Below are 130,883 nucleotides of genomic sequence, written 5' to 3'. Positions count from 1 at the left end.
AAATCACATGATCATGGCTCCTACTATCCTATCCCAGATTCTGTCCTCAGTCTTTGGGCACCTTTCTCTCCATCTTCCCTTTCCCCAAACCATATAAAGAGAAAAGGCATTACAGAATTTTAAGATTTCAATTCTTTCTGTTGGCCAGCTGTAGATTGTCTATGGTTTTCTGGGTAAGCCATCATATTATCTGCAAAATAAGGATCATTTTTATCTCCTTTATGTCAATGTTTATGCTTTAACTCAATTCTATTGTTTTATTGCTATCATTAGCCTTTCCAGCATCATGTAAAATAATACTGGGGAGAATTCTTTTTTTGAAATAATTTATTTTTAGTTTTCAAAATTCATTTCCACAAGATTTTGAGTTACAAATTTTCTTCCTATCTCTCCCCTCCCCTCACCCCAAGATGGCATGTATTTTGATTGCCCCTTCCACCAGTCTGTCCTCCCTTCTATCAACCTTCACCATCTCATTCCCCCTACTTTCTCGTAGGGCAATATAGATTTCTCTACACCTTTGCCTGTATATCTTATTTCCCAGTTTCATGTAAAAATGATTTTTAACATTTGTTTTTAAAACTTTGAGTTCTAAATTCTCTCCTGTCTTCCCTCCTCACCCACACTCATTGAGAAGGCAAGCAATTCAATATAGGTTATACATGTGTCATTATGCAAAACACTTTCATAGTAGTCATGTTGTGAAAGACTAACAATTTTTCCCTCCCTCCTATCCTGTCCCCATTTGTTCTGTTCTCTCCTTTGACCCTGCCCCTTTTCAAAAGGCTTTGCTTCTGACTACTCTTCCCCCAATCTGCCTTCCCTTCTATCATTTCCCCCTTTCTCTTATCCCTTTCCCCCCTAATCTCCTGTAAGGTAAGATACAATTAAGTGTGTATGTTATTCCTTCCTTAAGCCAAATCCAATGAGAGTAAGGTCCACTCATTCCCTCTTACCTCTGCCCTCTTCCCCTCCATTGTAATAGCTTTTTATTGCCTGTTTTATGTGAAATAATTTACTACTAGGGAAAATTCTAACCAACTGTTTCAACCTATCCCATCTCCAAGATCAGTCTAAAACATACTAACTTCTAAGCTCTTTTGCTTTTCTATCCGATTTTACCTTACTTTACCTGTAAATTCCTTCTGGTAGACCAAGGGTCTTTTGTCAGGCCTCCTACACAGTGCTCAGTGCTCAGCACCTTGAATATCCTGTGTGCACAATAATATCAGTTAATGCTAATAGTGATTAATGTCACCCTCTCTTAATTTGTATTTTGATACCTGGTTGAATTATAAAAATTATATCTATATCTACATGTCAGACAGTAAGGCTGGGACAAACTCTACACAGGATTGCAAAAGAGAGGCCAGACACATTAACATGATGCAAAGACAGTCTACTCTGTAAAGACTCAGTTCTGGCACAATGCAACACATGGGAATCCTTTGTCCTTCTTTGTGACCCTCCACTATGAATCTTGGTCCTTGAAAGACCCCATGGCAGCTCCACAGTAAATTTTACTGACCTTGCCAAATAGGTGACCCAGATAAATGAAGGGAGAGGACAAATGGTGAAGCTTCCTCATACTACAGGTATAAATGCCTTTCTTTTGACTTTTCTGCAAAGGAAAGTGCTTTTGGAGTTAAAGGACCAGAATTCAAATTCCACCTCTGGTTCTTACCACTTGTATGACCTTGTGCAAATCATTTAAACTTTCGGGGCCTCAATTTCCTCATTTACAAAACCAAAGGGTTGGGGCAGCTAGGTGGCACAGTGAGTAGAGTACCAGCCCTGGAGTCAAAAGGAGCAGGACCTGAGTTCAAATCCAGCCTCGGACACTTGACACATGTCCCAGCTGTGTGACCTTGGGCAAGTCACTTCACTGCCAAAAAATTAATAAAACAAAACCAAAGGATTGGATTATGTTCCTATGACTCAAATGAATATTTTTAAGGCTTGTTTTACAGAGGGAGAAGAGCAAGAGAAAAGAAGGTCATAAAATTCATTTCTAAGATATATTACAATAATTTTAAGTAAGGTACCTGCCAATCATAAGAGGCCAGGCATATAGGCAGGAGCAGATAAAAAAACCTTATGATAAAGAAAATTAAGAGTGATATTCTAGAAGGATGTTAATGTAAGTCAGAAAATTCCAGGCTCTCCAAATTTCCTCCACAAACAGAAAATCGACACAAAATGAACATAGAGCAGCAAAAAAAACTAGTTCTCCTGATACATCTTAAGAAAACTCAGAGAAGACTCCATGGGCTGAGGTCTGGCCTGAGTGAAGTGTAGACACCTCCTGACCACTCCTCTGAATTAACAAACGGTAGTCTCCTAGGGAAGTAGACTAGGTCTCATGAAATTTCACCAAAGGAACTTGTACTTCAGGAACTTTTACTTCATGAACTTTCATCTACGGAGCAGCAGATGGCTGGTTGGGGGAAGATTGAAGGATTCCCTTACAATTTCTGGAGGTTGGGCCTGGCAGAGCTGAGGAGATGATCCCATGCTGTGGCTGTGGCCGTGGGCAGGAGGTTGAGGTAGGGACAGCAGGTGTGTACCTGGTGGGTATGGTGCTGCCGGAAGCAAGAACATTTTTTGGATAGCATGGATGGAGCCCTAACTGTGGCGTAAGGGAAGAGGAGAAGAGTCCCCGAGGTTGAGTCCTGGGACAGAATTGAGAAGAAAAACAGTAAATAGGATTAGAAACCTAGGGCAACAACTAGGGATTAAAACTTGATTAGAATAATAATAATCAGCTGCTAAAAATAAAATAAAACCAAATAAAAATGAGTAAAAGGGAAAAGACCCCGACTGCAGATAGCTACTTTGGTGTTAAAGAAGATCTTGGTTCATCTTCAGAGGAAGCTAGTGAGCTTAAAAAAGCCAATTTTACACCAAAGAGTAACACCAAGTGGTCACAAGCCCGAAGAGAACTATTGGAAGAACTTAAAACGAAATTGAAAAATAAAATAAAACAATCCTAGAAAAATATGAAAACAGGTAACCAATTGGAAAAAGAGATACATTTTTTTCATGTAGAAACTTTAAATATACATCATTTGGATTCATGATGTCAGATGCAAGTACAAATTATGTTTAACAATATGCTTTTTAGGTTATACATGTGAAGTCAAGCATAATATTTTCATAATAGTCATATTGAGAAAGGAAACATAGACCAAAAGCAAACAAACAAAAAAATCTCAAGAAAAATAATGTAAAAAAATGTGCTTCAGTCTGTATTCAGACACCATCCATTCTTCCTCTGGGAATGAAAGGCATTTTTCATCACAAGTCCTTCATTGTATTGCTGAGATTAGCCAAGTCATTCACAGCTGATCATCTTACTACAATATTGCTGTTACTTTGTACATAGTATATTTCACTTTGCACCAACTCATGCAAGTCTCTCCAAGCTTTTCTGAGAGCATCCTGCTCATCATTTCCTATAGCACAAAAGCATTCCATCACAGTCGCATACCACAACTTGTTCAGCCATTCCCCATTTGATGGGCATGCCATTGATATCCGATTGATTGCTACACAAAAGAGCTGCTATGAATATTTTTGTACATATAGGTCCTTTTCCTTTTTGATGTTTTTCATTTCTTTTGGGATACAGTCCTAGTAGTGGGATTGCTAGGTCAAATGTTATGCATAGTTTTATAGCCCTTGGGCATAGTTCCCAATTGTGCTGCAGACTAGGTTGAATCAGTTCAGAACACTACCTCAATCTCAGCGATTCTTCCTCCCTTAAGTCACAGTTAGGGCTCTATCCATGCTGTATGGAAAATCTTCTTGCTTCCTACAGCACCACAACCAGCAGTTACACAGGTGCTGCCTCTTTTCCCCTACCCACAGCCACAGCCACAGCCACAGCCACAGCCACAGCCACAGCCTGGGATCATCTGCTCAGCTCTGCCAAGCCTGACCTCCAAAAACAGCAGGAGATTCTCTTTGAGCCAGTTCTGATGAGAGTAATGTTCACCTCACATCCCTCTTACCTCTCACCTCTTCCCTGAGCAGTAAAAGATTTTTCTTGCCTCTTTTATGTGATATAACTTACCCCATTCTACCTCTCCGTTTCCCTTTCTCCCAGTACATTCCTCTCTCATCCCTTAATTTTACTTCTTAAAGATATCATCCCTTTGCAACCAACTCACACCTGCGACCTCTGTCAATATATATTCTTTCTCTCTGCCCTAATGAGAAAATTACAAGTATCATCTTCCCATGTAGGAAGGTAAACAGTTTAACCTTATTACGTTCTTTATGATTTCCCTTTCCTGTTTCCCTTTTTATGTTTCTCTTGAGTCTTGTATCTGAAAATCACATTTTCTTTTCAGCTCTGGTCTTTTCATCAAGAATGATTGAGGGGGTGGAGCCAAGATGGCAGCTGGAAAGCAGGGACTAGCATGACCTCCCTGCCGAGTCCCTCCAAAAACCTGTAAAAAATGGCTCTGAACCAATTCTAGAACTGCAGAACCCACAAAACAGCAGAGTGAAGCAGGGTTCCATCCCAGGACAGCCTGGATGGTCTCTGGGTGAGGTCTATCCCACACGGAGCTGGGAGCTGGGAGCTGGGAGCAGACCAGAGCCCAGTGTGAGTCGCCCCTGGACCAACCAGACCAGGAGCTGGGCGGAGCAGGCCCTAGCGCCCTGAATCAGTGAGCTGCAGCAATTACCAGACTTCTCAACCCACAAACACCAAAGACAGCGGAGAAGGTTAGGGGGAAAAGCTGCGGGAGTGGAAGGAGTTTCCAGTTTGGCTACCAGCCCCGGGGGCAGCAGAAGTGGGGCAGCTACAGCTGTTGTTGCTTCCAGCCCCAGGCCCACCTGGTGGGAGGAATTAAGTGGCGGATCAGAGCAGGAGTGCACAGCCTGCTGAAGACCTAAGTTCAGTCCGGGTTGGGGGTTCTTGGGGAGGGAGGAGTGCTGGTGTGGCAGAGCTGGCACATCCCCCCCAAAGGTGGAATATAGAACTTGTTAGTGTACAAGCAGTGATACCCTGCTGAAAAACTCAAGGGTCAAGTTTGTTGGATGGGAATATGGCCAGGCAGCGAAAACGCACCCAGATTCAGTCTCAGATTTTGGATTCTTTCTTTGGTGACAAAGAAGACCAAAACATACAGCCTAAAGAAGTCAACAAAGTCAAAGAGCCTACAACAGAAACCTCCAAGAAAACATGAACTGGTCCCAGGCCATGGAAGAGCTCAAAAAGGATTTGGAAAAGCAAGTTAGAGAAGTAGAGGAAAAATTGGGAAGAGAAATGAGAAGGATGTGAGAAAACCATGAAAAACAAGTCTATGACTTGCTAAAGGAAACCCAAAAAATACTGAAAAATACAATGAAGAAAACAACACCTTAAAAAATAGACTAACTCAAATGGCAAAAGACCTCCCAAAAGCCAATGAGTAGAAGAGTGCCTTGAAAGGCAGAATTAGCCAAATGGAAAAGGAGATCCAAAAGACCACTGAAGAAATACTACTTTAAAATTAGATTGGAGCAAGTGGAAGCTGGTGACTTTATGAGAAATCAAGATATTATAAAACAGAACCAAAGGAATGAAAAAATGGAAGACAATGTGAAATATATCATTGGAAAAACCACTGACCTGAAAAATAGATCCAGGAGAGATAATTTAAAAATTATTGGACTACCTGAAAGCCATGATCAAAAAAAGAGCCTAGATATCATCTTTCAAGAAATGATCAAGGAGAACTGCCCTGATATTCTAGAGCCACAGGGCAAAATAGAAATTGAAAGAATCCATGGATCACCTCCTGAAATAGATCGCAAAAAGAAATCTCCTAGGAATATTGTCGCCAAATTCCAGAGCTCCCAGATCAAGAAGAAAATACTACAAGCAACCAGAAAGAAACAATTTGAGTATTGTAGAAACATAATCAGAATAATCCAAAATCTGGCAGCTTCTACATTAAGAGATCGAAGGGCTTGGAATATGATATTCCGGAGGTCAATGGAGCTAGGATTAAAACCAAGAATCACCTACCCAGCAAAATTAAGAATCATGCTCCAAGGCAAAATATGGATTTTTAATAAAATAGAGGACTTTCAAGATTTCTCAGTGCAAAGATCAGAACTGAATAGAAAATTTGACTTTCAAACACAAGAATCAAGAGAAGTATGAAAAGGTAATGAAGAAAAAGAACAAGAAAAAGAAATTGCAAGGGACTTACTAAAGTTGAACTGTTTTGTTTACATTCCTACATGAAAAGATGACATGTATGATTCATGAGACCTCAGTATTGGGGTAGCTGAAGGGAATATGCATACATGTGTATATGTTTATGTGTATATGTATATAAGTGAATGTGTATGTATGTATATATCTATGTGTGTGTGTGTATATATATATATATATATATATAGAGAGAGAGAGAGAGAGAGAGAGAGAGATAGAGAGAGAGAGAGTGGACACAGGGTGAGTGGAAGATGAAGGGAAGATATCTAAAAGAAATAAAATCAAATTAAGGGATGAGAGAGGAACATATTGAGAGAGGGAGATAGGGAGAGATAGAATGGTGTGGATTATCTCGCATAAAGGTCCCAAGAGGAAGCAGTTCTGTGGGAGGAGGGGAGAGGGCAGGTGAGGCAGGAATGAGTGAATCTTGCTCTCATCAGATTTGGCCTGAGGAGGGAATACCATACATACCCAATTGGGTAACTTACCCCACAGGAAAGAAGAGGGAAGAAGATAAAAAAAGGGGGGGATGATGCAGCAGAGGGCAGATGGGGGTGGAAGCAATCAAAAACAAACACTCTCAAAAGGGGACAGGGTCAAGGGAGAAAATTCAATAAAGCGGGATGGGTTTGGAAGGAGCAAAATATAGTTAGTCTTTCACAACATGAGTATTGTAGAAGGGTTATACATAATGATACACATGTGGCCTATGTTGAATTGCTTGACTTCTTGGGGAGGGTGGGTGGGAAGGGAGGAGGGGGGAGAATTTGGAACTCAAAGTTTTAAAAACAGATGTTCAAAAACAAAAAAAAAATTTTGCATGCAACTAGAAAATAAGATACACAGGCAATGGGGAGTAGAAATTTAGCTTGCCCTACAAAACAGGAAGGGAAAAGGGGATGGGAGGGGAGTGTGGTGACAGAAGGGGGTGCTGACTGGGGAACAGGGCAACCAGAATATACGCCATCTTGGAGTGGGGGGGAGGGCAGAAATGGGGAGAAAATTTGTAATTCAAACTCTTGTGAAAACCAATGCTGAAAACTAAATATGTTAAATAAATAACTTAAATTAAAGAAAAAATTTTTGCATGCAACTAGAAAATAAGATACACAGACAATGGGGGTAGAAATTTATCTTGCCCTACAAGAAAGAAAGGGAAAAGGGGATGGGAGGGGAGTGGGGTGACAGAAGGGAGGGCTGACTGGGGAACAGGGTAACCAGAATATATGCCATCTTGGAGTGGGGGGGAGGGTAGAAATGGGGAGAAAATTTGTAATTCAAACTCTTGTGAAAATCAGTGCTGAAATCTAAATATGTTAAATAAATAAATTTAAAAAAAAAGAATGATTGAAAGAGGAGGGCAGAGGTCTCTGGAAGCAGCTGCTGGCACTACTGTTTCAGTGGCTTCTATGCCTGCTCCTGGTTGGCTGGGTCTGGAGCTGTACTGGTATAGCCTATCTTGGACTGTGCCCCACTCTCACCTAGGTGCAACAGACCTTTTTTGCTGACCTTTTAAGTTGTCTTTGGCCTCTGTGAGCTGAGAGTTCTGGAAACTGCCACTGTTGCCAGCAATTCATTTACCCTGAGGCCTGCTCTTGATTTGCTGGGCCCAAGTCTGAGCTGGCATGGCCTGTGTTGGACTGTGCTCCTTTCTCACCCTGATGCAACAGACCTTTCCTGCCAACCTTCTATGATGAATTGGGCTGGAAAATTGTTTCATCCCTTCTTTTTGTGGGTCATACTGCTCTAGAAATTTTTACAGTAAATATTTAAAATTATTTTGAAGGGTTTGGGGGAGAGCTCATGTGAGTCCCTGACTTTACTCCGCCATCTTGGCTCTGCCTTGAGAAATACAAATTCTTAAGGAAGAAAAGAACTTATTAAAAAGTAGACTTGGGCAAGTGGAATCAAATGACATCAAATGACCAAGAAATGATGAAACCAGAAAAAATAGAAGAGAATCTGAAACATCTCAGTGAAAAACAACTGACATGGAGAACAGGTCAAGGAGAGGACTATATAATAATCTTGAACTACCTGAAAGTCATGATAAAACAAAAATCATGGTACAATATTACAAAAAAAAGTATTAAGGAAAATTGCCCTGAAGTGCTAGAACTAGAGTGTAAAGTAGAAATAGAAAAAATCTTCTGTTCACCACCTAAAAGATGTTACAGAAAGAAAACTTATAGGAATATCATAGCCAAGTTTCAAAATTCCCATGTTAAAAGGAAAATATTGCAAGCAACAAGAAAAAACAATTTAAATACTGCAGAAAAATAGTCAGGATATCACAACACCTAGCAGTTTCTATATTAAAAGATAATAGGTGTTGGAACATTATATTGCATAAAGTAAAGGAGCTGGGGTTGCATCCAAGAATAACTTGCACAGCAAAGTTGAGTATAATCCTGAATGATAAAAAAAGGAACATTGGCTGAATTGAAAGACTTTCAGGTATTTGTAACACAAAGTCCGAGAAGTCAATGCAAATTGGATATAAAACATCTAGAAGAAATATAAAGAAATCATTGAAATCTAATTATAAGGCACTGATAAAGGTCAAATTGTTTACTTACGATATATGAAAATACTAAAGTATTGTATTTATTTAAAAAGTATTTAAAGTTGTCATTTACTTAAAAAGTATTTTATTGAAGAAGAATACTTAAAATGGTAATCATTACTAAGATAGTTTGAAAGAATAGTTGGGGCTGAGTTGTGTATGATAGTGATTCAAAAAAACAAAATTGGGTAGGAAAAGGTAAAAAGGATTAATTATCTCATTAAATTGGGTCATGAAAGGAAGAACTAATGCAGAGAAAACAGGCAGGGGTGGAGGGCTGCTAATGTTGGGAACTTTAGTCTCACTGGGTTGAAGAGGAAACAAAGTGTACATCTGGAGAGGTTTAGAGGTCTTCTGAACTTCTAGAGAGGTGAGAAAACTGGGGGTAGGGTGGGAGAGGAACTTTTAGAAGGATGTGTAGATGAAGATTAAGAGGGTGGGGAAAGAGATAAGGGAGAGGCTTTTAAGGGGTTGGGTAAAATAAGGGACAAGAGGGTAAAGGGAGAAGATATGGTAACAGGGATAGGGTAAAAAGAGAGACCGAGTAGGAAAATAGTGAGTAAAAATAAGATGGAAAGGAAATTCACAAATAGTAATTATAACTTTGAATGTGAATGGGATTGAATTCACCCATAAAATGGAAATGGATAGGAGAAAGGATTAAAAATCAGAATCCTTACAGTATATTGTTTACAAGAAACACATTTAGGAATGAGAGATACACACTGAGCTAAAATGGATGGTTGGAGTAGAATTTATTATGCAACAGCTGATGTAAAAAAGGCAGAGGTAGCAATTATGGTCTCAGACAAAGGTATCTAAAATAGATTTAATTAAAAGACATAAGCAGGATAACTTCATTTTGGGAAAAGGTGCAACAGAAAATGAAGTAATATCAATACTGAATCCATATGCGCCAAGTACTATAGCATCTAAATTTTTAAAAAAGAAGTTAAATGAAATACAGGTGGAAAATAGATAGTAGTCTTATCATGGTGGGGGGCAGAGTCAAGATGGTGGCTGGAAGCAGGGACTTGCTTAAGCTTTCCCCCAATCCCTCCAAACACCTGTAAAAATGGCTCTGAACAATTCTAGAGCTGCCAGAACCCAGGAAATAGCAGAGGGAAGCAGGTTTCCATCCCAGGATGGCCTGGATGGTGGCAGGGAAGGGTCTATCACATTGTGCTAGGAGTGGAGCGCAGCTGAGTGTGGGCCATGCCAGGACAGACCAGACCGGGGGTCAGCCTGGAATAGGCCGTAGGGCCATGAATCATTGAGCTGTGGTAGTTACCAGACTTCTCAACCCACAAAAGCCAAAGACAACATTGCAGGTTAGTGGGGAAAACTGCTAGATCAGCTGGAAAGCAGTAAGGCCCCAGCCCTGGGGGTGGCAGAGGTGATAGGCGGTGATGAAAGCAGTGGCAGGAACCTCTTGTGGCTGCTTCCAGAGCTCCAGCATCAGCTGCTTCCTGAGTCTCTGACTCACACAGTGGGAGGCATCAAACAGCAGACCAGAGTGGGAGGGCAGGGCTTGCTTTGCCCTGCTTGGATCTGGGTCACAATGCTGGTTGGCGGTTCTTGGGGGAGGAGGAGGGCTGCTGTGGCCAAACTTGTGGTGACAGTGGAGTAGAAGTAGCTCTGAAAACAGCAGCACAAAACCCCTAAAGCTTGGGACAAAGCACTCTCTACTCTACAAGCAGTCATACCCTGACAAAAAGCTCAAAGGTCAAATAGTTGGCTGGGAATATGGCCAGGCAGCACAAAAGGACTCAGACTCAGACTCTAGAATCCTTTTTTTGGTGACAAAGAAGATCAAAACATATAGCCAGAAGAAGTCAACAAAGTCAAAGGAGCCTACATCAAAAGCCTCCTAGGGACAGCGCCTGTCACAGCCAGCCGGCCCGGCTGGGGATGTCCGCGGGGCGGCCGCGCTCCATCTCTGGGGCAGCGGGCGCGGGCCGGCCCACTAAGCATCCATTCCAGCCCCCACCCCGGCCCGGCCCGGCCCGGCTCTCCCCATGGCCAGGGTTGCTGGTGGACGCCGAGCGACGGCGCAGCCCGCGACGCTTGGTGCCCCGCCTGGAAGCGTGCCCCCGGGCAGGTCCCTGAATGGAAAGGCCGAGCGCCCCCGAGCTGGGCAACGACCGAGCCGCGGCGGCTGCGGCTCCTTCCTTGGAGGCAAAGGAAGAAGTGAATGGCCCCCGGGACGCTCCGCGCTCGCTTCTTCGGCCCCAGTCGGGTTTGGTGTTTCTGTTTGTTTGTTGTTTTAATTCCCCCGAAGAATCCCCTCGCTGAAGATGCAGGACCAGCGCCCCGGAGGCCAGGAGCTCTCCAGGGGGGCCTCCCTCGGCGACCTGGTGGAGGCGGTGGAAGGGCTTCGGTCCGCGAGCCCCCCGAAGGGAACGCGGGAGCTTATGGACCCGGGGGCAGGGGCTGCGATGAGGGGGCGGCCCCCCCTGGGCCGCAGCGTTTGGAGAGCAGAGCTCGGAGTGCGGCGGGATCGGCCCCCGCCTGGGACCCTGGCACCCCGGACGGCGGCGGCTGGCCTTTGGCAGAGCACAACAGCTCCTGGGGGGACTTCGAGGGCTTCAGCGAGGCTGCGGACAAGTCCGACACCTTCAGCAGCCTGGACGTTCTGGAGCGCTGGGCTGCCCCGGGGGCGCGGGAAAGGGATCCGGACTTAAATGATGCGCCCCCAACCTCCTGTGGCTGCCTGCAGCCTGACAGCTTACCCAGGGTGAGCGAAGCTGCTGCGGCTGCACACATTCAGGCCAATCTCAGCTATGAGAATATTTTTAAGCTTGTCTTTCAAGAAGTACCAGTACAACAAATGACTGAGGATATTTGCACCTTACACCATTTTCTAGAAAAACATAATGAAGAAAATACTAGTTGCAAACCTGTAAAGAAGCAATTTTGCTCTGAGTCCCGAAAACTGTGGAGGATTCTCCAAGATGAAGATGGCACATCAACTTCAAAATGCCTCTGGAGTAAATCTCATTGCCAAGACAATTTCTTACTTGTTCTTGGAATAGATGCTGCTCAAAAAGATCTTTCAGGAGGTAAGAATGATGTTCTGGAAGATTCTAACCTGAAAGAGACTGAAGAGTTAGCAGAAGTAAATGGCTTTAATCTTAATAATTGCAAGGCACTAATTCAAACCAAGCTCTCTGGATCCTCAGCTCCCCGACACAGCAGCCTGTTTATGTACAACTTGTTTTTGAAGAAGACTCCTTCCAGTGGAAATATGCAATACATAACAATTCCAAGAAAGAAAAACTTTTTACTGCCCGGAATCTAAAATGAAACTTTTTAATAGTGATGTTTGCTAAAGAAAATACTTTTTATCTTTGAGGAAATCTTACATTTTGCTACTGATTTGGTACTGGAAACTGGAATCATAGACATCTTTGAGGTGATAAACTAGAAATTCTCAGCTGTATTTTCCTATGGCTACCAGTTTGCAAATGAATTAGTCATGGGTAAAATCAAGACTTTTCTTTGACGAGCTTGCTCTCCGTTTTTAAATGTACTGTTTTCTGGCCACCCCCAATTTGCCCACTAGCAAATGAAGGCTTCTTCTACAACCTTTGCTTTAGTTTTCTAGTCAACAAATAAATGCCCAGGCAAGCCTTGAAAAGGAATGCACTGCCAATTTAAAGCTTAGGGATGCCACATATTTCTTTGACAAAGTGCCAGACCCCTGCTCTCAGGTAGCTATGGAGATGCAGGCTTTGGTAGCCTGCTTCTGGGGGCTCATTCCGTGGTTGCAGCATGACATTAAAGATCACAGATGGCTGAGGGAAAAAACCAGCTCTTCTTCCGATGGCTCCCCAACGTCTGACTCATTTGTTGACCTTTTGTTGATGACTAGTAGAACTGAACATTCTTAGAAGATTCCAGCTGTGACTAGATGTCCCAAAATGTGAATATTTTCAGCGTCAGCCTGTTCTGCATAGTTATTTTCTTTATTTTCAGGTGACATACTGTGGCTAAGCCAGGATAATGTCCCTGTGGAGATGTCTGCTTACATGCTATGATGCTTGTTTGGAATATGTTAAAATATTGTACATAGTAGGTTTAAAATACGTTCTAACTAAAAGATGAGGGAAAACCTAAAGGTTCTCTCCAACGTATCTTAATCATAACTTAAGCTGTTTTTCCCTAAAAATATTTGTTTTAAGGGTCTTTCTGAGACACCTCAATCTTCTGTTTAGACATAAACTCAGTGCTGCGTGTTGTGCACTAAACCTGGGATAACTTGACACTTTCCTATGTAACTGCTGACCTTGACAAAGCAGCACTCATGGGCAACAGTTTTATTCCATTTTACACTTTGTTTTATGGAACATCCAAATGAAAACTTTCTCCATGTCTCCACTAAATCACCCCTGTTAAAATGGCAAGAGCCAACCAAATTCACACTGACTTTTGAAACATTTTATCAAATAAAGTTTCCCTGAATAAAAAAAAAAAAAGCCTCCTAGGAAAACATGAACTGGTCTCAGGCCACAGAAGAGCTCAAAAAGGAATTGGAAAAGCAAGTAAGAGCAGTACAGGAAAAATTGGGAAGAGAAATGAGGGTGATGCAAGAAAACAATGAAAAACAAGTCAATGACTTGCTAAAGGGGACCCAAAAAACTATGAAAAAAAAGTACTGAAGAAACAACGCCTTAAAAATAGGAGTCACTCAAATGGCAAAAGAGCTCCAAAAAGCCAATAAGGAGAAGAATGCCTTGAAAGGCAGAATTAGCCAAGTGGAAAAGGACATCCAAAAGACCACTGAAGAAATACTGCCTTAAAAGTTAGATTGGAGCAAGTGGAAGCTAGTGACTTTAGGAGAAATCAAGATATTATAAAACAGAACCAAAGGAATGAAAAAATGGAAGACAATGTGAAATATCTCATTGGAAAAACCAGTGACCTGCGAAATAGATCCAGGAGAGATAATTTAAAAATTATTGGACTACCTGATCCAAAAAAGAGCCTAGACATCATCTTTCAACAAATTATCAAGGAAAACTGCCCTGGCATTCTAGAGCCAGAGGGTAAAATAGGAATTGAAAGAATCCACTGATCGCCTCTTGAAAAAAGATCCCAAAAGAAAACTCCGAGGAATATTGTTGCCAAATTCCAGAGCTCCAAGATCAAGGAGATAATACTTCAAGCAGCCAGAAAAAACAATTGAGTATTGTGGAAGCACAATCAGAATAACACAAGATGTAGCAGCTTCTACATTAAGGGATCAAAGGGCTGTGGCATATGATGTTCCAGAGGTCAAAGGAGCTAGTGTTAAAACCAAGAATCACCTACGCAGCAAAAACTGAGCATAATGCTTCAAAGCAAAATATGGATTTTCTATGAAATAGAGGACTTTCAAGCTTTTTCAGTGAAAAGACCAGAACTGAATAGGAAAATGGAGTTTCAAACACAAGAATCAAGAGAAACTTGGAAAGGTGAACAAGAAAGAGAAGCACAAGGGACTTACTAAAGTGAACAATTTTGTTCACATTCCTACATGGAAAGATGATATGCATAATTCATGGAACCTTTCTCAGTATTAGGGTATTTGAAGGGAATATACATACATACATATCTATCTATCTATCAATCTATATACATATATATAGACAGAGAGCATTGGGTAAGTTGAATATGAAGGGATGATACCTAAAAAAATAAAATAAAATTAAGGGATGAGAGAAGAATATATGAGAGAGGGAGAAAAGGAGAGATAGAATGGGATAAATTATGTCACATAAAAGTGGCAAGAAAAGCAATTCCGTTGGAAGGGAAGAGGGAGCAGATGAGGGGGAATGAGTGAATCTTGCTCTCATTGAATTTGACTTGCGGAGGGAATAACATACACACTCAATTGGGTATCTTACCCCACAGGAAAGTAGGGGGAAGGGGATAAAAAGGGGGGGACAACAGAAGGGAGGATAGATAGGCGGTGGAGGCAACGTAAAGCAAACACTTTTGAAAAGGGACAGGGTCACGGGAGAAAATTGAATAAAGGGGGACAGGATAGGATGGAGGGAAATATAGTTAGTCTTTTACAACTTTAGTATTGTGGAAGTGGTTTACATAATGATACATGTGTGGCCTAGGTTGAATTGCTTGCCTTCTTGGGGAGGGTCGATGGGAAGGGAAGAGGAGAGAGAATTTGAAACTCGAAGTTTTAAAAGCACACGCTCAAAAGAAAAAGTTGTTCTTGCATGCAATTGATCAATAAGATATATAGGGAATGGGGCATAGAAATTTAACCTGCCCTACAAGAAAGTATGGGGAAAGAGAATGGGGTGGGAGTGGGGTGACGAAGGGAGGGCTGACTAGGGAATGGGGCAATCAGAATATATGCCATCTTGGATTGGGGGGAGGGTAGAAATGGGGGGGGAATTGTAACTAAAATCTTGTGTATATCAATGTTGAAAACTAAAATATTTAATAAATAAATAAATAAAAAGAAAATAGAGTTGGAATCAATTTGCCATGATCAGAATGTAGATCTTGACTATTGGTATTAAGGCAGCTTTAATAAAAGATTTATATTTGCACAAATAAAAAAAACAGATAGTAGTATTATAATAGTTGAGGACTTTAATCTTCCCTCTCAGAATTAGATAAATTTAACTAAAGTAAATTAGAAATAAGTTAAGGAAATGAATTGAATTTTGTTAAACTTGATATGATAGATATCTGGAGAAAACTGAATGCAAACACACAGGAATACACTCCCCACCCTCCACATATTTCATGGTAGTTTTTTTAAAGACTGACCATGTTCGTTCATCAAAATTTTAGAAGTAGAAAAGCAGAAATATTAAAAATTATCCTTTTTAGATCCTAATTCGATAAAAATTATATTTAATAAGGGACCAAGGAAATATAGATTAAAAATAAATTGGAGATTAAACAACTTAATCTTAAAGAATGAATGGGTTAAAGAAGAAAGCATAGAAACAACAATTTCATTAAAAAGAATGACAGTAATGAACAGAACATCAAAACCAAAAGAGATACAGTAAAGCAGTGATTATCTCTGAAAGCTTATATAAATAAAAGAGAGAAAGAGCAGACTAATGTATTGGGTATGCAGTTAAAAAATTAAATAATTTATACACCAATTACACACTAAATTGGAAATCCTAAAAATAGAGGTGAAATGAATAAAACTGAGAGTTAAAAAACACTCATTAGATTAATAATAAAACTATGAGTTGGTTTTATGAAAAAAATAAAAGATTTAAAAAAGAGAGAAGAAAATCAATCACTAGTACAAAACTGAAAAGGCTGAATATACCACTAATGAAGATGAAATTAAAGCAATTATTAGAAGTTATTTTTCTGGAAGTATATGCCAATAAATTTGACAATTGAAGTGAAATGGAAGAATACTTTAACAAAAAAACCTATAAATTGCCTAGATTACCAGAAGAGGAAATAAAATATCTAAATAGACTTAATTTAGATAGAGAAGTTGAACAGGCCATAAGTGCTTTTCCTAAGAGAAAGCTCTTAGAGGAAATGGATTACAATTATCAAACATTTAAAAATCAATTAATTCCAACATTAAATTAATTATTTGGAATAATAGCTAAAGAAGGGATCCTACCAAATTCCTTCTATGAAACAAATATGATACTGATTCCTAAACCAGGAAGAGTAAAAACAGAATATGAAAATTATAGAACAATTTCATTAATGAACATGGATGCAAAAATCATAAATCAAATACTAGCTAAAAGATTACAGCAATATATTACAAAGATTAAACATTATCTTCAAGTTGGATTTATGCCAGGAATGCAAGATGGTTTAACATAAGGAAAACTATTAGCATAATTGATACATCAATAATAAAAGTTTTAAAAAATCATGCGATTATACCAATAGATGCAGAAAAAACTTTTGATAAAATTCAACACCCATTTTTATTAAAGACACTTGGAAGTATTGGTATAAATGGATTTTTCCTTAAATTGATTAAAAAATGCCACATTTATCTAAACCAGAAACATTATTTTTAAGGAGGATAACCAGAAGCCTTCCAGTATGATCAAATGTGAAACAAGGATACCCACTGTCATCAATATCATTCAGTACTGTATTGGAAATCCTAGCAATAGCAATAGCCGAAGAAAAAGAAATAGAAGGAATCAGAATAGGGAAGGAGGTTTGCAGATGGTATGCTGATATATTTTAAGAATCCCAAATAATCCATTAAAAAGGTAGTTGAAACAATAATTTTAGCAAAGTAGCTGGCTATGAAGTAAATCCACATAAATAAATATGGATATGAATAATCCACAAAATTTAAAAATCAATGCTAAAAATTGCTTTTACTTATAATAGAGAGAAAATAAAATTTTTTTTTTTAAAAAGAAATGATTTTTAAGAGGCAGAGGTGATAAAGGAATAGCATTCCAGGCACGTGGAACCACCCAGGCAAAGAAAGAAATGAGGGCACAATGTATGGGTGTAACACCAAGTAAGCTAGTTTGATTGACAGAAAATAATACTTGATAAACCTGAGAGGCAGACTATTGCCAGAATATAGGCTTTATGGGCCGAAAGGAGGAGTTTCTATGAAAATCTCTTATTCTTCCCTTCTCCAATCAGGGCTTTCAGAGGAGATTTCCCCATGCCCTGAGGCTCAGGGCTGGATTCTGCCATGGCCTGGATTGTCATGGTCTGTCCATCTAAGAGGAAGCCAGAAGAAAGAGGAGGTAGTGGATTTGATCAGTGAGACAGTCTCTTTCCCCTCTCCCCTCTTCTCTGCTCCCAAGACACAAGATTTGCATCTTTTCTGTAAATAGAAAGATGTGAAAGATACAAAGGGAAGGAAAGAAGAGAAAGTGTCAAGGAGGTGACAAGTAACCTAAAAGCAGCCAGAACAAATAAAGGAAAAAACTTGGAGGATATTCCTGTCCCTAGGAGTATGGACAATATGACTGACTTTCAAACTTTTTCCTGGCTCTGGCTTTGAGACTCCAAGATAACCAAAGTACCCCTTTTGAAAGTCTCTTTTCCTGATGCTGGTGAAATTAAGGGATCTTTTTTTTCTTTAAATAAGAAACTTGCTGGCCTGCAAAAACCTCCTCCTGTGCCTGTGTGATGTCAAATGAAGACTTCCAATACAAAGTCAGCAAGTTTCTAAGCCACTGGGCACTTGTCTTCGGAGACCTGGGTTCGAGTTCCAATTCTGCCACTGATTAGCTGTGTGACCTTGGGTCAGTTACTTCCCTCTGTGCCCCAGTTTCTTCTCATGTCAAGTGAGGGGATGGACCAGATCAATGAATTAATCAGTCAACAAACTTTTAAATATTGCCATCATGTTCTAGGCCTATTGATTAGGGGCTGGGGCTACAAATACAGAAATGAAACAGTGCCTGCCCTCAAGCAGCTAATTACATTCTACAGGAGAAATAATATCAAAATGAGGTAAATTTTGCAAAGCACCTAGCAGAGTGGCTGACACACAGTAGGCTGTACATGAACATTAACTATTATCATTATTGCTATTACTACATGCAAAATATAGGGATAAGGATTCAACCTATGATTCATTTTATTAGGGAAGTTACAGGTGAGACCTGCCCCCCACTATTTCAGGTCTGCACCTCCTCTTCAAGTTATTATGTTAGAGGTGCCTAGAGCAGTGATGGCAAACCCAAATAGAAATGAGAGCCATTAAAATTAACATAACGATATCTGTGGGTGGCCTATTGACTTAGAAAGTCACATATTACCATTATCTATGTTTTATTGTATTTTTTACTGAGTTTGTAAATATTTCCCAGGAATATTTTAAGCTAATTTTAATGGAATTCTGGAGTGTTGTGGCAGGCTCTGGCCTAGAGCACTGAGACCTTAGGTGATTCGTCCAGGGTCACACAACCAGGATGTGAGGGAGCTAGCACCTGGATCCAGGTGTTCCCAGTTTCAGGATAACTCAATATACTATGCCAAGTAGCCTTTCCTATGTTCAGAATAGATGCAGAATTAATATGAGGGGTGGTTGTTGCTGCTGCTGCTGCTGCTGTTTTTGAAGGGGGCGAGGTAAAAGAACACTAGCAGCAAAGAACATCAGAAAAGCTCTCTGGCACTTGTGGGTAGGGAATAGGTATATTCCCAGTATGGAGGACGGTCATTGTAAAAGCAGAAAGTTAGGAAGTGGAGTTATAGGTATGAGGAGCAGCAGATGATTTCTCAAGGATCTTTCTAGCTCTGAAATTAGTCATCAAAGTGACCTGATTCTAAAAATGTGTTCTTTCCTTCACGAGGCCCTTATGAAGGAAGGTCAGTTCTGAGTCACCCACTCCCCAGTGCAGGGCTATGGAGCAAACTTATTTCCAGCCCTGGTATCTCATGTCTGATGCCGTGAGTGGGTCCAACTCCAGCAAACCCAATCTGGTGATGCTTCATTTCTGTGAATCCTGGCTGCTGGGAAAGTCCCTAGTGTGATCACATTACTTTATAACACGCCCAGCTTCCTGCAACAGGAGACCCCAAAATGGGTTACTAAGCTGCCTAAAGTTGACTCAGTTGCTCAGTGGCTATAATCATATCCAAAGAACTTTGCTTCAGGCCATAATGCTTGCCTGAAGAGCAAAGGACAGATCCTTAGAGTAACAGCTGCCTCAAGAGACTCAAAGGCCAATTACGCACCAGAGGGCAAACACACCCAACTTTACCCCCAGTATCCTCAGAACCATAACTAGGAATGTTTGCACACAGGTAGGAAATAATCGCTTGATACTTCAGACTTTGGAAAGTTCTTTTCTTATTTTATCTCATCTGAGCCTCATAACACTATCTTGTTGCAGGGCCAAAGGTATATAGATAGAAACCTGGATAGAAAACTGGACTTGGAACCCAGCAGATGTAGATTCGAATCCCCCCTGGAACACTTGCCTGTTATATGAGTTTCAACAAGTTGTTTATACTCTTTCAGGCTCAGTTTCCTCATCTGTGAAAGGGCTTTGTGATGTCTCTTGGAGTTCTTATCACTAAGCTGAGACTCCAAGGCAGAAGAGTGCTTATGAAAGGACTCCTCAATCTGTAATCTGCAAAACCATAGATCTAAAGCTGGAAGGGCACCTTGAAGCCTGTAGAAGCCAAAATCCTCATTTTGTAGATGAGGATATCGAGAGGATAGGAAGGGTAAATGACTTGCCCATAGTCATCCAGGTAGTAAGAGGTGTGATGTGACCCCAGATTCTTTTACTTCTGGAGTTGTCGTAATTTCTTTTTTAAAATTTTTTTTTTTCTAAACTTACCCATCAAAGAAAATTTCACTTGCATGTACCCAGTAAAGGAAAGGGAGAGGAAAGGAACAAGCATTTATTAAGTACCTACTATGTGCCAGGTGCTTTGCTAAGTATCTCATTTGATCCTTAAAACAACCCTAGGAGGTAAATGCTATTATTGTTATCATTTATAGTCAAGGAAACTGAGTCAGACAGAGCTTAAGTAACTTGCCTGGGGTCACACAGCTATTAAGTGTCTGAGAATGATTTTGATCTCAGGTCTTGCTCTAGGCTTGCCAACAAGCTGCCTACAAAAGAGGATTGTACATTAACCTGCAAATATCTATCATGCAGATCTTGTCTTTTAAATCTATATAAATATATAATACATTCAAATGCAACTTTCAAAGTTGTCTTGCTTATCTGTGATTTTTTTTCAATTCTTTATTTTGTTCTCTGCGCATTTAAAAAAATTCACTGACTGTTTTCTTGTTTTCCTTGAATTTCTCTCATTTTGTGGCTACTTTTTCCTTAGTCCTTTCCTCATTCCTACCACCCCTCATCACTCCTAAAAAACAAAAAAGAGGAAAATGAAAAAGGAAACGCTTTTAATATATACGCAACATCAAGCAACACCCCCCCACATTGGCCACGTCTGATAATAAATCTCCACATTTTCAATGTCTTTATTGTAAGGCCATTATCTCTGTGCCCAAAGGTCTCAGGCTGCACTATCTGGTGTTATCATTGGTTTTTTCATTAATTAGAGATCTTCAGGCTTTCGAAGGTTTTTTTCCTCTACCATCTTATTTTTATTTGTAAAATGTTCTCCAGGATCTGTTTACTTTATTTTGCATCGGTTCATACCTATTTTCCCAGGTTTCTAAGAAACCAACCTTTTTGTTGTTTCTACAGCAGATAGAGGGCCAGACTTGGAGTTGGGAAGACACATTTTTATGAGTTCAAATCTTGCCACACTTACTATGTGACGCTGCACAAGTCACTTAGCCTTGTTTGCCTCAATTTCCTCATCTGTAAAACGAGCTGGAGGAGGAAATGCAAACCTCTCCAGTATCTTTGCCAAGAAAACCCCAATGGGTCAGGAAGAGTTGGATATGACTGAAATGACTGAGCAACAACAAATTATATTACATTCATTAGATACAATGCTCAGTAGTTCCTAATTAAAGGATACCCCATTAGTTTCCCAGCTCTTTGACACCACAAAAATTCATAAATATTTTTGTGCATGTGGGTCTTTTTCTTCTTTTTTTGATCTCCATGGCGTATTATTATTATCACTATAGCATTTGCATAGTAATGTAAAGCTTACAAAGCATTTTGAGTATATTAACTCATTCGATTCTCATTACAACCCTGTGAAGTAGATGTCACTATTATCCCCCATTTTAGAGATGACAAAAATGAGGCACAGAGAGGTTAAGTAATTTGCCCAGGGTCACACAGCTAGTAAAATTCAGAGGAAAGATTTAACTAGTATTTCCCTGACTTTAAATCTATCCACTGTACCATCTAGCTGCCATTATCTTTGTCATCATCATCATCATTAACATCATCATATCTTAGTAGCTGTAGCGTTGCATCAAAGGTTATGCATAGTTTAGTGACTTTGAGGCATGGTTCCAAACTACTTCCCTCAATGTCTGAGACAATTCAAATTAAGGGGGAGAGAATACATACTTTTTTGAATTTTTATTTAATATTTCCATTGGTTGGAACAATGACCATATTTACACATAATTATAACCTTTGTTTTAGTATTTTATTTTTTCCCCACTTACATGTAAGAACAATTTTTAACATTCGTTTTTGAAACTTTGAGTTCCAAATTCTCTCCCTTCCTCCCACTCTGCCCTCTCTGCATTAAGAAGGCAAGCAATTTGATTTAGGTTATACATTTATAGTCATGCAAAACATATCCACAATAGTCTGTTGTAAAAGAAAACACACCAAAAAATTCAAGAAAAATAAAGTTAAAAAGAAGTATGTTTCAGTCTATATTGAGGCACCATCAGTTCTTTCTCTGGGGATGGCTAGCATTTTTCATCATGAGTCCTTCAGAGTTGCCTTGGATCATTGTATTGCTGAGAATAGCAAGTCATTCTCAGCTGATCATTTTACAATATTGCCATTACTTTATATACAGTACATTTCACTTTGCATCAGCCCATGCAAGTCTTTCCAGGTTTTTTCTGAGAGCATCCTGCTCATCATTTCTTATAGTACAATAGTATCTAACATAATCACATTCCGCAACTTGTTCAGCCATTCTCCCCTTGATGGATATCCTCTTAATTTAATTCTTTGTCCCCAGAAATGAGCTACTATAAATATTCTTGTACATATAGACCCTTTTCCTCTTTTAGGATACAGACTTAGTAGTGATATTGCTAGGTCAAAGGGTTTTATAACACTTTTGGCAGAGTTCTAAATTGCTCTACAGAATGGTTGAATCAGTGCACAACTCCACCAGCACTGCATCAGTGTCTTGTCTTCCTACATCCCCTCCAAATTTGTCATTCACACCTTCTTTCCTATCAACCAATCTAATAGGTATGAGGTAATACTTCACAAACTGTTCAATTTGTATTTCTCCAATCAGTAGTGAGTGAGTGTACCTTCGCATATGGCTTTGACTATTTCATCTGAAAACTGATCATACCTTTTCATCATTTCTCAAATGGGGAATGGCTCTTACTTTTACAAATTTGACTCAGTTCTCTGTACATTTGAGAAATGAAACCTTTATCAGAGAAACTTACTATTTCCTAACTGTATTTCCCTCCATCCTATCCGTGCTCCCATTTACTCTATTCTCTGTGTCCTTGCACCCTGTCTCTCCTCAAAAGTGCTTTGCTTCTGACTACCCTTTCCCCCAATCGGCCCTCCCTTCTACCACCCCCCACCTTTCTTATCCCCTTCACTTCCTACTTTCTAGTAGGGTAAGATAGATTTCTATACTCAATAGCGTGTGTTTGTTATTACCTCTTTTCAAGTCAATTCTGATGAAAATAAGGTTCACTCAGTCTCCCTCACCTCCCCTCTTTACTTGCACACTAATAGGCTTTCTTGCCTCTTTTACATGAAATAATTTGCCCCATTCTATCTCTCCTTTTCCTTTGTCTCAGTACATTCCTCTCTCACCCCTTGATTTTATTTTTTAGATATCACCCCTTCAAGGGTGGAGCCAAGATGGTGGCATGAAAACAGGGACTGGCTTGAGCTCTTCCCCAATCCCTCCAAACACCTGTAAAAATGACTCTAAACAAATTCTAGAGCTACAGAAGCCACACAATGATAGAGTGAAACAAGTCTCCAGCCCAAGATGGGCTTGATGGTTGCTGAGAATTATCTATTGCACTGTTCTTGGGTGGAGCACAGCCCAGTGTGGGCTGCACCAGAAGAGACCAGGCCAGAGTACACCTGACAGAGAAGGACTTAGGGCAGTTTCCACACTTCTCAACCCACAAATGCCAAACTCAACTGAGCAGGTCGGTGGGAAAGTGTTAGACCTGGGTGAGAAAGTGCTTGGTCTAGCCCCTGCCCTGGGGTAGCAGAAGTGGCTGTGGCAGCAGCAACAGCAGCAGCAGTGGCAGGGGATGCTTCTGCAGCTCCAAGTACACAGATGGTGGGGGGAATCAAGCAGCTGATCAGAGCAGGGGTGCAGGGATCTCTTTGCTGGGATTGAGGCAACATTCTCTAGCTTTACCCTGCTTGGATCTGGCTCTAAGTCCTGGTTGGTGGTTCATGGGGGAGGAGGAGCACTGGTATGGCAGAGCTTGTGGTGGAGGTGGAGAGGGCATCCTCCTAGTAGTTACATGGCAGAAAGGAGTGCTTTCACTCACAGATCAGAGCACAGGCCAGAAGAGGAGTATGATACACCTCAGAATAGAAGTAGCTCTGAAAAGAGCAACACAAACCACTCAAGCTTGGGACATAGCACTCTCTACTCCGAAAGCAGTCATACCCCAATAAAGAGCTCAAAAGTCAAGTAATTGGCTGGGAAATGAGCAAGCAGTGTAAAGGACTCAGACTATAGAATCTTTCTTTGGTGACAAAGATCAAAACACACAGTCCGAAAAAGTCAACAAAGTCAGAGATCCTACATCAAAAGCCTCCAAGAAAAATATAAATTGGTCTCAGGCCATGGAAGAGCTCAAGAAGGATTTGGAAAATCAAGTAAGAGAAGTAGAGGAAAAATTGGAAGAGAAATGAGAGTGATGCAAGAAAATCATGAAAAGCGAGTTAATAACTTGCTAAAGTAGACCTCCAAAATAGACTACCTCAAATGTCAAAAGAGCTCCAAAAAGCCATGAGGAGAAGAATGCCTTAAAAGGCAGAATTAGCCAGATGGAAAAGGAGGCTCAAATTACCAGCAAAGAAAAACACTGCCTTAAAAATTAGAATGGAGCAAGTGGAAGCTAGTGACTTTATGAGAAATCAAGACATTATAAAACAGTACCAAAAGAATGAAAATGGAAGACAATGTGAAATATATCACTGGAAAAAACCACTGACCTGGAAAACAAAACCAGGAGAGGTAATTTAAAATATTGGATTACCTGAACTGCATCATTAAAAAAGAGCCTAGATATCATCTTTCAAAAATTATCAAGGAAAAACTACCTTGATATTCTAGAACCAGAGGGCAAAATAGAAATGGAGAGAATCCACCAAGTACTTCTTGAACAACATACCAAAATTAAAACTCCTAGGAATATTGTTGTCAAATTCCAGATTTCCCAGGTAAGGAGAAAATCTTGCAAGGAGTCAAAAAGAAACAGCTTGAATATTGTGGAAACACAAACAGGATACCACAAGATGTAGCAGCTTCTATATTAAGGGATTGAAGGGTTGGAATATGATATTACAGAGGTCAAAGGAGCTAGGATTAAAACCAAGAATCACCTACCCAGCAAAACTGAGTACAATGCTCCAAGGCAAAATATGGATTTTCAATAAAATAGAGGACTTTCAAGCATTCTTGATGGAAAAAACAGAGTGGAATAGAAAATTTGACTTTCAAATACAAGAATCAAGAGAAGCATGAAAAGGTATCAACTTAATAAATTTGATCTCTTTTGTTTACATTCCTACATGGAAAGATATTTGTAACTCATGAGACCTTTCTCAGTATTAGGGTAGTTGAAGGGAATATATATACATATACATGTATATATATATATATACACACACACACACCAACACACACACACACACAATATATATATATATATATATATATATATATATATATATATATGTAGACAGAGGGCACAGGGTGAGCTGAATATTAAAGTATGATGTCTAAAAAATAAAATTGAGAGGTGAGAGAGGAACACATTGGGAAAAAGGGAAAGGAAGAGATAGAATGGGGTAGATTATCTCACATAAAAGTGGCAAGAAAAAGGTGTTGTACTGGAAGGGAAGAGGGGTAGGTGAAAGGGAATGCCTGAATCTTGCTCTCATTAGATTTGGCTTAAGGAGGGAATAACACACACAGTCAATTAAGTATCTCACCCTACAGGAAAGTAGGGGGAAAGGGGATAAGGGGGGGATAATAGAAGGGAGGGCAGAGTCAGGAAGGAGATAGTCAAAAGCAAACACTTTTGAAAAAGAACAGGGTCAAAGGAGAAAATTGAATAAAGGGGGACAGGATAGGATGGAGGGAAGTATAGTTAGTCTTTTACAACATGACTGGAGGTGTTTGGATATGGAAGTGTTTTGCAAAATGTGCATGTATAACCTATATCAAATTGCTTGCCTTCTCAAGGAGGGTGGGTGGGGAGGGATGAAGGGAGAGAATTTGGAACTGAAAGTTCTAAAAAGAAATGTTAAAAAATGTATTTTTGCATGTAACTGGTAAATAACATATACAGTCCAGTGGTGTATAGAAATCTATCTTGCCCTACAAGAAAGTAAGGGGAAAAGAGATGGGGGGGGGAGGTGATAGAAGAGACGACAGACTGGGGAAAGGGGCAATCAGAATACATGCCACCTTGGGGTGGAGAGGGAGGGTAGAGATGAGGAGAAATTTGTAACTCAAAATCTTGTGGAAATGAATGTTAAAAATAAAAATAAACTTTAAAAATTTAATAGATATCACCCTTTCATATTCAAATCACACCAGTACATTCTCTCTCTCTCTCTCTCTCATATGTATATATATATATATATATATATATATGTATGTATTTATATATATGTATATATACAGATATACATATATGTGTGTGCATATATATATATATACATGCACACACACATATATGTCTTTTTTAAGGTATTCTACTCTTCATTGGCTTTTTGGACTTCTTTACCATTTGGACTACTTTTTTAAAGGTGTTATTTCTTAAGTATATTTTGTGTCTCCTTTACCAAGTTGTTGACTTGTTTTTCATGATTCTCTGGCATTTTCTATCATTTCTCTTCCCAATTTTTCCTCAGTCTCTCTTACTTGATTTTCAAATTCCTTTTTGAGCTATTCCATGGCCTGAGACCAATTCATGTTTTTCTTGGAGACTTAGTATGTAGGAGCTTTGACTTTATCTTCTAAGTGTATGTTTTGATCTTCCTTGTCACCATAGTAACTTTTTATTGTCAGAGTTTTTTTTTCTGGGGTGGGGCCAAGACGACCAAGTAAAAGCAGGGGACTTGCTTGAGCTCTCCTCCAAATCCCTCCAAACACCTGTAAAAATGACTCTAAACAAATTCTAGAGCTACAGAACGCACAGAATGACAGATTGAAACAAGTCTCCAGCCCAAGGTGGCCTGAATGGTTGCTGGGAATGGTCTATTGGACATGCTGGCAGCCAAGCACAGGAGCACCGCTACAGACTAGGCTAGAGCAAACCATGGGGAGCAGGCCTTAGGGCAGTGAATTGCCGTGTTGTGCCAGTTTCCAGACTTCTCAGTCCACAAACACCAAAGACAACTTAGCAGGTCAATAGGAAAATTCTGGTGGACCTGGGTGAGAGAAGGGCATGGTCTGGCCCCAGCCCTTGGGAGACAGAGGTGGCTGCAGCAGCAGCACCAGCAGTGGCTGCTTCTGGAGCTCTTAGGCCCACATAGGGGAATCAAGCATCTGATCAGAGCAGGAATGCAGGGATCTCTTTGCTACCACTGAGGCAGGATTCTCTTTCTTTGCTCTGCTTGGATCTGGGTCACAGTCCTAGTTGGGGGTCTTGGGTTGAGGAGGAGCATTGGTGTGGCAGAGCTTGTGGTGGTTGTGGAGAGGGAGTCCTCCTGCTAGTTACATGGCAGAAAAGAGTGCTTGAGTTCACTCATAGACCAGAGCACAGTCCAGTAGAAGAATAAACACCTCTCCTTGTATCATACCACCTCAAAAGAACTGAAAATTTACAGATGCCCTAGAAGCAGCTTTGAAAATAGCTACACAAAACCCCTGAAGCTTGAGACAGAGTACTCCTCATGCTGGAAGCAGAGTCATACCTTGACAAAGAGCTCAAAAGTCACATAATTGAGTAGGAAAATGAGCAGGACAGCATAAAAAATCTCAGGACTATAGAATCTTACTTTGGTGACAAAGAAGATCAAAACATACAGCCAGAAAAAGACAACAAAGTCAAAGATCCTACAACAAATGCCTCCAAGAAAAATATTATTGGTCACAGGCCACGGGAGAGCTCAAAAAGGGACTTGGAAAATCGAGTATGAGAAGTAGATGAAAAATTGGGGGAAAATGAGAGGGGTGCAAGAAAATCATGAAAAATGAGTAAACAGCTTGCTAAGGAGACCCCCCCCAATACAGCAGAAAATAACACCTTAAAATAGACTAACCCAAATGGAAAAGAGGTACGAAAAGACAGTGAGGAGAAGAATGTCTTAAAAAGTAGAATTGGCCAAATGGAAAAAGATGTCCAAAAGCTCACTGAAGAAAACAATTCCTTCAAAATTAGAATGAAGCAAATGGAAGCTAATGACTTTATGAGAATCAAGAATTATAAACAGAACCGAAACGATGAAAAAATAGAAGTCAATGTGAAATATCTCATTGGAAAACCATTGACCTGAAGGATAGATCCAGGAAAGAGAATTTAAAAATTACTGGACCACCTGAAAGCCAGGATCAAAAAAAGAGCCTAGACATCATCTTTCAAGAAATTATCAAGGAAAAACTATCTTGATATTCTAGAACCAGAGGGTAAAATACAAATGGAAAGAATCCACCAACTGCCTCTTGAAATAGATACCAAAAGGAAAACTAGGCATATTATAGCCAAATTCCAGAGTTCCCAGGTCAAAGAGAAAATATTTCAAGCAGCCAGAAAGAAAGAATTTGAGTATTATGGAAACACAATCAGAATAATACGAGATCTAGCAGCTTCTACATTAAGGGATTGAAGGGCTTGGAATAAAATATTCTGGCCGCCAAAGGATCTAGGATTAAACCAAGAACCACCTACCCAACAAAACTGAGCATAATACTTCAGGACAAAAAAAAAAAAGAATTTTCAATGAATTACAGTATTGCAAGCATTCTTGATGAAAAAGTCCAGAGCTGAATAGAAAACTTGGACTTTCAAATATAAGAATCAAGAGAAGCATGAAAAGTAAACAGGAAAGAGAAATAATAAGGGACTATTAAAGTAGAAGTGTTTACATTCCTACATAGAAAGATGATATTTGTAACTCATGAGACTTTTCTCAGTATTAGAAGAATTGAAGGGAATATACATATATATATATATATACATACATATATATATCTATATATGTATATATATACATATATATATGTATATATAGACAGAGGGCACAGGGTGAGTTGAATATGAAGTGATGATATCTAAAAAATAAAATTAAGGAATGAGAGAGGAGTATATTGGGAGAAGAGAAAGGGAGAGATAGAATGGGGTAAATTATCTCACATAAAAGTGGCAAGAAAAAGCTGTTAAAATGGAAGGGAAGAGGGGGGAGGCAAAGGTGAATGAGTGAATCTTACTCTCATTGGATTTGGCTTAAGGAGGGAATAACATACATACCCAATTGGATATCTTACCCTACAGGAAAGTAGGGAGGAAGGAGAGAAGGTGGGGATGATAGAAGGGAAGACAGACTGGTGGAGGGAGTAGTCAGAAGCAAACACTTTTGAAAAGTGACAGAATCAAAGGAGAAAATAAAATAAATGGGGAGGGGTGGGATGGGATGGAGGAAAACATAGTCTTTCACAATATGATTATTATAGAAATGTTTTGCATAATGATACACGTATAACCTATATTGAATTGCTTGCCTTCTCATTGAGGGTGGGTGGGGAGGGAAGAAGAGAGAGAATCTGGAACTCAAAGTTCTAAAATCAAATGTTAAGGAAATGAAATGTTAAGGAAATGAAAGGAAGCCAAGAGATGGAAGTGAGAAGGAAAAGCATTCCATGCATAGAAGGTTAGCAAGTGAGAGAACATTGAGACAAGAGATGCAGGGTTGTGTCTGAGGAAGAGGGAGAAGATCATGTTGGTGGATGGTAGAAGATGTGGAGTGGGAGTCAAGTGTAAAGAGGCTGGAAGGGTATGAAGAGACAAAATTTGAAGGGTTTTAAGTCAACATCTTGGGGGTAATAGGGAACCACTGGAGTTTATTCAGTAAGAAGATGACTTGGTCAGATCTGAGCTTTAGAGAGATCACTGACTGCTGAGTACAGGATTGGAGTGAAGAGAGAGACCAACCAGAAGGCTATTGCAAAAGTTCCTGGCATGAGGTAATGAGGGTCTGCACAAGGGTGGCAACTGTGAAGGAAGTATAAATGAGAGAGACTGAAAAAGCAGAAACTGCAAGAGATTGAATGTATGGGGTAAGTACAAGAGGAGCTGAGGAAGACATTGAAGTTGTGAGCCTGGATAACTATTAGAATGGTAGTCCCCTAGACCAGGGCTGTCCAACCTTAGGCTTTTATTGAAACAATAGACAATATATTTTGATTTGTCATTTTAGTGAGAGCTCTGCAGTAGCTGAGCTTCATTTACTAAAGCATTTGTGTAAATTTCAATGCTTGTAGGCAGGCCACATGATGGAGGCAGCTAGGTGGTACAGTGGATAAAGCACTGGGATTGGAATCAGGAAGAGTGATCTTCCTGATTTCAAATCTGATGTCAGACTTACTAGCTGTGTGTCCCCTCAGTTTCCTCATCTGTAAAATGAGCTGGAGAGGGAAGTGGAAAACCACTCCAGTATCTTTGCCAAGAAAACAGCAAATGAGGCCAGGGAAAAAATGACTGAAAGACAAAAACAGTAATAGATTTAGAAGAGGAGAGGGAAGTTATAGGCAAAATTGAGTTTTGTTTGGAACATGTTGAGTTTAAAATGTCCATAGCAATCCAGTTTAAGAGGTTCCAGATGCAATGCATGATGTGAAACTGGAGGTCAGGAGAGAGCTTAGAGCTGGATAAATAGATCTGAGAATCATTTGCATAGAGATAATTGAATCTGGAAGACTGAGATCATGACTTTCCTTTGTACTTCGTTCTCAAAGAGGGCCATGACATCTGGGAGGGGATACCACGACTTGCAAATGAATTGGATTTAAGTGACACAGGGCAAAGTCAACAGCCTCATCTCTCCTGAGCCATTTGGATCCAGTGGTAACATATAGAGGAAACTAATGGAGATGGCCCTGGGTACAGTGGCATCCTTGCCTTTTAAGCTAAGGTCTTTCCTAGGTCTCAGTTTGACTGAGGCAGTGTCAACTTAGTGATTAAGGCTAGGTATGCCTTCTTTTACCTAGGTAAAAAAATCAATTTGAGAGGGAAAGACTCTCAGTGTTTCTGGCCAAAACAGAAACAATTGCTCAATACACTCTGAGCCATCAAGACCCAAACAATGACTAAGTGAATCTTGGGCTGGTACCTATTATCAGCCAATCAATAAGAGTCAGAGTGATTTGGCTTTAAGGCATGGTCCTTAATGTGAGAAACATGGTTTTGGGGATCACTGGACTTCCTAGGCAGGGCCAAATTCCTGAGGATGAACCCTGTGATAATCCCTAGGGAAGGCTGTACAGACCACAGGACTCCCAGAGGAAGACCAAGTGGTAGCCATCCCTTAATCTGTGGGGATCACAGGGCCTCCTAGGGGTCAGACCCTAAGGAAGACCCAAGCGATGGCCCCTTAGGACTGCAATAAGATCACAAGGCTCCCGAAACAGGGCCGGAAGTCCCAAGTGATGTCCCCTTAAGAAGGCTGTGCAGACCACAGGGTTCCCCAAGGGAATCCAGAGTGGTAGCCCTCTTAACACCGCAGTGGGGATCCCAGGACACCCCAAGACAAGATCCAGGAGTAAGCCTGGCGAGCTTCCGCTGCCTGTTGCTTCCCTTCACTTGACCCTAGGAAAATCCATGTGATTTGCCCATTCACACCCAAAGAACTCAGGACCAGAGTGGGTAGAGGAAGGCATTTTATTACGCTCCCCGAGAGAGAGTGGGGGTGTAGTGCTCACGAGAACACTCCCGCTGATACAGCTGCAGGAGCAGGGGTAACCATTCCCTCCACTCCTGCTAGAGTCATGGTTAGTTTACAATCTTTGTTTTTTACATAGTTTTCCTAGGTTATACAGTTTATATAAATAGGATAATAAGATACAGAAGCAAAAGTGAAGTTAAGTAGATTTTCCTTGTGTTAGTTTAGGATTAAACTATATTCTTTTACTTCCCCTACTTTCCCTCTTTAACATATGCAAATGATGCAAATCAGTAGGCCTGGATTCTTGACCAAGACCAGACCCTAGATAAGCTTGAACAGGTTCAAATGGGTTTGGTCTCTCTAATTCCCCAGACTGCCTTCTCAAAAAGCATGCACATGCTTACAAGCCTCTGACCTCTCACCTGACTGACCTTGAGGCCTGGTCTCTGCTAAAGCTGGGGTGGGGGAGGTCGGGGAAGGACACCTTTAGTTCTGTGGAAACAAAACTCCTCCTCCCATTTCTTACATTAAGAAAGAAATCTAGTCTATAAACTCCAAAATATCTTGCAAGGTTTCACTGATCAAAATTTATATTCCTTTTAGCAGAGTACCCACAGGAAAGGGCATGATATCCTGTATGGACAGAAGAAGAAGAGGGAAGGAAGGAAGTGATGAGGGCACAGTCTCTGGGAACCCCCTTGAATCTGGAATACAGTCTCTGGGAGCCCCCTTGAATCTTCCAACTAAATCTGGCCTTCCCCTAAGGCCACAAGCCTCACATTATCATTAGGCCCAAATCTCTCCCTCTATTGTTACTTTAGATATGCATGCCTTCAGTTACTTCCCAACCTTTGATATTCCTTCAGGAACTTCCTGCCCTTAATTCCATTCTCTTGGTTCCTGGACTCTGACCTCACCTGGTCCTCCTTAGACTTCCCCTCAAGACCCTCCCTAAACCCCTCCTCTAGTCACCCCAGATCACCGCTCAATCCCTCCTACAATCTTTGTGTATATAATCTCCATCTTGCCTCCATGAAGGTGCTCAGATTCAATCTAATTCAGTAGGTTGAATCTGGACCACTTGTAGAAACAGGCGTCACAAAGGGGGGGATTTCTTAAGACAGCCCACTGTGGTGAATCCCTAATAAACTTTCTCTTTTCCCTTCCCTACAAAAAAACCTCTTCATTTTTGATTCCCTGGCACCGGGAATACTGCTCATCTGAAGTTTTTCTCCAGCCAAGACTGGAAGGTAAGTCTCTCCCTATCCCAAACCCCTTCTCGCTCTCCAAGCATTTTGGAAGTGCTTTTCAGGCCTGACTCCCCAGGTCCCCAGTAAGTCAGACAGTTGCTCACTGTCTTGGACTCAGCCTGACGCTCTCAGGTTCTCAGTCCAGTGGTTTATGTTTGAGGCCATGGACCTGGGCACACCTCCTGAAGCATAGAGGACAAGGACAGATGCCCTATCCGGAAGTGCGCCCCCAATTTTCCTAATTCTCTCAGCTCTAGGGAATGGGAAAATCTCAGGTACCTTTTTGTGTTTGTTTTTTCCTGTCTGGCTTTGTTCCTTTTTTGAGGCTTACTCCCAGATCTTCCTTGCAGAGGAAGGGACTTCCAGCCCCCTGGGCTCACAATGGGTCAATTCTCCTCAATCCCCCAAATTTACCCTTAGGCTGTCTTTTACAAAATTGGAAAAAAATTAAGTTCTCTAAAGAACTTTAAAGGAAAAAGCTGGTATACCTTTGCAATACTTCTTGACCACAATATCGCCTAGAGCCATGAAGATTGGCCTGTTTTTGGGACTTTACAATATAATACTCTTTTACAGTTAGAATTATATTGTCAGCGAGAAAGAAAATGGACAGAAATTCCTTACATAATGACCTTCGTGGAGCTCTCTCGGAACCCCGTTCTCAGAAAAGATTGTAAGATGCTCATAGCTAGAGCCCCGCGACAAAGGAGCAATGGGGGTCAACAGGACATTTTGGGTAACCCCCTCCTTATAGCCCCCAGGGCTTCAGCCCCAGCCCCTCCTCCTGCTCCCCAACCTCCCTGGAGCACCCTTGTTTCCTGTGCTCCCCCTTCCATGGCCATCCCCTCTTTCTCTTGGTTTCCTGTAGTGCAACCCTTCTCTCTCCCTGCCTCCTTCACGGTCCAAATCTCCTGCCCTGCATCTCCTCCCATGGCCCCACCCCCCCTGGCGACCCCTGCTCAGGTCCCAGCCAAGGGTCTTGTTGAGGTGCCTCCTTCTGTGGCCCCTTCCCCTGAAGGGACCCCTACTCAGGTTCCAGTCTCGGGCCCTGCCCCCAAGGCAGTACGTCCTCCCTTGGCCCCTCTCTCTGAGGTGGCTCCCACTCAGGTCTCTTTGCTATCTCCCTCTCTGACCCCTACCCCTCCTCAGGTACTAGCTGATCTCCCTTGCCAGGCAGATGCCCTGGCCTTGCAGTCTAATCTGGGTCAGCCGGCAGCTCCCAGCCTCTCCCTCACCAGAAGCGGGACTTCCTATATCCCTCCCCAAGCTCCAGGTCCCACATCGCCTTCAAGGCTTTTTCCCCTGAGGGAAACGCCTGCCTCCCCTGCTGGGACAAGGAGAGTGCATGTTCCATTCTCCATTTCAGATCTCATCCAAATTAAAGAAAAACTGAGGAGATACTCAGAAGATCCCACTAAGTTTATTGAGGGTTTTAGGGATCTGTCCCCGCAGTTTGAACTTTCTTGGTGTGATTTGCATATCCTTTTCTCTACCTGCTGTACCACTGAGGAGAAGAGGAGAATATGGGAACATGCCCCAAAATTTGGGAATCATTTGGCTAGCAATGACCCCGTAAAATACTCCTCAGGAACAGCTGCTGTTCCCAATAGTGACCCAGGATGGGATTACCAAAAGAGAGAAGATAGAGGAAAGAGAGACCATACAGTAATTTGCCTGTTAAAAGGCCTAAGAACTGCATTTCAAAAGCAAATAAATTTTCAAAAAATCAGGGAAGTTACTCAGGGAGAAAAGGAAAACCCTGCTCTTTTCCAGGCCCGGCTAGTAGAAGCTATTAAGAAATATACAAATTTGGATCCTGATTCTATTGAAGGGGCGGCAATAGTTAACATGTATTTCATTAATCAGTCTGCCCCAGATATTAGGAGGAAACTGCAGAAATTGGCAATGGGACCCCAAACACCTCAGGTCCAATTGCTGGAGACGGCCTTTGGAGTCTTCAGCAATAGAGACCTAGTTGCAGCAGATGAAAGAAAATGCAGGGAAAGAGCTAGAGACAGAGAACATGCTCAATTCTTGGCTGCTGCCATGGCCAGGAAAAGACCCAAGGAGTGCCCCTCCAGGGATCCCCCTTGGAAGCCCATTGGCTCGGGCAGTTGGGAAACCTGCTTTAGATGCCACAAGGAGGGTCACTGGTCCAAGGAGTGCCCCTCTAGGGCGCCCCCCTGGAAGAACCCTCCAGGATCCAGGCCTCCAGGACTGTGACCAGCATGTAACCAGGAGGGACGTTGGAGGAAGGATTGTCCCCGAAGTTAGAAAAGTGATAGAGCCTCCTCCCAGTACCCTCTCCTCCAGTCTTCTCAAGACTCGGAAGGAGGGGAAAGCCTGGGGCTTGGTAGTGCTCCCACTTTCTCCATCTCTCTTACGGAGCCCTGGGCGAAATCGAGGCAGAAGGTAAGGTTACCCACTTTATCACAGCTATGTTCTCTTGTTTTAACTAATTGCTCTGGCCCCACATGCCCCTCGACCCATCAGGTCATGGGCATCAAGGATCTGTTGTCTGAACACTCCTTCTCTGGCCCTGCCCCCTTGTTGGGAAGGGACCTGATGGTGAAATTGGGAAGCCAATTTTCTCTAGTTAAACCTCATAACTCCCTTTTCCCTCTGTTTTCCAGACCTCCCCATGTTCCCTCAGAGGTGTGGGAGAGGGTTGAGCCTATTGTTTGGGATCAGGGAATTCCTGGGCAAGCTACTTCTGCCACCCCAGCCATAGTTCCCCTCCATTGCCTTCAATATCCAATTAAGCCCAAGGCTTGGGAGGGACTGCAACCATTAATTGCCACTCAAGTCCCTGACTCACTCCCTCTAGAGTGGGGCCCCCCACCCAGCACAAGCTTTTGGGACTTTAGTTTTGAAAACTAAACTGACCATCACTCCAGCATTAGCTTTACCTAATCTAGAAAAACCTTTCACTCACTCTGCTGATGAAAGGAGAGGACAGGCTTTGGGAATCCTAATCCAGTCCTTAGGATCTGACCCCTGTTTTCCAAAACAATTAGATTCTCTGGCTGCTACAGCCATTCCAACTGAGGAAGCTTTTAAGCCTCTAGCAGACCAGCCCCTAGAAGCTCTGACTTGCCAGAGCACCATGGAAGCAGAAGGCCACCAGTGCCTGGCTAAGCACAGGCTCAACAAACATCAAATCTTGCTCTTAGATATCCCCGACCTAGTTTGGATGTGCTACACACTCATGAACCCCGAAGCAGTGTGGTACACAGAACAAGTGATTAGGGGAGCTAGGTATGAAATAATCATCTTTAATAACCTCCAGGGAAATTGTCCTTTCTCTATAATCCTATACTGTCTGTTTGGTTGTTTGCTTAACCTCTTTGCCAGGTTTGTCTCCTCCAGGCTCCAAGCCATCAACTTCCAGATGACTGTGCACCCCTTGAACTGGACCCATCGAGCCGGGAACAGATCTACACCCTTTGCCAGCAGGAAGCAGTTTCAGAAGCTGAGACCTTCGTCCCTGACCCCAAAAGAATTTGGGTCCTATTTGTTTGAGGGGGGAATGATGAGGGCACAGTCTCTGGGAACCCCCTTGAATCTGGAATACAGTCTCTGGGAGCCCCCTTGAATCTTCCAACTAGATCTGGCCTTCCCCTAAGGCCACAAGCCTCACATTATCATTAGGCTCAAATCTCTCCCTCTATTGTTACTTTAGATATGAATGCCTTCAGTTACTTCCCAACCTTTGACATTCCTTCAGGAACTTCCTGCCCTTAATTCCATTCTCTTGGTTCTTGAACTCTGACCTCACCTGGTCATCCTTAGACTTCCCCTCAAGACCCTCCCTAAACCCCTCCTCCAATTACCCCAGACCACCCCTCAATGCCTCCTACAATCTTTGTGTATATAATCTCCATCTTGCCTCCATGAAGGTGCTCAGATTCAATCTAATTCAGTAGGTTGAATCTGGCCCGCTTGTGGAAACAGGCGTCACAAAGGGGGGGGATTTCTTAAGACAGCCCATTATGGTGAATCCCTAATAAACTTTCTCTTTTCCCTTGGCTGAGAAGGATTGAGTTGAATTCTTTCGGCAGGACCCGGCGTGTAGGTATTTTGGGGCCGCGGCAGTCAACCCTAGAAACCTGTGGTTCCCTTACAATCATCCTTTACAAAAACCTCTTCAGAAGGAAGAGAACTGGATCATCCAATTGGAACTAGCCAATTGGGTCCCCACTGAGGCAGCTACTATTACTCACAAGTTATGATTTGACTTTCATTTTCTAAGAGGACCATGACATCAGAAAGGTGATGCCATGACTTTAAGTGAGGGAGGCTGTGCAAAGTCACCAGCTTCATTCTCTCCTTCAGAACCATCTGAGTCCAGTGGCAAGATATATAGATCAGAAAGACTGGAGATGGCCCTGGAGGCCAGCAAGAGTGTGAAATCGTGAAATGAGATAGTATAAGAGGGAGTAGAAAAGAGGAGCCCAGGACAAAGCCATGGAGGTAAAGCACCAATTAGTGGCTTTGACCTGGAGGAAGATCCAGCAAAGGAGACTGAGAAAGAGTAATGAGACAGGTAAGAGGAGAACCCAAGAGAAAACATGGTTAACAGAAAACCTGGAAAGGATAGAGTATCCAAGAAAAAAGAGTAATCAACAGTTTCAAGTACTGCAGAGAGCTCAAGGAAGATTGGGATTTAGAATAGGCCAAAAGATGGGCAATTAACAGAACAATGGTAACTTTGAAGAGGAAAGTTTTGATGAATGATGGGATCAGAAACCAAATTAGCAAGAGTTTAGAAGACAGTAAGAGCAAAGGAGGTGAAAGCTACAGTAATAGGTTCCTCAAGGACTTAAGACATGAAAAGAAGTAGACATATATGATGGGAGTGGGACTGGTGTGATAAAGTTAGGATTTTTTTAAAAGATGGGGAGCATAAGCATGTTTCTAGGCAGCTGGAAAGGAGCCAATAGGGAGCAATTGGAGAGACAAAGAGAGAGAGAGAGAGACAGACAGACAGACACAGAGACAGACAGAGAGATAGAGCCAGAGACAGAGACTGAGAGAGATTAGAAGAGAGCAAGTCATCTGGAGAAGGGATAAAATAGGATCAAGGTTTTCATTAGCTAGGAAAAAGCCACATCTTCCTGTGAGATAGGGGAGAAGAGGAAAATACAGGAGGAAGACATCAGAGTGATGTGAAATGAGAAAGGGAGAAGAGAGAATTCTCCCGAATAGCTTCAGTTTTCTTTGAAGAAGCATAGGATAAGGTTCTAGACCGAGAAGGTGAGGAGAAGGTGGAAGTGATAGGAGGTCTGAGGAGGAATGAAAAGCTTGGAAAAGTCATTGTGGTGATTGGGGTAGTGAAATCATTAGGGAGGTGCATAAGGATTGTATTGTTTTAGTTAGGGTCCAGTTGAGATTATGGAGAACACGTTTGTAGTGTACCCAGTCAGCACAGTTTTGTGATTTCCTCTAACTCCATTTAAGCTGCCTATAAATAAGAACAAAGACAATGGATGGTGAGAGTAACCTAGGGAGCAAGGGTCTCATGTGTAGAAGACAGCCTACAACTGAACAGGATGCCCATCAATTGGGGAGTGGCTGAACAAATTGTGGCATGTTATAGTGCTAAAATACTATTGTGCTATAAGACATGGCGAACACGATGGTTTCAGAAAAACCTGGGTTCTTGTTGTTAAGCCTTATATGAACTGATGCTGAGTGAAGTGAACAGAATGAAGAGAACATTATACATGGGAACCACAATATTGTAAGGATAATAAACTATGAAAGACTTAACTACTCTGATCAAGGCATGATCCAAGACAAAGGATACACAAAGAAAAATTTTATCTACTTTCAATGAGAGAACTGGTGAACTTGAAATGCATACTGAAGCACACTTTTAAATTTTCTCTACTTTTCTAGGTTTTTGGTTTCTGTTTAGTTCTGTGACATGGCTAGTACAGAAATATTTTGCATGAAAAAAAGAGAAACAAAAAACTCTTCTTTATATCACAGCCAGTGTATCATATGCATTTGGTGACTACAACTGTAAGTATTACTATTAAGTCTTCACTTTAAAAATTGGCTTCTTTATTTAAAATTTTGCATTATTGCAAAAATAAAAAGAGTAAATGTACACACACTCAGCCTTTCTTTTCAACCTTTGGCTCCTGAGTGACTAACCTCAAAACCCAGAGACCATATTTTGCTAGCAGTAGTCACCACCTTGTGTCTTCCAAGGTACTTACTGTTCTATCTCTGTGGGTTACATTTAGAAACCCCACTGACTGGCCCTGAGGTCCTTGAGGTCCTCTGCAGGCTGGTCTGGTCTGTAATTTTAGGAGCAGACAGACATTCTAGGGACAGTGTAGAGGGAGGAGGGGTTTTAAGGGAACTGGTTCTACATCTTCTGAAAGGCAAACAAGGGGAATTCCAGGGTTATTGGAGTTAAGGTAGGGCTTCCAAAGGAAAACAAGCTAAAGTTTTAGGATGCAGTAGAAAGAATCTGGGATTTGTAGTGAGAGGACCAGGGACTCAAATCCTACCTTTGCTGCTTTCTATCCATGTAACTTTGGACAAGTTGCCTGACCTAGGCTTGTTGCTGACCAATAACTTGAAACCGACCTCTGAAGTCACTTCCACTGCTAAATCTACCAGCCCTGGTTTGAGACAGTGTAACCAGAATGGCCTTTGTTTTCTTTGAGTGTAAAGCCCCGGGCCAAACCCCATTAGGTGTTAATGTAATCCATGTGGATGTGAACCTCACAGGGTCCTAAGGGGAGGGGCCAACTCAAGAACCAATCACCAGAGCCTGAGCTCTGGTGATTCAGATGATGTTTGATGATGTCTGAAGCCCTATAAGAAGGGAGGACAGAGCCATTTGTGCAGGGCTCTGGAGATGGTGTTGATGAGCAGACTCTGGGCAGGTGTAGCTAAGGAGCCTTCCAACTTGTAAACCCGGATGCTGAGACTTTGTTGAACTCTAGTAACTATGTTGGGATTTGAATCAGACAAAGTCTATCTGTTGATGTTTGTAAGTTGTATGCATTTTGTTTTGAAGTTCAGGGTGCTGGCTTTTTCCCCTGAACTAACTGAATGATATTTGGATGCTGAATTAAAAGTAAGCTTGTCAACCCCTTCACCTTGCTTCCCTTAATTAAGCAGATCAGAAGAACCTGTGCTGTTGTCAGCTTTCTGGGTGCTGGCTGTGGGTGAATCTTATATCCCCACAGAAGCTGGTAGCGGGATTGTTGAAACAAATGGCGTAGTTGGCAGGATCTGGCTTTAACAAGGAAGCATTTTGTGTTGGGGTACTGGGTTGGTTGAATGTTTCCCAGTTTTTGGATTGCTCTTTGTACTTGGAGTGCCTATGGTTCTGTGCAGCCTCAGGAGCAACAAAATCCTGAAGGAGAACAGGCCAGTGGAAGTGCTGGGTGTGGTTTCCCAGGGGCCCAGAGCAGGAGATAATCCCTTCTTCCCAGGGCTTAAGCTGATAAGCCTGGCCCAGGAGGACTGTGCTGAAGGGTGAAAGTCTTGAGATTATATTGTATATGGAGTTTTGAAACAGGAGTGGAGAATGGCCTTGGAGAGTTGGAGAATGGCCTTCCTACAGATTTGGCAGGAGGGACTGGTGAGAAAAAAGAAGTGGGCTGCAGCTGCCAAAATATTGACCCAGACAGAGCAGAAGACTGCCTGCATGAGAACTTTGGAAAGGTGAGAGTTTGCTGCTTTCCAGCTGACTTTGGTGAGGTGAGCACAAAGATGGGGAACCACATACATCGGGATACCAGAAGAAGCTGGGTGAGGCCAGCTGGAGTTGGAACCCAGGAGCCTGAGGTCCAGCCCTGGGGCAAGATGAAAACTTTGCAGCAAGGCAGTGAGTCTGCCTTTTTGGTGCCTTCAGCTTGAGCTGCTTGGGATCCAGGAGGGAGGCATGGATTGGTTTTTGTTGGGGTGGGGGAAGTGCCTCAGACCCCCAGGGACCCCACCTTTTGGCTTTATTGCCCAGTGGACCCTCGGAGCTTGGAACCCGGGACTGGAATTTAATGGGGAGAGCAGACCGTACAAGAACTTTGTTTGGACTCTTTCTTTGAAATTGGGACTTTGGGTGCCACGTGGAAGCCTGCAATGGCAGTTTGGGGAGGAGATATCCCCAAGAGAACTCTATTTGTTTGTCTGTTTGCTTTAGGACTTTACTAACTAAAGCATGCCCGTGCCTCAGGGTACTGGGAAAAAGCCTGCCATGGCAGTGTGCTGCTGAAGAAGCACTTTATTTGGACACTTTATGAGCTTAAGGGATTAACTTGCTTTGACCTAGGGGTGGACATTTGAATAGTTATCAATTATTTTGGGAATGATTGATTGAAGAAATTATCTTACTGGGACCTAGGGATGGGTCACATTTGAATTGTAAGCCAATATTTGGGAATGTGACTGAATGATATATTTTGCTTTATTATGAATGATATATTTTAGTTTCCTTTGTAATTGGATCACAACTTATGTTCTAGGATACATGACTGATTAGATTATGTATCCTAGAATAAGGGGTGGAGTGTAACCAGAATGGCCTTTGTTTTCTTTGAGTGACTCAATTTATCTCAGTGAGCTTTACTAGGTGCTAAGCCCCAGGCCCAAACCCCATTAGGTGTTAACATAATCCATGTGGATGTGAACCTTGCAGGGTCCTAAGGGGAGGTGCCAACTCAAGAACCAATCACCAGAGCCTGAGCTCTGGTGATTCAGATGATGTTTGATGATGTCTGAAGCCCTATAAGAAGGGAGGACAGAGCTATTTGTGCAGGGCTCTGGAGATGGTGTTGATGAGGAGACTCCAGGCAGCTGTAGCTAAGGAGCCCTCCAGCTTGTAAACCCAGATGCTGAGACTTTGTTGAACTCTGGTAACTATGTGTTGGGATTTGAATCAGACAAGGTCTGTCTGTTGATGTTTGTAATTTGTTTGCATTTTGTTTTGAAGTTCAGGGTGCTGGCTTTTTCCCTTGAACTAACTGAATGATATTTGAATGCTGAATTAAAAGTAAGCTTGTCAACCCCTTCACCTTGCTTTCCTTAATTAAGCAGATCAGAAGAACCTGTGCTGTTGTCAGCTTTCTGGGTGCTGGCTGTGGGTGAATCTTATACCCCCACAGTAGCTGCTAGCCGGATTGTTGAAAGAGACAGGAAAGCTGTCTTGTCTTTCCTTTTGGAGGCAAAGGCTGTGAGAAATCAACAAACAGATGCAGGAAGTGTCAGGGATGCCACCATGTGACCAGCAGCAGAAACCAGATAAACCCATAGACAAATATTTCTAGCTTACACCTGCCTTCCTTCCCCAGCAACAGCAGAAGCTTCTGCGCCTGGGTCAGTAATCAGAGGCATGGCTTTCCTAACCAACCTATCCGTGGAGACCTGGACTTTACTAGTGGCTTGTGGCACTCTGCTGATATTGTAAGTCTAGTCTTCCTTTATTTCTGTTCCAAGGTTTGGGTTTGGGTTAAGAAAGTGACAAAACCCAGCAATTGCTACCCTGGGAATTTGTTGTCCTGTGAGAGAGAGCACATTGTGCTCTGAACGGATCAGGATTCCTGCCTCTCCCAAGGATTAGTACTCTTTTGGGGAATTATCTCTTTGCAAGGAGAGAAGTATTTTCGAAGGAGGAAGGGATGGAGGGTAGAAGAGAAGGAAAGAGAGGAAGACAATCTCAATTTCTCTTTCACAGAGAGGAATGAGGAAGTACAGAGCTAGGAGAATTTACATCATAACAAGCATGTATTTTCTCTTTCCTCTTTTTACCCCATGGGATCATAGATTTAGATCTGGAAGGGTCATAGATTCCAAATCCCTCATTTTACAGATGAGAAAACTGTAGCCCAGAGAGGTTAAGAGACTTGTCCATGGCAACATCACATGTGAACCCATGTATTCTTGCCTCCAGATCCAGTGTCCTGTTCTTATAGTAGAGATGAAAGGGACCTTCAGTTATCTAGTCCAACTCCCTCATTTTAACCAGGGAGGAAACAGGCCCAGAGAAGTTCAAGGATTTGCCCTGGACCACACAGCTTATAAATGTCTTAGATCAGATGTGAAGCCATATATTCTTTGTCTCCAAGTCCAGGGCCCTCTTCTTACATTAGAGATGGAAGGGACCTTCGGTTGTCTAGTCTGGCTCTCTTTTTATCACTGAGGAAACTGAAGCCAGAAAGGTTAAAGGCTTATCCAAGGTCAGATAAGTGATAAGTGGCAAGAGGCTGGATTTGCATCCATCTCCTCTAGTTTTAGAATTGGTGCTCTCTCTACTGAACCATGCTGTCGTCACCACCTAAAAACTAAGGACCCTTAGCATGTAGGACTTGTGAACTGTCTATCTTCAAAGTTTCTTAGTGGGGAGGAAGACACCAGTCAATTTAAAAAGCATTATTATTATTAAGCATATACTATGCAGTAGGCACTGTGCCAGGTGCTGAGAATACAAAGAAAGTCCTTGCTCATAAGGAGTCCAAAGTCTAAAGGTTAATAAAATGGCTAATATTGTATTGTTTTGCATGATTTTATATGTATGATGGGTATCGTATTGCTTGCCTTCTCAATGGGTGGGGGTGGGGTTGGAATGAGGGAGAGAATTTGGAACTCAAAATTTAGAATAAATGATCGTTTGAAAAAAAAAGTCTAATCATGGGCCAAGTATTTTCGTGGAAGGCCAAGTAGGAAGGATTAAGGGGCAGAGTGGGGCACCCCTGATAGGTAATTGGGAACTGGACTTGGGAGCCTCTGGTTTGGTGTCAGGTCATTAAATTTAGGTGAAGTCAGGTGAACTGAATTCAGATTACCAGATGATCTGATACTGGGTAAGTGGCTTTAGTTCTCTGAGCCTCAGTTTCTTCATCTGTAAGAGAGGGATGGTAATAATATTTGTCCTACCAACCTTGCAGTTTTGTTTTTGTAAGAAAAGAACTTAAAGCAAATTGGTGCCTTAGTGGAGAGCACCCTGGATTTGAAATCAGAGGACCCAAGTTCAAATCCTGAATCTGTGACCTTGGTCAAGTCATTTATGGGCTTCAGAGAGGTAAAATAGACGGGCTGGACTAGATAACTTGTAAGGTTTGAGCTAAAATTATGATCCTTAGTGAGAGGGCAGGCAGTCCCCATTCAAGTGTCTTTGAGTACCTTATTTAATTCTGTTAATCATTTAGTAAAAACCTATGGGAATTTGCTTTGCTGTGGGACAGATAGAACATATGCTGTTAATAACAATGTCTCTTCATGCTTTAATATTTAAACAAGCTGTGATTTCATTAGTGTGGGGCTTTCCTTGCCCACAATAACCCTCTTTCTGGCACATTAAAGGGTAATCAAGAGTGGCCAAAAACGTTGTCCCCCTGCAGCCGACTTTGTGATGAACTCCTTCCAACTTGTCTGGGCTGGAACCTGAGAATCAGATGGTTTCATTATAGGATTGGACTCACAGCTTTTCCAGCTTCCTAGGAATTGCCAAAGCTGATCTCCATTAACTTAGCCTTCAAGAATCCAAGGGTCACCTCTATCTTCGCAGTGAGACATGAGAGGAGGAGGGCTTTATTAATAAAGGTAGCAGTAGTAAAAGCCTGGCACTTGTATAACACTTCAGAGCTATCCCATTCATCATTTCCTCTAACTCCATTGCACACCAGAAGGTATGATTATTCCCATTTTACAAATGAGGAAATTGAGTCTGAGAGAGATGAAGGCAGTTGCTCAGGGCCACAGTCAATCGATGGAGAAATATTTAATAAGCATGTGCCAGACACTATGCTAGGCTCTGGACATACAAATACAAAAGTAAAATTCCTTGAATCAACTAACCAGCAAGTCTTTATTAAATACATTTTCTAACTTTGGATCTTTTAAGCCAAGTGTTCTTAACAAGGTTAAATACAGAAGGAAGCTCTGGGAGACAACAGAAGAAAAGGGATTTAGGTGAAATTCTCTCCTATGTAAAATGAAATAGAGTGGGAATGGAAAAAGGGATGGATTTAAATAATATTGAGCTTGAATAGATGGGTTGTAGTGGGGGTGGGGGAAGAGAAGCCCAAGGTTTCCCGATTGTGTGTGAGAATGTTGGTGCCATAAGCAGAAATAGGGAAGATGGAGGGCTGAGCAAGGGCTATTTGGGATGGGATTGCAAGGAGAGAAAAATTGGTTTGTGTTTTCTTTTTTTTTTTTGTTTTTGTTTTTCTAGATTAATTAATTTATTTTTAGTTTTCAGGATTAATTTCCACAAGATTTTGAGTTACAAATTTTCTCCCCATCCCTCCCCTCCCCCACACAAGATGGCATGCATTGTGATTACCCATTTCCCCAGTTCGGCCTCCTTTTTATCACCCACCCCATCTTCTTCCCCCTTTCTTTCTTATAGGGCAAGATAGGTTTCTATACCCCATTGCCTGTATATCTTATTTCCCAGTTGCATGTAAAAACAATTTTTAAAATTCGTTTTTAAAACTTTGAGTTCCAAATTCTCTCTCTTCTTCCCTCCCCTCCACCCCCTCCTTCAGAAGGCAAGCCATTCAATACAAGTTATACATGTGCCATTATGCAAAATGCTTCCATAATAGTCATGTTGTGAAAGACCAACTATATTTCTCTTCATCCTATCCCACCCCCCCATTTATTCTATTTTCTCCTTTGACCCTGTCCCTTTTCAAAAGGGTTTGCTGCTGACTACGCCCTCCCCAAATCTGTCTTCCCTTCTATCATCCCCCCCTTCTCTCCTTCCCCCTTACTTTCCTGTAGGGTAAGATGTCCAATTGAGTGTGTATGCTATTCCTTAAGCCAAATTCAATGAGAGTAAGGTTCAACTCATGCCCTTTCACCTTCCCCCTCTTCCCTTCCGTTATAACAGCTTTTTCTTGCCTCTTTTATGTGGGATAATTTACTCCATTCTATCTCTCCTTTTCTCCTTCTCCCAATATATTCCTCTCTCATTCCTTAATTTTATTTTTTAGATATCATCCTTTCGTATTCAACTCACCTTGTGCCTTGCGTCCATATACACATATATTCCCTTCAACTACCCCAATACTGAGAAAGGTCCCATGAGTTACAAATATCATCTTTCCATGTAGGAAATAATAAGTCCCTTATGATTTCTCTTTCCTGTTTACCTTTTCATACTTCTCTTGATTCTTGTTTTTGAAAGTCAATTTTTCTATTCAGCTCTGGTCTTTTCATCAAGATTCTTGAAAGTTCTCTAGTTCATTGAATATTCATTTTTTTCCCCCTGAACTTATATACTCAGTTTTTCTGGGTAGGTGATTCCTGGTTTTAATCCCAGTTCCTTTGGCCTCTAGAATATCATATTCTAAGCCCTTTGATCTCTTAAGGTAGAAGCTGCTAGATCTTGTGTTATCCTCATTGTGTTTCCACAATACTCAAATTGTTTCTTTCTGACTGCTTGCAATATTTTCTCCTTGACCTGGGAACTCTGTAATTTGGCTGCAATATTCCTAGGAGTTTCCCTTTTGGTATCTTTTTCAAGAGGCAATTGGTGAATTCTTTCTATTTCTATTTTACCCTCTGGTTCTAGAATATCAAGGTAGTTTTTCTGGATAATTTCTTGATAAATGATGTCTAGACTCTTTTTTTGATCATGGCTTGCAGGTAGTCCAATAATTTTTAAATTATTTCTCCTGGATCTATTTTCCAGGTCAGTGGTTTTTATAATGAGACATTTCACATTGTCTTCTATTTTTTCATTCTTTTGGTTCTGTTTTATAATTTCTTGATTTCTCATAAGTCATTAGCTTCCACTTGCTCCATTCTAGTTTTGAAGGAATTGTTTTCTTCAGTGAGCTTTTGTACCTCCTTTTCCATTTGGCTAATTTTGCCTTTCAAGGCATTCTTCTCCTCATTGTCTTTTTGGGCCTCTTTTTCCATTTGTGTTAGTCTACTTTTAAGGTGTTATTTTCTTCAGTATTTTTTGGTTGCCTTTAGCAAGCTGTTGACTGGGTTTTCATGATTTTCTTGCAATGCTCTCATTCCTCTTCCCTATTTTTTCCAAAATCCTTTTTGAGCTCTTCCATGGCCTGTGACCAATTCATATATTTCTTGGAGACTTTTGATGCAGGATCTTTGACTTTGTTGTCATCTTCTTGTTGTATATTTTGATCTATGTCACCAAAGTAAGATTCTATAGTCTTGACTTTTTTCATGCTGTCTGCTCATTTTCCCAGCCAATTATTTGACTTTTGAACTCTTCGTCAAGGTATGAGGGCTTCCAGAATGGAGAGTGCTTTGTCCTAAGCTTCAAGGATCTTGTGTAGCTGTTTTCAGAGCTACTTCTAGGCACCTGTAAATTTTCAGTTCTTCTGAGGTGGTATGATCCAAGGAGACATGTTCACTCCTCTTCTGGCCTGTGTTCTGTTCTTTGAGTGACCCCAAGCACTCTTTTTTGCCCTGGAACTGCAGGTAGGACTCCCCCTCTATAGCCACCACAAGCCCTGCCACACCAGTGCTCCTTCTCACCCCAGGACCACCAACCCCGACTATGACCCAGATCCAAGCAGGGCAAAGTAAGAGAATCATGCCTCAGTGCCAGCAAAGAGATTCCTGCACTCCTACTCTGATCAGTAGCTTAATCCCCCCACTGTCTGTGGGCCTGAGGCTCTGGAAGCACTTGCTGCTATTGCTGCTGCCACCGCCACTGCCACCTTTGGGGCCCAGGGGCTAGAGCTGGACCACGTCCTTCTCTCACCCAGGTGCAACAGAGTTTTCCCACTAACCTGAGAAGCTGTCTTATTTGCTTGTGGGTTGAGAAGTCTGGAGAGCACCTCAGTTGCCAGTGATTCAGTGCCCTGAGGCCTGCTCTGCCTGGTCTGCTCCTGCCAGTTTGTGCAGCCGCGGCCCATGCTCTGCTCCCACTACGGTACATTAGACCCTTCCCTTCGACCTTCCAGGCTGTCTTGGGCTGGAGACTTGTTTCATTTTGTCGTTTTTTGGGTTCTGTAGCTCTAGAATTTGTCTAGAGCTATTTTTTTTACAGGTGTTTGGAGGGATTTCGGGGAGAGCCCAAATAAGTTCCTGCTCTTACTCTGCCATCTTGGCTCCACTTCTGGTTTGTGTTTTCTTGGTGGAGAAGTTTGTTAAAGGTGTTCAGTTTTATGTTGTTGTTCAATAATTTTCAATTGTGCCCAACTCTTCAGGATCACGTTTGGGATTTTCTTGGCAAAGTTACCAGGATGGTTTCTAATTTCCTTCTCTAGCTCACTTTACAGATGATGAAACTGTGGCAAACAGGGTTAAATGACTTGCCCAGGGTCATCATATGCAATTATGGACTGGGGATAAGGGCTAGAGAAATTGGGAATTTAACCATGGAGGTAAGGAATGGTATGAGAGCATAGTGGCAAGAGACCTTGATCCCTCAGTCAGAAGACTCCATAACCCTCCTCTGATATTTACTAGCTGTTTGATCTTGGGCATATGTCTTTGTTTGCTTGGGTCTCAATTTCTTTATCTATAAAATTAAGGGGTAGCTGTAGGAGAATCTTTCAAGTCTCTTCCATTTCTAGATCTACAAAGGAAGGAAGGAAACAAGTGCTTATTAAGCATTTATTCTTTTTTTATTGCACATCACTCCTTTATTATAGTGAACAACGAAGAAAAGGGGGGCAGGGTTAGTATAGTTATGCTAAAACTGATGAGGACTGAGGTGACTGGACATAAGGTGCAAGGCAATGGGACACTGAGACACATTTCAATATGATCTTGGGGCATTTCACTGCCACAGAACAGAACAGGGGCTATAAAACACACAATGGGATGTACTCATCCACCCCTTAGAAATCATGGAACTCTCCCATTTCTGACAGCTTGAGATCTCTGATGACTACCAAGTGGGACAGTTTAATTTCAAAAGCCACTAATAAGTGTTAAACCTGAAAATTTGGTTGAAGGAAACAACAGAGCTAGGTGATAGAAAAATCCATGTTGTTTATTATTTTCTCTTAAAGCATAGCAGAGCTAGCTTACTTGTACGTACAAGGAGTCAGAATATAAACTCTGGCTGCCTGAACAAAGCAATGAGAAAACTTATATACATTATTTTAGCAGAGCTAGCAAGCCTGTATGACCTCATTTTTATGACCCCCATGTATGTTTAACCATGACACAAGAAGAGGATTTTCCTTAATGGAATAGATTGTAAATACAACAAATTAGATAGTTGACAGAGTGTCAATTGGAATTACTACCCCAGGATCTCTGTGTTTAATTTGCCATTAACATTCCACAACATAGTATATGCCCATAAAATATTAAGATAAGGAAAAGTCACATAATTCAAGATAGTGTCTGGGGTCAAGGTTTTCACCCTTAATGGCCATGGACAGAGCAAGGAATGATCCATCTGGATTTTGTTGATATAAGATAGAGATATCTCTGAGCTTACTCAGAGAACAAAGAGACTGTTAGGATCAGGCTTTTCTTCTGGTTAAGTAGTTCAGGCCCTGAGTCTTATTGAAATTACAAAAAATGATATAAAATAGTATAATATTTTCCACATAAGGAACCTAGAAAGGTCTTTTTGTGAAAGCAAATGCAACAAGTAAACATTAGGATATAATCTCAATCTCGCAGATCCATTGTTCTTGGATTAGGGAGGAAGTAAAGATTTTCATGATTTGTTAAATGACCACTTGGGTTATAGGCAGCTTCCTACGACAGCCTCTGAGAGGGCTGCTCTACTGGCAGGACTGGAAAATAGGAATAAATGGAAGAATTTCTTCTTTCAACTCCCCACATTGGTCATTTCTTATTATGTTCCCATCCCTAATCCCTTACCAGGTCTTTTCTGAGCCAAACCTCTCTGGAGGCATTCTGACTAACATGGTTGAGGGGAAGGGCAATGAGAGAAAAGAATTGGTCTGAAATATGGAGGAAATGAGAAAAAAAACCATCAGTCCCCCACCTGCAGCTGTTTTGTGATCCCTAAGACGATGGTCAGTGTATGGAGCAGGCAGGGGATAAATGTGGTGGGGACAGTGAAAGGGAAGGGCCTGGCTACTGCTGACACATGCTGGTAGCCTGATTTCACTTCTTGTCCTTGCCTTGGGCCGCCACAGCCTCCATAGCTTTGCCCATGGTCTCTTCACCCTCAAGGAACTGCATGGGCTTGATGGGCTTCAGATTCTTGTCCAACTCATACACAATGAGAATGCCAGTAGGCAAATTCAGCTCCATGATTGCTTCTTCAGACAGATCCTCAAGATGTTTGACTCCCTCAAAGATAATTGCCATGGGCTGCAGTCAGAACACATTTTCCTTCCTTGATCTGGGGGATGGTTTCCTTATTCCAGAAGGGTAGAGTCCTGGGCAATGGTTTCTTTCAGGTTTCTCACAGGAAGGCAGCTGATTCTCTGTCAAATCTGCATAGCAGCAGTCTTTGCTGATGTTGCTATAGAAGGGTGGTCAGGCTCCATTGGAGGTGGTGGGATGTTGTAGGATTGTTGTCAGATCTTCACCTGGGCCTCACCATGCTTAGCAGCTGTCTCTGCTTTGTTGATGCCTGTCAGACCTCCATAGTGTTGCTCATTGAGGTGCCAAGTCCTCACTACAGCAACCACATCTGGTCAATGGCATCTAGTACTGTCTGAAGGGTATGAGTTGCTGTCTTCTGGACAGAGGTGAAGAAGATATTAAATTCTTAGCCAGCATCTTGCAGTGCTTGGCTGCCGTACTTGGCCTCCTTGTGCCCGGCGGGGCTCAGATTCACGTTGTACCACCCACTGAAGTGGTTCTCCAGGTTCCAGGCACTCTCTCCATGCTGGATCAGCACCAGTTTGTAGGCATCCATGACAGAGTGGAGGGTTGGGGCAGTGGGTATCGAGGACACTGGCACACAGGCTAATACGTACTCTTAAGCATTTATTCTTGCCGTCATAACCTGATGCCGTCCTTTACTTACATGAATAAATTCCCAATTTCCCTAGCCCTTATCTTAGTTCTGGATTTGCTATAGTGTATAGAACATCTCCTGGGTAGCTAGGTGGTACAGTGGATAGAGGACTGGGCCTGGAATCAGGAAGACCTGAATTCAAATCTAGCCTCAGATACTGACTAGCTGTGTGACCTTGGGCAAGTCACTTAACCCTTTTTGCCTCAGTTTCTTCATCTGTAAAATGAGACAGAGAAGTAAATGGCGAACTACTCTAGTATGACTAATGAGCAGCAGTGAACATCTCTACCTAATTACTCCTTCAACACAACACCAACTGATCTTTCTCTCCCTGCTGTCCCTCCCCATGCTATGTGCCAGGCACTGTGCTAAATGCTTAACAAATATCTCATTTACTCCTCACAGCAACCCTGGGAGACAGGCGTCATTATTATACACATTTTACAGATGAGGAAGCTGAGGGAAGCATAGGTTAAGTGACACACCCAGGGTGACTCAGCTAGCTTCTGAGGCAGGATTTGAACAGGGGCTCCCTGACTCCAGGTCTGATGTTCCATCCACTGTACCACACAGCTACCTCAACCTCAACCATAGGATCCTATGTAACTGAAGTCATAAGTGTAGGTGAGGTCATTATGCTAAAAGAAGAGAGAAAACAATGGAGACAGGGGGTTCATTCAGAAATATAGAAAATTATTTTGCATTTACTTGCATATTGATTGTTTCGCTCCAGGAAAATGTAAGTTCCTTGAGGAAAGGGAATTTTATTTATTTTATAGAGGGTCTTGTAAAGTGCTTTGTAGACTTTAAAGGGCAATATAAATGTCTAGTTTTATTGATAGTAGTAGGATTGTGAAACTAGTGGAGATATAGGGATTGAAGATGCAAGAAATAGAGGGAGTAACTAATGTAGGGGTCCTTAACCTTTTGATGGTTCTTTTTGGCAAAATAGTGAACACTTCTCAGAATGTTGCTTTTAAATGCATAAAATGAAATACATAAACTTCTAAGGTAAACTAGTTATATGAAACATAGTTATTAAAATATTTTACAAAATCAAGTTCACAAACCCCAGATTAAGAACTTCTACAACTATTAGAATGAGTTCTTGAGGAAACCTGAAGCCATAGGTTTATAGATCCAAAGCTAGGAGGTACCTCCTAGGTCATCTAATTCCCCCTACCTTAATCCTGGTTTCCAATCCCTCTTCCAAAGTTTTCTGCCCATGTGACCCTAGTCAAGTCACTTAACTTGCCTATGCCTCAATTTCCTCATCTCTAAAATGAAGGGGACTTTGAGGTCCTTTCCAACTTTGGTCCTATGATTCTATGATCTCTCATTTTACAGCTGAGAAAACTAGATTGCAGGGAAGTTAAATGATTTGTCCAACATCATACAAGTAGTAAACATTAAAAATGAAATTTGAACCCATATCCTCTAGCTTCAGAGCAAGTGCATTTTCCCCTGTATAATGCTATCCACTTACTGAGATCAACTCCATTGGTTTCATTTGGTTTGAGGGTATGGGAACTCAGTTAGCATTGGCAAGGAAGCATGGAGGCAGGTAGGTGACTCAATGGATTTAGAGCCAGGTTTGCAGTCAGGAAGACATGAATTCACATCTGATCTTGGACATTTACCTGGTATGTGACCGTGGGCAAGTCACGTGATCCCTATTTGCTTTAGTTTCCTCATCTATAAAATGAGGTTGAGAAAGACAAGGCAAACCACTCCACTATCTTTGCCAAGAAAGGCCCTAAAATGGTCACAGAGAGTCAGACATGAATGACAACAACAAGAAAGGAGCTAGAGGCATATTACTCAGAGAAATGGAAGAAGAAAAAGAAGATGGATGGAGAGAAGTAGCAATTTTGAGGAATTTAGTGAGAGGAAAATGAAAAAATAATTAATATTGGATGGCCTAGAGATCAGAAAATCAGAAAGGCAAATTATCTGCCTGAGTGGGGGCAGGGGCATAGGGATGAGGATGAAGTTTGGGAATAGAATGGGAGTCTAAGGATATTGTGTTAATTTTCATTCTTCTGTCTCACCTCTCAAATGCGATAAGTTGGCAAGTCCTGTCATTTCTGCCTCTTCTCAATCTATCCATCCATCCATCCATCCCATTCTCTGTATTCCCACTGCCACTACCTTGGACCATCTCTAATTACTACTCACTTGGACAGTAATAGCCTTCACAGAGTCTTTCCCAGTTCTATTCCCCAACTGCACCCATTCTTCATACCTCTTCCAGAAAAGTCTTCCTTATACATAAGTTGGTTATGGCACTCCTCCTGAAAAAATCTTCATTGGTTCCCTACTACTTCTGGAATAAGTTCAAACTCCTTTGCTTAGTATTCAAGGCCCTTCACAACCTGGCATTGATAACCCTACCTTTCCAGCCTTATTTCATACTGCTCTTTGTCCTCAAATGTGCCCAATATCTGTATCTACCTTTTCTAACACTGTTCCCAGTGCTTGGAATTTGCTCTTTCTCACTTTCTACCCATTCTTCCATAGTTCATAAATATAGAGTTGAAAGAGATTTCAGAATTGATCAATTAAGCACCTGCTATGTGCCAGGCACTGTGCCAGGTCTAGGAATACAACGAGAAAAATGAACCAAACCCTACTTGAAAGGAAGCTTGTTTTATAGGTAAGGAAACTGCAGTAGAGAGAGATCCAGTAATTTGCCTAAGGTCACACAGGCAGTAAATACCAGAGCTGGCATTTGAGCCCAGATCCTGCTTCTCCAGAGCTAGTGCATTCTCCCCAGTACCTATTTCGCAGGTCTATTAGTGGAGATCCATGAGAAGGCTGGTAGAGTTGTCCAAACAAGAAGTGCTGACCTATAGTTGTGTAACCAGAATGGCCTTTGTTTTCTTTGAGTGACTCAATTTATCTCAGTGAGCTTTACTAGGTGCTAAGCCCCAGGCCCAAACCCCATTAGCCTGAGCTCTGGTGATTCAGATGATGTTTGATGATGTTTGAAGCCCTATAAAAAGGGAGGACAGAGCCATTTGTGTGGGGCTCTGGAGATGGTGTTGATGAGGAGACTCCGGGCAGCTGTAGCTAAGGAGCCCTCCAGCTTGTAAACCCAAATGCTGAGACTTTGTTGAACTCTGGTAACTATGTGTTGGGATTTGAATCAGACAAGGTCTGTCTGTTGATGTTTGTAATTTGTTTGCATTTTGTTTTGAAGTTCAGGGTGCTGGCTTTTTCCCTTGAACTAACTGAATGATATTTGAATGCTGAATTAAAAGTAAGCTTGTCAACCCCTTCACCTTGCTTTCCTTAATTAAGCAGATCAGAAGAACCTGTGCTGTTGTCAGCTTTCTGGGTGCTGGCTGTGGGTGAACCTTATACCCCCACAGAAGCTGGTAGCGGGATTGTTGAAACAAATGGAGTAGTTGGCAGGATCTGGCTTTAACAAGGAAGCATGGGGTGTTGGGGTACTGGATTGGTTGAATGTTTCCCAGTTTTTGGATTGCTCTTTATACTTGGAGTGGCTATGGTTCTGTGCAGCCTAGAGCACCAAAGTACTGAAGGAAAACTGGCCCCTGGAAGTGCTGGGCATGGTTTCCCAGGGGCCCAGAGCAGGAGACAATCCCTTCTTCCCAGGGCTTAAGCTGATAAGCCTGGCCCAGGAGGACTGTGCTGAAAGGGTGAATGTCTTGAGATTATATTGTATATGGAGTTTTGAAACAGGAGTGGAGAATGGCCTTGGAGAGTTGGAGAATGGCCTTCCTACAGATTTGGCAGGATGGGCTGGTGAGGAGAAAGAAGAAGCAGACAGTGGCTGCCAAAATATTGATCCAATAGACTGCCTGCATGAGAACTTTGGAAAGGTGAGAGCAGTTAGCTGCTTTCCAGCTGACTTTGGGGAGGTGAGCACAAAGATGGGGAACCACCTACATCGGGATTTCAGAAGAATCCAGGTGAGGCAAGCTGGAGTTGGAACCCAGGAGTCTGAAGTCCAGCCCTGGGCAAGATGGAAACATTACAGCAAGGCACTGAGTCTGCCTTTTTAGTGCCTTCAGCTTGGGCTGCTTGGGATCCAGGAGGGAGGCATGGATTTGTTTTGTTGGGGTGGGGGAAGTGCCTTGGACCCCCAGGGACCCCACCCTATTGGCTTTATTGCCCAGCGGATCCTCAGGACTTGAAACCAGGGACTGGAACTTAATGGGGAGAACAGACCCTACAAGAACTTTGTTTGGACTCTGTCTTTGAAATTGGGACCTTGGGTGCCACGTGGAAGCCTGCAATGGCAGTTTGGGGAGCAGACATCCCCAAGAGAACTCTATTTGTTTGTCTGTTTGCTTTAGGACTTTACTAACTGAAGCATGCCCGTGCCTCAGGGTACTGGGAAAAAGCATGCCATGGCGGTGTGCTGCTGAAGAAGCACTTTATTTGGACACTTTATGAGCTTAAGAGATTGACTTGCTGTGACCTAGGGGTGGACACTTGAATAGTTATCAATTATTTTGGGAATGATTGATTGAAGAAATTATCTTGCTGGGACAGAGGGGTGGGTCACATCTGAATTGTAAACCAATATTTGGGAGTGTGACTGAATGATATGTTTTGCTTTATTATGAATGATATGTTTTAGTTTCCGTTGTAATTGGATCACAATGTATGTTCTAGGATACATGACTGATTAGATTTTGTATCCTAGAACAAAGGGTGGAGTGTAACCAGAATGGCCTTTGTTTTCTTTGAGTGACTCAATTTATCTCAGTGAGCTTTACTAGGTGATAAGCCCCAGGCCCAAACCCCATTAGGTGTTAACATAATCCATGTGGATATGAACCTCCCAGGGTCTTAAGGGGAGGTGCCAACTCAAGAACCAATCACCAGAGCCTGAGCTCTGGTGATTCAGATGATGTTTGATGATGTCTGAAGCCCTATAAGAAGGGAGGACAGAGCCATTTGTGCAGGGCTCTGGAGATGGTGTTGATGAGGAGACTCCAGGCAGCTGTAGCTAAGGAGCCCTCCAGCTTGTAAACCCGGATGCTGAGACTTTGTTGAACTCTGGTAACTATGTGTTGGGATTTGAATCAGACAAGGTCTGTCTGTTGATGTTTGTAATTTGTTTGCATTTTGTTTTGAAGTTCAGGGTGCTGGATTTTTCCATTGAACTAACTGAATGATATTTGAATGCTGAATTAAAAGTAAGCTTGTCAACCCCTTCACCTTGCTTCCCTTAATTAAGCAGATCAGAAGAACCTGTGCTGTTGTCAGCTTTCTGGGTGCTGGCTGTGGGTGAATCTTATACCCCCACAGAAGCTGCTAGTCAGATTGTTAAAACAAGTTGTTATGGTGCAGGTGAGGAGGAAGTGATGCAAAGGAAATATGTTATAAAGATAGAATTGACATGTCTTTGCAGCTGATTGGATACAGGGAAGGTGGAGAGCATGAGGAGAGAGTCAGGAATGACTACTAGGTTGACAACATAGGTCACTAGAAAAATGGTGATTCCATCAGCAGAAAAAGGAAAGTTAAGAGGGGAGGGGGTGAGGTTAGGCATAAAGATCATAGAATCATTGATTTAAAGCTAGAAGGAATGTTAGAGGTCATTTAGACCATCTCCCTCTTTTTAGAGATGAGGAAACTGAGGGCCAAGGAAGTTGAGTCATTTCTTCAGGATCTTAAGACTAATAAGTGTCTAAGGAAGGATTCAAAGCTAGGACTTTCTGAATCACACTCCCCACCCCAGCCCCACCCACTATACCAGTTTGGCAAATGTTTTGATTGATAGGTCTATGGAAATGTCCAGCAGTCAGCCGTAGTTATGGGTCTAGGGCTCATGTGCGAGATGAGATCTTGAGAGAAATGAGAGCTAGATAGGTATACTTGGGATTAATCGACACAGAGATGATGGCTGTATCATGGAAGTTGTTGAAATAACCAAGAGAACCTACACGATATAAGGCTGAGTGAGTGGAGCAGAACTAGGAGAACACTATACATAACCACAGATACATGGATTCTGTGATGACTAACCTTGATAGATTTAGCTCTTCTCAGCAATACAAGGTTCAAAGACAACTCCAAAGGACCTATGAGGGAGAGAGATATCTACATCTGGAGAAAGAACTATGGAGACTGAATGTAGATTGAAGCAAACTGTTTGCTTTCTTTTTTTTTTCCTTTGTTTTTTTTTTTCTCTCTTTTGTTTCTGTTTTTTTTTTTTTGGTTTTGTTTTTTCTTTCTCATGATTCATTCCATTGGTAGTAATTCTTTTTTCAACTTGACTATTGTGTAAATAAGTTCAATGTGAAGTTATAAGTAGAAGATATATCGAATTCCATGCTATGTTGGGCGGGAGAAGAAAATCTGGAACTCAGGATCGTGCGGAACTGAGTGTTGTAAACTAAAAATAAAAAATCTTAATAAAAAAAGAAATAACAGAGAGAGAGAGAGAGAGAGAGAGAGAGAGAGAGAGAATTCAGAAAAAAGAAGACAGTGCAAACTAAAATCTGAGTTTTACCCATTTATAAGCAGAGGGACATGGATGATCATTTTGCAGTGGAAACTGAGAAGTATCAGCCAGATTGGTAGGAGAGGGACCACAAAAATTTCATGAAAATCTGGGCAGGAGTGCGCCTAGAAGGAGGGAGTGGTCAACTGTGTAAAATGCTGAGGAAACCTAGAAAGATGATAACTGAGAAAAGACCATTGGATTTAGCAATAACGGAATCATTTGTGACTTGGAGAGAATAGTTCAAATTTAGTAGTAGATTCAGAATCCAAATTACCAGAGGATGTGCATGGGAGGTTAGAAAGTAGAGACAATGTTGGTAAAGACATCATTTCTAAAAAATACGGAGAACTGAGTCAAATCTATAAGAACACAAGTCATTCCCCAATTGATAAATGATCAAAGGGTATGAACAGGCAGTTTTCAGATGAAGAAATTAAAAGCTCCTTATACACATATGGAAAAGTGCTCTAAATCAGTATTGATTGGAGAAATGGAAATTAAAACAACTCTGGTACCTATCAGATTGGCTAACATGACAAAACAGGAAAATGTTAAATGTTGGAGAAGATGAGGGAAAATTTGAACACTAACACATTGTTGGTGGAGTTGTGATCTGATCTAATCATTCTGGAGAACAATTTGGAACTATGTCCCATGGCTATAAAATGTGCATACCCTTTGACCTAGCAATACCACTTCTACGTCTGCATTCCAGAGAGATCATGTAAATGCGACAAGGACCCACATGTACAAAAATATTTAAAGTAGATCTTTTTGTGGTGGCCAAGAATTGGAAAATGAAGGGATGTCCATCAATTGGGGAATGGCTGAACAAGTCGTAGTATATGAATGTAATGGAATACTATTGGACTATAAGAAATGATGATCAGGGGGACTTCAGAAAAACCTGGAAAGACTTACGTGAACTGATGCAGAGTGAAATGAGCAGAACCAGGAGAACATTGTACATAGTAATGGCCACACTGTGCGATGAGTGACCTTGACAGACTTAGCTCTTCTCAGCAATGCAAGGATCTAAGAAAACTAGTTCCAAAAGACTCAGGATGGAAAATGCTATCCATATCCAGAGAAAGAACTTTGGAGTCAGAATGAGTATGGAAGCATACTATTTGCTCTCCTTTTCTTTTGTTGTTTTGTTTTGTTTCTTCTTTCTCATGGTTCCTCCCATTATTTCTAACTCTTCTGTACATCATGACTAATGTGAAAATATGTTTAATGTGAATGTAAAAGTAGAGCCTATGTCAGATTGCATGCCATCTTGGGGTGGGGGGAGGAGAGGGTGGGAGAGAAAATTCAAAACTCAAAATCTTGTGGAAGTGAATGTTAAAAACTAAAAATAATTAAATATTTTTTTTAAAAAAAGAAAAGGAGTACTTGTGGGTGATGCTGACCATCCCCATACATCCATGCAGAGCTAAGAGAAGCTAAGATCATAAGTGTTGAGGAGGTTGATGAACTGGGTAACATGTATTTGTGGAGATATCAACATGTAAATTGCATTCCCTAAAGATAGGTATAGGGTTTGAGGTAGAGAAGAAGACTATAAATCTTCTACTGGACTTGAAAAAGGAGAGAAGGCAATCTAGGAGTTTGTTGAAATTTTAATCCCAAGGATTTACACTTGAGTTGCAATCATTAATGAAATCATGCCCTGACACAAATATACAGACCATTTATTTGTGCTCAATATTTTTCAAAAGTCTATAATTTAATAACATTTTCTTCAACCTAAACATTCCACTAAAAATCCAAACTTCCCCAATAACAGTGCATAGTAGATGATGACAGATTTTAAAAAAAAGAAAGAAAAAGCAATTTGATTATTGAATTTGTTTATAAAGACAAGGCAGCTAGCTGTCACAGTGGATAGAGAGGGCTCTGAACCTGGAGTCAGAAACATTTGAGTTAAATTCCAGCTTTAGATATTTACAAGCTAATGACCCTAGACAACTCTTAATCTTTCTCTGCCTCAATTTCTTCAACTGTAAAATGAGGATAGTATTGGCATTTATCTACCAGTGCTGTTGTGAGGATAAAATGAGACAGCATTTGTAAAGGACTTTGCAAATTTTGAAATCCTATATAAATTATATGTTATATACATACATAGTATACTTAATGACATTTCATATATAATATAAACCAAAGCTAGCTATTATTATTATTTATCTGTGTTTGTTAACTTTTTTTCCCTCACAGATACGGAATCTGGCCATACAGCTTTTTTAAGAAGCTGGGCATTCCTGGGCCAAGGCCTCTTCCGTTCATTGGGACATTTCTTGAATATCGTAAAGTGAGTATAAATGTACAGAAGAAACTCCTTCCTTATCAGTGTTGTGATTGTGGGGCCCATTCTGCTGTTTCTTTACTTTTTATATCTCTTAACCAGCATTTTATTTTGTACAACCTTGAAAAGGAAGATTTGGCAGCAGGGAGATAGGGAGGCAGGAATCTCACAAAAAACCAAAACAAAACAAAAAATAAAAACTCAACAAAACAAACAAAAAACCCAATCCAAACCAGAGGCAATATTGGAAGGCTAATTTCTTGACCCACACCAGCATTTGATTATCTGGAGTCAGCATGGTATAATGGTAGAAGTGGTATATGACTCTGCCTCATGCTGGCTTTTTAGCCCTAAGCCAATCAGTACCAAAGGGCAGATAGATAGCAGATAGATGGAATACTGCTGCTCCTGGAGTCAGGATGAAGCAAGTTCAAATTCAGCCTCAGATACTTACTGTGTGACCATGAATGAGTAAACCATTTAACCCTGTTTGCCTCTGTTTTCTCATCTGTGAAATGAGTTGGGGAAGGAAATGGTAAACGACTCCAGTATCTTTGCCAAGAAAATCTCAAATGGAGTTGTGAAGAGTCGGATGTGACTAATAGACCAAAAAAAAGTCAGTCACTGTAACCTCTCTTATTCTCTCCTTGCTCACCTATGAAATGCAATGATAAAATGCTTTTCACTCTTTACCTCTCCATAACATGGAGTGAAATTTACAATAGTAAAGTAAATTTATAAAACTTAAAGCAGAATATGAATGTGGACAGTTGTTGGAGATAATTGGGCTTGGAGTCAATAAAATCTTGGTTCAGATTTCTCCCCAGACTCTTAATACTTGTGTGACCTTGTGCCTCTCTTTCCTCATTTGTAAAATGAGAAGTTGGACTTGATGGCCTCTGAGGTCCCTTGTAGCTCCAAACATCTGATCCTATCATTCTTTCTTCCTTCATCATCTTCTCAGTCATCCACATGGATAAAGATATCTCAGAGCTCCCACTATCAAATGGAGGTAAAGCAAAGAACCTCTGAATTCCTGCTTTTTAGTACACTGTGTTATACTTTCTATCCTCTAAGCTTTTTAGATTTTTGAGTAGGAGACCAGAACTGTGATTTTATTGGCATAAGGAGCTCCTTGGGAAAAACGCCCTCTATTAACGCAGATCCATATCCACTCTCCAAATTCAGTTTCAGTGAGTTTCCCAGGGCACTGAGATGAAGAGTACACTTTTCTTGGGCCACCCAATCAGTTTGTGTCAGAGGTGGGACTTGAATCCAGGGCTTCCTCACTCAGAGACTGTTCCTCGGTTTACTACTATATATACCTGCTACATTCTGGACCCTCTGTGCTGGGCACAGATCTGACTTAGCACTTATCTCTCTAATGATCTTTCCATTGCTGACATGTGTCCATTTGTGGATTAAACTGGCCGTTTGTATTCTGTACCAATGCTAATCATTACAGGGCCCCACAGAAATACATGGGTTCTTGCCTCCCTCAGTAAAATTAAGAGGTTAGTCTAAACCAGGGATTCTTAATTTGTGTGTGTGTGTGTCTGTGTGATGGTCCTTTTTGGCAATCTGGTGAAGTCTGTAGCTTCATCCTCAGAATACTGTGTCTAAAGACAGAAAATAAAATATATGATATTAGAATGGAAACCAATTATATTAAAAAGCAATTATCAAATATTTTTAATACAAATTCATGTACCCCACATTAAGAACCCCTGACCTAGATGATCTGTAAGCCCATTTCATTTTTAAATCCTTTTTTATGGCTAAGGTGGGAATCTCTTTTGCTGAAGTATGTAAATATTTATTCAGTCAATTTTTTTTCAATTTTCTCAGTGGGACGAGGTAGTGAGTAGGACAGATAAATTAAAAAAAAACTTGTTGTTGAAGACCATTTTAAAAAAAAAATTAAAAAATCAAATCCTATGCTAGGCGAGAAACGAGTAAGGCAGTTCTTGACTTCCTCTCTCATTTCCTACTGAAGCCATTTATGAAGATCCTGGGGAACTTAGAATGTTTTTCCTTGAGTGTTCCCCCCTCTCTAGGTAACAAGGTTGTTAGACCAGATGACGACTCCGGCTCAAGCATTTCTGGTGCCCTTGATATAATGCTCATTGTGCCAGTGCAGTGAATCTGTATCCTTCCCATTGTCTAATCTGCTCTAATTGTTTTTCAGGGAATTTTCAAGTTTGACCAGAAATGTTTTAAGAAATATGGCAAAATGTGGGGGTGAGTATAAAAGATAGTCCCTACCCACATAGAGCTCATAATCTAAGATACAAACACAGATATGTCTGACACTATGTTACTGTCTAAATTCATTGGAGAGTTACATGGCAAGTTCTGTGTGAGGGACAACAGGAAAGGTTGTTTGTTAAGTTTGGCAGGAAGGCAAGGAAGAGGTGATGTTTGTGTTTCTCCTTAAAAGATAAGAAGGAATTCAATAAACAGGTGATGTGGCTGTAGAATGGCATTGTGGAAATAGCACTGGATTTGAAGTTGGGCCCTGGGTTTGAATCCCAGCCCTGTGTCTCATTGCCTGCATGATTGTGGACAGTCAGATAGTCACTTTCCCTCCTCAGGCCTCAGTTTCCAGCTCTGTAAAATAAGAGAGGTTGAATAGATAATCTCTGATCACCTGTCCATCTCTGAATCCTATGATCCTATGATCCTATAATAATGAGACAATTAACAGCTACAACTAAGGATATGACTCCAAGCACACTGTATCCTGAGGGAGAAGGGAGGGCTCTGTGTAGAGATGAGGACAGATGTCATCAGTTATACCAGCAAGTGAGGAGCAGAATCCTTGTTGAAAACCACCGCTTAGGCTGGGGCACAATTGTTTCAGCAAAGGCCAGTTTTTCCTTTTTTTTTTTGGTACTTGAGATTGCTAATATATTATGTGTTAAATATATAATAAAGTTATCATACAACTTTTTTCCTTTTTTCTTTCCTCTCCTTCCCTCACCCTGGAGATGGTTACCATTAGACACAAATATGTATGTGTATGTGTATGTGCATGTGCACGTGCATGTTCATGTGCATGTGCATGTGTATGTGTATGTGTTATCATTTCTTATAGCACAGTAGTATTCCATCAGGGGATCATATACCAGAACTTGTTCAGCCATTGCCCAATTGACAGGCATCCCTTCAATTTCCAGTTCTTTGCCACCACAAAGAGAGCTGCTATAAATGTTTCAGAATATATAGGCTCTTTTCCTTTGCCCCCAATCATCTTGGGAAACAGACCTAACAGTGGTGTTGCTGGGTCTAAGGGTATAGATAGTTTAATAATTCTTTGGGTATAATTCCAAAATTTTTGGATCAGTTCACAGTTTCACCAACAGTGAATTAGTGTCTCAATTTTTCCATTTCCCCTCCAATGTTAGTCACTTCCTCTTTCAATCTTTTTTTAGCCGATGTGGAAGGGATAAAATGATATCTCAAGGTTATTTTATTTTGCATTTATTTAATCAATAGGGACTTAGAGCTTTTTTTCATTTGACTATAAATCATTGGAAAATTTCTGGTTCATAGCCTCTGACCATTTATCATTTGGGAAATGACTAGTATTTTTATAGATTTGACAAGTTTTTGATCTTGGTTGCATTTGTTTTATTTGGACAAAATCTTTTTACTTTAGTGTAATCAAAATTATCCATTTTACACCTATATTGCTTTTTTCATAAATTATTCATCCATCCATTAGTCTAATAGGTAATATGTTCCTTTTTCTCAACATTTCCTTGAAATCTCTCTATATATAGGTCATGTATCCATTTTGACCATATCTTGGTAAATAGTGTAAAATATTGGTCTATGCTCAGTTTCTGCCAGACTGCTTTCCAGCTTTCTGAACAGTTTTTACCCAATAAATTCTTATTTTCCAACTTGTCTTTATACTTGTTAAACACAAGGTTACTATATGTATTTGCTGTAATAAATTATATGCCTACTCTGTTCTACTGATCTACCTTTCTATTTCTGGGCCAGTACCAGATGGTTTTGATAATCCCAGCCTTATAATACAGCTTAAGATCTAGGATTTCTTTCTTTATATTTTTTGTGATTAGTTCCTTTAATATTTTTGACCTTTTGTTCTTCCAAATAAATCTTGCTATTATATTTTCTAATTCAGTAAAAAAAATTTTGAGTACTTTAGCTGGGGTGTTATTGAATATATGAATTAATATAGGTAAACTTGTCTTTTTTTTATTCTGTTGGCCCTTTCTACCCAGGGATAATTGATACATCTCCAATTATTTAAATCTTATTTTATTTGTATAATTTTTTTTATAATTTTGTTCCTATTGTTCCCTGGTTTGTTTTGGCAGGTAGACTCTCAGGTATTTTATAATATCTAGAGGTACTTTAAGCGGGGCATCTCTTACTATTTCTTCTTGTAGGGTTTAGTTTGTGATATATAGCAATTCTGATGACTTATATGGATTTACTTTATATATATTTACATATATATTATATTTACTTTATATCCTGATACTTTCTTAAAATTATTTATTGTTTCAACTAACTTTCTAGTTGAGTCTTTAGGATTTTCCAAGTATATCATCATATCATCTGCAAAAGGTGATTCTTTCTGATTCTTATTCTGATTTCTTCTATTCTTTTATTACTATTGTTAGGATTTCCACTACATTAGTGAATAATATTGGTGATAGTGGTCATTCTAATTTCACACTTGGTCTTACTGGAATGCTTCTAATTCATCCCCATTACAAATAATGCTTGCTGGTAGTTTTAGATGAATAACTTTTTATCAGTTTAAGGGAAAATACCCATTATACCCACACTTTCAAGAATTTTAATGGAAATCAGTGTTGAACTTCATCAAAAGCTTTTTCTGCATCTATTGATATGACCATATTATTTTTATTCCTCTATTATTGATAATAATTATATTAATAGCACAATAATATGTTAACATAATACCATGTTGACAATATAATGATAACAATTATGTGAATAATTTTGCTTATATTAAACAATCTCTGCATTCCTGTTATAAATTCTGCTTTGGCATGATGAATAATCTTTGCAATATATTGTTGTAATCTTTTAGCTAGTATTCAATTTAGAATTTTTGTATCCATATTCATTAATGAAATTGGTCTACAATTTTCTTTCTCCCCTTTAGTCTTCCTGGTTTAGGTGTCAGTATCATAGTAGTTTCATAAAAGGAATTTGGTAGGACCCCTTCTTTGCCTATTAGTCAAAATAATTTATTTTATATTGAAATTAGTTGGTGTTTAAATGTTTGATAGAATTCACTTGTAAATCCATATGATCCTGGTGCATTTTTCTTAGGAAGCTCATTTATGGCCTCTTCAATTCCCTTTTCTAAAATTGTTCTATTTAGATATTCTATTTCCTCTTCTGCTTTTCTAGGTCGTTTATATTTCACTTAAACTTTTAAATTCGTTGGTGTATAATTAGGCAAAACAACTCCTTATAATTCCTTTTTTATCATCATCATTGGTATATCCATCCTGTTCATTTTTAATACTAGTGATTTGGTTTTCTTCTCTTTTTAAAATTGTATTAAGTAGTAGTTTATTTCATTGTTTTTTCTTCATAAAACTAACTCCTAATTTTTTTATTAATTTAATGTTTTTTCCACTTAATTTTATTAGTTTCATGTTTAATTTTTAGGATTTCCAAGTTAGTTTTTAGTTGGGGGTTTTTAGGTTTGTTCTTTTTATAGATTTTTTAAATTTCATGCCCAATTCATTGGTCTGCTCCATCTCTATTTTATTGAAATGAGCATTTAAATTTCTTCTGATTACTGCTTTTGCTATATCTCCTAGGTTTTTATATGTTTTCTCATTATTGTATTTCTCTTTAATTAAATTATTGGAAGGGATCTCAGAGGTTATCTAGTCCAATTCTTCATTTTAAAGATGAGGAAACAGACCCAGAGAGCTTAAGTAACTTGCCTGAGACAGCTCATTAGTGTCAGAGTCAGAATTTGAATCCAGGTCCAATGATTTAAAATCAAGGAATCCTTCCACTGTGTCATGAATTTGAGGGCACTACCTCCATCTTTGGCATATCCCTTATGGACAGCTTTCACCACCTACTTTACAGGGTTCATGAGATCTTAGATTTAGAGCCAGGAGAGACCTTGTAGCTCATCTAGTCTTGACACATTAATTTTATAGATGAGGATCCACTTGGCAAAGATCATATGGCTAATAGAATCAGAGGTGAGATTTGAATTAAAGTATTGTGATTCACAAGTTCAGGCCACTTTTGGAAACCTTAAAGGACTATGGGAATGGGAACTATTTTTCTCTTGGAGCAGAGAGTTCTTAGCCTCCTTTTAGGCTTTATGGATCCCTATGGTAGTGTGGCAAAGCCTATGGACTGTTCCTCATAATAACATTTTTAAATAAATAAAATAAAATGCATGGATTATAAAAGAATCTAATTATACTGAAATACTGAAAATTTTAAAATATCAAAGTATTTAAAAAAATAAATTCATAAAATTTAGGTTAAGAACCCTTTGGTTTAGAGGTCAACATATGTGGTCATTGGAATAGCATTGAATCAGGGACTATGAGTTATGGACTCCTTCCACTGACAATTATCACCACACATTTGTAGTCTCGGGTTTTGTTGTTTATCAGTCTTGTATGGTCTCTAGAATTTCCCTGGATGAAAAAATCATCAACTGGTAGCCAACTCTTTAGTGATGGGTCTCTCCAAGCTAAGCCAGGCTCATCCTTGCATAGCAGACCCATAATTTATAGCCAGACTCAAAGGTTTTCCTAGCTTGATAGGGGATTTGACAGTGATTGAGTATTTCTACATAATGATGAAGTTTTGTTGAATTGTAGCCATTACAGCATGGAGACTGTGTGGTTCAATAGAAAGAGAACTGGCTATGAAGTCAGAGAATCTGGTTTCCAATCCTGCCTTTGATGCATGGTACTGGTTTGATCTTAGGCAAGTCCCTTAATATTTCTTTACCCGAGTTTCGTCATTCATAAAATCAGGGGATTAGATTAGATGGACTTTCTCTGAGGTTCCTTCTATCTCTTTATCTATGACTGTAAAATACATATTGTAACTGGGGTAGGAGGGAGGAAGGGGAGGGAAAGGGTAGTGGTGGTGAATATTTTACCATCTAGCTTCAAGGAGATCGAACATTCCAAAGGCAGATATATTGATTTGTTGACTTAAGAAGCCAACTTTCTGTGCAGATCTCTGGAAAAAAAATTTAATTTTCTCTATCTTAATGCTCTTTATAGGTTTTATGATGGCAGACTGCCTATCTTAGCCACTCTGGATCCAGCCTTCATCAAAATAGTTCTAGTGAAAGAGTTTTACACACTCTTCACTAACCATCGGGTAAGTTATTGGTAGATAGAGATACATCAGGATTCTTCTTGGCTCAATGCCATTCAGCGCTCTAACCTAAGCTTTCCAGTTCTCAGGAAACCTTGGCATCTTTGCTTCAAAATCTTCTTTTGTTACTATGTTGGCTACTTTCCCTAAGATTGAAGATTGATCATGTTCTAGAGGGGCTGAAGTGATCATTTATTAAATAACATGTACAAAGCCCTTTCTAAATAGTTATATTTTGCTCTAGTGACTTGATCCATCATGAAGAACATAGCCAGAAACTTTAAAAGGAAGCCAGAATTAGAGCATGTTTAGTGGCACCTGGGAACTGCCATTGCTTTTCAGAAAATAAAGCATGGTCTTATGTCTGTATTACAAAACAATATTCAGATATGGAACAAAAGCCAGGATTTTGGTGACAATAATAACTTCTATTGACTAGAGCAGGTTGCATGATGAAGGTAACACAATTGAGGCAGCTCAGTGTGAGAGTGCCATGGCCAAAGTGTCATCATTTTTTAAAAGATAAAAATTGACCCTCGCCAAAACACCTGTGCCACACCACAAGTGTCAATAGGTGATTCTACTCATGAATCTGCCTGTGAACCCAAGACATAGTACCCATGTATCATAGTCTGCTGGGCACCAGGAAGGTAACCTTCTCCCCATTCCAGAATATATTTCCCCATGCCTCCTACCTCAGTGTCTAAAATTCTACCATTTATGATTTATGATTATTTCCCTCCGGTCTTGAAGGCTTTTCCATTTTCCAGAATGCTTCTATTAAGACATACAAACTGCTGCTGGGAGAGGGAAATACCTGAAGCCATATCAGCTAATACCATTTTGGGGATTAATGTGCAGCTAGCTAAAATGGAGACCCAATAGAAATTGGACGCAGGATCAGGGTTTGGGAGAGAAGGATACTGAGTTGAGAATGAGGAAGATACTACAGAGAAAACTTTCCCTAATTTGTAATTTTGCCCTGGCCCAGCCCTACAAGTAATATAAACATTAAATGGGCTTTGAAATATTTTGGATGCTGAATTATTTTCTAGAGAATTTAACCCATGCATGATTTATCACATTACTGGTCAGCTGTCTTCCTTGTGGTCCAGTGAAAAGAATGCTGTGGTGGGAGTCAGGAAACCTGGGTTTCTGTCCCTGCTCTGTGAGACCTTTGGCCACTTATATAATCTTTCTCTTCTTAGTTTTGTCCAACGGAGATAGATATACTTAGCCTGCATTGCAATGATGCAAAGACTATCCAGTGAGATCGAAAATTATTATAAAAATCTAAGTAGCAGTAAAAAATTAAAGTAAGATATGTAAAATTGTATGCAGTAACAGGAACACTGTGTGATGATCAACTCTGATTGAGTTAGTTCTTCTCAGCAGTACAATGATCCAAGACAATTCTAAAAGGTTCATGATGGAAAATGCTATCCATATCCAGAGAAAGAACTGATGGAGTCTAAGTGCAGATTGAAGCACACTATTTTTCACTTTATTTTTTCATAATTTTTTCCTTTTGTTCAGTTTCTCTCTTGACAATATGACTAATATCTATATATGCCAAAGATATGCATGTTAAAGCCAGCTAGATAGTTAATGCTTCTAAAAACTCAGGTTTTCAAACTCCATCAATAAGCATTAATTGACCACTTACCTTTTGCTGGCTGCCAAGGATACATAGACAAAAATTAACCAGTCCCTGGCCTCAAGGAGCTCCCATTCTATTGGGGGAAATGACATGTATGTGTATAAGTGTATACAAAATAAATGCAAGGTAATTAGCAGGATGTGGGAAGTTTGAGGCCCTATCAGCAAAGGAGATCAGAATAAGTCTAATCTAAGAAGTAGAGTTTGGGCTGATCTTGGAAGGATGCTCACGATTCTGATAGTGGTAAGGAAGGAGTGCATATCAGGCATGAGGGACCATCTGTGCAAAGGCATGATCAGGGAAGGTTCAAGGACCCGGGATGTCCATTTATTGTGAAGAGAGGCAATGAATGATAAAATTGTAAAGGTTAGTTGGGGTCAATTTGTAAAGGGCATTGAATGCCAAGCAGAAGGGTTCATTTGAATCTTAGACATAATAGGGAATTTATTTATTGAAATTTATTAAGCAGAAGAGTTACACATTCAGACCTGTGCTTTAGGACTATCCCTTTGGAAGTTGGGTGGATGATGGATTGGAGAGAGGCGACATCTGAGAGAGGGAGACCAATGATGAGATTATTATAATACTCCTGTCCTGTAAGAGGTAATGCAGGGCCAGAACTGGAGTGGTGGTTTTATGAAAGAGCTAAAGGGGAAAAAGGGGAAAGATATGGAAATGGAATCTGCAAGACTGGATAACTGGTTGGATAGGAAGATGAGAGAGTATCAGGAGTTGAAGATGACTCTGTGAACCCATGGGGAAGGATGGTGCCGCCCTTACCAGTTCAAGGACTACCTGACCTTGATAAAACCATTTCTGCGAGGATTCTGGGAAGATGGCAGAGTAGGTCAGAAAATTCCAAGCTTTCAAGATTTTCCCCCACAAAAGAGTTAAAATAGTACTTTAGGGTGAACAAAATGGTGTGGAGACAAAGAAGAATAGGGGCCCAACCAGGATCTTCCAGGGATAGTCTGAGAAGATCTGAAGAAGAACCCCAGGACTGGGTTTGGTTCTGGTGAGTAGTAAACACCTCCAGGGTAGGTTCTGTTTTAAGAACAAGCGGCAAGCCCTGGGGTTAGTTGGTTTCGGAGACTGCCTCAGCCCTAGTTACTTGAACTTTTTACCCCAGGATACTGAGGGGAGTCACGCATTTGGGCCCAGGAAGATTGCAGGAACCTCTACTGATAAGGAATGCCAGACCCAGCTGTTCTGTGAAGAGTAGTGGGGGTGAGAAAGAATCAACACACGCCAGGTAAGCGTAGAAGCAGTGGGGCAGAAAGCCCCTGGTTGTGGGCACTTACAGGAGGTTGGAGGTTTGACTTTGGTTCCACGGTAGAGGGAACTGAAGATCTGTGGCAAGAGGCACCATTTCCTGTACCCCAGGGCTAGAGGTGATTAAAAATCAAGTTATTATCATAAAAAATGCATAGGCGAAGGAGAAAGAATCTAACCATAGAAACCTATTAAGGGAGTAGAGATGACCTGGGTTCACCTTCAGAGAAGGACATTGAAGTAAAGTGATCCCAAAGAGCAACGTTAAGTGGTCACTTGTCCAAAAAGAAGAATAGATCTTAAAAAAAAGACTTTTAAAAATCAAATGAGAAGAGATGGAGGAAAAACTAAAAAATAAAAAAATAAAAATAATCCAAGAAAAACAAGAAGGTGATGAAAGGAAAATCAAAAAGGAGATTCCCAATCTCAAGGAGGACAATGACACTTTGAAAATTAGAATTGGGCAAAGTGAAGCCACTGAAATTATAAGAGATCAAGAAATAAACAGAACATGAATTATGAAAAAATAGAAGAGAAAGTGAAACATCTTATAAGAAAAATGACAGATTTGTGGAATAAATCAAGAAGAGAAAATATAAAAATAATCAGAGTAACTGAAAGTTATTATCAAAAAAATCTGGATACAATAATACAAGAAATAATTAAAGAAAATTGTCCTGCAGCATTAGAACAAGATAAGGAAGTGGAAAAAGAGAAAATGCATCAAACACCACTTAAAAGAGATCCTATGAGGAAAACTCATAGGAACATCATAGTCAAATTACAAAATCCCCATATCAAGGATAAAATATTAAAAGTATCAAGCTTAAAACAATTTAAATATGATGGTGTCACAATGAGAATTACACAAGACCTAGCAGCAGAGACATTAAAGGACCGCAGGTCTTGGAACACAATATATCGAAGTAAAAAAGACTTGGGGCTCCAGCTGAATATATCATACCCTTCAAATTTCATTATTATCTTTAATGAAAACATGGACATTTGACAAAGTCCCAGACTTTCAAGACTTTGTAAAAAAAAAATCCTCAACTTAATAGAAGATTCAACATACAAGAACTAAGAGACACATTAGGCACATACCAAAGATTGACTATAAGGGATTTACAAGAACAAACTGCTTACTTTTTATATAACATAAAATGTAAAATGTATGTCTAACATTCCTATTAATAATTGTAGAGCTTATAAGAAAGAGGGAGATAGGGGGATGCAGCCAAGATAGTGGCTGGAAAGCAGGGACTTGCTTGAGCTCCCCGCCAGGTCCCTCCAAAAACCTATAAAGAAATGGCTCTGAACAAATTCTAGAACTGCCGAACCCACAAAACAGCAGAGGCAAGCAGGGCTCCAGCCTAGGATAACCTGGATGGTCACTGGGCGAGGTCTATCACACATGGAGCTGGGAGTGGAGTGGAGCAGAGCCCAAAGGGAGCAGCGGCAGGACCAACCAGACCAAACCAGGAGCTGGGCGGAATGGGCCCTAGCGCCCTGAATCAGTGAGCTGTGACAGTTACCAGATTTCTCAACCCACAAACACCAAAGACAACAGAGAAGGTTAGTGGGAAAAGCTGCGGGGACAGAGTGGAAGGAGTTCATGGTTCAGCCACTGCCCTGGGGACAGCAGAGGTGGTGCAGTTACTGAAGTACAGCTGCAGTTGCTTCTGGCCCCAGGTCCAATTGGTGGGAGGAATTAAGTGGCAAATCAGAGCAGGAGTGCAGAGCCTGCTGAAGATCTAAGTCCAGTCCGGGTTGGGGGTTCTTGGGGAAGGAGGAGTGCTGGTGTGGCGGCGCATCCCCTCAACCTTGGAGGATAGTACTCTTTACTCTACAAGCAGTCATACCCCAATGAAAAACTCGAGTCAAGTAAGTTGGCTGGGAAAATGTCCAGGCAGTGAAAACGCACTCAGATTCAGTCTCAGACTTTGGAATCTTTCTTTGGTGACAAAGAAGACCAAAACATATAGCCAGAAGAAGTCAATAAAGTCAAAGAGCCTACAACAAAAGCCTCCAAGAAAAACATGAACTGGTCTCAGGCCATGGAAGAGCTCAAAAAGGATTTGGAAAAGCAAGTTAGAGAAGTAGAGGAAAAATTGGGAAGAGAAATGAGAATGATGCGAGAAAACCATGAAAAACAAGTCAATGACTTGCTGAAGGAGAACCAAAAAAACTGAAGAAAATACTGAAGAAAGCAACCCCTTAAAAAATAGAGTAACTCAAATGGCAAAAGAACTCCAAAAAGCCAATGAGGAGAAGAATGCCTTGAAAGGCAGAATTAGCCAAATGGAAAAGGAGGTCCAAAAGACCACTGAAGAAAATACTACCTTAAAAATTATATTGGAGCAAGTGGAAGCTAGTGACTTTAGGAGAAATCAAGTTATTATAAAACAGAACCAAAGGAATGAAAAACTGGTAGACAATGTCAAAGATCTCATTGGAAAAACCACTGACCTGGAAAATAGATCCAGGAGAGATAATTTAAAAATTATTGGACTACCTGAAAGCCATGATCAAAAAAAGAGCCTAGATATCATCTTTCAAGAAATGATCAAGGAGAACTGCCCTGATATTCTAGAGCCACAGGGCAAAATAGAAATTGAAAGAATCCATCGATCACCTCCTGAAATAGATCCCAAAAAGAAATCTCCTAGGAATATTGTTGCCAAATTCCAGAGCTCCCAGGTCAAGGAGAAAATACTACAAGCAGCCAGAAAGAAATAATTTGAGTATTGTAGAAACACAATCAGAATAACCCAAAATCTGGCAGCTTCTACATTAAGAGATCGAAGGGCTTGGAATACGATATTCCGGAGGTCAATGGAGCTAGGATTAAAACCAAGAATCACCTACCCAGCAAAACTGAGTATCACGTTCCAAGGCAAAATATGGATTTTCAATAAAATAGAGGACTTTCAAGCTTTCCCAGTGAAAAGACCAGAGCTGAATAGAAAATTTGACTTTCAAACACAAGAATCAAGAGAAGGATGAAAAGGTAAACAAGAAAGAGAAATCATAAGGGACTTACTAAATTTGAACTGTTTTGTTTACATTACTACTTGGAAAGATGATGTGTATGATTCATGAGACCTCAGTATTAGCGTAGCTGAAGGGAATATGCATATATATATATATATATATACATATATATATATGTGTGTGTGTGTGTGTATGTGTGTATATGTATATATATGTGTACGTAGGTATGTATATATGTATGTGTGTATACGTATATGTGTGTGTGTGTGTGTGTGTGTGTGTGTGTGTGTGTGTGTATAGACAGAGGGCACAGGGTAAGTTGAATACGAAGGGATGATATCTAAAAAAATTAAGGGATGAGAGAGGAATATATTGAGAGAGGAAGAAAGAAAGAGATAGAACGGGGCAAATTATCTCATATAAAAGTGGCAAGAAAAAGCAGTTCTGTAGGAAGGGAAGAGGGGGCAGGTGAGGGGGAATGAGTGAATCTTGTTCTCATTGGATTTGACCTGAGGAGGGAATATCATACACACTCAATTGGGTATCTTACCCCACAGGAAAGAAGGAGGAAGAAGACAAAAAAGGAGGGGATGGTAGAAGGGAGGGCAGTTAAGGGGAGGAGGTAATCAAAAACAAACACTTTCAAAAAGGGTCAGGGTCAAGGGAGCAAATTCAATAAAGGGGGATAGGTTAGGAAGGAGCAAAATATAGTTAGTCTTTCACAACATGAGTATTGTGGAAGGGTTTTACATACTGATATACATGTGGCTTATGTTGGATTGCTTGCGCTCTTAGGGGAGGGTAGTTAGGGAGGGAAGAGGGGAGAGAATTTGGAGCTCAAAGTTTTAAAAACAGATGTTTGAAAACCAAAAAAAAGTTTTTGCATGTAACTAGGAAATAAGATACACAGGCAAATGGGTGTAGGAATTTATCTTGCCCTACAAGTAAGGAAGGGAAAAGGGGATGGTAGGGGAGTGGGGTGACAGAAGGGGGAGCTGACTGGGGAATGGGGAAACCAGAATATACACCATCTTGCAGTGCGAGGGGAGGGTAGAACTGGGGAGAAAATTTGTAATTCAAACTCTTGTGAAAATCGGTGCTGAAAACTAAATATATTAAATAAATTAAATAAAAATAGAGGGGGATAAATCTGACTATGATATGAATTTAAAAATCAAAACTATTTAGAAACAGCTAAAAAGAGTAACTTTTATACAAGAGAGGTGCAAAAAGAAGAAAAGATACAGAGGAGTTAGACGGAGAGGAGGGCTGGTAGTTCTGATAAACCTACTTTCATCGGGAATGGGTTTAAGAGGGAACAATACATGTATATTTAGAAAAGTATAAAAGTCTTTTAAATTTAGAAGAAATAAAATGGTAGGGGTTTAGTGAGGGGGGAGAGGACAAGGAAGGGATTAGGACAAGGGAGGGATTTTTAGAGGGGGGAAGGCAAGTAATGTAAGGACCGGGTGGTTGGTGGAGGAGGGGGGTAGGGAAGTAATAGGAAGGCAATGTAGTGGGTAGAAGTAAAGTGGATGAGGCAGGAAGGATAGGAAACAGAAGATATTTACAAACATAAAAAACAAAGATCAGGAGCAGATTATGTTTGGGAAAGTATATGTCTATATACGCATGTATATAGGTATAAGTGTATGTGTCTATCTGTATGTATATGTATGTATCAAGAAATATCTAAATTATATTGTAGCCTTCTGGGGGAGGTGGGGGAGGGGAAAATAGAACAAAGTTAAAAAGTGCACAGCAGGAACAAAAGGAAACACGAGAAAGCAGAGAAAAGATGGACAATTCTCAATGCAAGGTGTATTATTTATCATATAGGCTTTTTTGAAATGAAAATTTATTGTTACATATTTTGAATTCTCTCCTATGTTCTGCTATGCACGTAACGTGCTTTTTTCTTTCTTTATATTTAAGTTTCAATATTTAAATTCATGATATATTTTTGTTTCTTTTCTCTATTTTGTATTCGTGTTCTGGTAAAATAAAATTTAATAAAAAAAGAAGCACCAAAAAAACCATTTCCACTGGAGAGTGGTACAGTTCTGTATAATCTGTTACCTTTATAAAGACAGCTGTCATTTATAAATCACATTACGGTCTACAGAGTATATTCAGCAAATAAGCCAACATTCAGCACATACTGGCTGTCAGGCACTGTGCTGAGAGCTGGGAACTTAAAGAAAGGTGAACATGGTTCCTGTTCTCAAGGAACTTATATTCAAATGGAAGAGTCAACTTATAAATACTTAGGTATATTTTATGCTTACATATGCATACTTTCTATCTATGAATATACACACTTAGAAAGGTACATGTATGTTTACACGTGTATATGTATATGCTCAGAAAGTAAATAGATGTTAACTTTGGAGGGGGATGGGTTAGCAACAGCAGGGATCTAGAAAGTCCTTCAGAAAGTGGTGTTTGAGCTGAGTCTTGAAGGAAACCAGTTATTCCAAAAGAGAGAGATGAGGAGGAAGAGTATTCCAGGCATGGGGGACAACCAGTACAAAGACATGGAGGCTGGAGATGAAGTCCCACTTCTCATTCATCCTCACAACATCCCTGTATGGATCATGGTGCCTTTGTTATTGCTTCTTTTATTTAGAGGAGGAGAATAAGGCTCATTCACAGCTTAAGATCACAGATTCAGCATGTGGAGCTCAGCCACATACCTGTGTCTTTTTACGACTGCCAAGTCCAGTGCTCTCTCTATTATTAGTATTATACTAATCAATTAATTAATATTATACTAATTATACTAATATTATACTTTAAGGATGGTTAAAGCAATTGCTATGACATCTGTGGTCTAATCATTCTCAGCTTTGCAAAAGGGAGAGGAAGGCAGTGTTGCCAACATGTTTTTTTTGTTTTTAATATATTTTTATTTTTAGTTTACAACAGACAGTTCTACATAATTTTGAGTTCCAGATTTTCTCTCCTCCCTCCCCAAGATGGCATAGAATCTCATATAACTACCACGAATGACTTCGCATTGAATTAATTTTTTACACTAGTCAAGTTGCGGAGAAGAATTACGATCAATGGAAAGAATAATGACAAAGAAGAAACAGAACCAAAAAAAAAAAACCAACAACCCAGAAACAAAAACAAAAGAGAAGAGAAAAAGGCGAGCATGAAGTGTGCCTCAATCTGCATTCAAACTTCATAGTTCTTTCTCTGGATGTAGATAGCATTCTCCATCGTGAGTCCTTTGCAGTTGTGCCTGCACCTTGTGTTGCTGAGAAGAGCGAAGTCTGTCAGGGTTGGTCCTCACAGAATCCATATATCTGTGGTTGTGTACCGTGTTCTCCTGGCTCTGCTCTACTCACTCAGCATTATGTCGTATAGGTTTTTCCAGGTTGTTATGAAGTCTGTATCATCCCCATTCCTTATAAAAAGTAATATACTTTCTTCTCAGCAGTACATGGCACATACTCAAAAATTGACCATGTACTAGGGCATAAAAACTTCACAATCCAGTGCAGAAAGGCAGAAGTAGTCGCATCCTTTTCAGATCATGATGCAATAAGAATCATTTTTAATGAAGAACCATGGAAAAATAAGCTAAAAACTAATTGGAAACTAAGTAATCTAATTCTAAAGAATGAGTGGGCCAAAGAACAAATCAGAGAAACATTCATTCAAGAGAATGACAATAATGAAACAATATACCAAAACTTATGGGATGCAGCAAAAGCAGTTCTTAGGGGAAGTTTTATATCCCTAAACGCTTACATGAATAAAATAGGGAAAAAGGAGATAAATGATCTTGGCATACAGCTGAAAAAGCTAGTAAAAGAGCAAATTGAAAATCCCCAAATACCAAATTAGAAATTCTGAGAATCAAAGGAGAGATTAATAAAATTGAAACCAAGCCAACATGTTTTTTTCACTTGGTGCCTGTTGACAGGGCTTTGCAAATGGTTGGTCAGGGTAGTTAAGAGAAATTAAAGGTCATTTGCCTTCCCTCTTCCTTTTCCTGTTGTCTAGGTCTATTATTTCATTAGTATGGAAATTCTTATTGTTGATACTCCCTTGTTATTAATTCTTCATGACCCCAATTTGTAGTTTTCTTAATAAAGATACTGGAGTGGTTTGCCATTTCCTTCTCCAGCTCATTTTACAGATGAGTAAACTGAGGCAAACAGGGTTAAGTGACTTGCCCAGGGCCATACAGCTAGTATCTGAGGCCAGATTCAAACTAAGGAAGATCAGTTTTCTTGACTCCAATATCCACCTAGTACCATAGGTAACCCAAACTTCCTCCACTAAGGCAAATCAGAAACTCACTGTCTTAGAGCTGCCTGGGACATTGACAGGATAAGTGACCTGCTTACAGTTGCATAGCTAGTCTATGTCAAAGACAGAACCTGAACCCAGGTCTCCTGTCTCCAATGTCTACTGTTTGGTCACTATACCAACCTGTCTCTGGTCTATAAAAAGATCAAAGCCTTGAACTTGGTCCACTGACATTTGTTTCTAAATAACTGAGCCAAGTGTAGCTATGAATAATCTCTTTTGAATCATCCAGTTTTCTTGAAGTCAGTCTGGATGCATTCTAAGTGGGTGTCAGTCAGTCAGTCAATAAACATTTTAAAATTACCTTCTTTGTGTTAGGCTAACCACTGGAATGAAAAGAAAGGTAAAGGAGAATCCCTGCTCTCAAGGAACTTTCATAGTCTAATGGGTATCACTATGATAAGACCAGAAGGAAAATCTTATTTACATTTTTGAAAGGCTGTGTGGTACAGTGAAAAGACCATTGGACCTGCAGTCTTAATTCCCACCCATGACTCAATTCCCACCCATGGGCAAGTCACTTTTCTCTTTTGAGCCTCTTTCCTTATCTGTAAAATGGGGTTGCTTACAGTGGTGGTATTCAGCTGGTTCACACCAGTTCAGTAGAACCACTACCTAATTTTAGGTTGAGTTGGGTGAATGAGGTGTTAGCGGGGCCCTGCACCTGCCACGTGGTGGCAGTGTTGGCTTGGTTCCATGGAGAACCCAGTTAATTTATTTGAATCCCACCACTGGGTTGCTTACAGTGGTCACAACAGATATCCAAGGATGATCCTCAAAATCCAAGGTTTTGGCAAAAAGCTCAAATAAGATCAAGAATGTAAAGTGCTGTACAAACCATAAAGCCTATATAAATGTCTATCATCCTCATCCTCATCATTCTCATTACTAATATGTTCATATGTCCTTCCTGGCAATAGTTCCACTCTCCTTCTATCCACCAGGCTGATTCATGTTAAAAAGTGAACTAGGCCTTTCTCTTAGGGCATTTTCTTTATATAAATCTAATTTTTATTGATTTCTTTTGTTATTTTTTAAATCAACTTTATTTCCAGATCTACCTTCCTCTCCCTAATTCTCTTCCCTATCCAGTGTGCCTATCAGAGAGAGGCCTACACCAAAGACAGGAGACCTTAAGACAGGTTTTTAACCTAGAGTCCATGTCCATGCCCATTGATAAGTTTCAGGAGATTCATGAACTTCAGTGGGGAAAAAATTACATTTTTATTTCCACATAATTGATTTCCTTTGTAATCCTATGTATTTGATATATTTAAAATGTATTAATTAAAATAAAAAATGCATTATTCAGGGAAGGGGTCCATAGGTTTCACCAGATTGCCTGAGGGATCTATGACACACATACAAAAATTAAAAGCCTGTGCCCTAAATTATTATATTGAAGTCTAAAATATCGAAGCTTAGAATCATTGTCTACCACCTTCTTACTACCCAGCCTCCTCCTGTATCTCTAAAGATTTTTCTGAGAGGACTAACATAGCTTGTTATCACTGTCAATATGACTTAATCCTTACTTGGAAAAACTTTACAACAATTTCCTCTAACTCAGTTGTCTCCTGGTTCTACTTATTTAGGTTTTTGGTTTAAATGGAGTTTTGAAGTCTAGCATCTCCGTTGTTAAAGGAGAGAAATGGAAGTGGATCCGGGCTATTATCTCTCCAACATTCACCAGTGGCAAACTCAAGGAGGTAAGTATGATTCAGTCTGTTGTCAAAGCTTAGACAGTGATGATTAAGGGCTCAAAGAATGTTGGAATCATAGGGATAGACAGTATTCACAAAGATTGAGGATGACTGGGTCAAATTCCATTATAACCTCCCTCTGCTCACATTAAGATTTTCCTGCTCCTTTCCCTGTTTTTTTTTCCCCTTTCCTTCCTCCTGCCAATAATATTAGGCTTCTGATTTCTGACATCTTGAGGATACTAACTGATCATAGTCAACGTTTACTTTATGTAAACTGGGGTATACTGTCTAGCTACCATGAATATATATTAATAGGAAAGAAAGAGTCTAAATTTTTCTAAATTAGCTTATTTAAGCAAAATGGACAGAGGGAGTAGTAGTGCAGAACTGCTTGAAAAATGTAACATTGATAACATTGTTTCTCATAATCCCACTCTTCTATTTTTTTTGTTTAAATTCTATTTGATTTTATTTTCATTTGTGAATTCTCTCCCTCTCTACACCCTTCCCTGAAGGCAAGAAAAACAAAATACATTACAAATATGTATCGTCATATAAAACAAATTTCCACATTTATCATATCAGAAAGAAAGAAGAAAAGAAAGAAAAAAAGAGGAAAGGGAAGAAAAATGAAGGGAAGGGAGGTGAAGGGAATTTTGTTACATTAATTTTGTTTTTGCTTTTGTTTTTGGTTTGTGGTGGTTGTTTTTTTCTTCCATTTATATTGTTGCAAGTTACTGTATGTGCATATGTCTACATATGTAGATGTGTAACTATATAGGCTCTGTTTCCTCCACTCTTTATCAGTTCATGTAGAACTTTCCATGCTTCTCTGGATTCATCACACACATCATTTCTTACAGCACAGTAATATCCCATTATGATCATGTCATAATTTGTTTATTCATTTCAATTCACAGGCATTTACTTTGTTTCCAATTCTTTGCTGTCACAAAAAGTGCTACTGCAAATATTTTGGTGTATGTGGGGACTTTCTTCTTATCTATGGCTTCCTTGGGGTACACGTGCAGTAACAGAGCTTCTGCATCGAAGGATATGGGCATTTTAGTCATTTTAATTGCATACTTGCAAGTTGCTGTCTAAAATGATTGTACTATTTCACACCTCCACCAACAATGTATTAGTGTGTCTATCCTTCCAAAAATCACTTCAGCATTGACTTGCCATTTTTGGGGGTAATTTTGGCAAATTTACATTGGGTGAGGTGAAAGCTCACTTTTGATCTTTTGATTTGCATTTATCTTATTAGTGATATGGAACACTTTTTCATGTGGTTGTGACTAATTTATAATCCTTCTTTTGAGAACTTTTTGTTCATATCCTTCAATCACTTATCTGTTGAGCAATGGTCACATTCAGTAGTTACTTTAAATGGAATTTCTCCTTTTACTTTCTAATGGATTTTGTTGGAGATATACTGAAATGCTGATGGCTATGGTTATTCCTTCAATTTTTTTTAAATAGAAGCCCTTGCTTTATCCCGATCCTATTGGAAAAGTGGTTTATCCCTACTACATATAATAATGGCAACTAGTTTTAGATAGATATTAAGGGAAGATCCATTTATTCCTCTGTTTCTAGTGTTTGTAACAGAAATAGATGTGCTTTGTCAAAAGCTTTCACTTCGTCTATCGGTATAATCATATGACATTTTGCTGTTCTGATTAATGTGGTTTTTTGTGTTCCTAATTTTCCTAAAATAGAATGAACCCTGAATCCCCAGTATAAATCCAATCTGATCGTGATGAAAAATCATTTTCATATGTGCTATAGCCTATTATATTTTACTTAAACTTTTTGCATTCATACTCATAAGGGATATTCCTTTATAGTTTTCCTTCTCTGTTTTGTCTCTCCATAGTTTAAGTTTCAAGACCTTATATCACAAATGAATTTGCTAGAGTCTCATCTTTTCTTATTTTTGCAAATAGTTTATTTGTTACTTTGAATGTTTCATAAAAATGAAATGTTTTTCTTTTTTATGTTGTTCATATGACTTCGCTTTCTTTTTTAAAAAAGTCTCAGAGTAGCTAATGGTTTACTTAATTTTTTTCACAAAAATCAGCTCCTACTTTTATTAATTCATTGTTGTCATTGTCATTTGTTATTCTCTTTTTCACTTTCAGAATTTCTATTTTGTATTTATTGAAATTTTCAATTTTTTGGTTTTCTATTTTTTGTTGATAAAAGAATTTAGAGAAATAAAGTTTCCCTTAAATTCTGCTTTTGCTGCATTCCCCCAATTTTTTTATGTTGCTTATTGTTTTCATTATTTTTGATGAAATTAACTATTGTGTCTATGATTTATTCTTTGACTCACCAGTTCTTTAGGCTCATCATTTTATCTCCAATTAACTTTTTTTTGCTGTAAAGAGTATTTTATTTTTTCCCCACAATTACATATCAAGAATAATTTTAACATTCATTTTTACAAGATTTTGAGTTCTGAATTTTTTTCTCCTTCCCCTCCTCTGTTCTGAAAATGGTAGGCAGTTTGATATATGCTATCATATAAAACACATTTCCATATTTATTACAGTTGTGGAAGAAGAAACAAAAGGAATAAAAATCATGAGAAAGAATAAAATATACTTCACTCTGCATTCAGAGTCCATCAGTTCTTTATCTGCATATCGATAGAATTTTCCTTTATGGGTCCTTTGTACTCGTCTTGGATCATCGTGTTGCTGAGAAAAGCCGAGTCATTTATAGTTGATCATCATATGATATTGGTGATACTGCATACAGTTTTTTCCCTGGTTCTGCTCATTTCACTTTTTGTCAGTTTGTACAAGTCTTTCCAGGGTTTTTCTGAAATGTGTTTATTCATCATTTCTTATTTCACAACAGCATTCCATTACATTAATATATATCAGTTTGTGCAACTATTCCCCAATTGTTGGGCATACCCTCAGTTTCCAATATTGACACCACGAATAGTTCTGCTATAAATATTTTTGCATATATGGGACTTTCCTTCTTTTTATGATCTCTTTGGGATACAAACCTAGTAGTGATATTGCTGGATCAAACAGTATGCACAGTTTGGTTGCCTTTGAACATAGTTCCACATTGTTCTCCAGAATGTTTAGGTTAATTCCCAAGCTCCCTAACAGTGCAATAGTGTCCCAATTTTCCCACATCTTCTCCAACATTTATCATTTTCCTTTTTTGTCATTATTAGCCAATCTGATTGGTTTGAGGTGATATTTCAGAGTTGCTTTAACTTGTATTTCTCTAATCAAAAGTGATTTAGAGCACTTCTTCATATGCCTATAGATAGCTTTGATTTTTTCATCTGAAAATTGCTTGTTTATGTCTTTTGACCATTTATCAATTGAGGAGTGGCTTGTATTCTCACAAATTTCCCTTAGTTTTCCATATATTTGAGAAATGAGGTCTTTATAGGAGTCATTTGCTGATTCAGCTTTCTGCTTTCCTTCTAAAGCTGGTTTCATTGGTTTTGTTTGTATAAAAGCTTTTGAATTTAATATGATCATAATTATCTCTTCTACATTTTGTAATGCTCTCTTTCTCTTGTTTGGTCATGAATTTTTCCCCTCCCCATAGATCTGAGAGGTAGACTATTTCTTGCCCTTCCAATTTGATTGTTTTATTGTCTATGGTACCTTTTAGCAAGATGTAGTTTCTTTTCTTATCTCTGTAATTAGGTCTGTTTTTGCTCTTATTTTGCCTGACATCAGGATTGCTACCCCTGCTTTTTTTTACTTCAGGTAAAGCATAATAGATTCTGGTCCAGTGCCTTGCCTTTACTCTGTGTGTGCCTCTCTGCTTCAAGTGTGTTTCTTGTAAGCAACATATTATTATAGGATTCTGGTATTTTATCCACTCTGCTAATTGCTTCTCATTTATTGGAGAGTTCATCCCATTCACATTACAGTTATGATTACCACCTATGTATTTCCGTCCATCTTATTCTTCCTCCTGTCTGTCCTCTTCTTTCACCCTTTTCCATCTTACCAGTACCACCTCCCCTGATCTGCCCTCCCTTTTGTCAGTCTCACCTCCCTTTCCCCTTTACTTAATCTCCTCCCTCTTACTTCCCTGTCAGGCTAGATACATTCCTGCATTCAACTGATTGTGTATATGAATCCCTCTTTGAGACAATTCTGATGGGAGTAAGATTCAAGCCGTCCTTGTCTACTACCCTCCCAACTCCCCTCCATTGTAATAGGTTCTTCTCACCTCTTCCTGTGAGATAATATACCTGATTCCACTTCTCCCTTTCTTCTGTACCCATTGTATTCCTCTTTCTCATTCCTTAGTTTTTTTTGATGTCATTCCTTGAAATCCACTTTATACCCATACCCTCTGTCTATGTACATTCTTTCTACATGTACTGTTAGTGAAATAATTTTTAAGTTACTGGTATTGTCTTCCCAGGGAGGGATGCAAACAATTTAGCTCTATTAAATCTCTTATGTTTTCTTTTCCCTTTGTAACTGTTTAATACTTCTCTTGGGTCTTGATATTGGAGGTCAAAGTTTTGGTTTAATTTGTTCATCTCCTTATGAAGGCTTGAAATCCTTCTTTGTCATTGAATGTCCATTTTTCCCTTGAGGTATTATTTGTTTTGCCAGGTAAGTGATTCTTGGTTGTAGTCCTAGCTCCTTTGCACTCCAGAATATCATGTTCCATGACCTCTGATCCTTTTCTTTCTTTTTCTTCCTTTTTGGAGGGGGGAAGGCAGGGCAATTGGGGTTAATTGACTTGCCCAAGGTCACAGAGCTAGTAATTGTATCAAGCATCTGAAGTCAGATTTGAAATCAAGTCCTCCTGACTTCAGGGCTGGTGCTCTATTCACTGCGTACCTAGCTGCCCCAACTTCTGATCTTTTAATGTTACATCTGCCAAGTCCTGTGTGATCCTAATTATGACTCCCCAAATATTTGAATTGTTTATTTCTGGCTAATTGTAGTATTTTTTCCTTGACCCAATAGTTCTGAAATTAAACTATAGTGTTTCTTGGGGTTTTTATTTTGAGATTTCTTTCCTGAAGTGATCTGTAGATTCTTTCAATAACTATTCTCCCTCTGGTCTCAGGACATCAGGGCAATTTTTCTTGATAATTTCTTGAAAGATGCTTTCGAGGTCCTCCTTTTGATTATGGCTTTCAGGTAGCCCAATGATTCTGATATTGTTTCTCCTGGATCTATTTTCCAGGCCAGTTGTTTTGGCCATGACCATTTTACATTTTATTCCATTATTCCATTCCTTGGAATTTGCTTGATTGATTCATGATGTCTTATAGAGTCATTAGCTTCCACTTGTCCAATTCTAACTTAAAAGGTGCTTTTTTCCTCAGTTAGTTTTGTATTTTCTTTTCCATTTGGACAATTATATTCTTTAAGGAGTCATATTCTTCAGTGGATTTTTGTATCTCTTTTGCCTTTTGGCCAAGGGGTGGAGAACTTGCAGCCTCAAGGTCACATGTCTCTAGGTCCTCAAGTGTGGCTCTTTGAATGAATCCAAACTTCACAAACAAATCCCAAAAGGATTTGGATTTAGTTGAAGGCTGCACTTGAGGACCTAGAGGGCCACATGTGGCCTGGAGGCCATAAGTTCCCCACCCCTGATTTGGCAATTCTACTTTTTAAGCAGTTTTCCAAGCTGTTGAATCTTGTTTCATAATTTTCTTGCATCACTCTCATTTCCTTTCTCATTTTTTTCTTTTTCCACTCATATGATTTTTAAGCTCCTTTTTGAGCTCTTCCATGAGTTCTTTCTAAGCTTGAGACCACTTTCCATTTTTCTTTGGGCTTTGCCCATAGGTATTTTGACATTGTTGTCCTCTTCCAAGTTTGTGTTTTGATCTTCCCTGTCACCATAATAACTTTCTATGGTCAGATTCTTTCTTCTTCTTCTTCTTCTTCTTCTTCTTCTTCTTCTTCTTCTTCTTCTTCTTCTTCTTCTTCTTCTTCTTCTTCTTCTTCTTCTTCTTCTTCTTCTTCTTCTTCTTCTCTTCTTCTTCTTCTTCTTCTTCTTCTTCTTCTTCTTCTTCTTCTTCTCTTCTTCTTCTTCTTCTTCTTCTTCTTCTTCTTCTTCTTCTTCTTCTTCTTCTTCTTCTTCTTCTTCTTCTTCTTCTTCTTCTTCTTCTTCTTCTTCTTCTTCTTCTTCTTCTTCTTCTTCTTCTTCTTCTTCTTCTTCTTCTTCTTCTTCTTCTTCTTCTTCTTCTTCTTCTTCTTCTTCTTCTTCTCTTCTTCTTCTTCTTCTTCTTCTTCTTCTTCTTCTTCTTCTTCTTCTTCTTCTTCTTCTCTGTTTTTTTATTGCTAATTTTGGGGCCTTTTCCCTTTCTTTTAAGTTTTATCTCTATTCCCAGGGTAGAAGGGGCTGTGTCTCAGGTTTCTTGTGCCATTGACTGCAGGCCCTGAATGTTTACCTGGTGCTGCACTGATGCTGCCCTGAGGCCCACAGGAGAGCCTTGTTTCTGGTGCTGTGTTGAAGGTTGGGGTGTGTGTTGGCTGGCACTACTGGAGGTTGTAGGGGTCTGGCAGCTTACCTTGGTGCTGATCTGGGGTCCTAGTGGTGTTATCTGGCATGTGCCTGAGGTCAAGTGGAGTGTTTCTGCATTTCCCCATGGCTATACTGAAGCACAAGGAGGCCTGACACGAGGAGGCTCCCTGTTTGACCTGGGCTATGCTGAAGCATGTGGTGGTTCTTGGAGTTGGAGTCTGCCGGTTCCCTTGGCTAAGCTAAGGTATGTGGGGGTCCTGGTATCTGTGTTTGCCTGCTCTACCATACTGGGACTGAGGATCTCCTGCTGATTTGCTGAGGTAGGGCTTGTTGCAGGCTCGCTGGGACACTTCCTGTCCTGGAACAATCTCCCCTTTTACCTGAGATGGACCTTTCTTGTCCAACCTCCAAGTCTCCCGGGCTAAAAGACCTCTCTATTCTGTCTTTCTGCTGGCTCTGTTCTAGAATTTATTCTGGGATGCTATTTTCTGGTTGTTTGGAGGTGAATATGGGAGAGCTACAGCAATTTACTGTGTACTCCCCTATTTTGGCTACCAGAAGATCCAATGTACTTTTAACTCTTTCTTAGGTAGCTCTTTAAGGAATATAATTTTTATTGCATTGTGGTGAGTAAATGATATATTTATCACTCCTTTTCTGCCTTTGTTTATCAATCTTCTCATCATAGACTGCCCCCCTGCCCAGGCCCCCCCAGCCAATATCTGGCAAATTTTTGTAAAGGTGCCATGTATTGCTGAGGTCAAATAGTGACAAATATATATGTATGTATATAAAGCCTTTTTCTTATCCATTCAGTAATCACCACTATCTATCTTATATAATTTATCTGGAGTTCCTTTGAAGTCCTTAACTTCTTTATTGTCTTTTTTTTGTTAGATTTGTTTGGTTTTGAATGGGAGTACATTGCGATTCCTCATTATTGTAGTTTTAATTCTCATTTCTCTCAATAACAAGTTTAATTTCAATGTTCTGTTTCTCTATGTATGTGTGCATGCATACATGGATGTACACACACATATATATATATGTATACACACATACAACTACATACATATATACACATTTTGATTTTGTGTATATGTACATATATGCATACATATACATATATTCATACACATGCATGTATGCATGTGTGTGTGTGTGTGTGTGTAAAATCAGCTAGGTGGTATAGTGGATAGAGTGCTGGCCTGTAGTCAGGAAGACTCATCTTCTTGTTCTCAGACTGTATGACCTGTATGGCTGTATGACCCCTAGGCAAGTAAAGTAACCATGTATGCCTCAGTTTCCTCATCTGTAAAGTGAGCTGGAGAAGGAAATGGCAAACCACTCCATTATCTCTGCTAAGAAAACCTCTCAAATGTTGTGATGAAGAGTTGGACACAACTGAAAAACAACCGAACAAAAATTGTATATTGATATTAATTGTCACCTGAAAACATAGTATTTCTCTGCTCTTTTAATCAAATCCATTTTCATTGCTGCTTTGTCTGAGACCATGTTTACTACCCCAACTTTTTCACTGAAGCAGAATAGATTTTACTCTGTTTCCTTATTTTATTTGATGTGAATCTTTATGTTTCAAGTGCTTTTTTTTGGTAAATTCTACTATTGAATCCATTCTGGTCTCTTCTGTTGTTTAATGGGTGAATTCATCTCATTCATATTCACAGTTATCATCATGAATTTTATATTTCCCTCTGTTCTTAAACTTTTTCTTCTCTTTGACTTCATCCTCCCCAATGAGAGAAGAAAAGAACAGATAGTGAGAAAGATGGTGTATGCGCAGTGCCCGTTGTCTGTATGTAATCAAGTTTGCTTTCTCTTCCCCAACCCTCTTCTCATCTCCTCATGTAGGCCTCATTCACAAAGGTGATAAAGAGATGCCCAATATATGGTAAAGAGTCCAAAGCTATTTCTTGAATTAAGACTTTATGTTAGGGTCAGACTCTGCATACTTCCAGAAGGAATACTATAGTTTTGTTTTGTATTATGTGGGACCTGCTTCTTTTTTCTCTGGGCATTGAGTACTCAGTTTTTTAAGGATTTCTGGATCAATTCATGTCAGGGAACTACAACCTTTTATCAGGTCCTAAGTAGCATTAACTAGAATGGAGTCTCTGATCGCTGCCTTTCTAGACTTAGTTTGGTAATTTTCTGAATCTATTTTAAGTCTAGGAAACACAACTGTCAGCGTACTCATGGTTTTAGTTCCAGTAGACAGTTGCAGTTTCAGCAGGAAAGCATGTTTTGTGGAGCTTTGTAAGGATAAGGGCTGAAACAAAGATGGCCTTCTGGGTGAACCTTAAAACCAATTAATGAAAACTACTTTGTCATCATTCAATTAAAAAAAAAACTTCCCTTCTCTTTAATATGAGGAATTAAGATTTTATGTTATATGAAACCAAGTACCTAGTGTAACTAGAGGTATATATCCTGTTGGACATTCTAGCAACTGTGAACTGATTGACCTTGGGCTGTGTTTCAGATGTTTCACATTATCAAACACCATGGAGATGTTCTGGTGCAAAACATTGAGAAGAGAATGGCCAAGGATGAGTCTGTGAATATGAAGGAGTAAGTATGACCATCCAGGGTTTGCAAGGAAAACCAATTGCCTTTGCAAGATTGGGGCAAGCTTGATTAGATAATTCAGAATGGAGACTCTTCTCACTGAATAAAATAGAGTTCAAGGTAATGTGATCCTGGGCCTAGAGAGTCAGTTTCAGAGTCTTAAAAAGCAGGGTTCAAGTCCTGCCTCTGATGCTGACTGGCTATGTGACCCCTGCCAACTCAGTTAATTTCACATATCCCAAGACAACTAATTCACAATCTGTTATTAGTAGATGGACTTTCTTCATTCGAATTTCCTCTATGAGTGAAGTCATAGGTCTAATTGAGAGAGAGAGAGAGAGAGAGAGAGAGAGATTGAGACAGACAGACAGGCAAGCAGGCAGACAGAGACAGAGAGACAGAGAGACAGAGACAGAGAGAGACACAGAGACAGAGACTGAGAGACAGAGACATGGAGACAGACATTTGTCTTTGCCTAGACAAGTAGATTACCCCAAACTTATAGGCCCAAAGCCCATTAAATTGGAGTAGATAAAAAAGATGGAGGATTTTGCTTTGAAATGTAATAGGATCATTGGCCTCAACTACAAAGAAGGAAGTATGACATAAAAAATAGAAAGCTGACTGCAGTGTCAAAAAGACATAGGTTCAAATCTTGCCCCTTATATATGCTTTCTCTGAGATGCTAGGTGCCTTAATTAAACTCCCAATGTCCCAGGTAAGTTTTAGAAGAGTTGCTATTTTGCTTTGGAAGAAAAAGTTTATTTAGCCCCAAATGAAAGAACTTTACCAAAAGTTTTTAATAGAACTTCAGCTGTAAAGGAAGTCTCATCTAGATAGCAGGAATCTCTTCTACAAAATCCCCCATGACTTCCCCAGTAGCCCTTCCTGATCTGTACCAAGTTTGGTGAGACTTGGAAACAGGGCTTCCTTATGAATCACATCTTTCAGTTGTGTTAGGAAATTTCCTCTTCAATGTCTCCCATCTCACCCTGTCTCCAGTAATCCTGAAATTGTGCTTTTTTGATTTAAATTCTACTTAAAGCCCTTCATTCTTATAACTTAAGGCTTTGATCCATATTAGAATGCAAATGTGCCTGGAAGAGACACCTAACTTATGAACAGTCATTTCTCAGAGTAGGTCCCAGAGCAAATTTTGCTTCAGAGAAAGGCTCTGGGTGACTGAGAAGTTAGGAATGGCTGAGAGTGATACAGAACTGAGGCTAAGGGTATTGTGGTGCAGTAGAATGAGTGCTGAATTTGAAGTCCAAAGTCCTGGTATTAACTATTTATATGACCTTGGACAAATCCCCTAATGACTCCACCCTTCAGTTTCCTCATCTGCTAAATGATTGGGCTTGGACTAGATAACCTTCAAATTTCCTTACTGCTCTTTCAGGTTCAAATACTGGCTCTGCCCACTTACTAGTTTGGCAAGCCCCATTTGGACCTCAGTCGGTTCCTATAATGAAGTGGTAGGACTAGTTCAGGAATTCTTAGCTTGGCTTTCAGGAGCCCTTAAGAGGACTGGGGCTAAATTTCAAGGGGCCCATGACTATGGATGTAAAATGATTATGTTTTTATTTTCACTACTGTCCAACTGAAATTCAGCATTATGAAAATGAGCGTTATGAATGAAGACAACAAGTGTTATTCTGAATCGGATCCATCGATTTCACCAGACTGCCAAAAGGGTTCCTGACCCACGAAAGGTTAAGAACTCCTGGCCTCTAAGTCCCCTACAGTTCTAAGTCTTTGCTCCCATGAAATGACCAACTTTATCATTAGACCCAAGAGCAGGATTTCTTGTTTGACTCCAGGCAAGTCATTCCATTGATTAAAATCTCTGTTTCCTCCTCTGTAATACGATGATAATAATCCTTTACTTCACAAGATTGTTCTGAGAAAATTCTCTTCAAACCACCCTTGTAAACTTGCAGGTGTGAGGTAGTTGTTGGCTATTCTCTTTATGTGTGAAAACACTTTTTTAATGGTAAAACATCAGGTAAATATAAGTTGGTACTATTACTGCCATGGGAACTCCCCCTTCCCCGTCATGATGATCTGTGAGTTAGTGAATGAGTTGTAGAGAGTTACAATGGATAGACATATAAAGGTCAAGTGACTTACACAGTGTCTGAGGTAGAATTTGAACCTAAGTCTTTGGTTTTCCAAGCTCAGCGTTCTATGTATGGCACCAGGACTCTCTCTGACCTTAACATTAGTAGCAGAAAAATATACTTCCTTGCAAAGACTATTCCAGTCTTCAGGGAATGGGACAAAGTGACTGGTTTTGTTATTTTCTTTTGTTTTCTCTCAGGAATGGACACACCAGTTAGATGATTAAGGATACATAGGACAGCCCTTTTTATGTTTTTTTTTCCCAGCTTTAAGAGTGAAAACATTTCCATCTGTAAGCATGCTCGGAGGTTCTAATGACAGAGCAGGTGTCTGAAGTGACTCTACATAATTCTAATCTGTAAAACCTGTCTCCTTTTATGAAGCTTTGCGTAAGGGACATATTTTGGTATATTTCAGAGCACTTTTCTTATGGCCCACCACAGATGACTATCTTAGGCAATTTGGAGTAGAGTAGAAAGAGCACTGGGCTTACAATCATGCTAGACATAATTTAAGTTTTAATCCCTCATCTGACATGTACTAGTTTGGTGACCCTAGACCAGTCACCTTATATCGCTAATCCTCACTTTCCCCATCTGTGAAATAGGTATAATAATACCTGTAGTATCTAATTTTCAGGGTTTTTGTATGGGTCAAATGTGATCAGACATAGCATGTCCTTTGCAGACCTTAAAGCAACATAAAAATGTCAGCTATTATTATTATTTCAAAAGGCTGTATGAATCTATGTGATCCAGTTCACATTTTTTTAAATTGAAGAAACATTTAGTAAGTGTACTGTGCTCCCCATTGGAGGAAATGTACGGCCACTCAGCAACATCCTGTAGCAACTAAGGGGAGAAGGGGTGGAGGAAGAAGAGCATGGGTCAAGGGAGAAAAAAGGATTGTTTGGAATGCAAGCATCAGGATCTATTATTGGAATAAAAAAATGTTCCCTGTTCAAGTACAGAGAGAAAATAGTTTTACAATTCTAAAAGAAGTCTTTTTTGACAAAAGTGAAAGAACTCTTCTCCAAGGAGAGTAAGTTGCTGTTACAACAGTTAAGACCATCTACTCAACTATATCTTTGTATAACTTTCAAATATTTTATTTCACTTTACATTCCACTCTTAGGCCACCAAGTGGTGGGGATTTCTACATCTTTATATAATTTAGATGCTGCAAAATAATTGTAGATTCCACTTTTCTTTCACACATCTATAGTACCTTGTATGCCATGTCACAGAATTATAAAATCGTAGAATGTCAGACCTGGAAGAAACTTTCGGTGACATGAGGTCATAGAGTTAGAACTAGAAGAGAACTTAGGGACCACTGAGTCCATACTTCTCATTTTCTAGATTAAGAAACTGAGGCCCAGAAAGGTTAAATGGCTTATCTAATGACATTCAGCTAAATAGTGACAGAACTGTAAGTAGAACCCGACCCCTCTTGACTCTTAGCCTCCTTGGATCAACATACATAAATGTTTTTGTGTGTGTACATACTCACGTATATTAATACATAGACATGTATGTGCGTATGTGTATGTATACATGGCATTCAAGCCATCAGTAGCTATACTTGTTCACTATCTTGCATAATTCCTAGCACAAAATCCCTAGTACAGTATGGGTGCTTAAGAAAAGCTTGAAAGATCATCTGAGAATCTTGAATTCCTACCAGCTGTTTTTTTTAAATAAAAGATCTTTTTCTCTCTGCAGTTTCTATGGGGCCTACAGCTTGGATGTCATCACCAGCACTTCTTTTGGTGTGGACATTGACTCCATTAACAACCCCAATGACCCCTTCCTTGTGCACATCAAGAAGCTGTTCTCTTCCACCTTTCTAAACCCTCTGCTCCTTTTAATAGGTATGGAATTGATTCCTCATCAAAACATGTAGAGCAGTGCTCACTCCCAACCTGAGGGTTTTTGTAGCTCCACAATAGTAACTAAGTTTCTCAAGAGTTGGAAAGGGCCGTATTTCATGCCCCAGTATTCAAGTAAAACTAAAGACCTTTGAGAGCAGTGTCCCAAGAACAAAAAATAGAATACACTTCTCATGTCACAGAACAATCCTCAATTTCCTGAGCCAGCTAGGTGGTTCAGTGGCTAGAGTGCTGAACCTGGAGTCAGGAAAAACTGATTTCAAATCCCGACTTAGACTAGGTCAAGTCAGCCTGTTACATTGGGACAAGAATAGCCCTTAACTCATAGGGATGTTGTGCGAATCAAATGAGATAATATATGCAAAGTGCTTCATAGATCATAAAGCACTGTACACATGCTAGCTTTCATTACTTCTGTGGAGTTGCATTTCGGCAGAACATTTGGACTGACAAATTGGGAAATCAAAACAACCTAATAGGGATTTATTAAAGGTCTACTTTGCAAGATACTGTGGGAGGTGCTGTGGATATAAGAACAAAACCAAGTCAAAACCAAGTCTCTACCTTCAGGGAACTTATATCTTACAAGGGAATGTTTTTGTTCAGTCATTTTAGTTGTGTCCAATTCTATGACCATATTTGTGGTTTTCTTTGCAAAGATACTGGAATGGTTTGCTATTTCCTTCTCCTGCTCATTTTCCAGATGAGGAAACTGAGGCAAACAGGGTTAAGTGACTTTCCCAGGGACACACAGCGAATGTGTCTGAGGCCAGATTTGAACTCAGATCTTACTGACTCTAGCACCAGCCCTCTATTCACCGTGCCACTTAGTTGCCTTTTACAGGGGGTACAACATATACATTTTGTACCTACTTTGTACACATTTTCCAGTCAAATATCTGTGTGTATGTTGATTTCTACCAATAGAAAAGAAGATTCTTGAAGGTAAGTACAGTTTTGTTTTTGTCTCTGTGTCCCCAGCATTTTATAGAGTTTTTTACATTGCAGGCACTTAGTGGCTTCCTAAATGAATAAATATGGATGATGAGAGGAAAGGGAGATCACTCACATACATGGCAAAGTAACCAGAAGAGGCTTTCTGAAGCGGATGTAACATAAACTGAGCCTTGCAGGAAGTTAAGGATTTTCAGAAATTGAAATGAGGAGGAAGTGAATTATGGGAACCAAGGAACATACAGGCATGAAGGTGGGAAAGAGAGTGCCAAATTCAGGGAATGGATTGAAAGCCAGGCTAATTTGGCTAGAACTTAGGACCCATAAACCACCCAAGACCAGGGCCATGGCTTTTGCAACCGTCATTTCCATGTAGAAGAGGTATCACCATATAGAGAAAGTAAGAATTCTGGGGTTGGAGATAGGCTCATTAGAAAAATCATCTATTGGATCCTTGGATTTAGGGCTAGAAATCATCATTTTAGAAATGTGAAAATGGGCCAAGGAACGGAAATGACTCACCTAAGGACACAGATGAAGAAGAACTGGGATTTTCTGACTCCAAATTCAGTGTTCACTGTGATAATTCACTAACATTTAGGGCCTGATAGATTCATTTTCCAAACTTATAGAATATTTTACTCTTGGCCCTTGGCTCTTCATGGACTCTTTCCCTTCTCTCTGTAGGTATGGTTAGGTCTCTGTTAGCCTAAAAACTTGAGACCCCCATGCATGCTTCCATGATTTTTCTTTGCTAAACTCCAAGCCAACATTCACTTTCTCATCATGCACTTGCTTATCAGAACATTGCAAAGACGATTCATTGTGATTCTTCTCAACCAGGATCTCCCTTTGAATTCTTGAGAGCTCTGTACTTCTCACAGACACTGCTGTACTCTACTTAGAGCTATCTTGATTTCTATAAATCTGATATCTCCCCTATTGCCTTTCAGATTCTTCAGTGCATTTCAATTCCCATATTAAGCACCTATAGTATAAGTCTTTCTCCTAGACTCTGAGGGACATTTGAAGTGTCTATGAGTTACTGGCCCTGCCTTCATGTAACTTACCATCTAATTGGGACATAAGATACACATACAGTATAATACAACAAGCACTAACAAGATACAAAACAAAGTAGTATGTATGGTCTGAAGGGAAAAATTCTTATTGGTTGGGAATAGAAGGAAAGATTTCCTGAGAGAAGTAATATTTGAGTAGGACTTTAATGGGTGGATAGGAATTTAACTAGGGAAGGAAAAAGACAGGATGTTAGAGGCAGAACTAGGGCATCATGGCAAATCACATAAAAGAGGAATAGCACATGTTATGTTCAGGGGATAGAAAGCAGTCCAGATTTGCTAGTGAGTTGAGTTTGTAGAGGAGAGTTAGATAAAAAAAAAAACAGCTCTATAGGTAAGGTGGTGCCAGATTATGGAGGGCATTATATGATAGAGGTGTTAGAATACTACTCTGTAAGTGGTAGGGAGCAACTATAGAGGTTTGAGCTGAGAAGTAACCAGCATACAAAGAAAATTACCTTAACAGCAGTGAAAAAGATGAATTAGAAGATAGGGAGGTAGAAGGAAGGTGGGAATACCTATTAGGAGGCTATTGCAGTAGTCCAGATGCTATGTCTTATTCTTCTTAGTACTCCTATAAACTGGCAATTCTTAATCTGGGGTCAATGAACTTTGCTTCCGTTTAGTTGATCAGTAATGTCCAATGTAACCTCAAGGACCAACTATCCTCATGGTTTTCTTGGTAAAGATGTTGGAGTGGTCTGTCGTTTCCTTCAGGCGATTCAGTGGATCTTTTTGTCAGGCAATCTGGGGTTAAGTGACTTGCCCAGGGTCATATAGCTAGAAAGTGTCTATGGCTGGATTTGAACTAGTGTCTTTCTGACTCCAGGCCTAGTGCTATATCCACTGAGCCACCAGATGCTTCATGAACTTAGTTTAAAAAACTTTTTGATTACTACATTTCAATGTAATTAGTTTCCTTTATATTTTGTTTTGTGCAGGCTGTCCAAGGGGTATATGATAAAAAGTTACCCTTATTCTAGATGCTTAACACAAAGTTTTGCACAATAAATACTTTTTCCATTGAATTGTATCTCATGAAATGTCAGTCCAACTATTCGAAAAATTTGTGGAATTAGAAGTTATTTTTAATAGTAATACAGACAGTTCATTGGCCTAAGTCAAAGGATTCTAGCATCATAAATTTATAACTGGAAGGGACCTCAAAGGCCTTCTAGCTCAATCCCCTTACTTAAAAGACAAAGAACCTGAAACTCAAAGAGAGGGAGTGACTTGTCTAAGGTGACAGAGATAGGAAGTATTAGAGGTGGGATTAGAACTCAGGTTCAGAACCAGTGTTCTTCTATACCATGATCCTATAGTATTAAATAACTTGAATTGGAACTAAGATCGATATCAGTATATTGATCTTCCTAGTGTTTTCTCCCACTTTTCCTGCTCAACCCTGTGTCTCATCATGGTCACTAGAAAGGGTCTCTGCAAAGCCCTCTTCTCCCCTTTTTGATATTATACTGATTGGTTTCTTTTGACATTTTCTCTAGTGGTGTTTCCTTCTCTTGTGCCCATATTGGCAAAAATGAATGTGAGTCTTTTATCTAAAGAAAGTCTGGACTTTCTTGTGAATGCAATGCGACATATCATGGCAGATCGGCAAAAGAGCAACGGAAAGGTAGGTCCAACTCTAGAGTATATAAAATCAGTTTTGCTGAAATTTTGGCCTTAATACGCATCATTGTCAAACGATGCTTTTTTGTTTTTTTTTTTATATAGGATCCTAAATTTAGAGTTTATGTAATCCGATTATCTTATTTTACAGATAAGAAAACTGAGGCACCAAGAATTTAAAATGATTTGCCTAGGGTGGTAGAACCATTTAATTAATGCGTTTCAGATCTGGTATTTAGGGAAGCATCAACATGGCTGCTCAGGTTATGGAGTTGAAAAGAACTGAGGAGGCATGTTCAGTTTGGGTAGTCTTATGATGTAAAAGAAAATGGAGTGTTCAAGTATGCCTGGGAGTAAAGAGACCGGGGTTCTGTTCTGCAAGCTGCTAATAACTAAATACCTATGTGATCTTGGGCAGGTTACCTATCTTCTCCAGAGCTATGATTGTGTGTCATGTGTGTATGTATGTGTGTGTGTGTGTGTGTGTGTGCGTGTGTGCGTGTGCATGTGTGAGTGTGTGTCTGTGAGAGAGACAGAGACAGAGACAGAGAAAATCTTCATTAGACTCTGCTGTCAATCAAACGTAACTCTCATACTGTACTAGTCAGTAGCATAAAGCAAAGGACAGAGGGGAGGCAGAAAGGAAATTATTAGTCCTGAAAGTCCTTAGGAGTCCCATCTGGGCCTGCTACCAATCCCAGCCATGTCTTTTTCATAATCAGAGTTTTAATTCAATATCTGTGCTTCCCTACACATCTCAAGGTTTTGCATGAGGTGAAAATGGAGAAGATTCTCTTAGGAAAGTTATGCCATGCTGGGGCATGAGTTGTGAGGAGAACTAGGAAGAATACCACACTTACATCTTGTTACTGCCATCCAAAATCATTCCTTTCGAGATTCATTCTTTAACTTACAACTTTGTGTTAATAATTTTTAAAATATTTTTCAAATAATAAGCTTTCGATTTTTACCCTCTTTTTCTCCCCACTTGAAATAGAAAAACCTCATAACAAACATGCATAGGCAAGAAGACAAATCCCCGTATGGGCCATGTTCAAAACTACATCTCTTTATACACATGGAATCATGGTTGGTCATTTTACTGATTACGGATCTTAAACCTTGGAAAGTTTTTCACTTTTTCAGTGTTTGGTATTTTAGTAGAAGTACTTATACATAGTAGAAATTCTTCTGGTTTTCTTTACTTCACTCTGCATCAATTAACATGATTCAAACTGTAATACATGAAAGACGCCAAATGAAATATTTGTTAAGATAATATTTGTAAATCTCAGCACAGTGCCTTGGCACATAGTAGACACTTAATAAATTCTTGTTCTCTTACCCTTTCTTCCCCCTTTCCTTCTGACTGTGAACAAGGGGGCTCTCCAAGGTCCTCCTATTGGCTACATTTCTCTCACTTTTTAATTGCTTTCTCCTGAAAACCCTGGTTGAAATTGAGATTTCCACCAAGGCTGTTATTTTTCTTTTTGCTGGCTACCAAATTACAAGTATGATCCTCATCTTCATCTCTTCTAACTTGGCTACCCATTCCTTGAAGGAGTGATTAGCTGTTAACACTTAAACATGAATTAGTTTGTTTGATCTTTTCCAGCATGAAAGTAGGTTAAGTGTATATTTTGATAAAGATGTATAGGAAAGAGTGTAAGGCATGTGAAGGGCTTGAAGATGAGCTAGAGGGATGGGAGCTGAGAAACAAACCTTATTCACACTATGGCTTTGCCTTGAGCCAGCACTGTGTGGCTAAGTTCTATTAGGGTATGGATAGAGAGAGGACTGCACCAGGGAAAATATAAATGTGATGTTGAGGGGAGGGTGGGGCAAGGGGAGTGTCTTCTCCTTGTCAAGATTTAGTGAATCCTCAGGTATATCATGTATTGGAAATCTCTAAGAAACACAGGTCTTTTCTTCTATCAACCTTTTCAATATAAAAGTTTTATGATTGGGTCACACAAAAAGATGGTGCTCATAGAAAGAATGATATAGCTTACATGACTTTAGTCACTTCAATATGATTTTCACTTTTTTGAACCTATCTCTGTTCCCAGGATCACATGGACTTCCTGCAATTAATGATGGATTCTCAGGCCACAAATGACCCTGGATCTAAGGAGATAAATAACTCTCCAAAGGGTAATGTCATGATAAGAGTTTCTGAATATGAACAGAAGGATAAGCTCAGTGTTTCTAATAATAGTCCATCATAGTCAATTCGTCATTTCAAAATAAGTATTATTGATGCAAAATTTAAGGCCAAAAGATTTTTTTCTAAAGAATATGGGCTTTAGAGTCTGGAGATCTTAATCCTAGTTTTGGATTTATTAGTAGCTGTGTAACTCTGGGCAAACTCACTAGACTGACCCACAATCTATTCCTGTAATAATTGGGGATGTTGACCCCATGCAGCTTCAGAATTCTATGAATTTTTGTTGTTTTCCTCCCATTACAGAAATCCTCACCAGATCATTGTTATACTATTGCATTCAGCTGAATGAGTTCATAAAGCCTCCATCAGCAACCAATAAGATTCAGCTTACAATTTGGATGTCAGATGGACATTTTACAAGGACTAGGGAGGCACAATAAATTTAATATGACATTTTGTTTTGACCAGTCAATGACCAAAGCTGCACCCACCCTTGACCTAGAGTGAAATATTTCCATTTGTCTATGAATTTGGGTACTATCCAGGGTCCTGACCATTGACTGCTTTTCTCTCACATTTATAATTTGGTTCTCTCTCTAAAGCTCTGACTGAAATGGAGATTATGGCTCAGGCCATTACCTTTCTTCTTGCTGGCTATGAAACTACAAGCACAACCCTCACCTTCATTTCTTATAACTTGGCCACCCATCCTGAAATCCAGAAGAAACTGCATGAAGAGATAGACAGTACTCTACCCAGCAAGGTAAAAAGGACAAATAACGTTTATTTACTGAATTTAATTAATTGACTCAATTTGAGAAGTATCTTGTATGCAATAAGGGTATATTGTTTGTTTATTTAACCAGAATGGGGGAACAGCTATCACTCTGTCTCTGTCTGTCTGTCTGTCTATCTCTTCCTCCCTCTGTCCTCTTAAATACAATAGGATGAAAAGGTCAATAACATAGGAATGCAAAGACACCTCTTCTCCCTCACTCCCTTGCCTTCTAGGCTAGTAGTATTGACAGATTCTCCCAAGGTTAATAATTCTTATTGTGTCTTAAAATTGAACTCAGTCTAAGCAGGGGAAGGATAAGCATTGAACCTCTCATTTCAATGGTATATTACTAGTGAATAGAGATTCTAGGGAGGAACTTCCTCTGCCCATGTAGGTCAGTACGTTCACTACAAACTATAGTCACAGAGAGCTGCCTGAGAGGTTAAATAAATTGCCCAGGGTCCCACAGCCAGTATGTGTCAGGGTGGAGACTTGAACTCAAGTTTTTGTAGATTCAAAATCTAGTCTACGGCTACTTTTATATGATGCCTCTCAAGCCTCTAAGTATGCTGTATAACATAGAGTTTCCCAAGACTAGCAATGGAGAAGACATGTTTATCCTGTCAGTGGACAAAAGAAATCAATTAACTGTATCCAATAAACATTTAGTAACAAAGGACTGTTTATTGAAGGCCACTATGAACCAGGCCTGGTGAGGGAAATAAGGAATTACACAGTTCAAGTGTATTGCTAACCGAGGACTAAGTGACATTACAAAGACTACAGAAGATATGAAGCCACAGAGGGTGGAGGGTATCTAGCATGTGCTGGAAAGAAAGCAAAGTCCTTCCTGGGGAAAAAAGAAAACAAACAAAACAAAAAAAACCCAAAACAACCCCCCCAAACAAACAAAAGCATGTTTCCTAGAAATTGATGCAAAAGAGATAGAGAAATAAGCCAAAAGTTCTCTTGTGCTCCAAATGAGAACCACCCAATGCAATCCTATCTGCCATAGCAAATGTGTAGTATCAGTGTTGTCTGCTTAACTCAAAGCACTAAAGCCTTACTGATGCAGACCAAGGGGTGCAAAATCAATCTGAGTGCCTATTTTCCAAGAAGTATTAATTTTATTTCTTTGCAATGTATGTATTAATTACTAATAAGCTAGCAGTGTTGTCCAGTGAAGGTCCTAGGAGGGAATATTTAATAACCAGATAGTGATTCATAATTAGCACAGCAATTGTAAGTAAATTAGTGCTTCTAAATTATTTGAAAATTATTTGTTCTCTCCAGCGATTTCAAACATTTTCCTTAAAATTCTTTACACCATTCATTTGCTTAGCAACTCATTCCTTCATAGAAATTGCACAGGTAAGCACTGTCTTTACTCTTTGTCCAAAGTATTACAATTTCCAAGTTAGTTGTGTCTGAACTGATGACCTTTTAAGGTACATTTATTCAAATATAGCAAGAGGTTGCAAAAAACATTCCCTCAAAGCTGATAGAATGGATGATTTCAGAATTTCATCATCTCTCCAGCCACGAATATACTCAAGGTTTGTGTTTTGATCAAAGGAAAAGACAAGAATGAATGGAAGGTCAATGAATCAATATGAGAATTATGAATGAAAGAAAGTCATATTGGATCCAACCACCATATCCATGATGTGCTATTATGACTGCACTGAGGTTGGAAGCAAATATCTATTCTAACAGTGACAGGCTAGTATTTAGCATGAATGCCACTCATTTAGGAATGATCATACACTATTAATTCCTTATGGGTTTGAACTATATTTTCAGATACTTAGTATCTCCCAAAGCAGGAGCCCCAGGCTTGAAACCATGGTTGGCTCTTGCTTCCATAAAGAGCCATTTATGTAGCACTTTAAGGTTTGCCAAATGCCTTACAAACAGTATGTCATTTTATCCTCATGACAATGTGGGAGGTTGATGCCATTTTCATCCTCATTTTTCAAATGAGGAAAATGAGGCATATAGAGATTTAGTGCTTTGCTAGTAGGTGTCTGAGGCTGGATTTGAACTCAAATCTTTTTGACTTGAAGTCCAAGACTCTTTTGACTATACCACCTAGCTGCCAAATGAGTCCTTATTTATTAAAATAATCAGACTAGATTAATCCATTGGGTGCCCATCATTGTTCTTAGAGCACTGTCTTGCATGTAGTAAGCATCTGATAGATATTTGCAGATGGATTTAATTTCTACAAATATTGACTTCTTCCCTTAGGCAGTCCCCGCCTATGATACCATCCTCCAGATGGAGTATCTGGACATGGTTGTGAATGAGACACTCAGGCTCTTCCCCCTGGGAGGACGCCTGGAGAGAGTTTGTGAGAAAACTGCTGAGATCAATGGGATAACCATTCCCAAGGGGACAGTAGTGATGGTCCCTGTCCATATTTTGCATCATGACCCAGAGTACTGGCCAGAACCTGAAGAGTTCCGTCCTGAAAGGTACATGAAGGGGAAACAAGGGGATGGTTAACTTTAGAGGGCCACTTGTTGAGACTATCAGGAAAAGGTAATCTGGATACTTCTATGAAATGTGGATCATGCATGGTTAACCCCAGCATCTCCAGCCAGGGATCCTTTTTGATATAGGGCCATATACTGTGCATGGAATTTAATTAACTGCATTGAAGAAAACAATGAGACTGGCTTTGTGCAGCTGTAACACAGAGGGGTTTAGAGCATGATATTAAAACCAGAGCCATGGGGATACTGGCCCAAGGCCAGGCAAATCATCAACAAGAAGGGTAAAGATGTGTTGAAAATAAAATGTAATTTCCCATATATGGTTGTGAGAAAGTCTTATTCTGATATCAGTGTGGGGTCAAAACCTGACAAATGAGGCAGGAACCAGTGATGACAATAGAGATCCTGGCAGCAGGGAGCTGAGCAAGATTTAGAAGCCTCAGGTGTGTGTTGTAGCAGTGGTATTAAGTGTAGCTTCAGTCAGGGACAAGCCCTCATGATTGGGCAAAGGTCAGTATCTTCTCTGTACAAATCCACATGTTAACAATACTGATCATGATGATAGTAAGGATGAGGACTGGACCTATGATTTCACTGGTATAAAGAACTGCCTTTACTAAATGCAGGTAGGCATCTTCTCAGAAATTTAATGTATTAGAGTGCCTAGAGCTTTGAGATGTTAAAAGACTTGCTCAGTCATACAACCAGTGCGTGAGAAGAGCAACATACACCTGGGTCTTCCTGGTTCTGAGGTTCTCTCTTTTCTCTATGCTATGTTGACAATAATAATAATAGTAATATGTTGTTATTATTATTAATTAGTAAAAGGAAGAACTGGAAATTGAATCTAGGTAGGCTGATTCCCAGTCCAGAGATATTATAAAACTTGCCTTATAAATGTGCCTATGTTTCCTTCAAACAGGTTTTCACCGAGTACATTCATATTGGATAAATAAACAGCACAGCCAGGAATTCTGGCCTTTCATGAGATAGCTGAATCAGGACTCACCTCCCTGTGCTTAACAGCCAAGTCTATACCTAAAACTAACCCAGGTTGCATTGTGACAGGGGACAATGGTTTTGAGAGCCTTCCCTACAGTATGTAACTAGGGGAATTGTCCTGAGCTTTATGCTGCTGAAAAGGGAGACCAGGCAGCTAGAACTGCAGGGAGACCACAAGATTTAGAGAAGGAGGTAGTTCCACAAGCTGGTATCAAGAAAGACCTTAGATTCTTTTATATATATGGCTATATTTGAAAGGGTGGGGACAAAAGTGTGCATCCCTTCCCCTTCCGCTCAAGCTCCATGTAGTACCAATGCCTTCTCTCCTTCAAAATTGCTTTGATGTTTGCTTTAATCCAAATTTCCCCTGTTTTTAAATTTTTTTAAACCATGGATATTCCTGTCAGCAATCATAGAGATTGCCTGTCCTGGAGGGAGAGCTGTGGTATCCTGCTCTCCTCACCAATATCAATCCAGGGAACTTCATTCTTATGTGACCCCAAGAACTTCTTACGCATATAGTCCATGGTAAAATGGAAAGAATCTTGGGTTTGGAGTTGGAAGATCTAGATTTGAATCTAGGCTCTGTCACCTACTGGGTGTATAACCTTGGACAAGTCATTTAGCTCTGGGCGTGAGGGGCTTAGTTTCATCCTCCGTAAAATGAGGTTGTTAGACCACGGTAAGGTGTAAGGTCCCTTGCAGCTCTGTCATCCTATGTTCTCCACTCTTAGGCCCTAAAGCTTCCCAAGCTCAGGGTCCAGTCTTCCTACAAATGAAAGACCACATCTGCTAGTCTTGGGTAAACATCATTTCCAGATGGGTCTTGGTATGGTTGATGAATCCTCTAAATGTGGAGGGGAAGGGAAAGAGAGAATATCAAAGGAAACGTCCATGGAGTTTGGATCCAATTTGAAGACCAAGTAGGTTTTTACCTTCTCTTAGCCTTTGTCTTCACCTTATTCTTTGGGACCAGGTTTGATCGAGAAGGAAGAAAATCCATTGACCCATATGTATTCCTTCCTTTTGGAGCTGGTCCTCGGAATTGCATTGGAATGAGGTTTGCAATGCTGACCATGAAGACTGCCCTGGTCATGCTCTTACAGAATTTCACTTTGCAGCCCTGCAAAGAAACCCCGGTGAGGGAAATCTTGATCTCTTTTTGCAAATAGATTTTTAAGGGGTTTTAATTCAGGATCTCTGGACTTAGTATTCGATAGGCTAAGTCAATATAGCAAGTGATGCACGCTCCTTTAGGGACATTTAGTTCCCCTATTTTATGTACTCAATGCTTCCATATTTATTGATGCCTTTTGTTTTATATTGAATTCATCTCCAAATATACCCCACCATCCAGTGAACATTCCTTTGTAGCAAAGATTGAAGGTCAGGGAAAACAATTTAGCACAAACACTGACATCAATCACCTCTGACCATATATGCAACGTTCCATACTTACAGCTTGCAGCCTTTCCAGTGGATGAAGGCAGGTGCTTTTCTCTTGGTCATTATAATTACTCACCATCAATTGTCTCATTGTTGGTTGGAAGGGACCCCTACACCCTATTTCTCCTTACTTCTTATTCTGAGTTGTTAGAGCTATTAAGGCTCTTGTTAAATGGTCAATAGCAAATTCCCTCTTTGAAAAACTTTGATGGCTCTCCACTGCTTACTAAACTGAGTCTAAATTCCTTGGTCTGACCTTCAAGGCCCCCAATCTAGCATCATTCTGTCTTTCCAGACTTATCCCTCACTACTCCTCTATACTGAAGTCAAATGTGATTAATCGACATTCTTGAGACCCCTCCTGTGTTTTCCCACCTCTGTGTATTTGCTTATGCCAAGCTTTTTACCTGGAATTCCTTTCTCCTGGTTCCCTCCTCTGAGGCCCCATCTGTTGAAATGGCACCAATATTTCAAGGCTTCTTAACCAGTTACCTCCTTCATGAAACCTTCCCTGATAACCACACTCTACCCTACCTACACACACACACACACACACATATACACACACTAATAATTTTGTTTGTTTTGCTTTCATGGCAAATATCCCATACTCTCTTAGAGCAAAGTTTTTGTACTTGTCTTATCCTGTGCACTAGATAATAAGCTCTTGATGGAGAGAAGGAGTAATCATCATCTTTGGGTTCCCCATAAGTGCCTAGTACTGTGCCATATGTATAGTAGGTATTCAGCTGAATAAAAAAAATATTTGTCAGATTGAATTGAATAGAAATTTAGAACTGGAGAGGACCTATAACACCATAGTCATAGATTGTTCACAAGAAACCTTCTCTTGAAGGTTTTTTTTCCTAGCAGCTGGGCTCTCTTGTCTGGGGAGAATAGTGTTCAAGTCAGAGGGGTTAAGAGCATAGGTATCAAACACAGGGTCCATGCAACCCATAATGCTCTTTTTGAATGCAAGATTAGAATGTACTTAGGAAATATTTAACAAAATGAATTTGTATATATTTATATGTATATATGTGTGCATATACACATACATGTATATATGTATACACATACACTTATATATATGTGCATAGTTATATATATATATGTGCATAGTTATATATGTATATATAGCTCAGATTAAAGCATAGCTGTGAAACATTTAGCAAAAGGAATAAAAATTCAATAAAGCTTGGATCACATTATAGCTTGAAACGTAAGTCTATATGCAGCCACCAGGTATCCTCATATGTGGTTTAGTAGCCCCCAGTTTCTATTTGAATTTGAACACATTGGTTCAGAGGTAGAAGGAACCATACAGGCAAGGGTGTCATTAGACTCAAATGAAAGGATGTTTGTAAAGCATTTCGCAAACCTTGAAATGCTATGTAAATGTCAGTTCTAATTGTCATTATTATAAATGCAATATATAATATATAACAACGTATAATTGTCATCATAATTGTTATTGTTATTGTAATTAGCCTATAGTCTCCAACCTGGTAATGGCTTCATTCCCTGAGTCCTCTACTGCATGCAGCTTACTCAAGCCGTGTTTGTATAGGGTGTTCCTAAAGTCTGGACACACAGGCAAAAATGCATATTTTCAAGACATGAAATGAATGAAATTTTCAACATTTTATTTAATTGGAATGTTAACAAATAACATCTTCAATATGATTTCCATTATTTGTGATGCAAAGGTTGATGCACTTTGCAAGATTTACATGAACGTGATGCAGTAACTCCACATTGCCCTCAATTTTAGCACATTCACTCTTCATGGGTTCAATCATGTTGCATCTGTGATTTTCATTGAGTACACCTTTTCCTTTAGCATACCCCAGAAAAAGAAGCCAAGGAGGGTAAGGTCTGTTAATATTCCAAATATTTCAAAATATGCATTTTTGCCTATGTGTCCAGACTTTAGGGACACCTTGTATAGTAACAGAGCAGCGTGCTCTGAAATGTTTAATAACTGGGTGGGCAAGGGAGGCAGAAAGCATTTAAGTTTAGACCACATTAATAACACTTTCTTAAGTCTAGAACATCACCAAAACAATAAATCAATTCCTGATTGATGATTTCTGAGGTATAAATTCTGAAAATTTCACGTCAGAGCCAGTGAGAAATGGTACCACATACCTTTACCCAGGTCTGTCACACGTGCTATTTTTTATTCCTGGGATGTACAACCTCTTCACTTCTACCTCCCTAGATTCTTTCCAGGTTTATCACAAATACTATTCCTACTTGAGGGCATTCCTAATCCCCCTCCTCCAGTTATTTGTGTCCTCACCACTGACATCACTTCATATTTTTTTCCGTGTGTCCATAAACACACACGTATGTGTCTGTATACATATATATATATATCTTTGTCTCTCTCCCCACATATATGTATTATGTATATGTGTGTATGTGTATATATATATGTATATATGTACATATCTATTTATCTTTCTATGAACATGTATAGAATGTAAACTCCTTGAGGGCAGGGATTGTTAAGTTTTGGTCTTTGCATTTCCTAGCTCCTCACATATGCTAGCATATTGTATTGGCAATCAAAATGGGTTTGAGTGACATGTTTGTGACATCAGAGGCTTTTAGACCACATGGGTATAAGTCGCATTTTTGTGATGATTTTAGGTCACGCGGGTGAGTCGCATGTGTGACTCACCTTTGACCCTGAACAAGATATATAAAACCAGGGGTTGGCTTTCTTTTTTCATGGCTCTGAGCTGTAGCAGTAGTGATGCGTGACTCTGAGCCAGCCATTGTCATGCTCCCCGGCTGAACTCAGATGTTGGTAACTATGAATTGTATTTGGTCTGTTTGTAATTTGATTGTATTTTCTCTGAAGTTCAGGATGCTGGATTTTTCCCCTGAACGAAGTGAATGATATTTGTATGCTGGATAAAAGTAAGATTGTTAACCCCTTAATGTTGCTTTCCTTAGTAAAGCAGATCAAAAGGAACTGGGCTTTTGCAGCATTCTGTGTCCTGGTTGTTGTTGGTTTTACACCCCCACAGCAGCTGCTAGCCGGATTGTTGAAACACATCCTTAGCTTCTCTAGTTCCTTACATATAGTTGGTAAGCACTTAATAAATGCTTGTTGAATGAATCAAGTAATTCAGTACATTCCATTTGTTTTCCTCTACAGATTCCCTTGGAATTAGACACAAAGGGTTTTATGAAGCCCAAGAAGCCAGTTGTGCTGAAGCTTGTTCCTAGAACAAGCCTTAATGCGGAGCAATAGAAAACAAGGACTTGAATGCACAGAAAGAAGACCCTTAACTCTACTTCACCCTCTCATCACTCTCCTAACTCCTTTCAAATATAAAGAAAAAGAATAAAAATTGTCTATGAAAATGCATGTGAAATATATTCTGTTAGAGAGGCCATGTTATATAATGCATAGAATGCTGTGTTCAAATCCTGCCTCTCACACTTACTATGTGATCATGTGCAACTCCCAACTTCCCAAAGATTCAGTTTTCTCATTGTAAAATGGGAGTGCCAACACCTGTAGAGCACACTTCACAAGGCTTTTTTGAAGCTCAAATGTGGCAATGTGTCGAAAATTGCCCTTTTTTCACAGTAGCATTAGAAATCACATGATCATGGCAGGGTGTAGAGAGCCTATTATACTACCCCAGATTTTGTCTTCAGTCTTTGGGTACCTTTTTCTACATCTTCCCTTTCCCCAAACCATATGAAGACAAAAGGCAATCCAGAATTTTAAGATTTCAACTCTTTCCATTGGCCAGCTGTAGATTGTCTATGTTTTTCTGGGTAAGCCATCATAGTATTTGCAAAATAGGGACCATTTTATCTCCTTTATGTCAATGTTTATGCTTTTAACTCAATTCTATTGTTTTATTGCTATCATTAGCCTTTCCAGCATCATGGAAAATAATACTGGGGAGAATTCTTTTTTTAAATAATTTATTTTTAGTTTTCAACATTCATTTCCACAAGATTTCGAGTTACAAATTTTCTCCCTATCTCTCCCCTCCCTCCTACCCCAAGATGGCATGAATTCTGATTGCCACTTCCCCCAGTCTGCCCTCCCTTCTATCAACCTTCACCACCCCTTCCCCCTTACTTTCTCATAGGACAATACAGATTTCTTTACCCCTTTGCCTGTATATCTTATCTCCCAGTTTCATGTAAAAATGATTTTTAACATTTGTTTTTAAAACTTTGAGTTCCATATTCTCTCCTGTCTTCCCTCCTCACCCACACTCATTGAGAAGGCAAGCAATTCAATATAGGTTATACATGTGTCATTATGCAAAACACTTTCATAATAGTCATGTTGTGAAAGACTGTTTTTCCCTCCCTCTTATCCTGTCCCCATTTATTCTATTCTGTCCTTTGACCCTGTCCCTTTTCAAAAGCCTTTGCTTCTAACTACTCCTCCCCCAATCTGCTCTCCCTTCTATCATTTCCCCCTTTCTCTTATCCCCTTCCCTCCCTACTCTCCTGTAAGGTGAGATACCCAATTAAGTGTGTATGTTATTCCTTCCTTAAGCCAAATCCAATGAGAGTAAGGTCCACTCATTCCCTCTCACCTCTCCCCTCTTCCCCTCATTGTAATAGCTTTTTATTGCCTGTTTTATGTGAAATAATTTACTACTGGGGAAAATTCTAACCTACTGTCTCAGCCCATCCCATCTCCAAGAACAGTCTAAAACATACTAACTTCTCATCTCTTTTGCTTTTCTATCCAATTTTACCTTACCTTACCTGTAAATTCCTTCTGGTAGACCAAGTGTCTTTTGTCAGGCCTCCTACACATTGCTCAGTGCTCAGCACCTTAAATATCCTGTGTGCACAATAATATCAGTTAATGCTAATAGTGATTAATGTCACCCTCTCTTAATTTGTATTTTGATACCTGATTGAATTATAAAAATTATATCTATATCTACATGTCAGACAGTAAGGCTGGGACAAACTCTACACAGGATTGCAAAAGAGAGGCCAGACACATTAACATGATGCAAAGACAGTCTACTCTGTAAAGACTCTGTCCTGGCACAATGCAACACATGGGAATCCTTTGTGCTTCTTTGTGACCCTCCACTATGAATCTTGGTCCTTGAAAGACCCCATGGCAGCTCCATAGTAAGTTTTAATCACCTTGCCAAATAGGTGACCCAGATAAATGAAGGGAGAGGACAAATGGTGAGGCTTCCTTACACTACACCTATAGATACCTTTCATTTGACTTTTCTACAAAGGAAAGTGCTTTTGGAGTTAAAGGACCAGAATTCAAATTCCACCTCTGGTTCTTACCTCTAGTATGACCTTGTGCAAATCATTTAAACTTTCTAGGCCTCAATTTCCATATTTACAAAACCAAAGGGTTGGAGCAGCTAGGTGGCACAATGAGTAGAGTTCCAGCCCTGGAGTCAGGAGGACCAGGACCTGAGTTCAAATCCAGCCTCAGTCCCTTAACACATGTCCTAGCTGTGTGACCTTGGGCAAGTCACTTAACTGCCAAAAAATTAAAAAAAACAAAACCAAAGGATTGGATTATGTTCCTATGACTCAAATGACTATTTTTAAGGCTTGTCTTACAGAGGGAGAAGAACAAGAGAAAAGTAGGCCATAAAATTGGTTTCTAAGATGTATTACAATAATTTTAAGTAAGGTACCTGCCAATCACAAGAGGCCAGGTATATAGGCAGGAGCAGATAAAAAGAAAAACCTTATGATAAAGAAAATTAAGAGTGACATTCTAGAAAGATGTTAATGTGAGTCAGAAATTTCCAGGCTCTCCAGATTTCCTCCACAAACAGAAAATCAACACAAAATGAACATCGAGCAGCAAAAATAAAGGGGTAAAGCACTAGTTCTCCTGATACATCTTAAGAAAACTCAGATAAGACTCCATGGGCTGAGGTCTGGCCTGAGTGAAGTGTAAACAACCCCTGACCACTCCACTGAATTGACAAACAGTAGTCTCATAGGGAAGTAGACTAGGCCTCATGAAATTTCACCAAAGGAACTTGTACTTCAGGAACTTTTACTTCATGAATTTTCATCTACGGAACAGCAGATGGCTTGTTGGGGGGAAGATTGAGGGATTCCCTTACCGGTTCTGGAGGTTGGGCCTGGCAGAGCTGAGGAGATGATCCCAGGCTGTGGCTGTGGCTGAGGGCAGGAGGTTGGGGTGGGGAAAGCAGGTGTGTATGGTGCTGCAGGAAGCAAGAACATTTTTTGGATAGCATGCATGGAGCCCTAACTGCGGCATAAGGGAAGAGGAGAGGAGTCCCCGAGGTTGAGTCCAGGAACAGAATTGAGGAAAAAAAACAGTAAATAGGATCAGAAACCTAGGGCAACAACTAGGGATTGCAACTTGATTAGAATAGTAATAATTAGCTGCTAAAAATAAAATAAAACCAAATAAAAATGAGTAATCAAAGGGAAAAGACCCCGACTGCAGATAGCTACTTTGGTGTTAAAAAAGATCTTGGTTCATCTTCAGAGGGTGCTAGTGAGCTTAAAAAAGCCAATTTTACACCAAAGAGTAACACCAAGTGGTCACAAGCCCGAAGAGAACTATTGGAAGAACCTAAAAATAAATTCAAAAATGAAATAAAACAATGCAAGAAAAATATGAAAAGAAAGTTAACCAATTGGAAAAAGAGATACATTTTTTTCATGTAGAAACTTTAAATATACATCATTTGGATTCATGAGGTCAGATGCAAGTACAAATTATGTTTAACAATATGCTTTTGAGGTTATACATGTGAAGTCTAGCATAATACTTTCATAATAGTCATATTGGGAAAGGAAACGTAGAGCAAAAGCAAACAAACAAAAAAATCTCCAGAAAAATAATGTAAAAAAATGTGCTTCAGTCTGTATTCAGACACCATCCATTCTTCCTCTGGGAATGAAAGACATTTTTCATCACAAGTCCTTCATTGTATTGCTGAGATTAGCCAAGTCATTCACAGCTAATCATCTTCCTACAATATTGCTGTTACTTTGTACATAGTATATTTCACTTTGCACCAACTCATGCAAGTCTCTCCAAGCTTTTCTGAGAGCATCCTGCTCATCATTTCCTGCAGCACAAAAGCATTCCATCACAATCGCGTACCACAACTTGTTCAGCCATTCCCCATTTGATGGGCATGCCATTGACATTCGATTGATTGCTACACAAAAGAGCTGCTATGAATATTTTTGTACATATAGGTCCTTTTCCTTTTTGATGTTTTTCATTTCTTTTGGGATATAGTCCTAGTAGTGGGATTGCTAGGTCAAATGCTATGCGTGGTTTTATAGCCCTTTGGGCATAGTTCCTAATTGCTCTACAGACTAGGTTGAATCAGTTCACAACCCTACCTCAACCTCAGCAATTCTTCCTCCCTTAAGTCACAGTTAGGGCTCTATCCATGCTGTATGGAACTTGTTCTTGCTTCCTACAGCACCACAACCAGGAGTTAAACAGGTGCTGCCTCCTTTCCCCTACCCACAGCCACAGCCACAGCCTGGGATCATCTGCTCAGCTCTGCCAAGTCTGACCTCCAAAAACAGCAGGAGAGTCTCTTTGAGCCAGTTCTGATGAGAGTAAGGTTCACTCACTCCCTCTTACCTCTTACCTCTTCCCTGAGCAGTAAAAGATTTTTCTTGCCTCTTTTATGTGATATAACTTACCCCATTCTACCTCTTCCTTTCCCTTTCTCCCAGTACATTCCTCTCTCATCCCTTAATTTTATTTATTAAAGATATCATCCCTTTATAATCAACTCACACCTTTGACCTCTGTCAATATATATTCTTTCTCCGTGCCCTAATGAGAAAGTTACAAGTATCATCTTCCTATCTAGTTTAACGTTATTACGTTCCTTACGATTTCCCTTTTTATGTTTCTCTTGAGTCTTGTATCTGAAAATCACATTTTCTTTTCAGATTTGGTCTTTTCATCAAGAATGCTTGAAAGAGGAGGTCAGAGGTCCCTGGAAGCAGCTGCTGGCACTACTATTTCAGTGGCTTCTAAGTCCTGCTCCTGGTTGGCTGGGGCTGGGGCTGTACTGGCAAAGCCTATGTTGGACTGTGTTCCACTCTCACCTATGTGCAACAGACCTTTCCTGCTGACCTTTTAAGTTGTCTTGGCCTCTGTGAGCTGAGAGTTCTGAAAACTGCCACTGTCACCAGCAATTCATTTACGCTGAGGCTTGCTCTTAATTTGCTGGGCCCAAGTCTGAGCTGGCATGGCCTGTGTTGGACTGTGCTCCTTTCTCACCGTGGTGCAACAGACCTTTCCTGCTGAACTTATATGATGTCTTGGGCTGGAAAATTGTTTCATCCCTTCTTTTTGTGGGTTGTATTGCTCTAGACTTTTTTAGAGCAAATATTTAAAGTTATTTTGAAGGGCTTAGGGGAGAGCTTATGTGAGTCCCTGACTTTACCATCTTGGCTCTGCCTTCAGAGATACGAATTCTTAAGGAAGAAAATAACTTATTAAAAAGTAGACTTGGGCAAGTGGAATCAAACGACCAAGAAATTATGAAACCAGAAAAAATAGAAGAGAATCTGAAACATCTCATTGGAAAAACAAGTGACATGGAGAACAGGTCAAGGAGAGACTTTATAATAATTCTTGAACCACCTGAAAGTTATGATCAAAAAAAGAATCATGGTACAATATTACAAAAAAACTATTAAGGAAAATTGCCCTGAAGTGCTAGAACTAGAGTGTAAAGTATAAATAGAAAAAAATCTTCTGTTCACCACCTAAAAGATGTTACAGAAAGAAAACTTATAGGAATATCATAGCCAAGTTTCAAAATTCCCATATTAAAGGGAAAATATTGCAAGCAACAAGAAGAAACAGAAATGTAGTCAGGATATCACAACACCTAGCAGTTTCTACATTAAAAGATAATAGTTGTTGGAACAATATATTCCATAAAGCAAAGGAGCTGGGGTTGCATCCAAGAATAACTTGCACAGCAAAGTTGAGTATAATCCTGAATGATAAAAACAGGAAATTGGCTGAATTGAAAGACTTTCAGGTATTTGTAACAAAAAGACCAGAAGTCAAGGGAAAATTGGATACAAAACATCTAGAAGAAGTATAAAGAAATCATTGAAGTCTAATTATAAGGCACTGATAAAGGCCAAATTGTTTACTTATGATATATGAATATACTTAAGTATTTTATTTATTTAAAAAGTATTTTATTTGAGAAGAATGCTTAAAATTGTTATCATTACTAAGATAGTTTGAAAGAAAAGTTGGGGCTGAGTTGTGTATGATAGTGATTCAAAAAAACAAAATTGGGTAGGAAAAGGTAAAAAGGATTAATTATCTCATAAAATCGGGACATGAAAGGAAGAACTAATACAGAGAAAACAGGTGGGGGTGGAGGGCTGCTAATGTTGGGAACCTTACTCTCACATGGGTTGAGGAGGAAACAAAGCGTACATCTTGAGAGGTTTAGAGGTCTTCTGAACTTCTGGAGAGGTGAGAAAACTGGGGGTAGGGTGGGAGAGGAACTTTTAGAAAGATGTGTAGATGAACATTAAGAGGGTGGGGAAAGTCATAAGGGAGAGGCTTTTAAGGGGGTGAGTAAAATAAAGAACAAAAGGATAAGGGGAGAAGATATGGTAACAGGAATAGGGTAAAAAGAGAGACCGAGTAGGAAAATAGTGAGTAAAAATAAGATGGAAAGGAAATTCACAAATAGTAATTATAACTTTGAATGTGAATGGGATGAACTCACCCATAAAATGGAAATAGATAGGAGAAAGGATTAAAAATCAGAATCCTACAGTATATTGTTTACAAGAAACACATTTAGGAATGAGAGATACACACTGAGACAAAATGGACGGTTAGAGTAGAATTTATTATGCAACAGCTGATGTAAAAAAGGCAGAGGTAGCAATTATGAACTTAGACAAAGCTACCTAAAATAGATTTAATTAAAAATCATAAACAGGATAACTTCATTTTGAGAAAAAAGGTACCAAAGAAAATGAAGCAATATCAATACTGAACCCATATGCACCAAATAGTATAGCATCTAAATTTTTAAAAGAGAAGTTAAATGAAATACAGGTGGAAATACATAGTAGTCTTATCATGGTGGGGGGAGAGTCAAGATGGCGGCTGGAAAGAAGGGACTTGCTTCAGCTTTCCCCCAAATCCCTCCAAACACCTGTAAAAATGTCTCTGAACAAATTCTAGAGCTGCAGAACTCAGGAAATAGCAGAGGGAAGCAAGTTTCCAGCCCAGGATGGCCTGGATGGTGGCAGAGAAGGATCTATCACATGGTGCTGGTGTGTGGAGCACAGCTGAGCGTGGCCCATACCAGGACAGACCAGGGGGTCACCTGGAATAGGCCTTAGGGCCATTAATCGTTGAACTGTGGCAGTTATCAGACTTCTCAACCCACGAAGGCCAAAGACAACATTGCAGGTTAGTGGGAAAACTGCTAGATTAGCTTAGAAAGCAGTCAGGCCCCAGCCCTGGGGGTAGCAGAGGTGATGGGTGGTGATGAAAGCAGCAGCAGGAGCCTCTTGTGGATGCTTCCAGAGCTCCAGCATCAGCTGATTCCTGAGTCTCTTGCTCACATAGTGGGAGACATCAAGCAGCAGACTAGAGTGGGAGGGCAGGGCTTGCTTTGCCCTGCTTAGATCTGGGTCACAATCCTGGTTGGCGTTTCTTGGGGGAGGAGGAGGGCTGCTGTGGCTGAGCTTGTGGTGACAGTGGAGTAGAAGCAGCCCTGAAAACAGCAGCATAAAACCCCTAAAGCTTGGGACAAAGCACTCTCTACTCTACAAGCAGTCATACCCTGACAAAAAGCTCAAACATCAAGTAGTTGGCTGGGAACATGGCCAGGCAGCACAAAAGGACTCAGACTCAGACTCAGAACCTAGAATCTTTTTTGGTGACAAAGAAGATCAAAACCTGTAACCAGAAGAAGTCAACAAAGTCAAAGAACCTATATCAAAAGCCTCCAAGTAAAACATGAACTGGTCTCAGGCCATGGAAGAGCTCAAAAAGGATTTGGAAAAGCAAGTAAGAGCAGTAGAGGAAAAATTGGGAAGAGAAATGAGAGTGATGCAAGAAAACGATGAAAAACAAGTCAATGACTTGCTAAAGGAAACCCCAAAAAATACAGAAAAAAGTACTGAAGAAAACAACACCTTAAAAAATATACTAACTCAAATGGCAAAAGAGCTCCCAAAAGCCAACGAGGAGAAGAATACCTTGAAAGGCAGAATTAGTCAAATGGAAAAGGAGGTCCAAAAGACCACTGAAGAAAATACTACCTTAAAAATTAGATTGGAGCAAGTGGAAGCTAGTGACCTTATGAGAAATCAAGATATTATAAAACAGAACCAAAGGAATGAAAAATGGAAGACAATGTGAAATATCTCATTGGAAAAATCACTGACCTGGAAAATAGATCCAGGAGAGATAATTTAAAAATTATTGGACTACCTGAAAGCCATGATCAAAAAAAGAGCCTAGACATCATCTTTCAAGACATTATCAAGGAAAATTGCCATGATATTCTAGAGCTAGAGGGTAAAATAGAAATTGAAAGAATCCACTGATCTCCTCTTGAAAAAGATCCCAAAAAGAAAACTCCTAGGAATATTGCTGGCAAATTCCAGAGTTCCCAGATCAAGGAGAAAATACTTCAAGCAGCCAGAAAGAAACAATGTGAGTATTGTGGAAACACAATCAGGATAAAACAAGATCTAGCAGCTTCTACATTAAGGCATCAAAGGGCTATGGAATATGATATTCCAGAGGTCAAAGGATCTAGGATTAAAACCAAGAATCACCTTTGCAGCAAAACTGAGCATAATGCTCCAAGGCAAAATATGGATTTTCAGTAAAATAGAGGACTTTCAAGTTTTTTCAGTGAAAATACTTTCAAACACAAGAATCAAGAGAAACTTGAAAAGGTAAACAAGAAAGAGAAAGCACAAGGGACTTACTAAAGTTGAACTGTTTTATTCACATTCCTACATGGAAAGATGATGTTTGTAATTCATGAAACCTTTCTCAGTATTAGAGTAGTTGAAGGGAATACACACACACACACACACACACACACACACACACACATATGTATATATATAGAGAGAGATAGATAGATAGATAGATAGATAGATAGATAGATAGATAGTTAGAGGGCACAGGGTAAGTTGAATATGAAGGGATGATACCTAAAAAAATAAAATAAAATAAAAGTAAGGGATGAGAGAGGAATATATTGAAAGAGGGAGAAAAGGAGAGATAGAATGGGGTAAATTATGTCACATAAAAGTGGCAAGAAAAAGCAGTTCTGTTGGAAGGGAAGAGGGATCAGATGAGGGGGAATGAGTTAATCTTGCTCTCATTGAATTTGACTTGCGGAGGGAATAACATACACACTCAATTGGGTATCTTACCCCACAGGAAGTAAGGAGAAAGGAGATAAAAAAGGGGGAACAATAGAAGGGAAGGCAGATAGGGGGAGGAGGTAATCAAAAGCAAACACATTTGAAAAGGGACAGGGTCAAGGGAGAAAATTGAATAAAGAGGGACAGGATAGGATGGAGGGAAATATAGTTAGTCTTTCACAACATTAGCATTGTGGAAATGGTTTGCATAATGATACATGTGTGGCCTATGTTGAATTGCTTGCCTTCTTAGGGAGGGTGGATGGGAAGGGAAGAGGAGAGAGAATTTGAAACTCAAAGTTTTAAAAGCACATCCTCAAAAGAAAAAGTTGTTCTTGTATGCAACTGAGCAATAAGATATATAGGGAATGGGGCATGGAAATCTAATCTGCCCTACAAGAAAGTAAGGTGAAAGAGAATGGGGGTGGGGGTGGGGTGACAGAAAGGAGGGTTGACTAGGGAATGGGGCAATCAGAATATATGCCATCTTGGATTGGGGGGAGGGTAGAAATGGGGGGGAATTTGTAACTCAAAATCTTGTGTATATCAATGTTGAAAACTAAAATATTAAAAAAATAATAAAATAAATAAATAAATAAAATAGAAAATAGAGTTGGAATCAACCTGCCATGATCAGAATGTAGATCTAGACTATTGGTATTAAAGCAGCTTAAATAAAAGATTTATATTTGCACAAATAAAAAAAAAGATAGTAGTATTATAATAGTTGAAGACTTTAATCTTCCCCTCTCAGAATTAGATAAATTTAACTAAAAGTAAATTAGAAATAAGTTAAGGAATTGAATAGAATTTTTGTTAAACTTGATATGATAGATATCTGGAGAAAACTGAATGGAAACAGGCAGGAATACACTCCCCTCCCCCACCACATAGTTCATGGTACCTTTTTTAAAGACTGACCATGTTAGTTCATAAAAATTTTATAGTTAGAAGTAGAAAAGCAGAAATATTAAAATTATACTTTTTAGATCCTAATTCAATAAAAATTATATTTAATAAGGGACCAAGGAAATATAGATTAAAAATAAATTGGAGATTAAACAACTTAATCTTAAAGAATGAATGGGTTAAAGAAGAAATCAAAGAAACAACAATTTCATTAAAAAGAATGACAGTAATGAGACAGAACATCAAAACCAAAAGAGATACAGTAAAAGCAGTGACTATCTCTTAAAGCTTATATAAATAAAAGAGAGAAAGAGCAGACTAATGTATTGGATATGCAGTTAAAAAAATTAAAATCACCAATTAAACACTAAATTGGAAATCCTAAAAATTAGAGGTGAAATGAATAAAACTGAGAGTTAAAAAACACTCATTAGATTAATAAATAAAACTGTGAGTTGGTTTTATGAAAAAAAAAATTTAAAAAAGAGAGAAGAAAATCAAATCACTTGTATAAAAACTGAAAAGGCTGAATATACCACTAATGAAGATGAAATTAAAGCCATTATTAGAAGTTATTTTTCTGGAAGTATATGCCAATAAACTTGACAATTGAAGTGAAATGGAAGAATACCTTAAGAAAAAATCTAAAAATTACCTAGATTAGCAGAAGAGGAAATAAAATATCTAAATAGACTTAATTTAGATAGAGAAGTTGAACAGGTCATAAATGTTTTTCCTAAGAGAAAATCACTAGGAGGAAATGGATTTACAATTATCAAACATTTAAAAATCAATTAATTCCAACTTTAAATTAATTATTTGGAGTAATAGCTAAAGAAGGGATCCTACCAAATTCCTTCTATGAAACAAATATGATACTGATTCCTAAACCAGGAAGAGTAAAAACAGAATATGAACAATTTCATTAATGAACATGGATGCAAAAATCATAAATCAAATACTAGCTAAAAGATTACAACAATATATTATAAAGATTAAACATTATTTTCAAGTTGGATTTATGCCAGGAATGCAAGATGGTTTAACATAAGGAAAACTGTTAGCATAATTGATTACATCAATTATAAAAGTTTAAAAAATCATATGATTATAGCAATAGATGTAGAAAAAACTTTTGATAAAATTCAACACCCATTTTATTAAAGACACTTGAAAGTATTGGTATAAATGGATTTTTCCTCAAATTGATTAAAAAAATGCCACACTTATCTAAAAGCAGAAACATTATTTATAAGGAGGATAAACCAGAAGTCTTTCCAGTACGATCAGATGTGCAACGAGGATACCCACTGTCATCAATATCATTCAGTACTGTATTGGAAATCCTAGCAATAGCAATAGCCGAAGAAAAAGAAATAAGAGGAATCAGAATAGGGAAGGAGGTTTGCAGATGATATGCTGATATATTTTAAGAATCCCAAATAATCCATTAAAAAGGTAGTTGAAATGATAATTTTAGCAAAGTAGTAGGATCTGAAGTAAATCCACATAAATCGTCAGCATCCACAAACAAAACTGCAAGAAGAGATGGGAGGGTAAGTAACTTGCCCAGAGTCACCCAGGTAGTAAGACGTGTGATTTGAACTCAGCTTCTCTTACTCCTGAGCAGTTGCAGTTGTTCTGGGACTGGAGGAGAAAGTGGGGCTTCTGAGCTTACAGAGTCCTCCCTCACTCAAATAAAAGTCAATTGCAAGTCATGTCATCATCTCCCTGATGTCATGGTCTTCTTTGAGAATGAAAGACAACTACATGTCAGGCACAGTGCTAAGTTCTTAACAAATTTTATCTCATTAGATCCTCACAAAACCCTGGAAGTTAATGCTATTATTAAAACCATTTACAGTTGACAGAGGTTATGTCACTTGTCCAGGGTCACAGAGCTAGTAAGTGTCTGAGGCCAAATTTGAACTCAGAACTTCCTTGCTCCAGGCTCAATGCCTAGTTTCCCGAAAAAGGGGATTGTACATTAAACTGCAAATACATATTAAATTTATATTGTTTATTAAATGCATACAAAATATACAATAAATTCATTTAGTGAAGTTGACCTGGATGAAGATCCAGCAGAGAAGAATGAGAAAGAATAATAAGGTAGGAGAAACAAGATAAAACACTGTTGGAAGAAAATCTGGAGAGGAGTTAATCAACAGCTTCAAAGACAGCAGAGTTCAGAGTAGTGGGATTGAGAAAAGGCCATAAGATTGGGCCATTAACAGAGCAATGGTAATTTTGGTGAGGAAATTTTCAGGTAAATAATGGGGTCAGAAGCTAGATTGCTAAGGGTTTAGAAAGAAGGGATAGGAAAGGAAGTGGAAGCACCAGAAATAGGTTTTCTCAAGGAGTTAAGTCATGAAAAGAAGAGATATATGTTAAAAGCTGGATTGGTTTGATCAAATTAGGATTTTTAAAGGATGGGGAACATAAGCATGTTTCTAGCTGGTTGGAAAGGAGCCAATAGATAAGGAGAAACTAGAGGAGGAGGAGGAGGAGGAGAAGGAGGAGGAAGAGAGGGAGAGAGAGAGAGAGAGTGTGTGTGTGTGTGTGTGTGTGTGTGTGTGAGAGAGAGAGAGAGAGAGAGAGAGAGAGAGAGAGAGAGAGAGAGAGAGATTAAGGGGGATGAATGGGTAGATATAAGAGGAAGACATTAGAATGATGTGAGATGAAGAAGGGAGAAGAGAGAGTTCTCCTGAATAGCTTCAGTTTTCTTTGAAGAAGCATAGGGTAAGGTTTTATACTGAGAAGATGAGAAGGGAGAAGTGATAGGAGGTCTGAGGAGGAATGAAAGGCTTGGAAAAGTCATTGTGGTAATTGGGGTAGTGAAATCATTAGGAAGGTGCATAAGGATTGTGTTGTTTCAGTTAGGGCCCAATCGAGATTATAGAGAATAAATTTGTACTGTACCCAGTCAACACAATTTTGTAGTTTCCTCTAACTCCACTTAAGCTGCTTATAAATAAAAGCAAAGGCAGTTGATGATTAAAGTAATCTAGGGAGCAAGGGTCTCAGTTGTAGAAGACAGCCTAAAGCTGAACTATTCACCAAGCGGTCAACAGAGGAAGAGAATGTACCAGAGCAGGAGTGATGGGTGACCTGGGAAGATCTGAGGAGTGGAGGGTTTGGAGGTCATGCTGAGGTGAAGAAGAACAGAGTTAAAGGTTGTTAAGCAGGGGCAAAAGTGGAATCATGAAAAAAGATAAAGCAATACATTATTATGTTTAAGGCTCACAATACTTTGCAATGAAAGGCATCATGAGTAGTAGAGAAAGAACCAGCCTTTGAGTCAGACTGGCATTCACATCCTTCTTTGGACATCTTCTGGCTATGAGACCCTGAACAGGTCACTTAAATGTTTATGTCCCAGGCAACTCTCCAAGACTAAAAGTTGCCAAAGTTTCTTTCTTGGATTGGCAAAGGGAGTTTTCTCATTATACTGACGAATTCACTGGTCCTGCCCTAACCCACTGTCTCCTTTTGGGGAAAAACAAACAAACCAAACCAAACAAATAAAGCCAAACCAAACCAAACCAACCAAACAAACAAACCAAAAAGCATCACCTCAAAACAACCAGATACCATGATCACTATTTTACAGATGAGAAAACTTGGACTCAGAGAGGTTGTTGGTGTTGTTGATGATGATGGTAATAGCTAAACATTTGTATAGAACCTACCTGTGTCACACTGTGCTAAGCACTTTTCTGATTATTATCTCATTTGATCCTTACAACAACCCTTTGAGGTAGGTGCTATTATTATCTCCATTTCATAGATGGGAATAACAGGCAAACAGAGGTTAAGTGCCTGATCCAGGGTCACACAGGTAGAAAGGAAAGAAAGAAGGAAGAAAGGAAGGAAGGAGGGAAGGAAGGAAGGAAGGAAGGAAGGAAGGGGGGAGGGAAGGAGGAAGGAAGGAAGGAGAGTCTTCCAAACAATTAGAGATCTCCCCAAAGTTGGAATAGAAGGTGGTGACTACCACCTCACTTGTGGTATTTAATCAAAAGCTGGACACCAACAAAAATCTATTTTCTCTCCCTCTTATTTCCTCTCCACCACACCAAAAAATAAAAAAAAATTCTCCTAGCAGATATGCATAGTCAAGAAAAACTAATTCTACGTTGGCCATGTAAAAAAAAGTTTCATTCTGCACCTGAATCTATCCCCTATGGGTATGGAGGGGTGTAGCATGTTGTATCATAGGTCCTCTGGAATTGTGTCTGGTCACAGCATTGATTAGAGGTCTTAAATCTCTCAAAGTTCAAGAAGCTTTTATTAAGCACCTTGGCTGGTTGGTTGGTTAGTTGTCCTTTGTTCTCCAAGAGGACCAAAACGACACCACTATGCTAGAGTCAAGTCTCAATGTGTCTGACTGTGCCTGATCAGACCGATATGAGCTCGGAATGCTCTACCACAGGTTGGGTACAAATAGTACTCTATTTGGGGTGGGTACTCTAAATTTGAGCATCATGCATTTCCTTTGAGCTGTTTCAATTCTGCTTTGCTCATAGAGCACAGCACCTTCTCTGATGTGGGCATGCCATGCTGAGCAGTCACACAATCCCATGTCACACAATCAATTCCAAAGCTTTTGAGAGAGATCTTAAGGGTGTCCTTGTATCACTTCTTCTGACCACCGTGTGAACTCTTGCCCTATGTGAGTCCTCCACAAAATGGTCTTTTTGGCAAGTGTAAATTTTGCATTCAAACAACGTGGCCAGCCCTAAGGCGTTGCACTCTCTGAAGCAGAGTTTAAATGCCTGGCAGTTTAGTTCAAGTAAAGACCTCAGGGCCTGGTACCTTATCCTGCCAGGTGATCTTTAGAATCTTGCTTAAGGCAAATCAAATGGAAGCAATTGAGTTTCCTGGCATGACACTGGTAGACTGCCCAGGTTTCACAGGCATACAACAATGAGGTCAGCACCACAGCTCTGTAGACCTTCAGTGGTAGTAAGTTTAATACCTCTTCTCTGTCATATTTTCCTCTGGAGACTAACAAACAGTAAGCTAGCTCTGGCAATGCATGGGTCAACCTCATTATCAATGTGTACATCCCTAGAAGGTACACTACCAAGGTAAGTGAACTTATCCACAGTAAACAAAACTTCTCCATTTGCTGTAATTGATGGTTCCACATATGGATGGTGTGGTGGTGGCTGATGGAGACCCTGTGTTTTCTTGGTGTTGTTAGGCCAAAATTAGCACAAGCAGAAGAGAATTTATCCATACTTTGTTGCATCTCAGCTTCAGAGGCTGCACTGAGTGCACAATCATCTGCACACAGAAAATCATGTACCAACTCTCTGTCCACTTTGGTCTTGGCTTGTAGCCTTTTCAAGTTGAATGCCATTAGTCTCCTTTCATGTCACAAACATGTGGTGCTAATTCTTTTTTTTTAATTTTAATTTTCATTTTACAACATTTGGTTCTACATAATTTTGAGTTCCGGATTTTCTTCCCCCCCCACATCCCTCCCCAAGACAGCATGGAGTCCCGTATAGCTTTCATGTATAACTTCGCATTGAATTAATTTACACACTAGTCGAGTTATGGAGAAGAACTGTGATCAATGAAATGAATCATGCGAGAGAAGAGACAGGACCAAAAAAAACAACCCAGAAACAAAAACAAAAGAGAGAAAAGAAAAAAAAAGGAGGGGGGAGGCTAGCATGAAGTGTGCCTCAATTTGCATTCATTCTTCATAGTTCTTTCTCTGGATGTAGACAGCATTCTCCATCGTGAGTCCTTTGGAGTTGTCTTTGTACCTTGTGTTGCTGAGAAGAGCAAAGTCTGTCAGGGTTGGTCCTCACAGAATCCATATATCTGTGGTCGTGTATAATGTTCTCCTGGCTCTGCTCCTCTCACTCAGAATTATGTCGTGTAGGTTTTTCCAGGTTGTTATGAAGTCCGTATCATCCCCATTTCTTATGGCACAATAGTATTCCATTACCTTCATATACCACAGCTTGTTCAGCCATTCCCCAATAGATGGACATCCCTCTGATTTCTAATTCTTGGCTATAAGATTTCAAAAAGCTGACTGAAATTTTCCAGGTTACATGGCAAGAAGAGGTTATCCCCCAGGAGTTCAAGGATGCCTCCATTGTCCATCTCTATAAAGGTAAAAGAAATAGATTGTCCTGTGACAATCACAGGGGGCCTCACTCTTAGTCATTGCTGACAAGATTCTTGCTAGAGACCTCTTTTATAGGCTGATCCTTCACTTGGAAGATGGTCATCTATCTGAGAGCCAGTGTGGCTTCAGAAAGGGCCAAGGAACAGTTGATATGGTCTTTGCTGCCCGACTACTCAAGGATAAACGCCAGGAACAGAACAGAGGTCTGTACACAATGTTTGTAGGTCTGACCAAGGCCTTTGATACTGTTACTCATGAGGGCTTATGGAAAATTAAGTCAAAATTTGGTTGCCCGGAGAAGTTCATCAGCATTATACGTCAAGTTCATGATGGCTTGTTTGTCTATGTTCTAGATAATGGACAATTCTCTCGTGCCTCCCCAGTCACCGGTGGAATGAAACAAGGCTCTGTGCTTGCTCCCATGTTTTTTAGCACGATGTTTTCAGCCATGTTGTCAAATGCTTTCGATGAAGATGAACATGCATCAAGGTTAGCTACCACCACTGATTAAGCACCCACTATGTAAGTGAAACTTCTGATCTGAGCCATCCTGGGTTAATAGTGACTGGAAATTGACCCACTAAAGAAGAAAACATCCTCAAAGACATGAATGTGATTTAGAGACAGGAGGCAACAACGCAGGCGGTGGACACAGAGCCTATATAGACTTTTAAAGAATGTTTAAGGGTCATCGCTTAGGGGTCACAATTACGTACACTGAATTTTGTCAAGAATCGATACAAAGTTAAAGAATATCAAGGGAAAAAATGTGAAGGCAGGTGGCCTTCCAGGACCAGATTTTTAACTATATTACAAAGCAGTAATTAGCAAAACAATCTGATCCTGGCTAGGAAATACAGTGATGAATCTGTCGAATAGATTAGATACACAATGCATAATAGGAAATGACCGTAGTAATCTAATGTTTGATAAACCCAAATATTCAAGCTTTTGGGATAAGAACTCAACAGTTGACAAAAATTGCTGGGAAAACTGGAAAGCAGTTTGGGAGAAACTACTTCTCATGCCATATGGTAAGATAAGTTAAAAATGGATAAATGGTTTAGTCATAAAAGTAACTTTAGTCATAAACTTATGACATAAAGTAACTTTAGTCATAAAGTAAATTAAGGAAGCATGAAAAAATGTACCTCTCAGATGTACCTCTTATGGATAAGATCTATGGATAAGTTTACAACCAAAAAAGAGATAGAGAGGATCATGGGAAGTAAAATAAATAATTTTGATTACATGAAATTAAAAAATGCACAAAAAACTAATGGGGAAAACATTTTACAGCAAATTTCTCTAAGGTCCTCATCTCTCAAGTATATAGGGAATTGAGTCAAATTTATAAAAATTAAGATTGTTCACCTGTTCATAAATAGTCAAAAGATCTGAAGAAGTAGTTTTCAGAAAAAAGAATCAAGGCTATCAGAGGTAATCATGTGAAAAATGCTCCAAATCATCACTGATTAGAGAAATGCAAATTAAAACAGTGCTGAAGAACCACTTCATACCTACCAGATTGACTGACAGAAAAAGAAAATGACAAATGCTGGAGGGGATGTGGAAATATTGGGACACTAAGTCACTGTTGGTAGAATTGTGAACTAACCCAAGCATTCTGGAGAACAATTTTGAACCATGAACTAAGGCCTATAAAACTGTACATACTCAGGCTCAGCAATACCACTACTAGGTCTGCTTCCTAAAGAGATTAAAGAAAAGGGTAAAGGACCTATTTATACAAAAATATTTATAGCAGCTTTTTATGTAGAGACAAAGACATGGAAATCAACAGAATGCCCATCAATTAGGGAATGGGTGGAATAAGGTGTAGCATATTGTTGTGATGAAATACTATTGTGCTGTAAGAAATGGCAAGCCAGGATGGTTTCAGAAAAAACCTAAACATTTATTTTTTTTAATTTAGCATTTCAGTACAATTTTAACATTCATATTTAAAACTTTGAATTTCAAATTCACTCCCTCCCTCCCTCCCCAGGCCTCTCATTGAAAAGACAAACAATTCAATATAGGTTATACATGTGGAGTCATGCAAAACATAATAGTCATGTTGTGAAAGAAAATATAGACAAAAAAACCTCAAGAAAAATAAAGAAAGTAAAAAAAAGTATGCTTCACTCTGTATTCAAACACCATCAGTTATTTCTATGGGGATGGATAGCATTTTTCATCATAAGTCCTTCAGAGTTGCCTTGGATGATTGTATTGCTGAGAATAGCTAAGTCTTTCACAGCTGATCATCTTACAATATGACTATTACTTTGTAAACAGTACATTTCACTTTGTATCAGATTCTGTAAGTCTTTCCAGGATTTTCTGAGAGCATCCTGCTCGTCATTTTTTATAGTACAGTAGTATTCCATCATAATCATATACCACAACTTGTTTAGCCATTCCCCAACTGATGGGCATCCCATAAGTTTCTAATGCTTTGCCTCCTGAAAAGAGCTGCTATAAATATTTTTGTGCATGTAGGTCCTTTTCCTTTTTATTTTTTTATCTTTTCTTGAGATACAGACCTAGTAGTGGTATTTCTAGGTCAAAGGGCATGTGTGGTTGTATAGCCCTTTGGGCATAGTTCCAAATTGCTTTATAGGTTGAATCAGTTCACAACTCTACCAACAGAGCATTAATATCTCATTTTCTCCACATCCCCTCTAACATTTGTGATTTACCATTTTTATCCTATTAGCCAATCAAACAGATATGAGATAGTACCTCAGAATTACTTTAATTTGCATTTCTCTAATCCCTAGTGAGTTAGAGTATTTTTTCATATGGCTATAGATAGCTTTGATTATTTCATCTGAAAACTGATTGCATGTTTTGATCATTTGTCAATTGGGGAATGGATCCTATTTTTACAAATTTGACTCAGTTCTCTATGTGTTTGAGAAACTAGGCTATTATCAGAGAAACTTGCTTCAAAAGTTTTTGGGATTACTGTTGCTAAATGTATTTCCCTCCATTCTATTCCCCCAATTTCACCCTGCCCCTTCGCAAAAGTGTTTTGCTTCTGACTACACCCTCCCAATCTGCCCTCCCTTCTATCATTCCTCTTTCTCTTATCCCCTTCACCTCATACTTTCCTATAGGTTAAGATAGATTTTTATACTCAATTTAGTGTGTATGTTATTCCCTCTTTGAGCCAACTCCGATTAGAGCAAGGTTCACTCAATCCCTCTCACCTCCCCCCTCTTCTCCTCCACTGTAAAAGCTTTTTCTTCTTTCTTTTATGTGAGATAACTTACCCCCTTCTATCCCTCCCTTTTCCTTTCTCCCAGTACATTCCTTTTTCTTACCCATTAATTTTATTTTTTAGATATCATTCCTTCATATTCAACACACACCAGTGACCTCTGTCTATAAATACTCCTTTTGACTACTCTAATAATGAGAAAGGTCTTATGAGTTACAAATATTATCTTCCCACCTGGGAAAGTAAACAGTTTAACCTTAAATCCCTTATGATTTCACTTGTCTTTTCACCTTTTGTGTTTCGTATTTGTATTTAAAAGTCAAATTTTCTATTCAACTCTGGTCTTTTCATCAAGAATGCTTGAAAGTCATCTGTTTCATTGAATATCTTTTTTTCCCCTGAAGGATTATACTAAGTTTTTCTGGGTAGGTGATTCTTGGTTGTAATCCCAGCTCCTTGTCTCCAGAATATCATATTCCAATCCCTCTGATCTTTTAATGTAGAAGCTGCTAAATCTTGTGTTATCCTGACTGTGGCTCCACAATACTTGGATTATTTCTTTCTGACTGCTTACAATATTTTTTCTTTGACCTGGGAACTCTGGAATTTGGCTATGATATTCCTGGCAGTTTTCCTTTTGGGATCTCTTTCAGGAAGTGATCAGTGGATTCTTTCCCTTTCTATTTTATCCTCTGGTTCTAGAATAATAGGACAGTTTTCCTTGATAATTTCTTGAAAGATGATATCTAGGCTCTTTCTTTGATCATGGCTTTCAGGTAGTCCAATAATTTTTAAATTCTCTCTCCTGGATCTATTTTCTAGGTCCATTGTTTTTCCAATGAGATATTTCACATTTTCTTCTATTTTTTCATTCTTTTGGTTTTATTTTATTGTTTCTTGATTTCTTATAAAGCCGTTAACTTACATTTCTTCCATTCTAATTTTTAAGGAATTATTTTCTTCATTGAGCTTTCGTACCTCCTTTCCCATTTGGCCAATTCTACTTTTTAAGGAGTTTTTTTTTTCCTTCAGTGAATTTGTGTGCCTCTTTTTCCGTTTGACCAGTTCTCCTTTTAAAGGCATTCTTCTCCTCACTGGCCTTTTGGATCTTTTTTTTCATTTGCCCTAGTCTGTTTTTTAAGGTGTTAAAAATATGGTTTTTTGTGTCTCCTTTACCAAACTGTTGACTCTTTTTTCATGATATTTTTGCTTCACTATTATTTCTCTTCCAAATTTTTCCTCTACCTTTCTTACTTGATTTTCAATATCTTTTTGAGCTCTTCCATGGCCTGAGACCAATTCATATTTTTCTAGGAGGCTTTGAATGTAGGAACTTTGACTTTGTTGTCTTCTTCTGAGTATGTCACCTTATCACCATAGTAAATTTCTATAGTCAAATTTTTTCCCATTGTTTGCTCTTTATCCCAGCCTATTAGTTGACTTTTAAGTCTTTGTTAAAGTAGGGCTCTGTTTTCAGGGTGGAGGGTTCACTGTTCCCAGCTTCAGGGGCTTTGTGCAGCTATTTTCAGAGATACTTCTAGGGGCTTGTAACAACAATGTCACTTGCAGCTACTGTGGCTGTGTAAGACCAATAACACCAGCACACAGGAGGGCTGTTAGCACAGATTCTTTGATCTGCTTTTCTAAGGAAAGCAACTAGTAGCTAGTCCTGAATCTGTCACTAGCTTTGTGATTTTGGTCACTTCAGGTAAAATAAAGGTATTGGACTAGATGATTTCTAAGGTTTGAGCTAAAATTATGACCCTTAGTGAGAAGGCCAGCACTCCCCATTCAAGTGTCTTTGAATGTCTTCTAGTAATCTTCAAGTGTGATCAGTTCTGTTAAACATTTAGTAAAAACCTATGGGAATTTGCTTTCTTGTGGGACAGTTAAAACAGATCCTATTAGTAGCAATATCTCTTCATGCTTTAATATTAAACTGAGTATGATTTCATTGGCCTGGGGCTTTCCTTGACCATGACAGACCACAATCACTTTCTGGCCCATTAAATGGTCATCATGAGTGACTGTGACCAAAAAATTCATCCCCCTGATGCCAACTTTGTGATGAATATCTTCAAACTTGGCTGGGCTGGAACTTGAGCATCAGATGGACTCGTTACAAGGTTGGACTCATAGCTTTTCCAACTTCCTAGGAATTGCCAAAGCTGAGCTCCATTAATTTAGCTTTCAACAACCCAGTGGTCTCCTCCGTTCCACAGGGAGACATGAGAGAAGGAGGGCTGTATTAATAAAGGCATTAGTAGTAAAAGCCCAGTACTTGCGTAGCACTTCAAAGCTTTTCCATTCATCATTTCTTCTAATTCTATTAAACTCCAGGTGGTATGATTATTCCCATTTTACAAAAGAGGAAACTGAGTCTGAGGGAGTTGCTGAGAGCCACAGTCAGTTGATCAACAAACATTTAGTAAGCATGTGCCAGACACCATGCTAGGCTCTGGACATGCAAACACAAAAGTAAAAGAAGTAAAAGTCCTTCAATCAATCGGTCAACAAGCCTTTATTAAATATATTTTCTAACTTTGGATCTTTTAAGCCATGTTCTTTCCAAGGTTAAATAAAGAATGAAGTGTTGGGAAGAATATAAAAGAAGAAAATAGAAGAAAAGGGATTGAGGTGGAATTCTCTGTTATGTACAATGAAATGGAGTGGGACTGGAAAAGGGATGGATTTGAATGATATTGAGCTTGAGTGGATGGGGTGGGGTGGGGGAGCAAAAGAGGTGACTAAGCTTTCCAGCCTGGATATGAGATTGTTGGTGCCATAGGCAGAAATAGAGCGAATGGAAGGCTGAACAAGGCCTGTCTGGGGTGAGGTAGCTGGGAGAGAAAGACTGGTTTGTGTTTTGTTGATGGAGTAGCTTGGTAAAAGTGTTCAGTTTATGATTGTTGTTCAATCATTTTCAGTTGTGCCCAATTCTTCATGATCCCGTTAGAGTTTTCTTGGCAAAGACACTAGAATGTTTTGTAATTTCCTTTTCCAGCTCATTTTACAGATGAGAAACCCGGGGCAAACAGGGTTAAGTGATTTGCCCAGGGTCACCATAGCCAATTTCAGTACTGGATATAAAGGCTAGAGAAATTGGGAATTTAACCAGGTAAGGGATGGAATCAGTGCATGGTGGCAAAAGATCTCGATGCCTAAGACTCCATATCTCACTTCTGATGTTTACTAACTGTTCGACCTTGGGCAGATCTCTTCATTTCCTTATCTATAAAATTAGGGGGTAGGTATACAATAATCTCTGAAGTCCCTTCCAGGCCTAGATCTGCAAAATAAGGAAGGAAACAAGCATTTGTTCTTGCCACTGCATTGTGATGCCATCCTTTACCTCCATTAAATGGAATAAACTCCCAATTTCTCCAGTCTTTATTTCCTGCCCTGAATTCGCAATGGTGTACTTAATATTTCATTCAGCTAGGTGGTGCAGTGGAAGGAGCCCTGGGCCTGGAAAGATCTGAGTTCAAATCCAGCCTCAGACACAAAGTAGCTATGTGACCCTGGACAAGTCACTTAACCCTGATCACCTCAGTTTCCTCATCTATAAAGTGAGCTGGAGGAAGAAATGGCAAACTAATCAAGTGTTTTTGCCATGAGAACCCCAAATACAGGTTTTCACAAATAGTGTCAGACGTAGCTGAGAAACAATTAAACAACACTGAACATCTTAACCTAACTATTCATCAACAAAATACAAACTAATCTTTCTCTCCCTCCTGTCCCACCTCACAGTATGTGCCAGACACTGTGCTAAGTGCTTGAGAAATATTATCTCATTTCATCCTCATAGCAACCCCGGGAGATTGGTGTCATTATTATGCCCATTTTACAGTTGAGAAAACTGAGGGAAACATAGATTAAGTGACACACACAGAGTCACACAGTTAGCTTCTGAGGCAGAATTTGAACTTGGGTCTCCTTGACTCGAGGTCTGGTGTTCCGTCCACTGAGCCACCTAACTACCTCAACCATATGATCCTATATATTTGAAGCCATAAGTGTAGGTGAGGTCATCATAAGTACATATTGAGAAGACAAGAGGGTAAAACTTTTGGGGATACTCAAAGAGATGAGAAACCACTAGAGATGGGAAATTCATTCAGAAATGTAATTAATTATTTTGTATTTACTTGGGTATTGATTATTCCTCTCCAGGAAAACGTAAGTTCCTTGAGGTCAGGGAATTTTATTTATTTTATAAAGGGTCTTTTTTCCCCAGTTCTTGCTGGAGCACTGGGTCCATAGCAAGTGCTTGGTATATCTTTTTTTAGTTGGATTGCTGTTGCTGTTTGTCCTTCATTCTTGAAGAGGACCATGACATCAAGGAGGTCCTGCCATGATGTGCCAGTGAATTGGATTTAAATGAGAAAGGGCTGTGCAGTTGCCAGCCTCACTTTCTCCTCTGGAGCCATCTGGGTCCGGTGGTCAGATATAGATCAGAATGACTGGAGATGGTCCAGGATGTATTGGAAGATCTTGGCTTTTTCAAGCTAAGGTCCTTAACAGGTCTCAGTTTGACTGAGGCAGCTCCCATTCAGTGACTAAGGCTTAATAAAAATGAGGCAAAAAATGGCCTTAAAAATAGTTCTGGGAGGGGAAGACCCTCAGGGCTTCTGGCTAAAACAGAAACAGTTGTCATTTATATTCGTTCTGAGTCATTCGAGGCCCAAACAGTGACCAAGTAGGGTTTGTCCTGGAACCAGAGTGAT

The 130,883-nt window shown here is 39.5% G+C and overlaps 2 protein-coding genes and 1 pseudogene across 2 annotated transcripts; 2 read left to right on the top strand and 1 right to left on the bottom strand.

Annotated features, from left to right (window-relative positions):
* Positions 1–10,913: 10,913 nt before the first annotated feature.
* Positions 10,914–12,132, top strand: LOC118832129 (uncharacterized protein CLBA1-like). Its single transcript, XM_036739563.1, is given in 2 exon segments — positions 10,914–11,150; positions 11,153–12,132. Coding segments are annotated over 2 exon segments (1,002 nt in total). The 5' UTR covers positions 10,914–11,077; the 3' UTR covers positions 12,082–12,132.
* A 29,941-nt stretch (positions 12,133–42,073) lies between these two features.
* Positions 42,074–106,688, top strand: LOC118830187 (cytochrome P450 3A24-like). Its single transcript, XM_036737097.1, has 13 exons — positions 42,074–42,144; positions 59,334–59,427; positions 61,610–61,662; positions 66,714–66,813; positions 78,658–78,771; positions 87,770–87,858; positions 91,701–91,849; positions 95,406–95,533; positions 97,599–97,683; positions 98,299–98,459; positions 100,725–100,951; positions 102,951–103,113; positions 106,593–106,688. Exons 1-13 carry the CDS (start codon positions 42,074–42,076, stop codon positions 106,686–106,688), a joined length of 1,530 nt encoding a protein of 509 aa, XP_036592992.1.
* On the bottom strand, positions 49,762–50,524 carry LOC118830198 (annotated as a pseudogene).
* Positions 106,689–130,883: the final 24,195 nt, after the last annotated feature.

The sequence above is a fragment of the Trichosurus vulpecula genome, chromosome 1, assembly GCF_011100635.1.
Source record: "Trichosurus vulpecula isolate mTriVul1 chromosome 1, mTriVul1.pri, whole genome shotgun sequence".
Lineage (NCBI taxonomy): Eukaryota > Metazoa > Chordata > Mammalia > Diprotodontia > Phalangeridae > Trichosurus > Trichosurus vulpecula.
Note: the sequence above shows the minus strand (reverse complement) of the source record. Positions and strands in the feature narration are given on the sequence as shown.

Bases quoted from the DNA above. Each gene is read 5' to 3' on its own strand.
- LOC118830187 (XM_036737097.1), top strand. From the start codon at position 42,074: ATGGCTTTCCTAACCAACCTATCCGTGGAGACCTGGACTTTACTAGTG. The intron at 78,772-87,769 runs GTAAGTATGATT...GCTGTGTTTCAG, and splicing joins CCAGTGGCAAACTCAAGGAG to ATGTTTCACATTATCAAACA. The intron at 95,534-97,598 runs GTAGGTCCAACT...CTCTGTTCCCAG, and splicing joins GGCAAAAGAGCAACGGAAAG to GATCACATGGACTTCCTGCA.